Genomic DNA, 135,449 nt, shown 5'->3' with positions numbered 1-135,449 from the left:
TCACCCTCTTCTGTTTTTTTTTTTTTAAGATTTATTTTTTTAAAGGCAGAGTGATAGACAGATTGAATCCCGAAATTCCATAGCGAGGAAGACCAGGCCACGCCTAAGCCAGGATCCCAGAGCCCCATCTGTGTCTCCCATGCCCACGTACTTGGGGGCATTCTCCACCGCTCTCCCTGTGTCTCCCATGCCCATGTACTCGGGGCATCCTCCACTGCTCTCCCAGGATGCATCAGCAGGAAGTTGATGTGAAAACAGAACAGCCAGGACTTGAACCAGGACTCTGAGGTGGGACGCTGGAGTCACCGGTGATGGCTCAACCCACTGAGACACCACACTGGCCCCAGGGCACTGTTGTCACGACAGGAGGGGACAAATGTGCAGGTCCTAGAGTGCCACAAAATACAGCCCAGCTTTCTCAACTGTGTAACCCTGGGGAAGTCATTTAGCCCCTCTAACCTTCCATTTCTCAATCTGTAAAATGGAAAAAATAAACTACTTGGCAGTGTCATTTTGAAAATCAAATTAGCCGAAAAAGCATACAGGCTCAGCCTGCGACCCACCGTCAGTGGAGCGTCCCGATTTCACACAGGGATGCAGTGGTAAAGCCCCCAGCTGTGATGCCAGAATCCCACAGGGGCATTGCCTCAAGTTCTAAAATGCTCCACCTTTGATCCAACTCCATGTTAGTGTTCCTGAGGAAGCAGTAGAGGATGACCCGAGTGTTTGGGTCTCAATACCCACATGGGAGACAAAGATGAGGCTCCTGGCTCCTGACTTCTGCCCGGCCCAAGCCCAGTAGCTGCAGCCATTTGGGCAGTGAACCAGTGGATGGAAAATATCTCTCTTTCCCTGTAATCCTGCTTTTCAAATAAGTAAAATGCAGCAAATCTTTTGTTTGTTTTTGAGATTAGGGCTTTTGCTACTCAAAAGCTCTCTTCCCATTGTATCCCTGAAGTTTCCAGAAGGGAGCTGTGATAGAGAGTGTGTGTGTGTAATTTCCACCAGCTTTTCTTGCAGAGCCTCTGTGACAAAGCAGATTGGCAAGCACCCAGGCCTGCCTCTTCGGGATTCCAAAAGCCAAAGCTGCCAAGTGAGCCCACCAACATGTGCACCGTGGCATCTGGCCCTTCCCCTCCACAGGGCCTCGGCTCAGCAGTCACCCACCCAGGGACAGTCTGGTGCCTGCCCTGTGCCTGACTCTGCTGTTGAACTCAGAGATACCACACACTGCCGGAGGACAAGATCACTTAGCACTGGAGGCGGTCCCCTTCTGCTGCCACGGTGGGCAGTGTGCGCAGTCCATGAGCAAGGGCTGCCGCTCTGAGCAGCTGGCCCGTCCCTGGGGAGCCAACAGGCAGAAGGAGTGTGTTCCCAGTATGTGTTGGCTTGTGTTTGTTTTGTTTTGTTTTGTTTTTTAAAGATTTATTCATTTTATTACAGCCAGATATACACAGAGGAGAGACAGAGAGGAAGATCTTCCGTCCGATGATTCACTCCCCAAGTGAGCCGCAACGGGCCGGTGCGCGCCGATCCGAAGCTGGGAACCTGGAACCTCTTCCGGGTCTCCCACGCGGGTGCAGTGTCCCAATGCATTGGGCCGTCCTCGACTGCTTTCCCAGGCCACAAGCAGGGAGCTGGATGGGAAGTGGAGCTGCCGGGATTAGAACCGGCGCCCATATGGGATCCCGGGGCTTTCAAGGCGAGGACTTTAGCCGCTAGGCCACGCCGCCGGGCCCTGTTTTTGTTTTTCTACTCTCCCCTTGCCCCTCCTCAGCCCGGTGCCAGACACGTGCCCTATGACCCAGCTCAGACCCTCGTGCCTCTGGAAATGTGTCAGGAAAACAGCAGAAACCGATCCCAACTGCTAGCTCCATCCCTTCAGAACCCAGCTGGGAAACCCCTTCCTGCCTGGAAATCAGGGCGCCCGAAGCGCACCTGCCAAGACTCCCAGCCCTGAGATGCCAACCCTGACTGCCCCCTGCGCTGGCTTTAGGCCACAGGCCTGCCTTTGGGCTTCCAGAGCCTTCATGCACAGATGAACATTTAGGGAAGGGTCTTTAAAAAAAGAAAAACATCTGGTGCTGGTTCCTCATGAAAACTCTGAAGCGCTGGGCGCACAAGCCTGCACCCCACGTCTGGGATCGGCTGGGGTGGGGGCAGCCTCCTCTTCAGACAGGCATCCCAGGCCCGTGACCCCCACGTCTGGGATCGGCTGGGGTGGGGGCAGCCTCCTCTTCAGACAGGCACCCCAGGCCCGTGACCCCCATGTCTGGGATCGGCTGGGGTGGGGGCAGCCTCCTCTTCAGACAGGCTCCAGGCCCGTGACCCCCATGTCTGGGATCGGCTGGGGTGGGGGGGCCAGCCTCCTCGTCAGACAGGCACCCCAGGCCCGTGACCCCCATGTCTGGGATCGGCTGGGATGGGGGCAGCCTCCTCTTCAGACAGGCACCCCAGGCCCATGACCCCCATGTCTGGGATCGGCTGGGGTGGGGGCAGCCTCCTCCAGGCCTGTGACCCCGTGGCTGGGGTCGGCTGGGGTGGGGGGCCAGCCTCCTTGTCAGGCTGGGCTTCTCCTCCAGCCAAGCCTCTAAAGAGGGCACTTTGAAGGAAGGGACCTTCTCCTGGGGAGGGGAGGGGACAGAATCAGCTTAACCGGATCTGCTTGCTAAGTCTAGAAACCAACCTAAGGCATGGGCAACTGGCTGCAACCCCGCCCCCAGCAACTCGGCAGTCCGGTTAAGGTTATGATTTCAGAGTGTTTTGGAGTTACAAAAAAAATAAATAAAGCCCACAGAACGACTGCAGAAAACACTGATAAATTGGCAGTATAGCTATGAAAACACTAGAAAACATTGGTGATAGAATCATGTTTTGCTTCTTTATTGATGTATTCTATGGCAAGATCTAGCATCTTATCTAAAAATAAGTGTAAACACCATTCCAAGATACCTGCAGCAATCTCAAGGCGAGAGGAAAATACCGACGATGGGTCCTGGCCAAGTCACAGCTGCCACTGATATCACAGTTATTTGTAATTGAAGGAAATGATAAGGACTTTAATTGACTGGTAAGAAAAATGAAAACGGAGTTCACAGACCCTGGAGTAAAGAATTCCTGCCCCAGTGTCCACACTGGAACACACTGACCTTGTTACCACACCCGAGGCTCCGACCCGGGCAGTCCCCTGGCTGAGGAAGTAGGATGCTGGAAGGATGCAGAAACCCGACATGAAAGCCAATGGACACATCCAGAAATTGACACGCTGGGTTACACAAAATGTTAAGACATCTACAGTTAAAACATCACACAGGAAGCTAAAACACAAAGGACAGACTGAAAACAATTGCAACACAATAACAAATGTTAGTGTCCTTAACATACAAAGAGTGGTTACAAAGCAATAAAAAATTGAAAACCAATCCAATAGAACAGTTGTCGTATTAGGCGATTCACAGGATAAGAAAATACAAGTGTCATCAAAAGATTCATAAGAAATGGAACTGAATGACAAGCTGATTTGAAGACAACACTTGAAATCCACACACACACGTATTTTTTTCACAGCATGTGTTTTCCATGAACTCCTATACACGGCCACGTCAACATTCAACCTCACTATAACAAACAGGATCATGGCATTGTCCTCTTCTACCCACCACCATCGTTATATTCTGAAACATTGGTTTTTACTTAACAAACCGTATTCATTAAATAATATGCTAGCATGTATCAATCAAAAACATCAATACATTAATGCATATTGGTAATGTAATAATACATTAATACAGTATTAACATGTCTTAGTCAAAAAACAGTTTATTGTCAGATAAAGTTCTCTTTAAAAGCATCAAATTATCAGGCCCAGAGCGATGGCCTCATGGCTTAAGTCCTTGCCTTGCACGCACCAGGCTCCCATATGGGCGCCAGTTCATGTCCAGGCTGCCCTGCTCCCCATCCAGCTCCCTGCTTGTGGCCTGGGAAAGCAGTCGAGGGCGACCCAAAGCTGTGGGACCCTGCACTCACGAGGGAGACTTGGAAGAAGCTTCTGGCTCCTGGCTTTGAATTGGCTCAGATCCAGCCATTTGTGGCTACTTCGGGAGTGAACCAGCAGATGGAAAATCTTTCTCTGCATAAATCCTTCTCTGTAAATCTATCTTTCCAATAATAACCAATAAATCTTTTTTTAAAAATCAAATTATGAATATTGTGATTGATTATCATTACTACCCAACATGAAGCCATATGATAATCAGGTTGACCTTGACCCACATGGCTCCATCCCAGAACAACGGGAAACATTCTTCATCAGCCTCAAAGCCCTAGTGGCTAGGAGTGTTAGGTGAAAAACAAAGTGTCACACGTTCTCCAGATACACGTGTGACCCCACGTGTGGCCCTCCCTGAGACTGTGTGGACCCTGCAGCTGTGGGGACAGCCAGCTGAGCAGCCCGGGGCCTCCAGGACACACAGCAGAGGGAGGCTGTCTAACTGCTTCTTCCCCACAGAGCAAGGCCAAAGGGGGAGTGCTAAAACACCCTGTGTACATGCTGCTGAGCACTTAGCAGGATGAGAAGTTCTTGTCAACCTTGAGAAGTTTTCAAAAAATTTTAGTTGACAAAAATTGTATTATGGCATCCAATAGAATGTTCTGAAAGGGAGGAGGTGAGCTTTTGGGTGAATCTTGAAGGTGCAGTGGGGGCTGGCATTACAGCACAATGGGTTAAGTCGCTGCTTGCAGCACTGGCATCCCCAATATGGGTGGTGGTTCCAGGCCTGGCAGGCGCACTGCTGATCCAGCTCCCTGCTAATGTACCTGGAAGAGCAGTAGGCAATGATTAAAGCACTTGCCGCAGGCTCCTGTCTTCAGCCTGGCCCAGTCCTGGTCACCGTGGCCTCTTGCGGAGAGAAGCAACAGATAGATATCTCCTCTTGCTTTCTCTGTCTCTCTCTCTCGCCCTGTAACTCAAATTTAAAAAAATAATAAATCTTTTTTTTTTAAAGTGAAAGAGGCAATTGCTTCTCGACCTTTTGGTTAAGATTAAGTGTAGCAATAAAAAGTAGCGGCTTGAAATATCTGAGTTTGTGATTTGCTTTCATGAGCCAATCGTGATGATGTCAGTTTATACTTATACAGAAGGTGTGGGGAAAACAGACCCTTGGAGGAGGGCAGGAGACTAACCTGGGGCTGGTGAGCAATGATTAGGACCTACGTGTGTGGACCTTCACCCAGGCATACCTTCAGCAACTAAGTCAGTCCTTGGCACACAGAAATGGCTCAACTGACAATTATTAATTGAACGCATACATCAATATTAAAATCAGGCTTAGAAATTGAGTCTTTTTTTCTTCAGTCAGTGCTTTCACAGGCCTTAAAAATGATCTTCCAGCATCCAACAAACTATGTAGTAAAGCCGCTAGTACCTAACCCATTTTCTCTTCCTGCTTAGATTGCCAGCCTCTCTTGCAGCTACCCTCTTGCCAGGGAGGTGCAAGTGGAAGTGCATTGCAGCACCTGCAGAAAGCCTGCCTGAGCTGAAGCAGGTGCACCCTCCCACTCTGGCTGCCTACAGCGCACACAGGGGAGCTGGAGGGCAAGCAGGATATGGACCAATGCACAGACACCAGGAGAACAAGACGTCCAGTACCATCCCCAGCCTGGATCACTTGCTTTCAGACTTCTTTTGCATGAACCAGATCAACGTCCACGTTGTAGAGCCACAGCTCTTGGGGATTATTCTACTATAGACAAAGAAAGGCAGTCCTGACACCTCCAAAAGTTCAAGATCAATTCGAAGTGTAGCGCTCCAGGAAGTGCCAGGGCCACGGAGCAGCAGCAACCCTGTGCCAGCTCTATGAGCTGCCCGTGCCCATGGCCTTGGTCACTGACCCCTCTGGGCCTCGAACCACATCCTGGTACGTCCTGGGACAGTACTTGCGGAAGAGATGTTCCACCAGGGTGTTGCTCCCGCGCACCACAGTCTTCTGCTCCCGGTTCATGTAGTTCCACAAGTGCAGGGCGTAAGAGTGGTTGAAGCTCGGCTCCGTGTCCCACACTTGGTAGTACTGTCTCCACTGTGGATAGGAGATTGGGTAGAAGCGCTGGGGATGCAGGAAGGACAAGTTCAGACACTTGAGGTCGCTCAGCTCCTGGAAGTCTCCGAGCTTACACCACACCCTCAGCATCCTGGTCATCAGCGCAGGGCCCTGGTGGCCCCAAATGGCTGAATTGTAATGCTCCACAAAGTTTTCCATGCAGCCCCATAAAAAGGGGTGCTGGGGCAGAAACCCAAAAACCCCGTTACTGGAGTACCGAGAGGCCTGGGCGGCCAGGAAGTTCTCCTCGGGGATGGGCCTGATGGAGATGACATCAGTGTCCATGTAGATGCCACCGTACTTCCAGATGGCAGCCAGGCGGCACGCATCCGAGCTGACGTGGAGCCAGTTCCTCTGTATGCTGATATTGACCTGCGGGAGCAGCTGCAACTTAGCACCAAGCAGCAAGAAGGGGTGTGGTGGAGTGGGGTGGGCAGGGGTGGGGGTGCTCACAGCGTGAAGCCAGGCCCTCAGCCCTTAGCAAGGAGGCCAGCCAGACATGCAGCCTCCCAGTGCATCAAACAGCTCTGCTACCTCCGCACAGGCCCCCGTTGGACACTTCCGGGCTCTGGGGGATCTGGCAGTGACTGAGTACTGGAGTGAAAATGACTCTGGGTGAGAGGCTGCTCTCAGCCCTCCCCCCACCTCCCTGGACCACCAGACCCCACCTCCCCTCTCCCCCGCCTGTTCAGCCAACTGCAACCAGAGGCACACATGCCCACTGCCCAGGGTCCATTCATCTACTCCCTCTCCAGTCAGGCTGGAGTGGTCTCTCCCTCTACACTAATATTGTGGGAGGCTGAATGATGACCAACCAAGCATCCAAAGCTTCCAGGTCCCAGTCCCTGGGGACCTCCCATGGGGAAGGAGTCTCAGCAGGCTTGATCAACTCAACTACCTTGAAATGGGGTGAGGATCCTAGATTATCCCGGGGACCTTGAAAAGACTTAGAAATTACTTGAAGGAGAAAGAGAGAGGGAGATTTTACACACAAGGACAAAAAGGAATTTGCAGCGGGTGGTGGTGGGCTTCAAGCCAAGGAAAGTGTGCAGCCGCAGAAGCTGGGAAGAGGCAAGGAATAGGGCCTGCTGCACCAGCCTGGTGGCTAAAGCCCTTGCCTTGCACACGCCAGGATCCCATACGGGTGCCAGTTCATGTCCTAGCTCCTCTACTTCCCATCCAGCTCCCTGTTTTGTGGCCTGAGAAAGCATTAGTGGACGGCCCAAAGCCTTGGGACCCTTCGCCTGCGTGGGAGACCCAGATGAAGCTCCTGGCCCCTAGCTTCAGATCAGCTCAGCTCCGGCCATTGTGGCCACCTGGGGAGTGAATCAGCAGACAAATTTTTTCTCTCTGTGTCTCCTCTATGTAAATCTGAGTTTCAAATAAAAATAAATAAACCCCTTTTTAAAAAAAGAGAGAGAGGCAAGCATCATTCCCAAGCAGGGCCCCCAGCCCAGGTGTGTGGCCGCAGCACTTGGATGGCCTCCGTGACAGTAGTTTGGGACACCTGGCCTCTAGCACCCAGGGAGTAAACTTCTGTTGTTTGGAATCCCCAAGTGTGCGGGGATCTGCAGCAAAAGCCACCGGAAGTTCACACCAGGGCCTCCATCACATCCTGAATGCTGCCTCTTGACCCACAAAGCCCAAAATATTTACCATCTGGCTGATCCACGGAGTGGCCCTCTAGAACTTAGATAAGACTTTAAGTGGCAAGAAAACTATTGTTTTGGTGTCAGTTTCTGAATTGCTTTTTATTTTTAAAAAGAATTTTGTAATAAAAACATACTCTTATCACTAAATTCATCATTAGTCCAATCATATGAAAACAACCTATTTTTTCCCCATTTGATGAGTGTGGTTTTGACATCATTAGATTTATATTCTAACGTAAGAGAGTATGTTTTAATTCAAGTTTTGTTATAGTCTTCATAAGATGTTAGTTTAAAAAGCGGCATAGTGAGAGCCTCCCTGTTCAAATGTCCTTAATCGCTGTTTGATTATCAGTCCATGATATTCCATTATTGTATGCCGCCAAGAGGTAGAGAGCAAAATCGCTCGGAGTTCCAGGAGTTTCCAGGCCCAATCTGGATACAACCCAACCTATGCAGCAGCAATCCATCGATTCTTCAGACATGTTCCACCTCCATCATTTTCATGTTCATTATTGCCTGGGTTCCCCCTAACGTGCAAATGCAGTTTACCAGAGATGGGCTCAAAGCTATTGTGAAAAGTAAGTGCTCTGTACATACAGGCATCCAGAAAAGATAGTCAAACTCATTCAGCTAAGAATAGTCCCAAAAGCAAATCAGAAACTGTAGGGAACAGGGCTAGACAGAAAAGACTGCAGACCAAGGGAAGGCTAAATTCAGCTTGAACTACAAGGAGGGCCAGGCCAGCATCACCGGGCGTAGGCTTGGTCCCATCTCAGACCTGAGTCATTCCTGCAGAGTAGGTTGGACTCACTTCCTGACATCACTCCTACCAGGGACATTCTAAATTTCCCTGAACACTTACCCGGGTGTACCAGGGAAACAACGGGGTGTCTTTCAGCAGGCTTCTCATGTCCAACGGGAAGAGGAAGACGTTGTCTATTGCGGAGAGGAGGGACAGAGCCGGGTGAGTGGAGTCAGAGAGTGGCTGTGTGGCATTGTGCAGCCCCTTCAGGAAGAAGGCCACGGGACGCTCTGGGTAGATCTTGGCAGCCGACTCCACAGCGCAGGAGACCAGAGGCGTAGGCTCCATCCTGTCCGAGGTCTCCAGGAACACGATGCCCCGCCCGTGGCTCAAGAGGGCTTCAGGGTCCTGCTGGGTCTTGGGGGAAGACAGACAAAAGAGGCAGCCGGAGCGCGGGGACAGCTGGAAGACGAAGCCGCAGGCAAGCAGCAGGACGACCGTCAGGGCGAGCTGGAGTTCCTTCAGCATGTTGGCGCCTTGCTCTTACCTGCGCCCTTAAATCAGTACAAGGCACTCAAAATCAGTCACACAGGAAAATGATCTGGCAACCCCACTTAGAAACAAATGTTTACAAGATCTTCAATGAAGGGCGGGCGTCTTGCAGCACCAGAGCCTGGATATGAGTCCCAGCCCCACTGGGAGGTAGTAGGGGATGACTGGGTGGTAGTAGGGGATGACTGGGTGTCAGGACCCTGCCATGCACACGGGCTACCTGGATTGAGCTCCAACCTGCTGTCGTGTCCTGGCCCGGCCCTGGCTGTTGGAAGCTGTACAAGATGAGGAGTATTTAAGTAGTGCATGGAAGATCTCCAAATCTGGCTGTCTCCCCTTTCTATTTTTTGAAGTTTAAGAAATTCTAAATGAAATATAATCAAATTAGGTACAGTAATCTACATTATAGTCAATTAGAGTCTATCTTGAGTCAAAAGTACTTTGACAGGAGCTGGTGTTCTGGTGTGGCAGGGAAAGCTGCTGCCTGGCACTGGCACCAAGACCCAGCTGCTCCACTTCTGATCCAGCTGCCTGCTGATGTGCCTAGGAAAGTACCCAAGACGATCCAAGTACTTGGACCCTGCACCCACGTGGGAAACCCAGAAGATGCCCCTGGCTCCTGGCCTCAGCCTGGCCTAGCCCCAGGAGTTGCAGCCCTTTGGGGAATCAACCAACAGATGGAAGATCTCTCTCAGTATCTCTCTCTCTCTAACTCTACTTTTCAGATAAATAATTAAATCTCATTTTAAAATACAAGAAACAATTTGACATACAAATATAATTAGTCAGGAAAGCTATTCATGAAACTCTAAGAACAAAAGCCATATAATGGCCCAACATGGTGGCCTAGCAGCTTAAATCCTCGCCCTGAACATACCGGGATCCCATATGGGCACTGGTTCTAATCCTGGCAGCTCCACTTCTCATCCAGCTCCCTGCTTGTGGCCTGGGAAGGCAGTCAAGGATGGCCCAAAGCCTTGGGACCCTGCATCTGCGTGGGAGACCTAGAGGAAGCTCCTGGCTCCAAGCTTCAGATCAGCTCAGCTCTGGCCATTGCAGTCATTTTGGGAGTGAACCAACAGATGGAAGATCTTTCTTTCTGTCTCTCCTCACTGTAAATCTGACTTTGCAATAAAAATAAATATTCTAAAAACGTTCTGTACCAAAATGAGCTTATTATTTTTAAAAAATATTTGTTATTTAGTATTTATTTTCATTGGAAAGAGAAGGAGAGGCAGAATAACATCTTCTGTCTGCTGGTTCACTCCCAAAGTGGCCACAACAGCTGGAGCTGATCCAAAGCCAGGAGCCAGGAGCTTCATCTGGGTCTCCCACATGAGTGCAGGGTCCCAAGGCTTTTGGCCGTCCTCAACTGCTTTCTCAGGCCACAAGCAGGGAGCTGGAAGGGAAGTGGGGCAGCCAGAATATGAACAAGCTAAACTATTGAATTTCTATGTTCACCATTTTAAGATTTCTGTTTTCCATTTGTCAATATTTCCCTTGTTAAATGGTGATGCTCTCCAATACTCTCCAGTCCTGCTGCCTAAGAAACACAAAGGTCGGCGAAACTCCTGCTAAACTTCCTCGGATGCTCTAAACTCGGTGTTAGCGGAATCGGGGTCAGTCTAAATTTTTGTCATCCACAATGTGATTGTCCAAAGTATTTGTTTCTGTTCACAAAGCATTGTGGAATCTACACTTACACGCCTTATTTTCTGCGTTACATATTTTTCCTGAGATGCCTAGGCTCACAGAACTTTGGTAAAGTGACTTAATTTCTCCAATGTTACAAAAAAAATTGTATTTTCAAAACTTGAAATCTTTTAAAGTAATGATGGGTTAGCATTTTGAATGTTCTTTTGAAACATATTTTTCTCTTGGAGACCTCAAGGTTTGGAATGTGAATTGAATGAAAGAAAGTTACGGAGAAAGCGATAAGCATGAGACTGCAGAATCGCTGCTAAGGTCAAGTGAGAATGCGCACCTGGTGGTGGGAGGTTAAAAGAGTGCTTTTTTTTCACATTTGATTTATTGTTGAATTTCACTGAGAGATTTCTGCTTTCTGTTCACTGCTCGATCCCCAATATGCATATGGCTAGCACACACTACCTACTCTGTTTACTGTGCTGAACAAATGGAAAGATCCATACAAACACAATAAAAGCCACTATAAAAACATTCGATCAGTTACATTTCATTTTATGTACTTTCAGAAAAAAGAAGTCATCCCATAAGACAAAATCTTCAAAGACAACTCTCCAAACAAAAATCTCTGGAAATCTGACTTTCCGGTAAAAATAAATAAATCTTAAAAGAAAAAGTGAGTCTTACAGGAATTAACTTTATTGGATTCAATCTGGTTCATGGCTTTGGTTAAGAAGCCCAGAGCTTTTACTCTGACCAAATGACAATTACAATTACTCTGGCAATTCTTTGACATCTACAAACTCTAAAACTGAGTCTTTGACTTGAGGTTTCTAGCAGGAACTCTCAAAAGATAAGGCTCTCCTGGGAGAGACAATAGCTAAGCTAATTTAAATTACGTGAAGTACATTGTTGGGTTATAAAATGGTACTCATACGAAGTTGTGACGTCTTACACACTGGGGTTGATCAGTGCCAACAGGACACAGCCACGGAGTAGACTTGTTCCTCCCTGGCTTCATACCAGACAAATCTTGTCCTGTACGCTTTGTTGGGTGCTTGGCGGTGAAGAGTAATGGACTCACTCTCTCCCTCACCCCCAGCTTCTGACTGCCCCCGGGGCCAGCTTACCTCCCCAGGCACGCTTTCTCCTTGCTAGCAACCCTGACCCATCCTCTGTTTAAACAGTCAAAGGAGGAGGAGGAGGAGAAAAAGGAGGAAGAGGTGGAGAAGAAGAGAGCCAGAGGAGAGAAAGCTAAGCTACATGGACACTTTTTGGTCTACCTAAACCTGCCAGCCACTTTTTCTGATTGAAAGATTGATTAGTCCTCAGCCTGAACTTAAAGTCATTACACTAATAAACAGAAGATACAAAGTTACTGGTATGCTTGTTCCTATCTGAATGGGCTAATAGTTGTTTTATGTGGTGATTTGCCACTGAGGAAAACCAGGTAGGACAGTCTACCCCCAAAATAGCACCTGTTTTTGGTGCAAAAAAGCAGGGCATTCAGTAAATAGCTACACGGCATAGGCTGGCTTCCGAGGAAAACCTGTCAGACCCTCCCTGAAGAAGCTCTCCAATCAGTCTGGCATCAAAACTGAGGAGACTGCCCAGGGGCCTGTGCATCACAGCTAAACCAGAAACAACTTCTCCCTGTGACTAGCTCAGTAGTATTAACCCATGTGTGCAAGAGTGGCTGTCTCCCCAACACCGCACCCAAGGGGGCTACCTGGTCCATCATAAAGGCTTCCATCCAGCAGTGTGTCACACAGGGTGAGAGGTGAAGAGACCACACACTCCTTAACGTCTTAAGGAACTCTCTTCATTAAAACTTCCAGCCAAGAGTCAGCACCATAGTATAACAAATTAATCTTCCACCTGCAGTGCCAGCATCCCAAATGAATTATAAAGTTCAAGTCCTGGCTGTTCCACTTCCAATCCAGCTCCCTGCTAATACCCTTGGAAGGCAGTAGAGGATGGTCCAGGTGCTTAGGGACCCTGTACTCAGAGGGGAGACCCAGAGGAAGCTCTTGGCTCCTGACTTCAAACTGGCCTAGCTCCAGCCATTGTAGTAGTGAGCCAGTGGATGGAAGATACCTCTCTCTGTCTCTCCTCTCTGTAAATCTGTCTTTCAAACAAATAAGTATTTAAAAATTAAGAAAAAATAAAACCTCAATCCAAAGACACTCCAGCTGGGATAACTCCCTCATCTCCGTGACTGATCTTGGCCAGTTCCTTAATCTTATCCTGACTACTCTCAAAGCTGCCTTCCCCTTATCTAGTTCAAACAAAACTTCTCATTTTATTGTGGGTTGGCTTCCTCCGAGGTAATTTATCAGCCCTATCCCTGAGTGCCTTATCTCTGGCTCAGTTGCTCTTCTTAGAGTGACCTAACAGTTGGATGGGTTTCTCACCACCTCTCCTGGCCCCGCCCTGCCTTCCCAGGTAGCGTTTGCTATTTAGAATGTTCACTCAGGCTCCGCTTCTCACCCTTAAATCTCACAGAGGATTGCTGGCTGTGTATGTCACTGTTCTCCTCTGCTTACGCTGTAGTCCCTGCCCCACAGCCTGTCACTACAGCAGCTCATTTATGCTGAGAGAGAAAAGGGGACAGCGTTAGCTGATGTAGCAATGGGAGTTCTTGCTCGTGATGCCAGACATCTGACTCCTGAAACAACAGGCTCCAAAGCCCTTTTGGCTACCAGGACTTGTGTGCCTTCTCAGCCCTCATAATAATTTTTCCTTCTAATTTGCCCAGGGCCACGCATCCTTCAGCTATTGAGATGGTTCATTCATTCAGTGGTCCGGCACACCACTGAGACCCATGTTGACAAGGAACTGCTGAAAGACGCTCAATTCCAGCCACCGCTCCAGGGATGCTGGGACCAGTTGGCACTGGGAGAGGGCTCCTGCCCCGACCGTGTCCCCTCTCTGCAGGAAGTAGCCATGGAGACTGTCAACATTTCTATCCCCTATTTCTCCGCACTGCCCCCCAGGGCTCAGGTCTATGTAAAGTTCTCCTCCTTTATCTATGCCTATATAGGGAGATATATAGATATATTGTATAGATATAGATGTATTAAATTGCTGAATTTGTTATAATACCGGGCCTGATGAACCTGGGTGTGATAATTCATCTAGAAGCTCATGGAGTGTTTATGGCTCCAGAAAGCCCCACACCTGGGGCATTACAAACTGCGAGGACGGCGCACCTTGAACGTCACCAAGGAACCTTCCTGCATCTCCCCAGCTGCTGCATCACGGTAGCCGTGGTGCTCTGCGCTTACTCCAAAAACCCTCTTAGAAGGGCTCAGACCCAGTGGAACCTAGCTTCAAGCCACCTGCTCTCCTCCTGGGAGAGCTCCGTCTCTACCATCTTCATCCTCTCCACTCTGGCCCCCTAAAAGTCTTCTACACCTTAGCTAGTCACCTTCTCTCCTTTGAACCCTAAAATCAAACATCAAAACCTATCGATTCTGATATGACTGTTAAAAGAAATACACCACTATTTTCAGAGGATAAAATGGTCAGACTAGAAAATCAAGATAAGGTACTAAACCAAGGTAAGGTACTGAAACGCACCTTAGCATAGAACGAAGAAGAAAGTTGACCAAGGAAGCACTCCGAAGGGCAGCGTTAAATAGATGATCAAGATCACACAATAAGCAGTTCCAACAGGATCTACCAGTCACCTCAGCCCTGGCTCCAAACCATCCCTGCAGTGCCTCCTGCCCCATAAACACCAACTCCACCTCCGGCGAATTCCAGAGGAACAGAGAAGTCTGTTTTTACACTCCGCACAGCTCTTAATGAAAATACAGAATCAGTAAAAACGAGCTTACCTTCCAGCCAGAAGCTTACAGTTAGCCAGTATTTACGATCTTAGAAACGACACGTTTTCCCCCTACACTTTGTGGTAAATGACCACTCAGTCTCCAGTTCAACAATGCAGGGCTAAGTGAATCATTAGCAGATGAAGGCTGCACACTGGAGGGTCACAGGAAGCTCCTCCCTCCTCATGGTTTCCCCAAACGCAGACACCTGAACACTGTGAAAAGATTCACAAAGCTTTTCTGTTCCAAATAAGCCACATGCTATTCCTGCCGGTTCACAGATCCACCACAGAGGCTGAAAGAGGATGATTTCATCTGGGAGAAAAAAAGACATATCATTACACACCCTGGACTTACAGGGATATGCTGCGGCTGATCAGTTCAGCCTGACTCCAAGTCATGGACAAAGGGGAGTGTTTGGTGTAGTGGTTCGATGGTTGATGGGGACAGCTGCCTCAGACACTGAAGTGCCTGGTTCAAGTCCCACATCTTCCACTTTCAATCCAGCATTGTGCTGCTTCCCCCTGGGGAGGTCCTTGAGTCTCAGCCATACTCTTGGGAGATGTGGATTGACTTCCGGGCTCCTGGCTTCCACCTGGCCCAGCCCCAGGTCGCAGCTTTGCAGATCTCTCTCGGGTCTCTCTCTCTGCCTTCTAAATAAAGTGAACATAAGTGAAAAAGCATTCTGTTAAAAACAAACAAACCAACACAACACACACACATATACATGGAAACTAGAAGCTCGGGAATGTTTTGTCACCAGGCAATCCTGTGAGCTGTTGAAACACTTTCTTTGCAAACCCAAGGTTTTAAACAAAACAAAGCCCACTGCCACAAATTAGCAACAGACAAGCTCCTGTCGCCTCAAGGCCCAGGGATCTGGAGCAAGAATTGATTCCTAGTAGGCCCAGCATGATGGACCAGTGGCTAAATCCTCACCTTGCACACGCCAGGATCCCATATGGGCACCAGTTTGTGTCTCGGCTGCTTCACTTCCCATCCAGCTCCTTGCCAGAGGCCCTAGGAAAGCAGTCGAGGACGGCCCCAAACCCTGGAAACCTGTACCTGCATGAAAGACCTGGAAGAAACTCCTAGCTTCAGATCAGCTCAGCTCCAGCTGTTGCAGCCACTTGGGGAGTGAACCAGCAGATGGAAGATCTTGCTTTCTCTTTCTCATTCTCTCTGTGAATCTGATTGATCTGTCTTTCCAATAAAAATAAATAAATCTTACAAAAAAAAAAAAACAAAAAACAAACCTGACTCCTCTCAGTCAGTTAAGGTGGCTGCAGCAAGGCTCTTTTTGCCTCACAGCATCAGCTTCCTTGGCCTGCTTTGTGGTGGTAACCCCGGTGTGCTAGGCACTTGCACTCTCCTGGAGGCTGTTTCTTAGCACCCCTGAAGGAACACTTAGGAACTCTTCGGGGCTGTTCTGGATCAGAGCGCCACCTGAGCACAGTCAAGGGCCTCTCTCAGCCAAAACCAGTAATCCACACTTCTCCCTGGACACTTCCATGCCAACAGGTGTTACTGAGAAATCAATGCAAAAGATGGAGGTCACCCCAGTTCTTGTCTCACATCAAAGAACAGATTTCATGGGGACAATTTCAGTGAGCAAAGTGAAATGTATCAAAGACAAAAACCTCTGGCTGCAGCCTCGGGAGGGCTCCAAGAGAAGCAGCAAGAAAATAGCGTAAGTGGCCTCTTTCAAGAACAAATCAGATACTAGCAGAATAACAGCTTACAATTATAAGACAGCAAGGTCAAAACCCATCAGAAGGTCAAAACTGTAATGCTGTCTAGTTTGCTTATAATAAAACAAAAAAGTGATCAGCAACTTCTTTTTTTCTCTCCTCATAATAAAGGTAGAAGGGTGAGCTGTCACTTTGATGTTGCTGAAGGCACCTGTTGGACAGAAGCCAGTCCCTTGTACCCTCTTGAAGAGACTCCCCCTTTTCTCATTCTAACAGAGGCGGGACCCTAACTGCATATTGGCCACGGAACTCCTTACCAGGTAAGTCACTTCCTGAGCACACTTGGTCCTGACGTAGCAGTCATGTACATGCAGGAAGTTAAAGTTGTTCCAGTTGATGGCCCTAATTTCCTTTGTGCCTGAGGGTCCCTCAAAACAGCTCCCGGGTGTCTCCACACACGCCTTTCTTTCCTCCCCCTAACATTTATTTGGAAGGCAGGAGGAGACAATAACAGAGACCTCCTATCTGCTGGCTTGCTCTCCGAACAGCTACGATAGCTGGGCCAGGGCCAGGCTGAAGTTAGGAAGCAGGGCTAGATCCAGACCTGCTGTGTGGGTGGCAGGGGCCCAAGAACTCGGACCATTACCTACCGCCCTGCAGAATGTACTTAGCAAGAAGTTGCAGTGGAAGCTGGGACTCCAACCCAAGCATGCTAATATGAGAAGCTGACTGTGGCGTATGCCTGCCTGCACACACCTAGCCCTTTTGCAACTGAACTGCTCCAGATCATGTTGATTCTGTACTCAGAATGCCTAGTATCTTCTAAAGATTTCTGACATTGAATAGCTTCAGTGTTTATCCCTACAAAAGGCTGGGGAGTTTGGAGTGTCCCGCTTCCTCTTCTGGGACTTCTAGAGCGCTTCACTGTGGAAGTAAGGCACTTCTGGTGCCTGGGTCTCAAGGGGGATGCATAGCTTAGTACTTTCCAAATGCTTGCACAATGACAAACATGGTGGAACAAGGGGTTCCGGCAGCGAGCAGGGAAGGGATGTACGGTCTTACATAGGGAGGGATATGAGCAGAAGCCACACAGCGAAACCCTAAGCACTCAACACAGGCCCTCTCTGGAAGAGAAGCAAGTAGTGGGCACCGTGGACACAGCCTTGGGCGTGCAACTCTGCCTCCAGCCACCACAGGGCAAGGGCACCAGCACCAGTCCTGGGCCATCCCAGAAGCCCAGGGCCCTGCCGAGCATGGAAACTAACCACCTTCAGGCTCACTGTGAGCATGAAAAGGGCGTGTGGACCACAGCAGCAAGTGAAAGAGGAGAAACATGAAATGTTACTGATGTGTGTGGTATTCGGACTCCCCGACAAGAAACTCAGGCCATTGACGTCTTTTTTCAGATGAACGGGATCTGCCAGCCAATGACTATTTAAGAAGAAACCCCTAAACCCTGAGCGAGAGTCAACAAGATGCAGGCACAGCCGGGTTCCTAGCTTCCCAGTTGCTATAGCTCCCAAGTCTTCCCAAGACAGCCTCGCGTCATCTGAGCCACTCAGCCTAGAACATTGCAGTACTCCCGACTCATCCTTCAGTCTTCCTTTTAGTGTAACAGGCAGGCCTCCATCCCTCTTTCTGCCCTCCGTCCCGGCTCATCTGACCTAACCCATGCTAGTAAGTTCAGGCAGGTGCCACAGCAGCAGCATTAACTCAGACTCCACAGGTCCCTTGACCAAGGATGGAGCCCCACCTGGCATAACTGCTTTAACTTGGATGCCACTTAGCCGTACTTCAACACCACCCAGAAGGAATGCACTGGTCCTTGACCTTCTATGACATAAACTTGGCCCCAGATTCTTCAGCTTAGCAGTTAACATACCTGTGTCCCATATTGAACTACCCGGGTTTAAGTCTCTGCTCTAGTTCCTGACTTCAGCTTCGTACTCACACAGACCCTGGGACACGGCAGTGATGCCACATCCTTAGGACCCTGTCATCCACAGGGGAGCCACAGATGGAGATCCCAGCTCCCACGCTCAGTCATCAAAGGCATTTCTGGGGTGAAATTGCAGATGTGAGCTCTCTGTTTCTCAAAAACTTTTTCTTTGGATCTCTTCATAGTCTCAGACCTCCTCCAACCAGTCCCCAGGCCCTCGGGATGACTACCTGAGCAGCCATGTGCAAAGAGTTCCTTGTCTTTCGGCAGGAGGGGGTCTGAACGTCATTGACAATGTCACATATCCATCCAGGTATTATCTACTTTCCTTGGAACTTGGCCTTTAGATTACAGAGTACTTCCTTCATTATAATATATGCCAGACTTGGCCAACCCAACGAACTAGGGAGCCTGGCTAGTTAGCACTGATGAGACACCTGAGGAAAGGCAGGTTGCACAAATCCCAAATAAGGTATAGACAGGATAGGGGGGAGGAATCTCTGAATCCAGTGTTCTTTCATTTTCCAATGCTGTTTCTCAGATATCTAGGACTAGCATAAAGAAAAGGCAGAGCAAGGAGGCAAACCACAAAGCTGGGCAGAGATCTCCCCAAGTCTTGGGCCTGTGAGTAACCTCTGATAACCTCCAGGAGTTCAGTGTGTGGGACTAAACCCTCTCTCCTATAAAGGCCCCACTGTACTAAGAAGGCAAAGTTCAAGAAATTTTTAACAATAAATGTTTGTTGAACTGCATATGAAAAACACACCTCTTAATTCTGTACCTTCTTTGAACTACGATTTAATATAAGGAGGAAATGTTCAGGCAATACTTGTCCTGTTTACCTTGGAGCCCTTGGAGTCAGCAGTTCCGGTTTGGAATGTAATTGTCAAGCAAGTGGGATTGATAACTTGTGAAAGCACTGAGCTATTAACGGGACAAAACCAATACACCAAGAGATATCTTATCAGCATTGCCCATTGCTTTCCCACTGTTCTGAGCCCAGAACAAAGACCAGAGTGTTGGGGTTCCATGAAAGGAGGGGAGACGCGGGAAGAAGGACATTACTTGCACTGGATCCTCAAAAAGGCAAAGTCACTGAATTACTCTCAGAGGACATCCTCTGGCCCAGCAGGAGGATTTTAAATTGTCCTGCAGTTCCAAGAAAGCGGTCAGTCGTGGTCTGATGTTCCTGGTCACAATGCTTCCTGCCTGCTTCACTCAGCACTGCCAGTTCCACATGCCCCTGCTTTCGTCAGGATCAGGAACACGTCTCTGGGTTTGTTCACACATGTCATATCTGTCCCCTTTTAAACTTGTAGATAAAACAGAAGGTGGCAATTAAGGGCAGAGAGGCAATAGAACATACTTAGCAAGCCAGGAGCATCCCAGACACCACTTTTTTTTTTTTTTAATTGGAAAGGCAGATTTATAGAGAGAAGGAGAGACAGAGAGAAAGATATTCATCCACTGGTTCACTTCACATAGTTCACTTCATTTGGTTTACTCCAATCCGAAGTCAGGAGCCAGGAGCTTCTTTCAGATCTCCTAGGGTCCCAAGACTTTAGGCCATCTTCAACTGCTTTCCCAGGCCAGAAGCAGGGAGCTGGATGGGAAGTGGAGCAAGTGGAACACAAACCAGCACCCCTGTGGGATCCTGGTGCTTGCAAGGGAAGGATTAGACAATTGAATTTTTGTGCCAGACCTGTCCCCAGATGCCACTTTCTGAGGCTGAAGACGAAGGTCTGTGGGAGCTAACAGGAACAGTGGGACCCTCAGAGAGCAGAGGACTGACCGAGGGACTTTGCCACAAGGTTCTACGAATGAGAGTTTAGTTCTGGGGACAGCTTAGGGTCCCTTGGCACAGGTCCTTGGTGAGGGCCGAGTGTCTTTGCCCCTGAGTGCTTTCCAACATGAAAGAACCTGCATGGACCAAATGCTTGTGTCCTCGAATTTATGTATTGCAACTGCTCCCCGTCACGTGATGGCATCTGAAGATGTGGCTTCTGAGAGGTGACCACGAAGACAGAGAGGTCACTATATCCACACCAGGAAAGGCCACATGGACACCTGTTGAGAATGTGCCCATCTACAAGCCAGCAAGACAACTCTCACCGATCCTGAGGCTGCCAAGGCCTTGAGCTTGTACCCCCAGACCTCCAAAATGACAAGAAACAAATGTGTGCTACAGGAGCAACCCAATCAATGTCATTCTGTGAGAGTCTGAGCTGAAACAGAAAATGCATAGTTTCCCTCTGAGCCTGCCCCAGGCTCTTGTAAGAAACTTTTGGAGGGGCCAGCATGGTGGCTCAACAGGCTAGACCTCCACCTGGCATCCCGTAAGGACATCAACTCTAATCCCTGCGGTTCTGCTTCCTATCCTGCTCCCTGTTTATAGCCTAGGAAAGCAATGGAAAATGGCTCAGGTCCTTGGGCCCCTGCACCCATGTAGGACACTGGGAGGAAGCTGTTGGCTTCTTGCTTTGGACAAGCCCAGCTCCAACCACATCAGCAAATGGAAGATTCCTCCCTCTTTCCTTTATACACGAAGTATGTTAGTTCAGGTCGTCTGAGAAGCAGATGCCAACATGAAGCTAACTTCAAGGATTTCATCACGGGAAATGGCCATGTGTGAAAAGAGGAGCAAAGGCTAGTATGGGCGCCAGATGGCCGTGCAGAGTCGGAGGTGGAACTGCCCGGGCTGCCTGGCCTAAGCAGGCTCAGCAGGGTCAACAGAGTCCTCAAGCCCCAGCCAACTGCAGGAGTCCTGTGTCTCCCAGAAGCGGGGTCCCTCATTATTCCTGCTGGACAGTCCCTGGCTGGGAACACCCTGTGGAAAGAGCAGTACATCTCAGCCTGAACACAAAGTCAGACAAATACAAGGGACCACCAAAAGTTCACGGGAGGGAGGCGCTTGGAGCAGCAGTTGGGACATCTACATCTCTAATCAAAATGCCAGCTTTATGTCCTTGTCCTGCTCGTGGCTCCAACTTCCTGTTGATGTGAACTCCAGGAGAGGGCGGGCGATGGCGCAAGTCCTCGGGCTCCTGCTGCCCACGTGGAACACCTTCAATGAATTCCTGACTTCTCGACCTTTGTCTGACCCCACCAACTGACAAGATCTCTCTCTTTCTCTGATGTGTGTCTGCTTTTCAGAAAAATAATAAATGACAATTTTAAGGTCCATGGAAATGCACTTATGTGATGCTGTGTTCCATAAACTTTCTGAATTCCTCTGAACCTTTCAAATGCGGTAGCTGAGATCTTCAGCCAGCTATCATCTCGGTTTGATGGACATCTGTGAAGTATAGTCCCATGGCTGCCACTGTACGCCCCTTCAGCTGTACAGACATGGCTCCCTATGGGGCCCGGGAGCTTCTGGGAGTTGTACCAGGGAGGAAGAGGGAGATAGTCTCCTCCAGCTGCCATCAATGTAGCTGCATTCAGGGCTCCATGCAACGTTCCTTAGTTGGTTGTGCAAATCATCGCCACTCCCAAAAGGCCTGAGTGCTTGACACCACTCCCAGTTCAGGCTTGCTGCGTCCAGCTGTGCAGTTATACTGGCGCAAAAAGCCCGGGAGCATCACACAGATGCTTCTCACTTCTGGTATGTGAAAGCAGCCTCACCTGCCCTTGCAGACAGGATTGGTTTCTCCAGCCAGGATGACAGCTCTAGGCCTGTGGCCTCCTGAGCACAGACATTCCCATGTACCCTGCGAGTCTGGAACTGAGTGGGATCCCTGCAGTATCACCTGCAAGGGGTCAGCTCTAGCCAGAACATCAAATGCCCAGAAGCTGTGGGTACAGGAGGAACAAAATCTCCCCAGCAGGTTATGAGGCGGTAAGGGTCGGTGAGACCCTCCTAGTTACATTCCCTTGATTCCCGCTGGAAACAGAACATCAAAAGCAAGTCTCTGAATTGACCTAAATACACTGTGTCCAGAAGACGACACCCCATTCTGTCAGTGTTTCTTCCAGGCCAGTCCCTCAGCTTTACCTTTGACAGTCATTCTAGAAAGCTGTCTCTGGATACATGGCAGATGATGCAACAAGCAGATGATGGTCAAGGCCCCCTCCTGCACCTCCAGCACTGTAGAGTGAAGGTCAAGTGCTAGGTCGTAGGAGAGTGCGTGCCCACGGGTAAACACTCTATGACACCACTCCATGGTAGAGGAGGCGTACCACACAGGAAAGGCCAAGTCACACCTGGAATTGCTGTTCCTCTAGGAATAAGGCATTACCACTCTCCGTGCGTGATGGAAAGTTTTACGTTTCAACTTGACTGGGCTAAAGGATGGCCAGATATCTGATCACACATCATTTCTGGGTGTGTTTGTGTGTTTTCAGAAGACACTAGCATTTGATAAGTAAACCCAGCGGAGAGAATCTGTTTCTGCCACGTGGGTGGGCAGCATTCAATCTATTTAGTTAGAAGACAATGACTGAGAAAGAATTCATTTACTCTCTCTCTTCTAGAACTGCGACATTCATGTTAAAAAAAAAACATTTATTTTTATTGGAAAGGCAGATCTACAGAGAGAAAAGGAGACGCAGAGAAAGATCTTCTTTCCACTGGTTTACTGCCCAAGCAGCCTCAAAGACCAGAGCTGAGCCGATCCAAAGCTAGGAGCCAGGAGCTTCTTCTGGGTCTCCCAAGCAGGTGCAGTGTGTACACGCAGGGAAGACCCAGAAAAAGCTCCTGGCTCCTAGCTTTGGATCAATTCAGCTTTGATCATTACAACCATTTGGGACAGAACCAGAGGATAGAAGATCTTCCCTTCTCTGTCTCTCCTTCTTTCTGTAAAAATGCCTTTCAAAGAAAAATAAAGGTAAATCTTTTTCTTTAAACAAAGAGCAAATTAGTGAAAAAAAGGAAGTAAAAAAGTCACAGGGCCACGTCAAGGATCTGATGTTGATCACGGGTAAGTTGGCCTGCAGAGGCGCCGGTGGCTCGGTCTGAGTTGGCCTGCAGAGGCGCCGGTGGCTCGGTCTGAGTTGGGCCTTCAGAGGCTCCGGTGGCTTGGTCTTGGTTACTAGACATTAACAAGGTTGAATCAACACACAGCCTTTTTTTATTTCCAAGAGACCCTTTCCATTCCTGTCCTCTCCATGCAAGGTCTGGAATGGTGTCCAGTTGCAAGGTTGTCAGCAAACAGCTCTGTTTCTACGGCGTGCCTCTCCGTTGCTTTAATCTGCATTGCTTCACTTTGTGTTTTCCTGATAACACATGAGTTTAAACATTATAAACATGTAAACTGACCACTTGGTGTCCTCTTCCATAAATCACATCTTTACACACTCTACTCAATTTTATGTTGCATTCTCTGCCTCTTTGTTGCAAATTTACAACTTACTCATAGAATCTAAGTGTCAGTCTTGTGTATATTTATTCTTTTCAGATTTATTGATTTATTTTTATTAGAAAGTCAAATATACAGAGAGGAGGAGAGACAGAGAGGAAATCTTCTGTCCGCGGACTCATTAACCAAGTGGCCTCAACAGCCGGAGCTGAGCCAATCTGAAGCCAAGACCCAAGAGTCTCTTCCAGGCCTCACCTACGGCTACAGGGTCCCAAGGCTTTGTTTGTCCCCCACTGCTCTCCCAGGCCACAAGCAGGGAGCTGGATGGGAAGTGGAGCAGCAGGGACACAAATCAGTGGCTACATGGAATCATGACTCATGCAAGGAGAGGAATTTAGCCACTAAGCTACTGCACTGGGCCCAGTATCGTATTTATTATGATTTTTAAAAAAGATTTATTTGTCGCTGTCCTGCAGTGATGGACTTGGTGCACGGAGCCGATAATAACACGCTTGGACTACTGACTGATGATCAATAGCCAAAATTTATTAGGGGTAACAGACTTTATATGCTGAGAGTCATACAGGATTAGGGTAGAGAAACTTAGTTCATCAACAGAACCATCAACTGTTTCTATGCCTTAGTTTGGAAGTCCTTTTGCCTTGTATATTATTTCCCACCCAACTGTTCTTATACAAATGATATCTCATCAGGTATACAAAAGGTAGCCATACAGTTGTTCTCATGCAAAGGATATCCAATCAGTCACACACAAGAAAGACATCCATTCAGTTGTTTATCATACAAATATTGTCCCATCAACTGTAATCCTGTGCTCGCTGACTACGGTCACTGACCTACGGTCACAATGTCCTCCTACATTTATTTATTATTTTTATTGGAAAGTCAAATATAGAGAGAGGAGGAGAGACAGAGAGGAAAATCTTCTGTCCGCTGAATCACTCCCCAAGTGGACGCAACAGCTGACACACACATGCACAACAACCTTCCATCTACTTGTCCATTTCCCCAAATGGTCAGAAAAGCCAAGGCTATGCCAGAGTGAAGCCAAAAGCCAGGAACCTGATCTGGCTCTCCCCTGTGGGCAGCAGGAAGCCAGGCACCTGAGCCATCCTCCACTGCCTCTCCAGGCCTTTTCACAAGGAACCAGGTCACAGTGGGGCAGCCAGGCCCTGAACCGACAACTCCGACATGGAATCCAAATGTCCCAAGCAGTGGCTGAACTAACCAAACCACAGCATCTGCCCCAGATATTTGATATTGATGTGTTAAGTGCAGGAGTCTCTTCGGTTTCATGATTGGAATTTGGGGGATCTTTCTGTAGAAGGGCTTCTTCAATCCTAAATCAAAAGTTTTGTTCCTACAGGTTTTTTCCCTTTGTAGTTTCATAATTACATTAAGTTTATTCATCTGCCTGAAATTCACATTTGTGCATGGTAAGATGTGAGCAGTTGTTTCTCTTTTTCTTGCTATAGCACGCCAGCTTCCACAACATCATCTGCAAACCAAGTCAGGCTTTCTTGGGGCAGGCATTGTGGCACAGTGGGTTATCCCACTACTTGTAATGGTGGGATATCAAAATGGTTAAGTCCTGGCTACTCTACTTCCCCTCCAGGAAGGCTTGCTAACGCACCTGGCAGGCAGGAGATAATGGCTCAGTGCTGGAGTTCCTACCAACCATGTTGGAGACCCACCCAGATGGAGCTTCTGCTTCCTGGTTTCAGCTTGACTCCGTTCCAGCAGCTGTGGCTACACAGGGCTCTCTCTCAACCTGCCTTTCAAATAATTAAATATATTTTAAAATTGTAGAAATAATAAAAGCATTGTAAGAGACAAAATCCCATCAACAATCAAAACCCCTCCAAAATGTAAGAAAATGATAAATCTGTGGGCTGTAAGCAGCACTTTTCTCTGAGATGTTTGGAAACACAGGGTGAAGGTATAGGGTGGTTAATCACTGTGTATCCTTCCAAGTGAAGATCTCCAATATACAAGATCGGAATACTGGTACAGTTAGCAGCAAAACACCCTGTAGTTGTGAACTGATTTGGAAATATCAATATGAACTTGAGAATATGTTTGTGTGTGTGTGTGTGTGTGTGTGTGTGTATACGTGTATAAACATTTGCTAGCTGACTCCATTAAAGAAGATTAAAGCCATGACCAGTAAGGGAGCGGTCAGTCTCGCTCCCAGACAGAGTGTTGTCTCAGGATAACACAGCTAGGAGAAGCAGAGGGTCACGCGGGCCAGTGCCTGCACATGTACAAGATGAACCCAGAGGATATTTTCAGGCCACAGCAAGACAACCCTTAGAGTCGCAGCAAATGATTCAAAAACCAACTGGGTCGGGTTCTGCTGAACAAACACTTTCAGCTTTACAAGGCATAAAAATTGCAAGAGCTAAAAATTCTTCAGATGGGGCCCAGCGCAGTAGCATAATGGCTAAATTCCTCACCTTGCAGCTGCCAGAATCCCATATGGGTGCCAGTTCTAATCCCGGCTGCTCCACTTCCCATCCAGCTCTGTGGTTGTGGCCTGGGAAAGCAGTCGAAGACGGCTCAAGGCCTTGGGACCCTGCACCCATGTGAGGGACACAGAGGAGGCTCCTGGCTCCTGGCTTCAGATCAGCCACGTGGGGAGTGAATCAGTGGATGGAAGACTTTTCTGTTTCTCTCACATGTACTTAAAGTCATAGACTTACAATGATATATTTACAAAACAGCAACAACAATTGAGGGCCTGCACAGCAGCTTAACGAGTAAAGCTGATACCCAGAGCACCTGTCCCCGATGTGGGCAGCGGTTCAAGTCTCAGTAACTCCACTTCCAATCCAGCTCCCTGCTAACGGGCCTGGAAACGCAGTGAAAGAGGCCCCTGTGCTCAGACCCCTGCACACATGCTGGGGACCAGGATGAGCTGCCGGCTCCTGGCTGCAGTCTGACGCAGCCCTAGCTGTTGCTGTCATTTGGGGAGTGAACTGGAGGATGGAAGATTCCCTGTCTCCCTCCCACCCTTCCTTTCCTCTCCGTAATTCTGCCTTTAACGTATTTTTTTTTTAATTGGCCAGTATGAGACTGAGATAAAAACTTACGTCACTCTCCTAAAAAGTAATAGGGGAGTAGGCTTTTACACTGCAAGTTGAGCTGCCCTGCCTCGGAGCACCTGCTGCAATACCTGGCTCCCATCTGGAATTCCAGCTTCCTGCTAACGCAGATGCATGAGGCAGTAGTGCCGCTCAGGCTGCTCACTTCCTGCCACCCACACAAAGCCTGAGTGAGTGCCAGCTCCTCCATCTGGCCCAGCCCGGTTCCTGTGTGCACATTCAGGAAGTGAACTAACACATGGGAGCTCTTCTTGTTTGCTGGCTCTTTCTCTGTTACTGTGCTTGTAAAAAGAAAGGAAGGAGGGAAGGAAGGAAGGAAGGAAGGAAGGAAGGAAGGAAGGAAGGAAGGAAGGAAGGAAGGAAGGAAGGAAACTAAAACTTTGAAAGAAAGAGGGCCCAGCACAGAAGCCTAGTGGCTGAAGTCCTTGCCTTGCATGCGCCAGGATCCCACTTGGGTGCAGATTCTAATCTCAACAGCCCTGCTTCCCATCCAGCTCCCTGCTTGTGGCCTGGGAAAGCAGTTGAGGACGGCCCAAAGCCTTGGGACACTGCACCTGCGTGGGAGACCTGGAAGACTCCTGGCTCTGGATTGGCTCAGCTCCAGCCGTTGTGGTCACTTGTGAATCATCGGACGGAAGATCTTCCATCTCTCTCTGCTTCTCTCTGTATATGACTTTCCAATAAAAATAAATCTTTCACTAATATTTTATTTAGGACTTGTTCTTTTTATGGTATAAGTCTTTGAATCATTGATATGTATATATACATGAATGTTTCACAAACACAACGACCTTTTTTCTGTTTTTTGCAATAGTTCATTAGGGATTATTAGTTTCCTTTCTGAAACTTTCAGGATGAAAGGATTTAGTGGGGTTAATTCTCTGACAATCTCCTCTATTCGTATGGAAATTGGCCTCTCAATGAATTATCAATAACTACTGTTTTGTGACATTAACCACTGATTAACATGCAGAGTAATGTCACATTCCTTCAAGATCCTGTTTCACTATTTCTCCCTTATATTTTTCTGCATTTTGTGCCTTCTCAATTGGGTAATATAGAAGACTGTTCTATATTTTTTTGAGAACAATTTATTAACTCTAATATTTTTCAACTAATTTCTGCTTTAATATTCATTTAGAATTCCTGGAAAGGTACTAAATGCTAAAATGTATGAAATTGAATTAAATCATCAAGGAGAAATTCTTAGCTATATACTTCATGTAAATCATCAGAATTAAGTGAATTCAACAATCAAGCTAGAAAAGGAAAAAAATGAAGGAAATAAACATAGAAGCCCCAAATTCCTCCGCCTTTATCAACTCGAACACTGATAAACCATAAACCAAGTGCTCCCTGATTGTCCCCATCGCCTCGTGAACTTGGACGGCCGAGGGACGAGATCCAGAGCCCACTTCCACCTGTGGTCCAGGAACCTGACCTAGACACAGCAGGGGGTAGATTTCTCCAGGAATCTTCAAGAACACTTAAACGCTAGCATCCCATCACCCAGCACGAACAACTGGATCCTTGCGTAGTAATGAATCCTAGACCGAACTGGGCCAACTTCTCCTGTATGCAGTTATGATGGTTCCATTAAATCAAAACTAAAAATACAGGGCCTGACGTGACGGCTCAATTTGCATCCCATATGGGTACCAGTTCATGTTCCAGCTGCTCCCCTTCCCATCCAGCTCCCTGCTTGTGGCCTGGGAAGGCAGTGGATGGTCCAAAGCCTTGGGACCCTGCACCCACATGGGAGACCTGAAAGAAGCTCCTGGCTTCAGACTGGCTCCGCTCCAGCTTTTGCAGCCATTTGGAGTGAACCCTACATGAAAGAACTGTTTCTCTCTTCTCTGTAAATCTGCCTTTCCAATAGAAGTAAATAAATCTTAAAAAAAAAAGTTAAAAATATGTGAATAGGATATTAATCTCAGTGTAACTTTTTATGCTTATACTTCTTGAAATCTTACCTACTGTCTTTAATTTTAATTTATTAGGAGCTAACAAGGCAATATTTGTGATGAGTGAAAAGAAAGAATACAGTTATTTACACAATGTGATTTCCTAAAACAAAATATATTGTACTTCATACATCAAAAATATTTATATTATCACTTAACTCCTTGAAGACAAAAATTCCTTACTCATTTTGATAGATTCAACTCTCAGAGTAGCATAGGAAGAAATGAAATTAATAATACACACTTGTCTAACAAAACAAGGGTACCCAACCAAGCAAATATATGACATTTTATTGTACACGTCCGATATGTACAGAGGCCTAAAGACAAAGTCAATTTCTATTGCAAATTTTCTGGAATAACTTCATTATTACAAAGTTAAGTTCTCGAGTCAAAAATTCAACTTTAAAAATGGGCTCTAAAATCCCATATGGACATATTGGAACACTGAGTTAACTGTCGCACGTCACCGCATCATCGCCGTCCGCAGAATAGATGGCTTGATTTCTCCTCTTGATTTTCTTTCTCTGTTCAGGTTCATGTTCGTCACTCAGTCGCTTCAGTGGCCGTTCAGGTGAGTCCTTTCCATCCTCGGGCTCCTCAACCTTCTCAAGCTTCCCCTCCGCACCAGTGAGGGAATTCAGCGTGTCATCAGAAGACACAGCCATGGAGCCGGGCAAGCTCCTGACGTCAGAGAAGCTGGTAGAGAAGTCCGAGGCTTGGTCAGAAGAACGCTCCACAGGCGGCGTATCCACGTTACTGTGTGCACTCACAATACTGTCCCCATCCTCCTCCTCTTCGTCCAACATGATTTCATCTGGATTGACAGAGGACAAGGCTGACGTGTCCGTGGGATACTCACTCCGGTCCTCGCCGGAGGCGTCACTCTCCTCCTGCTCGTCACACTCCCCGCCCGAGTGGTGCTCTTCCCGGGCCTTCTGCAGCCTGACGTTAATGTCTGTGATGCCCAGCTGGGCACAGAACTCTGTGGTCTGCGGACTGATCCTGTGGACCAGCTGTGCCGGAGCGTGGGGCTTGCCAGGGTCGAAGCAAGCAGCAGTGACACTGAAGTTGCACGGAACTTTGAGGTCATGATTCAGTTTCTTCAAAACTTCCTTCATAGCTTCGTCTGTCGCACTATAATCCCACCTGTAAAAATCCAAAACAACACTTCTTATGTTCTGTCACCCTCAGGCAGGAAATAAAGAAATGGAACTATATTCTAAGGTGGACCATAGCAGCCAGTGGATTCTGGAGAGATTTCATTGCGATTGGAGTGGCGGGATCAACAGCAATTCAGGACTGTTGATCTACCAAACCTCTTGAGAACTTCATGGCGCTGTAAATTTCTATTTTTCTTTCTGTTGTTGATTTTGTATTGTGGCTTTGCATTTCAGGGAATGTATAGTAACTGTGAAATGGAGACTATCATATCCAGATGTGAGGATACAATGCAGTATGCACCTCTACTTCCAGATCAAAGATGGACTCCCAATGAAACTGTTTACTATGTCTTGACAATAGGATGCTGGACTTTCTGCCACTGTCCATGTCCGCAATGATGGACATATGACTGTGTATGAAGAACTATACTAGAGTAATAATATAGGGGAGCTCGGGGGGGAGGGGACATCGAGTGGGGGTAAGAGAAATCCAAAGGTCTATGGAACTGTATCATAAAATGACAATAATAATAAAAAAATCGTAAACAAAAAAACGTTAAACTTAAAAAAAGAGAAATTGAACTATGGATTCCAGATGCAAAGAAAAAACAAGCTATCCAAATTCCATTCAGAAAAAATTGTATTTAGCAAAGGAACACTTAAAAACAATTCTTAGAAAAAAGCCACAATTGGGTCCAATGCTGTGGCTCAGTGGCTAAATCCTCGCTTGGCACGCACTGGGATGCCATATGGGCACCAGTTAGTATCTCGGCTATTCACTTCCCTTCCAGCTCCCTGCCTGTGGCCTGGGAAAGCAGTGGAGGATGGCCCAAAGCCTTGGGACCCTGCACTCGTGTGGGAGACCTGGAAGAGGCTCCAGGCTCCTGGCTTCAGATAAGTTCAGCTCTAGCTGCTGCAACTAGTTTTGGAGTGAACCAACAGATGGAAGATCTGTCTGTCTCTCCTCACGTTAAATATGCCTTTCTAATAAAAATAAATAAATCTTAAAAAAAAAAATGCCACGATGAACTCACACCCTAAAACAAGTATAACAAGTCAACCAAAGTTTCACCAGTTCTATGAGATGCAGGCAATGCGAGCCATTAAGTGCTGGTGAAACAATTATACAGCTGCATGACCAAGATCCACTGCAGGCTCTTCATTTAACAGGATGTACAGTAACTGTGTGATGGAGACTGTCATATCCAGATGTGAGGATACAATGCAGTATGCGTCTCTGCTTCCAAATCAAAGATGGACTCCCAATGGAACTGCTGAATGTGTCTTGACCACAGGGTGCTGGACTCTGCCATTGTCCACACCAGTGTCAGGATACACTAAAACAGTGCAAGGATGGACTTATGACTGTTCATGAAGGACTACACATTGTAACAACAAAGGGGAAATCAGTGTTGGGCGGGGGATTTGGGAAGAGGGGAAATTCAAGTTCCTATGGAACTGTATCATAAAATAAAAATTTTAAAATGACTTTTAAAAAGTAAAAAGAAAGGAAAGAAGGTCGGTCGATCCCACTGCCCTCGCGGGGTCCGTGCCACCAGGAGAAGCTAACTTCAGCACCAGGAGGCAACGTCTACCTGCAGGGCCCTCCCACCCGGGTCTGCACAAGTCAACTCCCACATCTGCCAAGAAAAGGCTGGAGCCAGAAGCGCACAGGTGACTTCACAGCTCGAGGACAAGCCCGCACGCCACACACCTCGCATACAGGCCGTTATTCTGAGGCACGTTCCACTGCCTTCCAGTCACATCCAGGAGCTCATCGGTGGCCCTGAGCACAGCCAGCCACTCGACGTCATACTCCAGGACGGCAGCCGCGCTCGGGTCATGCTCTATTTCCAACACCTACAGCAAAAGAACAGCATTTTAAAGAAATACGTCTAACAGTTCAAAATTTTAATATAATAAAAGCAGAAATTCCAACTTAATTTTAAATGAATTTTGAATCATTGCTACAACTCAAACACCCGCAAAAGACTATTAAAATGCAAAAATTACAAAGGACATGCAAATTCGGAAAGAAACATTGAAAACACATTTTTAATCTATGAAAGACAGAACTACATTGCAAAGCTACTTCATTTCTGATTTACCTGGAGAAAGTCTCTGTGTGGTAAGCATTTGTCCAAGGCTAAAAATCTGGTCGATCTGGCTGGTTGTCCTTTATCCTTGGCCTACACAACATGAACAAGGATTTAAGAAAGAATGTGACAACAACACAGATAATCTCTCTCTACTGCACAGGGCAGTAGCAGTATCCCTCACACATGTCCGCAAGGGTACAGGCTCGAGCGTTCCATTTCCTCAGCGGGCTGCCTCCAAACCTACTGTGCAACAAGTAAAGCACTCAGCCTCTCCAGGCTTGAACTTCCTTACTGGGCAAGCACTTCCTGCCATGTCACCAGGAGTCAACACGACTCACCCTTGAAACAAAATCCTATCCAGCAACAAAAAGAATGAGACATGGACCCTGAACACAACATGAGTAAATGTCAACAATAAGGGGATGAAGTAAATCAGACGGAGAAGACTGTATCTTTTATTGTTTCTCTTCTATGCACATGCGTGAAGGGCGAATCCACAGACACATGGAGCCCATTCGTGGCGGCCTGGGGCTGGACAAGGTTAACTGCAAACACGCACAAACCACATGTCTGGGGTGGTGGACCCGTTCCAAAACTTCACTGCACAACTTCACTAAACTGACAAACATATGGAGAGACATCACAAATACAAGCCAATGAAAGGAGTGGCAAAGTGGCCCAGGAAAACAGGGAGGCTCCTGGAGGGCAAAGCTAGGCTGGCCGTGCTGAGGCCGCATTCCCAGCGGAGGCCCGGGGAGGGTCAGAGGGAAGTGGAGAGGCCGTGTGAGCGCAGGGGACTGAGACAGCACGCGGACAAAGCCAGAGGGAGGCGCGTGAGGACTGAACGCACGGCAGCGCTCGCTCAAGAGGGCTGCAAGCACCGCACATCTCGTCCCACACCTCGGGAAGGCATTCACGATTCCCAGGAATTCTACCAGTGTGTCTAAAGAGAAAGCTCTTCATTTTGTGAACCCAGCTGTTCCTAAACGGTTCCCCTACGGGAGACTTTATGGGAAAGTCAGAGATTAGCCAATGTTAGCGAGGAAAACTGCGTATTCCAACAAAAGACTTACGTACCCAAGAACATTCTCTACCTTCCATCATGCACCTGCCCCAAAGACGTTCCTGGGATTTGTCCTACACCCCACCCCTCCCTGACCTCGCGAAATCCTGACAAATCTGCTCCCAGGGCTTCCACAGGTCCTACTCCATTCTCTATATTCTTTCTACTTTGGTGTGAACCCTCTGGCCTCGACAGTCTCCTCTGCTATATCCCATTTCACCTGACTCCACCTCTCACAAATTAACACCAAACTATAGATGAAGGCCCAGCAGGCAGTTACAATCCTGTAGCTTCCTGTCCCCATGGCTCAGCCAGTTCCCCAGATGCACACTCTCTGGCCTCTAGTCTTTGGAAGGCTGATCTCACCTAAAACGCCTTTCTGACACTTCAAGACTCAGTTTAGCCATCTGTTCCTTTGGAAAGGCTGCCCTCAGGGCCCGGCGGCGTGGCCTAGCGGCTAAAGTCCTCGCCTTGAAAGCCCCGGGATCCCATATGGGCGCCAGTTCTAATCCCGGCAGCTCCACTTCCCATCCAGCTCCCTGCTTGTGGCCTGGGAAAGCTGTCGAGGACGGCCTAAGGCTTTGGGACCCTGCACCCGCGTGGGAGACCCGGGGGAGGCTCCTGGTTCCCGGCATCGGATTGGCGCGCACCGGCCTGTTGCGGCTCACTTGGGGAGTGAAACATCGGACGGAAGATCTTCCTCTCTGTCTCTCCTCCTCTCTGTATATCCGGCTTTCCAATAATAATAAAATCTTTAAAAAAAAAGAAAAGCTGCCCTCTCTCCACTTCTCTGCCTGCATCCCCATCCGAGCAGCCTGACTCTGGTGCCCCAGCACATCCCAGCACTGTTCAGTAGCTGTTTACCTATCCCCCAACCCGCACTGCCTACCGAGCCGCTCGGAAGGGTCATCTAACTCTACAACTGAGCCAGTCATGCCTAGTCCACTGATGTCCAGTAGGTGCTTGGTAAGCAAGAGCAGCCATCTTGCTTTCTACCTCATGCAGCATCACGGCGGCGAACTTCACGTGCAGGTGCGCGGAGAACCAGTAGGCGGGCTGCAGGTGCTCCAGGAGCTCGGACGCGGCCGGACTCCCCAGCGTGTTATTTTCTACTTCTTGCCGGAAAAACGATTTAGCCTTAAGAAGTTGCTTCTTATTTCCATAATGATATATACTTCTTGGCCAATCATGAGATAAGAAAATATCCACAGGCTGCTTTAGCTTAAAACAAAACAGGAAAACAAAACCACGTGGAGCAAAAGCAACTCCTTCCCCCTCATCTCCACTGCTAAACAACTAGCCACTCGCTCAGATTTCCAGAGTTCTGGGTCATTCATTCCAAGGGCACTCTATCACAAAAAATGCCAGGCTGCTCATTCACAGACAAAGCAGCGATCTCTCTGTCTCAGGAATCATTTGTACTGTCCGTGTCGAGGCAGGACCACGGAGGCACAGTGAATGAGAATGCCAACTGGCCAGGACCTTCAGCAGCACGCTTGGTAAAGAAACGACTATCCCAAAGATTGAGATTATCAGGTTTCATGAGGTTTCTAATATTTATAAACTCAAAGATTTAGAGAAAAAATTAATTTGAATGAGTTTACATAATGAACATTTCAACAACATCCTGTTTCCTACAGAGTTATTAACGGGGACGCCGTTTGGCACAGCACTTCAGCCCGTGCATCCTGGGACGTCCACGGCACACACGGAGGGCTGGGCTGCACCCGGAGTCCCTCCTGGTTCCTCTGCCATCGACCCTGTCCTAGGCAGGTGGTGAGCTTGTGTGACCATCAGCTTCTCAGCCTGCAAGTGTGACATTACCGAAGACCTAGCTCGCAGACTTGGTAGGAATTATATAAAACATGTGGGAGGACATCCTAGCTCTGTGCCAGCCGCGTGTGGGTCCTCAAGCCCAAAGCTAGCTCACCTGCTCCATAATCCTGCCGGTGCGTCAACACCACTGCCACAGCCCCCACGCCCTCTGTCAGCTTTCTACTTCAGATTCGTTTTTACTAGTATTTAAAACATCTTCCATATTTTCTTGAAAGTATCCTTTATTTCAATATACAACCTTTAGCTTTATCCTAAACAATAATATCGGAAATCACAAATTAAGCATTCATTACTCAATAAGATAAACTCATGGAGAAGGCATATGGCCTAATGTTCGAGTCAGCAGTAATATATCTGTTATTGCATACCTGTTTTAATTTATAGACTTCAATATTTCTCACGTGATATATACTTCTTATTGTAGATGAATTATAAGGAGGGCATTCAAAATGACCTGAAATAGAGAAAGAGAAAACAGGTTGTACTTGTTTCCTTAAATACTGTAGGTGCAAATACACACAACACACAGCGCAAAATACAAATTAATGTTTATCATAAGGTTTTGGCTCTTATAAAGTTTTATAAAACTATTACCCTGGAGATAATGATATTTTCTCCTGATAAGAGATCATAAACTTTAAATAATCAAGAGGTTATTTTGAAAATTAAATTTTATCAAATATTGAAATATGCTATATTTCATGATTTTTAAATTGTAGGAAGTAGGGGACTCAGTGCAGTAGCCCAGTGACTAAACTCCTTGCTTTGCACACGCTGGGATCCCATATGGGCACTGGCTCTAATCCTGGCAGCTCTGCTTCTGATCCAGCTCCCTGCTTGTGGCCTGGGAAAGCAGTGGAGGACGGCCCAAAGCCTTGGGATATTGTGCCCACATGGGAGACCTGGAAGAACCTCCTGGCTTCAGATTAGCCTAGCTCTGGCTGTTGCTAAACAGCTGTGGCAGCTGTGGCATTCCCCCGTATCCTTTTACTGGCTGTGTAAAACACTTCCTACAATGTTTTTTAAAAGATTTATTTTATTTTTATTGGAAAGTCACTCTCCACGCAGCCGCAATGGCCAGAGCTGCGCTGATGCGAAGCAAGGAAACCAGAGCCCAGATGGGGAATGGAGCAGCTGGGACACGAACCGGCACCTATGGGACCCCTGCATGTGCAAGGGTTCCAAGGCTTTGCATCCTGCACTCACAAGGGAGACAAGAAAGAAGCTCCTGACTTCAGATCAGCTCAGCTCTGGCACTGCAGCCATTTGGGGAGATGGAAGATCTCCCTCTCTATCTTTCCTTCTCTCTGAAAACCTGCCTTTCTAGTAAAAATCAATAAATACTTTTTTAAAAGTTCAAATTTTAAAAAGCAGAATGCTAACACCTGAATAAAACTAGATAGATATGAACATACACAATGTTCTCTGTGTTTCTCTGAACAGTGAAATAGCTCACAGAAGAAATCACTGCAAAGTCAGACTATGCATTACACACTTGTTCTTGAGGAGAAGGGACTTCCCGAGGAGCTGGGCGGTGGCCCGCGGGCGCAGCCCTCCTGGGGGCCGGCTCACACAGCAGCTGCTCGGCTTCCTCTCCAGCTCCCTGCCAACGTGCTGGGGAGACCCTGGGACCTGCCCCGCCAGAGGGAAGGGATGAGTCCCAGACCCCCGGCCGCAGCCTGACCTGCTGCAGGCTGTTACTGCACTCAGGGAACGAACCAGTTTGTGGGAGGGTCTGTCTCCCCCTCACTCTGTGTAACTCTGACTTGTAAAGAAATAAATAAAACAGAGAAAAAAAAGGTAAAGCTAGACAATACCTTTGCGATAGTCATGAGATTTGAAGATTCCTGAGAGTCCACCAATCCGCACCCCCCGGTACTTCACCACACCAGCCAGACCTGAACAATCACACCAGGAAATTAAATTACCACAGGCAGAAGCAATCTCCTTCCTAACTGAGTAAACCACTGGAGGCCAGATTCCCATGCACTGCTAGAACTATGTGAAAACTAGCTTTCATGATAGAGTTACATCCTTTTTTATGAAGCACAGTAATATGCTAATAATACAAAAAGCAGACAAAGACGCATGCAGATCAGCTAAGCGGTCAGCTGGATTCCGGAAGAACCGAGAACTAAAATATGGGCAGGTAAGCAGACACGCTGCGTGTAGTTAAACCGGGGGCCAGGCGGGGCAGAGGAGAGCTGGGGCAAATGTCCCAGAACGGAAGTGCGCATGAGCAACCTGTCAGTAGGCACGAAGCACGGGCAAGTTTTCCTTGATTTCTTCCCCATTATTGTGTGACAATTTTATCTTTTCAGTGTTGTAGCTGTCCCACAGCAACCCATCGGCAATGACACAAAGGAACTAAACTTTTAAAGTAGCTACTTCATTGTAGGAGGACATTGTGACCCCAAAAGGTCAGTGAGCACAGGATTACAGTTGGTTGGACAATATTTGGAGAATAACCAAATGGCTACCTTTTGTATACCTTATTGGATATCATTTGCATATGTATATGAGAACACCTGGTGGAATATACAAGACAAAAGGAGTTCCAAACAAAAGCATTAATGGTTTTGTTGATGAGCTCAGTACTTTCTCCCTCATCCTATATGGCCCTCAGAGTATAAAGTCTGATGCCACTAATAAACCTCGGCTTTGACCATCAGTCAGGGTCCACGCGTGTTATTATCGGCTCCGTGCACCAAGTTCATCGCTGTGGGACAGCGACACTTCACATTGAAAAAAATCTATAAATGGTTCCAAAAGGAGAAAAGGAGCGGGCAGTCTGGGAAGTCTAATCAGGCGCCTAACCCCAAACGCCGCTGGCAGGATCTGAAGGGATAAAGGGCACCTTCCCACACCGGAAGGAATCCAATCAGTTCAGCACAAAACGCAGGGCCACACCCAGAGTTCTCCTCTTTTCATCAAATCCATGGAGTTAAAAAGAGACCAATACAGTCTAAGACATCAGCGTGCCGGGTAGCAGGTGCAATATGGGGGCCTCATCTGGGTCCTGTCTGAGCCGACAGCTGTAAAGCAGACACTTTTGTAAAAGCAAAATTTGAACGTGAATACCATAATAAGGAAACATTGTTACTTTCATTAAGTATAATAGTTTCAATAATTAACTATTTACTAGTGACTTCCAGTCTTCATGTTTAGCTACTTCAGTTTAACACCATTCCGAAAGATACTGCCCAACACAAGTCCTCCAGGTGCTTTCATCTCCTGAAGGAAAGCAGCATGACCCAGAAGCACTTACCCAAGTAATAAATGTTGGGCGCCACCCAGCCGCCATAGGGTAACTCTTGCAAATGATTGGAGGCCTCGTGGTTGCCCCCGATGAAAATCGTGAGAACTGGGGCTTTCTTCTCTCCCGAGTAATACCTAGAGTGCAAGGGCGGAGTTGTGTGTCCCACGGTGACAACGCCGCGAGGCCGAGTCCGAGGGAACCGGCCCGGGACGCGTTAAAAGCACCTGCTGGCGCTCCTGCCCCAAACGCACTCGGGTCCTTAAGAGGGAGACGCTCTGAACACACACGCAAGCCAAATACGAGGGAGGGGCTCGGCGACCTCGGACTCGGAGTTTGTCGTTTCTAGGGGCAGCTCGCGCACACCAGGCGCCCGGGAAGACCCGTGCATGATTTAGGGGGCTCACCCAGCCGCCCAGAGCAAGCGGCTATCTCAGCCCAGGAAGGCGCCTCCCTGCAGGGTTTCCCTCGACGGCGCCCGCCGCACCGAAGCAGCAAAGTGACATCTCCCAGGCGCCCAGGCGGGGACGCGCCGCGGCTCGGCCGCTCTCACCTGTAGAAGGTCTGCATGTGGCGGTACTTGGGCGGCACGGCCATGCAGCGCAGGTCGGCCTCGTTGCGCACCGCCTGGAAGTCGCCACAGCACAGCAGCAGGTCGACGGGCCCCGGGCCGCGCCGCTCGGCCAGCGCCAGCGTCTCGTAGATCTTGTCCAGCTCGCCGTGGCAGCAGCCGGCCACGGCCACCCGCATGCTGACCGCCGAGACGCGCTCCGCCGCCCGCCCGCTCGGCTCCCGCCGCCCCGAGGCCCGCAGCGCCCGCCACACTTCCGCTCCCCGAGTCTCGCGAGAGCAGGCTGCGACGCACGGGACGCCGCCTTCCCGCCCGAGCGCCTCCCCGGCGCCTGTCAGTCGGAGCCTGTCAGCCGGTCCTGTCAGTCGGAGCCTGTCGGCCGGATCCTGTCAGTCGGAGCCTGTGACTCGGATCCTGTCAGTCGGAGCCTGTCAGTCGGATCCTGTCGGCCGGAGCCTGTCAGCCGGTCCTGTCAGTCGGAGCCTGTCAGCCGGATCCTGCCAGTCGGATCCTGTGACTCGGATCCTGTCAGCCGGTCCTGTCAGCCGGATCCTGTCAGCCGGATCCTGTCAGTCGGAGCCTGTCAGCCGGTCCTGTCAGTCGGATCCTGTCAGTCGGATCCTGTCAGTCGGAGCCTGTCGGCCGAAGCCTGTCTGCCGGAGCCTTCCTGTCAGTCGGACAACAGGGTGGGAAGCCCGGACAGTCAGTCGCCTGAGATAGGGATGTACTTTCAGCAATTTAAACTGAGGTGAACAGATGAGTGGAGCCGACTTCCCAGGGCGAGCCTCTCCTGGCAGAACTAGTGCCTGAATATGAGCAAAAAAAAGTAAAGATCTTGAGCCCGGCGCCATGTCCTCATGGCTAAAAGCTCGCCTTGCAGCTGCCGGGGTCCCATGTGGGTGCGGCTCGTGTCCTGGCCGCCCCGCTTCCCGTCCTGCCCGTGGCCCGGAGAGCATCGGGGACGGCCACGGCCCTGGTCCCCGCACCGTGCGGGAGACCTGGGAGATCCTGGCTCCTGGCTTCGGATCGGCGCAGCAGCGGCCACTGCGGTCACTTGGGGAGTGAATCAGTGGACAGATGCTTTGCTCCGTCTCCTCTCTGTGTATCTGACTTTACGATAAAAATGAGATGGATCTGATAGAAACAATATGGACATCATAGTATTACCCACTTCCCTATCCCCCTGAACCTTTTTTCCCCTTTAACTGTAATTAACTATGTAAAGAGTGTCAACAACAATACAATAAAATAGATTAAAAAAAGAGAGATGAATCTTTTTTAAAAATCTTGAAATCGAGAAAGATTTTATAAAAGTAGTCCACTTGTGTCTAAAACGTATTTATGCTGGTCAGGCGATAAAGGCCAGACTTGGGAGTGAAACGCAGCCTAGAGGTGCGTGAGACGGAGCGCGCCGAGCATCCCAGGCCGCCAGCCACTCCCAACAAGCCCGCGCCCTGCGTCCTGCGCCTCGGCGCCCGCCCGTTTCGCTTCACTCCCCACGCAGCCGCAATGGCCAGAGCTGAGCTATCCAAAGCCAGGAGCCAGGAGCTTCATCTGGGTCTCTCCTGTGGGTGCAGGGTCCCAAGGCTTTGGGCTATTGTCTACTGCTTTCCCAGGCCACAGGCAGGGAGCTGGGTGGGAAGCGGGGCCGCCGGGACACGAACCGGCTCCCATATGGGATCCCGGTGGATGCAAGGCAAGGCCTTTAGCCACTAGGCTACCGCGCTGGGTCCTGTCATAACCTATTCTTAACACTCTGCCAGAATAAATAGGTCGAACGCACAACGCTGAAGTGTGGAACATTCAGTGAAGCTATTGGTTCTAAGACGATGCTCTCTCTGCCTGTAGCGATCACGGCCACGCGGGGAGTCTTTTGCAAAGAGGGGGTCGCGAACGCGCACGCGAGGCTCCCCACGTTGAACTGCAAACGTTCCCGGCCCCGCCCACCGCGCCCGGGCCCCACCCACCGCGCCCGGGCCCCACCCACTCCCCCGAGCCCCACCCACTCCCCCGAGCCCCACCCACTCCCCCCGAGCCCCGCCCACCGCGCCAGGTCGTGGGGCCGGCGGCCGCTCTGCGCATGCGGAAGCGGCCGCCGGCTCCCAGCTCTCAGCCGGGCGGGGAGTAGCTGGTGTTTCTGAGAGGACGATTCGCGAGGCGGGCCCTGGCGCGGGTCCCCCTGGGCAGCGCTCGGTGCGGGTCCCTCTCGTGCTTGAGCGGCGTCCGGAGCGCGGCCCAGTCTTGTCTTGCTGCCTGCCTGTGTGCGGAGCGGCCCGCGGCGGCCTGCAGTTGGCTGTCGAAAGTGCCGGGCCCCGCGCGGGCGCCGGCAGCCGCCGGGTGGGAAGGCTCAAGATGGCGTGCCTGTTAGAGACCCCAATCCGCATGAGCGTCCTCTCGGTGAGTGCGTGAGAGGCGCTGCGGCCGCCCGCCCGCCCGGGAGGCCCGGCCGCCCCGCACGGTCCTTCCAGACGCGCCGTGTGGGCCTGGGCAGCACCCGCCGGGCTGGCCTCGCGCTCCGCCGCGGCCCCGGCCGAGCCCCTCGAGACGCCCAAGGTCGGCTCCCCTGCCGGGCGGCCCGGCCACTCCCGGGGGTGCAGGCCCGCGTCCACCCCCGCGAGGCTGGCTCCGCTCCAGGCCCGGGCTCGCCAGGAGCGACCCCGCCGTGGTGGAGCTCGGCGCTCCCCGCTCAGCCCCGGGCCCGGGCGCGTCGTCCGACACCTGTCCTCCTCTGCTTTCAGGGGAGTCGGATAGCGGAGGGGGCGAGACTTCCCCATTTCTGAAAGAAGGGCGTTCTGTTGTTGAATTAAAAAGAGACGACTTTGTGTGTTTCGTTGTGTTCCTGTGTCCTCGCAGGACCAGGAGTGGGAGTGACCGTTGCTGGAGAGAACCTCAGAGTGGTTTGCAACGTGTTTGAGCTGTCTGCCCGGGAACTGAGCGTGCCGGGAAACGCAGGCCAAGGCTGCCCGCCTCTCTGAGTCCACCTGATCCTGGAGAGGGGCAGGGAGTTAGAGTCGCAGGCCAAATTCCTCTTCTCTTCCCAGGCTTGGCCCCCACTCACCTTTCTCAGAACCGCTAAAACATTTCCTTGAGTTCGGGTCACAGCCACGTGGGCGCCTGCAGCTCTGAAAAGCTCACAGTTGTCTCTGTGACAGCGTTTGAAGGCTGGCAGCGCAGTGTGGAGGCTGATCCCCCTGGCAGTGTTTCCCCTGGCGCTACCACCAGGGCAGTACTGAATCCTGTAGGGCTGCTGGACCGTTAGACCTGGCGGGTCAGTGACCGGCCTCCTCGCCTGTGCACGGGTGCTAAGTTGGGCTTGCTTGTTAATTCCCCTTTAATGATCTCATTTACATCATTAACTCAGTTCACTTGAAGCTTCTGTATGTAAGTTATCAACTTGCATAGTGCGTACTATTGGGATCCTTCATTTGTTTCGCTTCCTCAGTACATGTTTCCTGCTTATTTTTCTCCCGAAAAAACGCTTGCGGAGTATTTGCGACGTCTAGTTAGGAGTTGCTTCTGTCCTACTCTCAGGGTTTTCGCAGTTGCAACCCTCAAGTCCAAGAGCCTTGCGGTCCGAGCTTTTGTGGATAAATTATTTAGGCTACCTTCCCATCAGTGCCGGCTGTTCCCTCCTGGTACTTCCGTGCGGGAGGAACAGGAGATGGTAATCAGAACTGGTCTTGAATGGTTGAGTCCTCTGGAGTTTCTTACCTTGTACCAGTTACACGCAGAGCCCCGTGTCCACAAGCACGAGACCGGAAGCGCCGTGATGCGCTCTTAGGCCGAAGGACGGTGGCTTGATGGACATAGCTGGACTGAGGGGAGGTCAGCTTGTTTTAAAGATTTCCATGGAAGGCTCTTGGTGTCTGCTTGAAGCGCCGCATGCTCCTCTGACCATCCCTGGAGGTAGCGTCGTCGCCTGCATGCTCCCTCCCGGCATGTAGGCCCAGGCTGTGGCTCCCTGTCACTGCAGCACACGCACCGCCTGCCCAGTGTCTGAGGGTGGCTTGCCAGTGTCTGAGGGTGCTTCGCTGGTAGACCCCAGCCGCCTTTGCCCTTCCCTCTCCTGTCCCTGTGTCTAGTTGGTCCTTAAGCCGTGTGACGTCACATCTCGCCGAGGGGACCGCTCATTCAGGATCTTTAGTTTTGTGCCTGTTCTGCCATAATATCCTCTGAATTGTTTTTACTGTCCCTGGTGTCTTGCCCTCTTAGTTCAAATCCACTTCCACATTAATTTTCTTGAAGGATAGTTGGGTTAACCACTCCTCTGGTTTATTTTTTTCTGGCCGAAGTTCAAGAGCAGCTTTGGATTTAAAATTGTTCACGCTCTGCATGAGCCTGCTAGCTCTTGCAGACCGACCTTCTCAGTTGGAAGTGATAACTCGCTTCTTCCAGATCCCAGTGATTGTTGTTCACTTTTCCTTGGTACATATGAATTTCTGCCTAGTGTGGGCTTAGTATAACCTATTCTGAACTTCTGTCACTTGGGCTTTGGAATGTAGTGGCGCACTATACGGTCCTGTCTCCTTTAGGAGATTCTAGCCTGCTTGGGAAAATGGATGTCGAATAATGACATGGTTGGTTATGAATGACAAGTGCAGAGCACTGTTCAAACATGGCATAGAGGAACAGTTGCCTAGTGTAGAAGGCAGTGAGAAGAGGTGGGGAGGGTTTCCCTGAGGAAATGGCCAAAGGGAGAGTTCAAGGCTAGACCAGCTAGAGAAAGTGACAGGAAAGGGCGTTCTGGGCAAAGGGAGTTGGTTTTGCAGAGGCTCTGAGGTCTGTAGTAATGATCCTTTGGCTTTCTTAGGGGTCTGTTCCCAGCAAGTGCTTGGCCGTCTTGTTCAGCTGACGCTGGTACTTGGGACACAATGTCTTGCAAATGCCAGGGACTCAGTCAGGGTTTGACTGAACTACCTATTTTGAGAAGCTGAACAAACTTTCTAGCTCTCTCATTGGATCACACCCTGGCCACCCCTATTCTTTTCAATAAATGTATATGTCTCTCCTGTGTTTTTCAAGCACTGTGTTTGTGACTGTGTTGCATTGTAGATTGGCAGGACACTTGCAAAGGTAGTCCACCTCGGTGCCTGTGTGTGCATGGCCCTTCCCTTTCCTTAGCATCCTGCACAATTATAGTGCTGTATCAGAACCAGGAAATTGATATTGGTATAAATATTTCTGTGTCATTTTATCGCTTGTATATTGTGTTATCACCTCTGCTGTCAAGATATGGAACTATTCTATTACCATAATGATCTCCCTCGTACTGTATTTTAATAATAACTTGTGTGTTCCCTCCCCATCACTATTCCTGATGCTTGGAAATCATTCTGTTCATCTCTACAGTTTTGTCATTTTCTTTCCCAGGTGACGGGGAGGGAGCTGGATCGGGAGCACAGCATCCAGCAGTCAGATCCTCGTGTGGCTAGCGGGGAGGAAGCCTACCCAGGCCTGACTGTTGGTCGAGTTTCAGCGATGAGTCCTTCATCAGATGGACTCAGTTTTCTCATAATGTCTTTCAGCTTGTCTCTGATCCTCTCAACCACAGGTTGAAAAATAAACCTTGATCTTGAGCTTCCCCTTCACCCAAAGTCTTACTTCAGGGGCTTGGTGAAACACCAAAAACTCAACCCATCAAAAAAACCCAGTAAGTTGAATTTAATAACAATGTAATTTTATGGTCTACAGGAGACCTTCTTATGAGGGTTGTTGCAGTTTAATTTGGTCACTTTGTAATGGATTAAGAAAGGCAAAGTTAGTCAAATGCCTTCATTCACACTATATGCTGGTCTAGGACGTGGTCTTCAGCAGGAATTCGTTGATGTAAGCCCCTCATCTTCAGCAGGAGTTGGTTCATGTGAAACATAGATGGTGCTCCCTGTGTGCTTTGAACATTCTGCTGTCTCTTTAAGAAATCAGACAGCAGGTAGTCAAGGAGTCTATTAAACCAGAAAGAATCAGAAACACCTTCATGTGTAGTTTTCTGATTTTGCCTGGAGAGCTAGCCTGTTTCCTTCCATTTTCATTAAACTTTAAAATGCCAGGGAACAGGAATTTCGGTTACTCTCACTTGTATCATTTTGATTTCTGATTTGGTAATTGTGTCAGTGCTGTCCATCATGTTGGTATCTGGGTAAAGGTGCGGTAGCTCCTTGATCTTGTTGCTGATTGGACAATAGCTGCCTCTGTGGAGTGCTGTGCTCCCTGACGCTGTTTATGGAGGCACTTGTCACTTTGATAGGACTCCATAAGAACAAAGAATTCATTTTATTCTTTGGCATATTCGTAATATAGGTATTTGGGGGGTAGGATGATGAGACTGTTAAGTTTTATATTAAAATTTTTTAAAATGTGATCCACAGAAAGAGTTTCCAGCCCAGAGGATCTGTTAATATTTGGAGGTCACCCAACTCCGGGTAGTGATTCTAGAACATGTGCTGCTTTAGTGTTGCGCTGGGGAGGGGACCAGAACATAGTGGCCACTGCTGGAGTAAGAGGGCTAGGAAAGAGCCCTGTGGCCACGTGGTCATCTTGGTCAACAGTGAGGCAGGATTTTTACCTTCCCAGCCAGGTGGTGTCATCTGTGAAGGCTAGGACTAAAAGAAGAGCATTAGGGAAACGGGCTTCATGTTCAGTGTACAGTGAGTTTGCAGCGTTTTCAGGAGCTCCGCCTTGAGCTCGGGGTCTGTCTGTGTAGAGGTTGAGTGCTCACGTCTGGGCTGTGATCATTCCTTGGGAGGTGGCAGTATATTGATCATTCATTTTCAGCCTGTTAAGGATAATTCTCTTCATACCTGCTTTTCCCAGAAAAACATAAATATGACCAAAAAGTAATTTCAAGAGGTTTGTGGGTTCTCTCTGAAAGCAGCACAGTAGTACTTAGTGCAATCATAAGTCTGTAGCAGAATTTAAAGGTCACTTTAAATCATTTTAGACTGCTGAAAGATTGTAACATTATAATTTAAAACTCATGTTAAGATGTCGTATGTGGGTCTTGCCAAGCGTTTACTAATGATTTTCCATGAGCAGTACTGTGTCCACAAAAAAGGCTGTGTATAGCAGGCGGGATGCCCTGCTAAGGCACTTCGAGATCTGCAGAAGAAGTAAGGCAGTTGGGGATTGGGGCACAGGCAGAGTGAAATAGACAGATGATAGTAATATCCACATGATTGGATAGAGGTGTGGAATGGTTCTTTTGATAGGACAGCTCCTGCCGAGAACTGGAGGTGACAGGCTGAGTCAGAGTCGAGCACCATGGATAGCTCCACGGCCACTTGGCCTGGGAGCTACTCAGCTCTGTGTTTCAAGAAACATCTGCGTGTCTGAACCCTGCTACCCTGATCTACACTATGAAAGATGGTACCAGGATATGCATGTCATTACATGATTGCAATCTTGCATAATGATTTAAACTGTTGTGGTCCAGCACAACACCGCAGCTACGAGTAGCCTCATGTTGTTATTGTGACACGATTGAAAAGTAAGCATTTGGATACATCGTAATGGATTTCCTAGGCTTTCTTTTCTTGGGAGACCTCTAAATGACTCTTGGTCAACCCACAGAATATCTTCGTGTTTGTAAAGCTCAAAGCCCTTGTTTAGTGAAACATACAGGGTGTTAGTAGCTGAGAAATTATTCAGTGGTATGTTTTATCATGCCATTATCTTGAATGTGTAGTTTAAAAATTGTAAGTATATATTTCGTAATTAAGCCTTTGTCCAAAAAACAAGGGAACATCATTTAGCACATTTATTAGGCATCAGTAAGAAATGGATTGAACATTAAAAAGATCAAGTCACTGAATTAAACAGTAGCATCCCTTGCTAATGTAGGAGTCCCTAGGGTTGAAGGTGGAGGCGTCTGCAGAGCTAGTCACCTATCAGAGCAGTCAGAAGAGGTGGGCAGGTGAGCAGCTGGCGGTGACAGCAGAACTGGTGTGACAGGAGGCCGGGCCGAGCAGGTGAGCATGTCTCGGAGGCAGCAGCAATGACTAGTGTTTAATAATGAGAAACAGCGTTAAAGTCCTTGTAGGCCTAGATAGCTCTGTGACTTGCAGCATACTTTAAAACAAGGATAAACAGAGCACTTGCTTAGAAACGTGAGTGCTAAATAGCTTTTGGTTCTTGTGATCACCAAAGGATGTTAATAGTGCTTTTAATAGTATACATAGGCTCTAACTGTATGATTACATTGGAAACCCACATAGCTCTCCCATCTGCTTATTCACCTCCCTAATGCCTGACATGCCTGTCACCGAACCTGGAAGCCAGGAACTTAATCCAGTTCTCTTGCCTGGGAGGCAAGAACTCCAACCACCCCAAGGTTCACCTATGGCCTCTCAGGGAGCGCGTGAGTAGCAGGTTGGCATCAAGAGCAGCTCCAGTGTCCAACAGAGGCGTCCAGGTATGGAGTGCAAGCGCCGTAGCTGCTGGGCTGAGGGCCCAGCCCTGTGTCACTGGATGAAGGATGTCACTGAAGCCCAGCCCTTTTACCACTCCCTCTTGAGTGTTCATTTGAAAAGCAGAGCAATTGGGGGTGAGTGGGGGTGGGGACAGTAAATGGGGAAACAATGAAAACAAACCGTCCATCTACATTGATGGGACCTGGCTGAACTGTGAAGTGACTTGTTAGAAGCTTTGCAAAGTTGCCAGCGTCTGCAGAAGACCAAGGCTTTGATTAATTTGATAAGGATGCTGTGAAACTGCACAACTACCAAAAATGAATCTAGTCGTGGGGACTGGCATTGTGACTCACCAGATTATGATCGTCTATAATGTTGATATCCCAAGTGGATTCAGTTTAATTACCAACTACTCCACTTTCCGTCTAGCTCACTGCTACTGTGTCCAGAAAGGCAGCAAGTGGTCCAAGTGCTGGAGTTGCTGCCGCCCAGGTGGGAGACCCAGATGGAGATCCAGCCTCCTGGATTCACCTGGCTGTTGGTGACCATTTGGGCAATGAACCAGCGGGTGAACCAACCTCTCACCCTTGCTCCCTGCCTCCCTGCCTCCCTGCCTCCCTGCCTCCCTGCCTCCCTTCTTTCTCTGACACCCTGCCTTTCAAATGAAGAAAATATACTATATGAGGGAGTTAAAAAGAACGAGACTTTAAATCAGTTTGAGTTGTAACGGGCCAGAACTTGATCAGAACACAAAGAGCAAAAACAGAGCTCAGACACACACCTGCACATACCCAGGAAGAAGAAACACACCAGAATTCAGGTTTTCCAAAGTTTGGGTTCTTTCTTCTATTTTTTTTCCTTAGGAATATTAGAATAGATAGAAAGGTCATGAAAGCTGTCTACAAGTAAATGTGTTTGTGGATATTATAGATTTTTTTTTTAAGATTTATTTTTATTGGAAAGGCAGATATACAGAGAGGAGGAGAGACAGAGAGGAAGATTTTCCGTCCGATGGTTCACTCCCCAAGTGAGCGCAACGGCCAGAGCTGAGCCAATCCAAAGCCAGAAGCCTCCCCCAGGTCTCCCACAGGGGTGAAGGTCCCAAAGCTTTGGGCCGTCCTCAAGGCTTTCCCAGGCCACAAGCAGGGAGCTGGATGGGAAGCGGGCACCAGGATTAGAACCAGCACCCATATGGGATCCCGGGGTGTTCAAGGCGAGGACTTTAACCACTATCGTGCCGGGCCCAATAGTGAAGATTTTTTTTTCCCCGCAAAAATGAGGAAAGAATGGTCTAGTAATTGCTTTGTTTTGTTTAATGGGGAAGTCAACTGCGTCAGCAGCAGTGAGCCACTGTTTAGGGTTCTGTGTCTCTCCTGACCTCAGGAGAACAGAGCCACATCAGTGGGAGAGCCATGTGACATGAAGTTAAAGCACAGTTTAGAAAGCTGCTTTCACAAGATTGTGGCAGTCCTGCTCACTCTAGGGACAGGTACAACCACATTAAATGTCCACAGGCTTTCAGATAATTGTGAGGGGTGGCATTATGGGTTTGCAAGTTAGCCTGTTGTCTATGGTGCCAGCATCCCATAAGAGTGCTGGGTTGAGGTCCTGCTGCTGCACTTCCAAAACCAGCTCCCTGCCAGTGCCCTGCAAAAGCAGTGCGAGATGGTACACGTGCTTGGGCCACCATCCTCGCGTGGGAGGCTTTGCACTGACCCAGCCCTGGCTGTTCTAGCCGTTTGTGCAGTTGAACCAGCCAGTGGAAGACAGATTCTGACACTCCCTCACTCTGCCTTTCAGATAAAGAGAGTCTGAGTAGTGGATTGCTCGGGCATTTCAGACAATTATCACAATGAGAAAAATAAGTGTTTTTTTGGAGACATTAGGAAATCACATTTAAGTTTCATACTGTTCTGGGCATAGGGAAATAAACTCTGGAACTCACAGTGGATTGGAACATAAAGAGCTGTTGCAGTTCATAGTTCCAGCCCTATCAGACTCACACATTTTTCCTAGAATAGATATTTTGTGGCACCTCCTTGGCTGTCCTGAAGTGATATTCGTAGATAAGTTAGCTATACTCACATGCAACTTTTACACAGTTGGCATGATACCTCAGCTGTAATAACTGAGAAAGACAGAAAAAGTAGTTTCCTTGAAATGAGTGAACACTCAGGTACTGAGATACCAGAAAGGGGCAGTGAAATGATCAAATATTCTCAAATGCTCTCCCATCCAGGTACTAACCGGCCTGACCCTGCTTAGCTTCCGAGATCAGACGAGATCGGGCGCGTTCAGGGTGGTATGGCTGGAGACATATTTACAAATGCTCACAATTTGGCTGTGACTGTGGAGCCACAATACAGACTGATAAATGTGTTTTGTGATTTTTACTCATATTCTATTTATGTAACTTTCTGAAAATACACAGCTTTTGACTAGCAAGACAAAGTACTGTTTTATTTTAGCTCATACAGGAGTTGCATCCTTGGGAAAGTATACATTAAAACAACACTTTTCTGGTCTTGATCTGTGTAATATAGTAGGTTCTACACTCAGATGATTATAAATGGGTTTTTTCTTTTCATGACTGGACGGGTAGTGGAAAGTGGTGGGGGATGTGGCATTTTTTAGTTCACAGCTCTCAGCAATAGCGATCTGCTGTCATTGTGACTACCAGAATCACCACGATGGTTTCACAGAACGTCTGCTGGCAGGTAGTGCTGCCCGTTGGGAACTGGGGTCTGGGGCCGCTTGAGTGCCCTGTGTGTATTTCTCTGTCATCTCCAGGTCCTCCTCCACCTCGCTCATGGCCAGTGTGGCTGTGCTATACAGACTTGGAAACAAATGTATTATTAAACACTTTCTTCAGCTTGTGTATAACCCTCCAATATACCTCTGCATTTATTGCTTTTTTTTTTTTTTTGTCTTCCTTTGCCAAAATATTAAGTTCCGCAAATGTGTGTGTGCGCATGCGTGGAGAGCGGGTGAATGTCTTTCATTGCTTGGGACAGTGCTTGTTTGTTTAAATATTTGTTGACTGACAGAATTAAAGAATGTAACTTGAACGTTGTTTTGCATTCCCGGCTGTATACCCTGTCAATTGTGATTGCATTTTCTTTCTCGAGAATATTCTCACAACTCCCTTCACATGTGCTGTGCTCTCAGTTTTGCTTTTTTCCTCCCTATGTTTCTCACCTGTGGAATTCACACCAGTCTGCTATCCATCCTCCTGCCTTGTTAGGTTCATTGTATCTTCAGTTTGCTTGTCACTTTGTATTCATTTTTATAGTGCACTAACCACTTGTTACAAGTTACATGTGTAAGTTACTTAATTATTTCCTTTTTGTATTATGCACTTCTGTAAGGGTCTGTCTCACCTGTTCCAGCACTTAGAATTAACCATTATCATTTAAAACCCTTCTGAAGTTGGTAGGGGAGATAGTTTTGGCTGTAACAGATAAGTGACCTGTTGGCTCAACCTTGGCCACTAAAGCATTTGGAAGATATGTCTTGTCTCTGTCTTTCAAATAAAATGAAAAATAACAATTTTTGAAGAGGACTCAATTCAGAGGTATTCATTTGAAAGACAGAATGACAAAAGGAGAGAAAGAGCTCTCTTACCCTTTGGTTTACTCCCCAGATAGCCGCAGTGCCAGGGCTGGGCCCGCCGACTCCGGGCACTCTCGCGGCTCCCCGGGCACATTAGCAGGGAGCTGGATTGCTGCAAGGGCTGGGCCCGGCCGACTCCGGGCACTCTCGCGGCTCCCCAGGCACATTAGCAGGGAGCTGGAGTGCAAGTGGGACAGCTGGACTCACTGGTGCTGTGTCACAGGAAGCCAGCACGTGTCATCTTATATGTAAGTCACTGTGCCGTAGCACTGGCCTCCAACTCAGATATTTTTTTATATGAAGCCCTCCTAAAAATGTTTTTTTCCCCAAAACGAAGCAAAACCATGGGTAGTTCTGTCACCGGGAGCAGTTAGAGCCTGTTTCCATTTGCCTTTCCAGGATGTCCGATCCGTGTGCTGGGTTGTGTGGCTTTTCTTATTTTCTTTTGTATTACAGATGAGTAACAGGTCATGATGATGCAGTCCGGCCTATTGGCAGCATTGCTGGTTTATAGATACGCTATTCTGTGACAATTCTTAATACTCTTTTTTTTTTCTTAAAATTATCCTAACTTGGATGATAAATTCCAAAGTCTGTTAGTTATCTACTGCAGAGTGAAACCTGTTTACTTAAAACAACAGTTGCTGTCTTTGAGTTTCAGGAATAAAGGTGTGAATGACCCGGCACTTATCTGGCCCAGGGTCCCTTGTGAGGCGACAGGAAAGGTTCCTGCAGGAACTGCAGTCTAGTCAGAAGGCTGCGTTTGGGGAAAACCTGGTTCCCAGCTCACGTGCGTGTTGTTGGCAGGATGCAGTGCTCTGCCAGCTGGCCTCTCTGTAGGGGAACTAGCCTAGCAACTGGCTTCTGCCAGAGAGAATGGGGAGTATGGGCAGGAGAACCCTGACGTGTCTGAAATGACTTCCTGTCGCCTCTCTGGTGGCCTGCGCCAGGTTACAGTCCTGGGGCGAGGAGCAGGGGAGCTTCCTAGTGGCTGCCTGTCGTACATGGGTACCCAAAGAAAAGGCCGTGTAATTTTCATATAATATTTTGGATGGAATATTGTTAAACCTAAAATGTTAGGGGTTATTTTCAAATTTTCACGTATTTGAAAGGCACATAAAGATCTTTCATTCACCAGTTCAGTATCCAAATGTCCCAACAGCGGAGACAGAGACAAATTGAGGCCAGTAAAAGTAACCTGGAGCTCCAGGCAGGTGTCCCATGTAGGTGGAGGAACCTAGGCATTTGAAGTAGAGCTGGGTCGCAAGCTCAGCTCCTGTGAGGTAGTCATACACCCCAGGCCTGAGCTGCTGTGCCAGACATCTGCATTTGTCACAGTTTTTTTTAACGTAAATGTTTGTGTTGGCTTTTGCAGTTTTGAATATGTAAAAAGGATTCAGAGATTTGGAGGGCCTGCAAACTCATGCTTCCAGCTCTCTGGCTGCCTGTGCTGTCCCTCACGGACACAGCTGCCCTGGAGTTCTAGTTGCCTGGCACGTTTGGACGATGGTGGAATTACCTTGTGGACAAACCTCTTTCATCTACTGGAAGCCCTGGGAGGAACCTCAAAGCAATGTAGTTTAAAGTGAAAGGACAGAGTATGAGAACCCACGCGCGTTTTTGCTTCTGTGGGCAGAGAGGAAAAAGGAACTGCAGTGTCCCCAGGAGTTCTGGAGTGAACAAGAAATGGCCCTGTCAAGCAGTCTGTCCGCAGTGCTGTGGACAGCAGAGGACAGGCTCCCAGCATTCCCGCAGCCTCCCCATCTCCCGCGCTCTCCTTGGGACGCAGGCAACGTGGGGTCCTGTCTTCTGTCTGACTCTAGTTGTTCTCTGCAGACCCCTTTCTTGTGTGTCCTTCAGTGAACTTTCTCCTCGACCTCTTGACAGTTCTTTCTCTTCGTTGGCTCTGGAACTAGCTTTCTTCTGGCCTGTGCTGACACACTTGCAGACCGTAGCCTGGAGTCTTCTCGGCTAATTGGTCTTTTCTTCCTGTGTCTTTCCCGTCGCTTGGCTGGGCAGACCACCTCTGCTCCTCTTTGCTGCCTGCAGCCCCTTCTCTTCACCTCTGCCCTGAAAACTCCAGTTCTGTGTGTGTTGAAAGGCAAAGTTACAGGAAGAGACAAAGAGAGGGTGAGATCTATTATCTGCTGGTTCCCTTGCCAGATGCTCACAACTGGGGACGGGCCAGGCTGATGTCAGGAGCCTGGGAACACTGTATTGCTGTATGGGAAACCAAGTTCTGTCTCCCAGGCATATTAACAGGAAGCTAGGTGGGAGGTGTGGAATAGCCAGGGTTTGACCCAAGCTTAACTTTGTGTGGCCTAGCACCTACGCCTGACATTTCTAGCCTTGAATCTCAACAGATTGTTTTTTGGCGTAGTTCCCTGTGGCCCCCTTGATCTGCCTCACTGAGATTTTATCTGCTAGTCCATACTCACTCAAGCACTCCTGTGATAATTTATGGAATTTTCATTGAATAAATATTTTTTCAAACTCTAGACTTCATCAGTGGTTAACTCCACCATCCTGTCATGGGGATATTACCGAGGACCAACATCCCTCTATAATCTCCACTTGAAGCATCTGGGCTGGAGTGCTGTCTGCCCAAACCCCTGCTACTGTCCCAGTGCCAGTCTGTCACTCACGGCCTCTTGGTTCTGGCTCTTTGGTCTTTATCAGCATGAGTATAGTCCACCTTTACTGCACTCTCGCCTCTAGCTTCCTCATCTTTGCTGGTTAAATTCCAAGTGTAAGATCAGCTGTGCTATCCATGTTTGCTTCAGTGCCTGTAAATGTAACTAGAGAGAAACGGCCACCCTGACTGCCTCACTTTAAGTTTTTAATGGCGAAGCTCTAGAGGGTCCTTTGAACTACCTGCAGTTGTATGTTTTTGTTACTGGTTCAGTGTCTTTTTTTTTTTTTTTTGGAAAGACGGATATGCAGAGAGGAGGAGAGACAGAGAGGAAGATCTTCCGTCTGATGATTCACTCCCCTAGTGAGCGCAACGGCTGGTGCTGCGCCGATGCAAAGCCAGGAACCAGGAACCTCCTCCAGGTCTCCCATGTGGGTGCAGGGTCCCAAGGCTTTGGGCCATCCTCGGCTGCTTTCCCAGGCCACAAGCAGGGAGCTGGATGGGAAGTGGAGCTGCCGGGATTAGAACCGGCGCCCATATGGGATCCCAGCGTTCAGTGTCTTATTTGTTCTTTTTCTTCAGCCCATCTGCCTTTCTCCTCCACTTACTCCTAGAATGTAGAGGTAGTCAAATGAGAACTTGTGCAGGATCCGGTCTGCAGGAGCAGTGGCTTCTGGGTTAATCCCTTGTGACCCCTTTTCTGCCTCTGGCTGCTCTCCTGTTTTCCCCCTGCTTTCTGGTGAGGTTCTTTGATAGGATTTTCTGCCCTGCTTTCTCTTGTCTCTCCTTTCCCATTGTTTCACAAACCCTTTCCCAGCAGGCTTTGCCACTGTTGTGGAGGTCAGTCTGGGTGGCCCTCCATTCTGTAGTCAGGTCATGCTGCAGAGCTCCTCAACTTGAGGTGCTGGACCACTGCCTCCTTGAAGGGCTGCTGGGTGTGGCTTCCTGGGCTCCGCCCTGGCCTGGCTGCTGGGTGTGGCTTCCTGGGCTCCGCCCTGGCCTGGCTGCTGGGTGTGGCTTCCTGGGCTCCGCCCTGGCCTGGCTGCCGGGCACCGTCTTTAGGCCCTGCTCTGTTAGTGTCACTCCCGTGGGGGACTAGTCCCAGGGATGCGCCGACAGTTGAGTGGTTTCTATCTCTAGCCACAGCGTTTCCTGTACTGGAAATGTGCTGTGTCTGCTCTGGTCTCACGTCCTTGCTGGTGTGTCTGATAGGATTCTCAGTGCTGAACTCAGGGCTTCTCATGGAGACCTGAACCGCCTCCAGCTGCCGCCTCAGGAGTTGGCGACTGCGACTTTGAGGGTGCTAGGGAAAAGCCTTCCATGTTGCCTTCTGTTCATATACTCACATCGGGACTGACAGCACATCCAATTTAATGATCAGACATCAACGATGGCTTGGAATCTGAGTGCAATTTTTTTAAGGTTTACTTATTTTTATTGGCGAGGCAGACAAGATTTCGACAGTGAGAGACAGAAAGATCTTCCATCTACTGGTTTGTTCCCCACATGGCCATAATTGCCAGAGCTGAGACAATCTGAAGCCGGAAGAAAGGTGCCTCCTCTGGGTCTCCCACGCAAGGGCCGGAGCTTTGGGCCGTCCTCTGCTGCTCTTCTAGGCCATTAGCAGGGAGCTGGGTGGGAGGTGGAGCAGCCAGGACATGAGCTGGCACTCAGATGAATCCCAGCGCTTGCAAGGGGAGGATTAGCCGATTGAGCCATCATGTTGGGCCCAAGCTGAGTGAACCTTACAGTGTCTTCCCTATCCAGGCTGCCATCTTCTCAGAAATGCCAGCCTTTCTTACGACTCAAGTGGCTTCCTGCCTCACTCCTTCCTTTGCCCTGTGTCCCCTCTCCATTCTACATGCACTTGTCTGTGTATACAATTGCCACCAGAAATGATCCCTTAAAGACCTATATCAGGCCTGTTTTCCCAACTTCCAAATTCATGCCATAAAGATCAAGATCTTTAAAATGGCTTTTTAACAGTGTTGTTGAGTGGGGAAGTAATGCAAGCCACGTGTGTGATTTAAGTATTTCTGGCATGTATACTGTCAGGAAGAAAGCAGGCAGGTGTTCGCCACTCGAGTCAGCAGCCTCTCCTACTGGAGGTGCCTGGGTCCGTGTCCTGCCTCGACTCTGACCCGGCTGTGTGGGGCACACCCTGACAGGCAACAGGTGATGGCTAGCGTGCTCCCTGCCAAGCAGGCTGGCAGGGTCTCTGCCTCTGTTTCTGCCTTCAGGTAGATGAAAATTGAAGAATATATGCTAACCTGAATGTATATTCTTTAAACCAGCATATCAGAATAATGTGAACATCTAATCTGTGTAAGAAATTATCAATGAGTTATTCCTTTTTATATTAAATCTTCAAACACTTTTGTGTTATTAAATTTTTTATTGGAAATACTTAGTTTGAACTTAGATTCTGTAAGTAGGCTCACATACCCAGATAGCTCCAAGTATTAAAAGTTTTCTAATACTTATATGTACTGTTGATTTAAATTTTAATTAAAATTTCAAGGAATTAATAGAATTCCGTTTCAAGCCACTTTTCCCTGGCTCAGAAGCCACGTGGAGCCCAAGGCTCTTGTGTGGCCAGTGCAGCTCTCCGCGGTTGGCCTGTGGCTCCGCCTGCTGCTCTGCCCCTCTGCCCCGGTGGCAGTGGCCTCCTGCTCCTGGTTACAGCAGGCACATCGCATGTCACTCTCCTTGCTCAGGTGTCACCTTTTCCGAGAAGGCTTTCCCGACTAGCCTGTTTAATATCCACGCCAATTCCTTTGTGTCTTTGTCTTACATTTTCCAGGTTTCCCTCTGAAAGACAAGAGAGCTGAGAGTTGAGAAGTGAGCCGATCTGTCAAGGGAAGCAGTGGAATGGAGAGGTCCCTTAGAGCCACGCGTGTGGCTGGTCGTGTTAGGCAGAGGCCCAGAGTGAATAAGACGGACTGAGTGACTGTATACCTCCAGCTGGTTTCCCAGCTGCCTTAAGGAGTTGTGTGACACCATATAGACTGTAAGCTCCTCAAGAATGGGGCTCTGCCTTAATATCCTGTTGCACCTTCTCCTCCAGCTAGCATGAAACTTGGCCAAAAAGGCCGGCTGAAATTCCCAGTTATGGGCCACCTGTTGGCCAGCTTGCTGTGTTGCACATTCAGTGGTCACTTCCTTAACTTCCTTGGTGTTTCAGCGCCCATAGCTGGGGTTCCTGCTGTTGATACGGGGACTTCACGTTCTCTCTGGCTCTGGTGGGGTGCACGTGCTCATTTTCTAAAAGCCTCTCGAGGAAGCCTGCCGTGACTCTGTCAGCTCATTCGCCCCTGCTCAGTCCCCAGTGCTGCTTTTACGGCGTGCACTTGTATTCTAGTGCGGAAGACAAAACATGAACACAATTGCAATAGGATTTAGAATCATCTGTGTTTCCTTAGCACCTTGCTCTGGGTACTTAGTGCTTGTTGTAGTGACTGAACCAGCCGCAGAGCAGCAAAGAGTTGTTACTAATGGGGAGGTTCATGTTGCTTAAGATATACACCTTAAACCAAAAAGCAGTGGAGTAAGCTACATTCAGGGGCTATGGGACCCTAGGGACCCACAGAACAGAGCCACAGAGGAGGCTGAGGGTCTCATGTCAGCGGACAGCACACGTGTTCATGTGTGTTTGTATCATGACACCACTTTCTTCACTGTTGATGTATTATTTCATGATGCATTTGTAGAATGCGTAATATTAATATTTGGTGATCTAGTACCTGGGTGAAGATCACAAGCCTCACTTGTTAAAGTAAGAGGTTAGGACACATAATTATGTTAGATTGTGAGAAGCAGACCCTGTTAGCAAGAATTGTAACTAACCTGTCATAGGCAGAAAAAGTCCCATTTCTAGGCTGCTGTGCTGGACCCCAAGCTTCCTTCTTAACACATATACTCAGTTAATCTGTGGCGATAATTCTTACAGCTTGCCATGAAGGTCCCACTGGCCAGTTACTGGTGGAGAACTGGTGAGGTCCTCCTTAACTGCAGCGTATCACAGCCTTCCTCAGAATGACCGTACAAAGTGGTTCTAACGGAGGCTAATGTGCTCCCTGTTTCTCACTGCTAGCTAGCAGAATTATCCTGTGCTTTGGCAATGGCTTGAATTTTGTAAATCCTGTCAGTTTCAACACACTGCAATTTGAAGAGTGTCCCATGGACATTTTTACTTTCAAAATCAGGTATTAGAAAAATACTGACTTGGGGAGTCTTACACTGGACATTGAGTTTGCGGTTGTTCTGGTGTGTGTGAGAAAAATCACCTGCTTAAGGGTCCCATGTTCTGAGGAGGCAAGTAGTAAGTATTTCTAGAAATCTGAATGCGCCTGCCTTAAGTTAGATCCTATTGCTGCTTGGGACTGCGGGCTGTGCTTGCTGTGAGCCTGTGACTTGCATGGCTTCACATGTCATCATTTCTCTGCCCTCTAGGAAGTGACAGCGAGCAGTCGCCACTATGTGGACAGGCTCTTCGACCCTGACCCCCAGAAAGTGCTACAGGGTGTCGTGTAAGTAGTGTGTGTGTGCAGAGGCCTACTAGAAAATCTCGTTGTTTTCATGCTTTAATTTTCCAAATGCTGCAGTTCAGGAAATGTAGGATTATGACTTTTTCTCTTATTGGTGTTTTTTGAAAAAACTATTTGACATTCATGACTTGTAATGTTTTCCTGTAAGGAGTTGCCTGTTGGAGGGCCGTTCTTCGTCCCCCGGTGTTGGTTCTGTCTCCAGATCGGCTCAGTGCCGCAGCCATTTGGGGAGTCAACTGGAGGAAGAAAGATCTTTGTCTTTCTTTCTGTAAATCTGTCGTTCAAATAAAATAAATAAATCTAAAAAAGTAATAGTCCTGAGGAAATGAGAAAAAGGGAAAAATAAACAGTGTGACCCGTTAGCTGTGTTCTCAGGCTGGGTTTGTTATACTGCCCGTGCCCAGGCTGGGGTGCCAGGGGGGCTGTATTCCTTTGGACCTGCAGCACTCAGACCCATTGTAGAGGACTTGTCTCCCCTTGAGCATATTGGTCGTCTGGCCAGTCCCTTACACTGTCCTGTTCTATAGTCCACGTGTTACTTAGCACCTCAGAAGAAAGAAGTGTGTTTTGACTCTGTCACTAACATGCCAGGCTAAGGTGTTGCATTAGAAGGTGCAATTGGTTGATCTTTTGGTTTTTTCCCAGTGTTGTCTCCATGTGTGTTTACCTTTTCCTCTTTCTCGTTCAGAGACATGAAGAATGCTGTCATTGGGAACAACAAACAGAAAGCCAACCTCATCGTGCTGGGAGCCGTTCCCAGGTGTGCAGTGACCCTCTTTGCCGTGCCAGCCAGGCTGCTCCGTGCGCCTTGTCCCACGCAGAAGTTGTGGTTTTTCCGTGTTGTTTCTCCTGTCTTTGAAATGTTGTCTAAATGAGGATGTGGGTATGTTAGTGCTGTTTAGTTCAGCTCGCCTGCCCTGCAAGGACTCTGGCACTTCTTCCACATTTCCTTAGCACCCTTCCGGTTTTGTTTTAAGGTTTTAAGTTTTGTGTTTGAAGAGTTTAAAGAGAAAAATTATGTTTGGCTTTTAGTTCTTACTAAAAATAACTGATTTTTAGGGTTTGATGTTTTTAAACTTAACATAGTAACTTAATTTCTTCTTCTAATGATTAGGCTTCCTTTTATAAAACTTCCTCTTCATAGTGATAGTGCATTTTTTAGTGTTTTTTTTTTTCTTTTCTGTCTTGACATTGGATTGAAGGTTTTCATGTTTTTGACATCATGACTTCGAATATATACTCAGTAACCATACTTCTCTCACAACCCTTTCTTTTTTTGTCTTAAAAGATGATTTTAGTTGATAGGCAGGGAGAGAAGAAAGATGGTCTTGCATCTGCCAGTCCCCCTGCAGTGGGCGCAGCAGCTGGGGCTGGGCAGGCCAAGGCACCAGGCCCTCCATCCAGATCTGCCCGCGTAGCGGGCCAAGCCTCCTCCGACCATGGACTGCTGCTCTCCACGCACCCTACAGGGAGCCCCAACAGGGGGTGTGTTACGCAGCAGCTGCTTGACCCTTCGTGCCACAGTGCTAGTTCTGCTCAACAGCATTTCGTAGGGAATTGGCATTCAGTGTTTGATAGTGCTCCACGGAACCTAAAGGGAATGGCCGTACGTTGTGAAGGGTTAGGTGTTAGCCGAGCGGAGTGGAAATGGAGTGACCTGATCGCTCAAGTGACCTGTAGGAGAGCAGCTGCCCTTGGTTGGGGAACTGCACAAGGAATCTAAGGAAGGCCTCCAGGCTGGGCTCTGCACTGGGGCATTCCTGCTGAGGGTGCAGTGTCCCTTGCTAGTTGGGCAGCCTCTGAGAGCGGAACACGCATTTGGCCTCCTGGTCTGAACACTGCTGAGGTGTCCGTGTCCAGGCCCGGTTGAATGCTGCTTCTGCTCACATGGAGGCAGCAGGCCTGGCTCACGCCCTTGGGTCCCTGCCATCCTCCCACACATGAGGCCTGCAGTGAGTTCTCAGCTGCTAGCTCTGGTCTTGCTCAGTTACAGCTGTGGCACGTGTGAGGTGGCTGGTGGAGAACTCTCTTGCCCTCACTCTGCCTTTCAAGTCAGTAAGGTGAATACAGATTGAGAAACACGAGCCGTGAGCACTTGGCTGCTGAGGAGACCACGCGGGCGATGGCGTAGACTGTGCTGCTTCTGTTTCTGGCCTCTGTGGGTTGCCTGCAGCCTGAGAGTTTTCATAAGCTCTGAGATTCGGCTCTTTTTGTTCAATATGAAAAAAATCTTTGCTAGATTTCCCCTTCATTGTTTCTTTTTTGAATTTGTATGTGACATGAACAATCATTTCCCAAAGTCATTCACATGCGTCCTTTTTTACATTTTTAAAAAATATTTGTTTATTTTTATTGCAAAGTCAGATTTACAGAGAGGAGGAGAGACAGAAAGATCTTCCATCTGCTGATTCACTCCCCAAGTGGCCACAATGGCCAGAGCTGATCTGAAGCCAGGAGCCAGGAACTTCCTCCAGGTCTCCCATGTGGGTGCAGGGTCCCAAGGCTTTGGGCCGTCCTTGACTGCTTTCCCAAGCCTCAAGCAAGGAGCTGGATGGGAAGTGAGACTGCCAGGATTAGAACTGGTGCCCATCACATGCATCCTTAATTTTTAAAAAAAAAAAGTTTTGTTAATTTTTATTTGAAATAATTTTACAGAAAGAGACGGAAAAAGAAATGTCTTCTCTCAGCTGGTTAGCTCCCCAAATGACTGCAGCGTTGACACTGAGCTGATCTGAAGCCAGGAGCTTTTCAGGTCTCCCAAGTAGGTGCAGAGTCCCAAGGACTTGGGCTGTTCTCTGGTGCTTTCCCAGGTCATAAGCAGGGAGCTAGATTAGAAGTGGAGTAGCTGGGACATGAACGTCCATATGGGATGCTGGTGCTGCAGACAGAGGATTAGCTTGCTATACCACAGCATTGACCCCAACCTGAATTTTAAAAAAATATTTTTATTTAAAAGGCAGATTGGGCCCGGCGGCGTGGCCTAGCGGCTAAAGTCCTCGCCTTGAAAGCCCCGGGATCCCATATGGGCGCCGGTTCTAATCCCGGCAGCTCCACTTCCCATCCAGCTCCCTGCTTGTGGCCTGGGAAAGCAGTCGAGGACGGCCCAATGCATTGGGACCCTGCACCCGCGTGGGAGACCCGGAAGAGGTTCCGGGTTCCCGGCTTCGGATCGGCGCGCATCGGCCCGTTGCGGCTCACTTGGGGAGTGAATCATCGGACGGAAGATCTTCCTCTCTGTCTCTCCTCTGTGTATATCTGGCTGTAATAAAATGAATAAATCTTTAAAAAAAAAAAAAAAAAAAAAAAGGCAGATTGACAGAGCGAGAGGAGAGGTGGATTTACAAAGGAGGAGAAAGAGAGGAAGACTGAGGTTGTGAACCATGCGCTGGTTCACTCCCAGAGGGCCGCAGCCGAGCTAGGCTGGAGCCGTGAGCCTGGAGCTTCTTCCTGGTCTCCAATGTGAGCGCAGAGGCACAAGCATTTGGGCCACATTCTGCTGCTTTCCCAGGCATACTAGCATGAGCTGGATCAGACATGAAGCACTGCCCATGTGGATTGCCAGCACCACGGGCGGAGACTTAACCCACTGCGCCATGGGGCCGGCTCTGCAGCCTTACTTGTTGCACATGGAGTGTGTTGGTGACCATCTTGCATCCGGTGGCTTTGTCACACTAGCTCACGGCTGTGTTGCAGTCTGTTCATGGAGCTCCTCTTTTTAGATTGTTGTACTTGCTTCAGCAAGAAGCCTCCGGCACAGAACTGAGGACGGAATGTGCAGTGGTGTTGGGGAGCCTTGCTATGGGCACTGAAAACAATGTCAAGTCTCTCCTCGACTGCCGCATCATCCCTGCCCTACTGCAAGGTACGTGGGGAAGCCGTTGCTGCTCAGGCAGAGTTAGGAAGAGCGCGTGGAGCGCTGAATCTCACATCTAGTCTCTGTTGCTAGGCCTGCTGTCGCCTGACCTGAAGTTCATCGAAGCTTGCCTGCGATGCCTGCGCACCATCTTCACCAGCGCCGTCACTCCAGAGGAGCTCCTGTACACTGTGAGTTGGCGGGGTCAGAGTCACGAGCTTCCCTAACTCGCTTAGCCTCTCCGACTCATTGTACTGTTGTACAGACAAGTCTCAAGAAGTGGACATTTCAAAAAGTCATGGGAAATGTAGTAAAAAATAAGTTTACCTTTCGTGTAAAAATGTTCGCCATCAGTGCATGGAGGAGGTTTCCAAAAGATCCTGGAAAATGCTTCTTAGGAGGAAATTGCAGGGCCCGGCACAGTAGCCTAGTGGCTCAAGTCCTCGCCCTGCACACCCGGGATCTCATGTGGCTGCCATTTCTAATCCCTGCAGCCCCGCTTCCCATCCAGCTCCCTGCTTGTGGCCTGGGAAAGCAGTCGAGGACGGCCCAAAGCCTTGGGACCCCCTGTACCCACATGGGAGACGTGGAGGAAGTTCCTGGCTCCTGGCTTTGGATTGGTTCAGCTCTGGCCATTGCGGTCACTTGGGGAGTGAATCAGCAGACGGAAGATCTTCCTCTCTGTCCTCCTCTCTATGTATCTGACCTTTCCAATAAAAATTAAAAAAAAAGAGAGAGAGAAGACGGCATGGATTTCACAAACTTTTTCCTCCAAAATAAATTTTCAGTTCCATTTTCCATTGAGTTTTTAAAATGTCCTCCTATTTTCTTGCTTATTTACAAATATCAGATTTTCTAAGTATTATGTCAGATCTTGAGGAATTAATGATCTCTTTCTTTGTATGTGCCAGTCAGGAAAGAAGATCTTGGCTGAACAGGTGAGACAGTCTGCTCACTTTAGGTCAAAGGTGAGCAGAGTAAACTGTAGAGAAGCTAGAATTTGGTTTGGGTCTTGGAAAATGGATGCTGTTTTGTGAAGTAGGAATGGAGACAGCTGTTCTAGGAAGGATGCTTGTGAAGAGATGCCCAGGGAGGAGCCAGTGTGCTGTGAGGACCACAGCCCTCTGAAGTGCAGCTGGGATCTGCTCCTGGAGCTGAAGGGGCTGCCGGGGCGCAGCCTAGCACTGCAGGATACCGTGCAAAACCAAAGATGCTTGTAACCAGTCGGTAATTTTCTCTCTTTTGTTTTTCTTTGCTTTTTAGATAATGTTACCAATAGCAGGGTTGTGTTTTTAAGATTTATATGTGTCTTTATTTAAAAGGCACATCGACAGAAAGAAAGGGAGAGACAGAGAGAGAGTGGAAGATTTTTTTAATCTGCTGGTTCGCTCTCCAGAGACCCGCAGCAGCCAGGGCTGGTTACATGGGGCTCTTTTGGATTAGGGCGGGGCGGGGCTCAGTCCCTGGACTGTCATCTCTCTTCTGCTTCCTGGAGTGTGCGGTAGAAGGAGGGATGGCAGAGGGATGGCAGTGTCCCAAGCAGGGACTGAATTACAACACCAAGCAGGTGAGAGAGAGAGAGAGAGAGAGAGAGAGAGAGAGAGGGAGAGAGAGGGGTGGGGGGATCTTCATCCACTCGTTCATTCCCCAGATGGCCACAATGGCCAAATGCTGGCCAGTCCAAAGCCAGGAGCCAGGTGCTTCCTTTGGGTCTCCCGATTGGGTGCAGGGGCCCATGGCATTGGCCCATCTATTGCTGCTTTCCCAGGCGCATTATCAGGGAGTTGGCTTGGAAGTGAAGCAGCTGACACTCCTGATACCCACATGGTACACTGGCACCGCAGGTGGAAGATTAGCTTGCTGTGTCAGCACCAACCAGTGGTTTTCAAAGCCTCAGCAGTGTGAGCACTTTGCACCTCTCAGTTAGGTTGCCTGTGTGGAAATGCCTGGATTGGATTCCCAGTTTAAGCTTGTGATTCCAGCTTCCCACCAGTGTGAACCCTGGGAGACTGCAGTGATGGCTCAGGTAATGAAGGTGGTGTCCCTGCTTTGGGGCACGTGGATGGCCCTGGCTGCCCTGGCTGCCCTGCTCCATCCTCAGCCAGTCCTGACGGGCACTGGAGAGTAGCCTAGCAGGTGGAGCCCTGGCTGCCTCTTGCTGTCTCCTTTCTCTCTGTCTCAGATTTCTTTTAGGCCTCAGGGATTGTGAAGGAGTTTTTTTTTTTTTTTTTTCTGTTGATTACATAAAATTTTCTTAATGAAAATTATCTAAGCTAATATTTTTGAAACTGTTATCTGCTTCTACTGTAAGAACTGTACATTGCTTCAGTATCTACATGTGTGATTGGATGTAAGTCCTGCGGGAGACCCAGAGCACAATTGTGCAGGCGTGATCCCCTCTGATTTTATTCTCTTGTTTCATTCTAATGCTGGCTGTGCTTCTCTGAGGTCACACACACACACCCAAAAAGCAGGCTGTTAGATCGGATCCATGTGAGTCAGAGCTCTTATCCCATTCAAACTGTAGCTAAGTAGTTGGAAGCGCAGGCAAGAAAGCATAGAGGATGGCCTCTGTGTGCTCCTACGGCAGATGCAGAAGCCCACGGCCAGTGAGGACATGAGGCCTCTACCTCACACGACAAGTAGTGTCCAGACTAGAAACGTAGATTTTATACTTCAGAATTGCATGAGCCGTTTTTCAGGGAGTAATGCCTCATGAATCCACAGACTGCATACTCAAACCTCAGCGCGTATCAGTTATCTGGACGTTTGGGAGTTGCTGATGCACTGATTATGGGGTTGGGCCAAAAATATGCATTTCTAGCAAGTTTCTGCGTAACTAAGATCCTTCTGGTTTGAGAACTACTTATTTAAAACTAGTTATCTTGGTCTAAGAGTTCTGTAGCACCTTTAGAAAATAGTAGTCTAGGGCCCAGTGCATAGCCTAGTGGTTAAAGTCCTCACCTTGCACACAGTGGGATCCCATTTGGGCACCGGTTCTAATCCCTGCAGCCACGCTTCCCTCCAGCTCCTTGCTTGAGGCCTAGGAAAGCAGTCAAGGATGGCTCAGAGCCTTAGGACCCTGCACCTGTGTGGGAGACCTGAAAGAGCTCCTGGCTCCTGGCTTTGGATCAGCTCAGCTCCAGCCGTTGTGACCTCTTGGGGAGTGAATCAGCAGACGAAAGATCTTCCTGTCTGTCTCTCCTCCTCTCTGCACATCTGATTTGCCAATAAAAATAATTTTTTTAAAAGAAAGAAAATAATAGTCTGTTTTTCTGTCAGACATGTTTTCATGTTAATAGGGATTAAACCAGTCAGTCCCCTGTCTTTCCCCTGGAAGTTTCCCCCCAGCTTCTGTTGGACTGGGGGAAATTGACGCTGGGCAGCTGTTTTAATTCCTGCCTCCTTAATTCCCAGCCTGGCCCATGTCCCTCTAATGGATCATGGTGCACAGTTTGGAAAGCTCTGTTTTGGCCAACTTAAAAATGTTTGTTTGAAGACTAGCCAAACAGATAAAGAGATCTTCTCTGCACTGGTTTATAGCCCACTTGCCTGCAGCTGGAACTCAGTCTAGGCCTGCCCTGTGGGAATCCTCTACCCACGTGCCTGGGCCATCACATGCTGCCTGCCTGGGTGACTCCACCCTCAATATGGGATGCAGATGTCCCAAGCACCTGTCCTATGCTCACCCTAATCCTGCTACATTAGAAAAAGGAGGTTACATTTAGACAGTGAAATCATCTAGATTATGAAATATGCCATTTTTGTGCGTTAAAACATTTGTACTTTAGAGGCACCGGAGGTAAAATGTTGGATGGAGGGATCTGAGAGAAAAAATAATGTTTCAGTGTAATTAACTGACTGCAGTTGAGCTATGTAGAGGTCGTATGTTAACAGTAACTCTAGTACTAGAACAGGGACAGAGTGGTCCAGGCAGAGGAGGGCGGGGTTTGCAGTTGGTAAGTTTGGGCAGCTATGTAACTGTGCTTTGCCTAGTGTAGTCATCTGTGAGTGCAGACATAGAAACAGCTGAGAAGGGGACATTGTGAAAATGGCACAGAGGCCATTAGAATTGATAAAGATTGAGATACAAGGGAACAGTGGAAAACAGCAGAATGGAAGCCTTTTTAAACTTGCCTTTTTACTTGGCTATTCTCTTAGCTTCTCCAGGATTCTCTGTTGTCTGCCAGTGAAACCACTCTGCCCTCCTTACTTGACATTCTCATCCTTTATCTTGTTTTACCTTATGTGTTTAGTACATGACTTTCTTTGAGGTTTTCTAAGTTGTTCTAATTTCCTTCCTTGCCCCCTATTACCTTCTGTGAGGGAAGTAGCACAGTGAGCTAGCATCAACCCCTTTGGGGAGCTGGTTAGAAGGCAGACTCTTAGGTCCTGTCCTAAGAGGAAAGACAGAAAGATCTTCTGTCTGCTGGTTCACTCCCCAAGTGGCCACAATGGCTGGAACTGAGCCAGTCCAAAGCCACACACTAAGAGCATCTTCTGGGTCTCCCACATGGGTGCAGGGTCCCAAGGCCTTGGACATCCTCTACTGCTTTCACAGGCCACAAACGGGGAGCTGGATATGATGGTGAGCAGCTAGGATACCACATGGGATCCCAGTGCGTGCAAAGCAAGGACTTAGCCTCTAGGCTACCACAATGGGCCCTTAGGTTCTACCCTGAAGTTGCGAGAATGTGCACACACACTCCTGTTTGAGAAGGCAAGTTTAGGATTTGTGGTAGGATTTATGATAGGATTTGGGATAGACTAAGAAACTTGCAGTGTCTCCTTTTCCATTTGTGGTGCATGCCAAATTTCCTTTCAACTTTAATTTCTTTTGCTTTCTAAATAAACTTCTTGACGAGCTCTGTAGTAGGGTGGGTTGATTCTTTTTTCCTGAACTGTCATGTATGTTTCTGAGTGTTAGTGATAGGCTCTGTTAGAGTCACCCAATAGAAAGCCCAGCTGAGTGGGCTGTGGCGCAGAAGTGGCTAACTATGTTGTATTAGTACAGACTGAAACCGCTGACTTCAGTCATCAATGATTGTAATAGTTATTGATGGCTACAGTGATATCTCATAGACGAACATTATCAAGGTGTATCTTTAAGAATTCTTCCTTTTCAGCTACTTCATGTGCATTGTACTAGTCATCATATTTTGATTTTAGAACTAGTTTCTGTCAATTCTTATTGAAATTTTTGTATTGTGGAAATATGCTACTTTGAGAATTTTTGCCCTCACATTTTGTTATGAAGGATGAAAACTGCAAGCTCTTCCCTGTCCTTGTCTGGATGATTTAGTCGGCCAGCTTGCTGTTGTTTTTTCCTGTTCCTCAGAGAGACCCGGCATGCTGTCATTGTGATGAGCGACTGTGTACCTGCTTATGGTGACGCTTTGTCAGCTGTACAAGTGGCAGCTAAGTCTCCGATGCTTTCGCCCTCTCCCCGCAGGATGCCACAGTGATACCTCACCTCATGGCTCTGCTCAGCAGGTCTCGCTACACCCAGGAGTACATCTGTCAGATCTTCTCACACTGCTGCAAAGTAAGAACCAGAGCGAATCTACTCTGTATTCTCAAATCCATCTTCTTAAAACAAACCTTGATTTATTGGAGAGAGAATTTCTACCCGCTGGGTCTGAGTGCAGGAGACCATGCTTCTCTTGGCTCCCGCATTCCTGGCCTCATCACTGCCTTAATGATGACTAAGCCAGGGATCCTGCAGCCTTTAGGGCAGTGCCTGCTGCGTGCCCATCAGCAAGCATGTATAACCGAAGGTTCCTGGACGAGCTGAGAGGAAAAAGTGCCTAAAATCAGTGCCTGGTGTGGGTGGTCAGCCACATTGGAAAGCCTGGGTTTGGTACCCGACTCTGGCTCCCGAATTCCACTGCCTCCTGACGTGGATGTTGGAAGGCAGCTCTGATTACTCATGTCATTGGGGAATCTGGATTGAATTCCTGGGAATCTCGCTCGCTCTCTCTCGCTCTCGCTTGCTCTCTCTCCCCCCTCCCACCTACCCTTAAAAAAAAAAAAACACACCTTTGCCCCGAGAACTTCAGTATTTTTAGTTAATACCAAGATGCAGAGATTGATTTCTACCATTTTTTTTACATTTTATTATTATTGTTATTATCATTTTATGATACAAATCCATAGGCTCCTGGCATTTCCCTTATCCCCTCCCCAATTCCCTCCTCCCCACCTAGTTCCTCTATATCATTACTAAAATACAGTTCTTCATACACAGTCATATGTCCATCATTGCGGGCATGGACAATGGCAGAGAGTCCAGCATCCTATTGTCAAGATATAGTAAACAGTTTCATTGTAAGTCCATCTTTGTCTGGAAGTAGAAATGCATACTACATTGCATCCTCACATCTGGATGCTAGTCTCCATTTCACAGCTACTGTACACCCCCTCAAATGAAAAGTCATAATACAGGGCCCGGTGGCATGGCGTAGCGGCTAAAGTCCTCGCCTTGAACGCCCCGGGATCCCATATGGGCGCTGGTTCTAATCCCGGCAGCTCCACTTCCCATCCAGCTCTCTGCTTGTGGCCTGGGAAAGCAGGAGAGGACGGCCCAAAGCTTTGGGACCCTGCACCCGCGTGGGAGACCCGGAAGAGGTTCCTGGTTCCCGGCTTTGGATTGGCGCGTTCTGGCCTGTTGCGGCTCACTTGGGGAGTGAAACATCGGATGGAAGATCTTCCTCTCTGTCTCTCCTCCTCTCTGTATATCCGGCTTTCCAATAAAAAAAAAAAAAGTCATAATACAAAATCAACAATAGAAAGAAAAATAGAAATTTACAATGCCATGAAGTTAAATGACATGTTACTAGATATGACAGTCTCCATTACACAGCTACTATACATCCCCTTAAATGAAAAACCACAAAACAAAATCAACATCAGGGAGAAAAAAGAAATTAACAACACTGTGAAGTTAAATAACATGCTACTAAATGACTAACGTGTAGCTGAAGAAATGAAAATCAAGAACCTTCTTGCAGAAAATGATGCTACTGTATGATCTAGGAGTCATTGAATGATTTGTTTCTTTTAAAGTTTATATTTGTTATTATTATTATCATTTTATGATGCAGTTCCATAGGCTCCTGGCATTTCCCTTACCCCCTCCCCAATTCCCCCCCACCTAATTCCTTTATATCATTACTAAAGTATAGTTCTTCATATGATTTCTACCATTTTGAATAGACATGCGATAGTACGTTGAGCCGTTGTATACTGGGCATATGGACTCATAGTGGGATCCACACTGAGCTGCAGCTTCAGATATGTCTAGTTAGACATTGTTCATAACAGACATTAAAAACTATCTAAAATAGATAGGTTTGAATCATCCAACTGTAAAGTACTCTATAGTGATTAAAAATAAGAAATTAAGGGCTACAATTGTGGCATGGCGTGTAAAGCCACTTCCTGCAGCTCCGGCATTCCTTCCGGGTGCAGTTGTAACCCCGCTGCTTCGCTAGAAGTCCAGCTCACTGCCCATGGCCTAGGGAAGACGGCAGAGGACAGCCCAATTGCTTGGCCCTGCTCCCGTGTCAGAGACCAGGGTGGCGTTCTTGGCTTCAGCTAGTCCAGCACTGGCCACTGTAGCTGTCTGAGAAGTGAACCAGTGGATGGAGGATCCCTGTATCTCCTTGTAACTCTTTCAAATAATAAAAAATTAAGGACCCATTCCATGGCATAGTGTATAAAGCCTCCACCTGTGGTGCCAGCATCTCATGAGGGTGCCAGTTTGAGTTCCGGCTGCTCCACTTCTGATCTAGTTCCCTGCTAATGATGTGAGAAAGCAGTGGAGAATGGTCCAGTGCTTGGGCCACCACACCCGCGACGAGACCCGTGCAGAGGTGCTGGGTTTGGGCTGGCCCAGCTCCATTCATGAGTAAACAGCAGGTAGATTTCTTTCTCTCCTTCTGTCTCTATAACTTTAAAAATAACTGGAAGAGGGAAGGAGGAAAATAAGGGAATTGGCTCTTCTATAAAAATGTAAAATTGAAAATAATAAAGAAAAACAAATCAAAATAAGCAAATCTTTAAAAAACATGAGAAACATGGAAATTAAGAGGAACATTGCTTACTTAGTGTTAAGGAACAGTTCGTGGTACATAGGAAGGTTAGACTGCTCATTTTGTGATTAGTCTGGCCAGTAATCGTCCTGCTGAAGTGAGGGCAGCCTGGGCCCCAGAACCGGAGCATCTGCACAGATGCTACCTGGCAAAGCACCGCGCCAGAGAGGCCTGCGGAGACCACATCTTTCCTGATGGTTTTCTCTTCTGAAAAATGAACATAAAATATCTTTGACTGAATAGACCTTTTTCATTAATTTATGGGATGAAATGAAACAAAATGAGTGAGTAAGCGTGTGGCTTTCTGTTAATTGTTAACTTCTACCACTTTGCACATCTTTAGTATATTACTTGTTCTTTTTCTTCTCTTTCTACATCGCTACTCTGGGAAGTGATCATTTTATTTATTTATTTTTATTTGAAAGGCAGATATACAGAGAGGAGGAGAGACAGAAAGATTTTCCGTCTGATGATTCACTCCCCAGGTGACCGCAACAGCCGATACTGCGCCAAGTCCACGCCAGGAGCCAGGAGCTCTTCTGGGTCTCCCACACAGGCGCAGGGTCCCAAGGCCTTGGGCCATCCTCAACTGCTTTCCCAGGCCACAAGCAGGGAGCTGGATGGGAAGCAGGGCCATCGGAATTAGAACTGGTGCCCATATGGGATCCCGGAGCATGCAAGGTGAAGACTTTAATGACTACGCTGTCATGCCGGGCCCTGAAGTGATCATTTTAAAAACTAGAAATGAGAAAAATATTGTTAACTTCAGAGTTAGGTCATGTTGTGGTGCCCACAGTAGTATTACTCAGATGTCCCCAGTGTTGAAGTGGGTTAGGCTCTGCTTCAGTTCCTCTTGCATTTAGCTTCCGGGTTCTCCCTCACTCTTTCCTCAGTCTGAATCTGTTAGAACACCTGCCACGGTACCCTGCAGGTCCAGGGCAAGTGTGAACTCATGGAGTGCAGACTTGAGGCCCTGGTGCCGTGCTGCTGCGGGTCCAGGGCAAGTGTGAACTCATGGAGTGCAGACTTGAGGCCCTGGTGCCGTGCTGCTGCAGGTCCAGGGCAAGTGTGAATTCATGGAGTGCAGACTTGAGGCCCTGGTGCCGTGCTGCTGCAGGTCCAGGGCAAGTGTGAACTCATGGAGTGCAGACTTGAGGCCCTGGTGCCGTGCTGCTGCAGGTCCAGGGCAAGTGTGAACTCATGGAGTGCAGACTTGAGGCCCTGGTGCCATGCTGCTGCGGGTCCGGGGCAAGTGTGAACTCACAGAGTGCAGACTTGAGGCCCTGGTGCCGTACTGCTGCGGGTCCGGGGCAAGTGTGAACGCATGGAGTGCAGACTTGAGGCCCTGGTGCCGTGCTGCTGCGGGTCCAGGGCAAGTATGAACTCACAGAGTGCAGACTTGAGGCCCTGGTGCCGTGCTGCTGCAGGTCCAGGGCAAGTGTGAACGCATGGAGTGCAGACTTGAGGCCCTGGTACCATGCTGCTGCAGGTCCAGGGCAAGTGTGAACTCATGGAGTGCAGACTTGAGGCCCTGGTGCCGTGCTGCTGCGGGTCCGGGGCAAGTGTGAACGCATGGAGTGCAGACTTGAGGCCCTGGTGCCGTGCTGCTGCGGGTCCAGGGCAAGTGTGAACTCACGGAGTGCAGACTTGAGGCCCTGGTGCCGTGCTGCTGCGGCTTCGCGAGCGCAGAGGCCCCGGGCCAGCTGGGTGGCTGTGCCTCGTTGGGAGCTAAGGGTGGAGCACCTTTAGAACTGGGGTGTAACCTTAGGTAGAATTGAAGCCAGTATCTGCCTTGCCTTTGCTGAATGAGTAATGCAAACAAGAAATAATTCATAACTCTACTGCAGTGAATGTAGTTTTCTATTTTCAAGTAAATACAGCTTTTTAATTAAAAAAAAACATTGATTTATTTGAGGAACTGGTGCAGTGGCTCAGTTGGCTAATCCTCTGCCTTGCAGCACATGCATCCTGTAGGGGTGCCAGTTTGTGTCGTCCCAGCTGAATCACTTCCAATGAAGCTCCCTATTTAAGGCCTGGGAACGCAGCAGAGGTTGATCCAAAGCCTTGGGACGCTGAGTGCACACGTGAGACCTGGAGGAAGCTGCTGGCTTCAGATCAGCTTAGCTCCAACCATTACAGCCATTTGGGAAGTGAACCCGTGGATAGAAGTTCTTTCTCTCTGTCTTTCCTCTCTAAATCTGCCTTTCTAACAAAAATAAATAGGTTTATTTATTTCAAAGATAGACTTACAAAGAGAGGAGAGCTGAAGAGATCTTCCATCTGTTGTTTCACTTCTCAAATGGCTGCAGCGGCTGGGACTGTATCAGGACTAAGCCAGAAACTAGGAATTTTGTCCTGGGCTCCTCCATGGGTGCAGGTGCCCCAGCACTTGGGCCCTCCTGCGCTGCTTTCCCAGGCACGTTAGCAGTGAGCTGGATCAGAAGTGGAGCAGCTGGTCATCACAGTGGCACCCTTATAGTTTGCTGATGTCATAGGCAGTGGCTTAACCCTTTAAGCCACATTTCCAGCCCCAGTACAGTTTTATTGAGATTAATCTTTATTGTTGTTAATGTATTCTTGTGTTCTCTTTTGCTACAGGGGCCAGATCATCAAACAATTTTATTTAACCACGGTGCAGTCCAGAATATCGCTCACCTGCTAACGTCACTCTCCTATAAGGTAAGATGTTGCAGATATGGCTTCACTTTTCGGTGTGCTAGGCATCATAGTGTGGTTCATAGGTGAGTATACGTATATACATTTTTACATACCTCTCTGTTGATCTTGTAGTTTACGTGAAATTTGCCTAATTTCAGAGAGAATGTGTATTTGTTTTTTGGGGTTTGACTTATTTCCCTGAGCATAATGGTCTCTAGTTGGAACCATTTTGTTACAAATAGAATTTCATTCTTTCTGATGGCTGAGTAGCACAGTTTCTTTAGCCGTCCTTTTGACAGGTTGTCCCTAGGTCTTCACCATTGTGGAATTGCAGGTCACTTTCTCAGATGCGCATTTCCCTGCCTTTGGATGTAGTCCCAGAAGGGGATAGCTGGGTCATATGCTAGGTCACTGACCCCGCTGGGCTGACCCCCACAGTGACTGAGTACCCCACACCCCCAGCAACAGTGAAGCACTATACTTTTTTTTTTTTTTTTTTGCTACTTTTTTCTTTTCTTTTTTTTTTTTAGATTTTTTTTTTTTAAATTGGAAATTCAGATTTACAGAGTGGAGGAGAGACAGAAAGAAAGATCTGTGTGCTGATTCACTCCCCAAGTAGCTGCAACAGCTGGAGCTGAGCCGATGCAAAGCCAGGAGCCAGGAACCTCTTCCGGGTCTCACACGGTGCAGGGTCCCAAGGCTTTGGGCCGTCCTCTCCTGCTTTCCCAGGCCACAAGCAGGGAGCTGGATGGGAAGCATGGCGGCTGGACTAGAACTGGGATCCATATGGGATCCTGGAGTGTGCAAGGGGAAGACTTTAGCCATTAGGCTATCATGCTGGGCCCCTTTTTTTCTTTTCTATTACTTCAAAATTGATTTTAATGTTTGTATAATTCTTTTTTTTTTTTTTTTAAAGATTTATTCATTTTTTTTATTACAGCCAGATATACAGAGAGGAGGAGAGACAGAGAGGAAGATCTTCCGTCCGATGATTCACTCCCCAAGTGAGCTGCAACGGGCCGATGCGCGCCGATCCAAAGCCGGGAACCAGGAACCTCTTCCGGGTCTCCCACGCGGGTGCAGTGTCCCAATGCATTGGGCCGTCCTCTCCTGCTTTCCCAGGCCACAAGCAGGGAGCTGGATGGGAAGTGGAGCTGCCGGGATTAGAACCGGCGCCCATATGGGATCCCGGGGCTTTCAAGGCGAGGACTTTAGCCGCTAGGCCATGCCACCGGGCCCATGTATAATTCTTTACACTGTACTCTTCAGATAACACAAATATTATTGCCATTTTGTTGATCCTTCTTTTTAGCATTTTAAGCAGATTTACATGGTTATTTTTTCAGAGGAAGAGTTTAGATTCTGAGACATTAAAATTACATTTGAAAATTAAATAAGTGCATTTTCCTTTTATTGTTACAGGTTCGAATGCAGGCTTTGAAGTGCTTCTCTGTTTTAGCTTTTGAAAACCCCCAGGTGTCGATGACCCTGGTTAACGGTAGGCAGACACGTTCCATGCAGCTACAAGATTCAGTTTAGGAACTTCCTCGATGCAGAGCATCCACGTGACCCCGCTGTCTGTGTGCTTCTCGTAGTGCTGGTTGGTGGAGAGCTGCTGCCGCAGATCTTTGTCAAGATGCTGCAGAGGGACCAGCCGGTGGAGATGCAGCTCACTGCAGCCAAATGGTACAGCTCGCGTCCGTCCGGAAGGAGGGCAGGGCTTCATCCAGTTTAGACAATTCCTGGATGGCCCATTTGCTTACCGTCAGTCCCTCTTGTTCTGCGGCTTTGAAATTTGAAAGTTATGTGGTTGTCTCATTTCTTGCTAAATGGAAGTCTGTTTTTAAGTTTCTCGTTTGAAAGGTAGAGAAACAGACAAAAATCTTACATCTACTGGTTCACTCCCCAAATGTGACAAGAGCCAAGACAGAGGAGGGCTAATGCCAAGAACCTGGCGCTCCATCCAGGTCTCCCATGTCACTGGAAGGAACTTAAGTGCTTGGGCCGCCACCTGCTGCTGCAGGGCGTGCAGTAGCAGGAAAGTACAGTCAGAAGTGGAGCCCAGCCTGGAGCCCAGGCTCGGGAACAGTGGAAGGCAGGTGGCTCAGGGGGCATGCACTCCTGTGCCGAGGATTGCTGCAGAATTGATTACTGTTACTCATGGTATGCCCAACAGGAGTTCTCATCTTTTCAGAGACCCATCTACAGAAAATTGTTGCATCCTTTATTTAGAATTAATGGAAGTTAATAGGCAGGGGATGATTTCTGAGAATGTCTTTTTTATGTTTAGAAAAACAAGTAGAAATCAGTCTTAGATGTGTGATATGCTGTAAGATAATGTAAAGTTTACATTGCTGGCTCTTGTATGTCCGGTAATTACCAATATGTCAACATACATGTTCGTGAGTACCTGTTATATATGGTTCTGTGCTAAGTACAACTGTGGTTCTCCAAGAGAATTGGAGGTTCTCAGTGAATCACCCGTGAATAGTAACAGCCACAAAAATCTCAACCTTCTACAATATAAGTAAGAGATTTTCCTGTTTTTGTATAATTTTTTCAAAAACCAAAACAAAGTGTTCTAGTTTTTTCCTGGTGACTTTCCACCACTAGCTTACTCTCCAAATACCCACAGTGCACCAGGTTGCGGCCTGGGTGTCAGGGAGTTGGGCTGCTGAACTGGTAGCACTGCCTCTCAGCATCTGTGCAGGGCTGAGGCAGGTGTCAGATGTGCGATAGGGGATGTGCATGTCTTCACTGGCCTTTGAGCCGACAGGCCAGTGCCCATGCCAGCATAGCTTTTGATGGATGGATGGATGGATGGATTATACTGTCAGTGTATTCTGTACTACTATTCAATTTCATTTATAAACTGAGCTACTTTGTTGGTCTTTTATTTGCAATGATCCTCTCTTTTTATTATAGAAAATTTGAAATGTATAATATGGAGAAAAGCATAAAGAATTCACAGGTATTTAGTGTCCAAGCTTCAAAATGTCTTCATTTGTTAGGTTACTTATTTTTTAAATAGTTTGCTGCATTTTTCGTTGTTAATATTTGCCTTAGTATCTATTTATGTATGTGAGTTTTCCTCCATTATTAGATTGAACTTCAGATAAGGAAATGTCAAAATCTTGCTCAAGCTATGTGATAATAGGGGGATGGCATTGTGGCATCGTGAGTAAAGCTGCTGCCTGCCTGTGATGCCAGCATCTCACGCATGGGTGCCAGTTGTGGCTGGCATGCTGCACTCCTGATCCAGCTCCCAGCAGGCGGCTTTGGAAAAGCGGCAGCAAAAAAAAGTATTTGGGTACCTGCCACCCATGGGGGAGGCCCGGAGACGCTCCTGGCTGCAGCCTGGTCTAGCACTGGCTTTTGGAATTACCTGGGGAGTGAACCAGAGAATGAAAGATTGTGTTTCTCTCCTCTCTTCCCTGCCCTGTAACAGAAACTTTAAAAATAAATAAATTGGGGGTGGGACATAAAAGTAAATGATAGTTTTTTTTAATGTAAATTTCAAAGGCAGATAATTTTTAAATCTTTAAAATTTGAGTTAAAACTTATTTTTGTCATCTCATTGCAGTTTAACTTACATGTGCAGAGCAGGAGCGATTCGGACAGATGACAGCTGTATTGTGTTAAAGGTAAACTGATGAATTCCCTCTGAAAACCTGGAAATTACAGTTATATAAATATTAAGTATGTCTAACAGCATTCCTACTTTTTATGTATTTTTTAGATGTAGATGTGGCATAAAATATGTCTGCCTTATAGTTTTTAAAAATTAGTTCTAGATGTGTTTTCAATAGCAAAGCAAAATACTTTGTTTCTTGTCACAACTTTTTCATCTTATGATAATTAAGAAAATGTAGAAATCCTGAGAGTATATGAAATTCAAGTGAAATAAAAAATGCATTTTAATCTCTGTTTGTTATTGGGTTTGTAGTATGGCTTTGTAGGTAGTTTACCAGCTGTGCATCTAAACACTGTATCCTCTTAAAACCGAGACTGAGGGACTAACCAGGTGCACATGAAATAGTTGTCATGGTGGGATGTCAGAGGGAACCTGAACCGCCCGAAGTGTCCTGAGACCCGCCTCTGGCGTAGCACTGTCCCTGCTGTTCTGCGCGATGTCCCTGACTCTTCTGGTGCCTCCTTAGGAAAACGGAGGCAGTAATTCTTGCTCGTCTATCCCAAAGGATATTATGAAGATAATATATATTGAGTATATTAAAATGTTTTATTATCTATAAAGAGCAAAAAAAGTATACAGGATTAATTATGTGTTATTTTACAAATGTTAGATAAAGGGAAAAGATAAAAGAGCCTTAGGAAAACCAACGATTATTTTAGTTGTTGGTAAGTAGTTCGTTTAAGCAGATCTCAGGACCTCTCTAAGTGAGCAGCTCAGCCTGGAGTGCTAAGGGCTTTCCTGCAGGTGAACCTGGCTTACTGACTTCTCTTGCTCTCCTTTTATTCCTCAATGGTAATAAGTTAGTTTTCTTTTGGTTTGTTTTGTTTTAATGCTTCTTTGAGAGGCAGATTTACGGAGGGAAGAAGGAAAGCTACGGAGAGAGGTCTTCTATTGCTCGCTGTTACGGCGGAAGCTAGGAGCTTCTCCCAGTCTCCCCTGTGGGAGCAGCAGCCCAAGGACTCGGCTGTCCTCCATTGTCTTCACAGACCACTAACACGCAGCTGGATCAGACATGAAGCAGCCAGGACTCGAACCCACATCCATATGGGAGGACAGTGCTGCAGGCAGAGTACTAGCCGCCTAAGCCACTACCCCCAGCCCAATAGTATTCTTTATGATGTACTTGGGGGCATTAAATTCAGGAAGCATCAATTTATGATTTTGATAAATAGTACTATTAAGACAAAAAGAGAAGGCCCTCCCCATTCAAAGCCTAGAGTTGAAGTATAAAACCTAAACTAGCCTAATGGGAAATCATTAGTCAGCAATAAAGTATTAAATGTTGTGGTAAACATATAGTAGGAACTAAACAGTAGAAGAAAACACAGTTTACTATGATCATTGAGCAAAGCTTCGTATAATTCTGCTTTAATATGTATTTTCATATTACTCATTAAAGCCTTAAAAATAGTAAATACATGTTTTTGTTCAGACCAAATGTAGATAAGTTACCAGGACCGCTGCCAAGAGCTTTGAAGGGCCTCAGAAGGAAACTTGGATTATTAGATATCATAATCATTCCAGCACATTCTTGGAGAAAGCGAGCAGCTGTCACTCAAACACATGACTCCCGTTTTGGGACAAGTGGTGGACTCTGAGAAGTGGTGAAGACACTGAATTGTTAAGGCTGTGTTTTGTTTTTGCAACTATAGATACAAATTCCCAAGCCAAAAAAGGCACCCAACCGTATTAACTAAGGAAAAGATTGCATGCTTTTATGGCAAAATCATTCCTGATTCAATTGCTGGATCTCTTTTAGGTAAATAAATATGTAGGTGAATAAAGCCATCGCACATGATTTGCTAGGGATTCTTGAAGGTTGTTTTTAAGATTTAAGTTTCAGTCTTACATCACAGATGTTAAGAGTCTGTCGACATACCTCAGTGTACGGTTAAGAATGTTAGCACAGGTGATTAATCGGTACTGAATTTTGGTTTTCCTTCTTGAAGAATCTTTTGCTGAAAAGCAGTAGAGGGGATACTGGTCGCAGACATAACTCCCAATGAAAAGCCTCTGAGCTGGTTGGGTCATGATCTACGCGTCAAGATTTTACCTTCACCAAAAACCCAGTGATGATCTCACTGCCTTCCAGACGCTGCCGTGCTTGGTCCGGATGTGCAGTAAGGAGAGACTGCTGGAGGAGAGAGTTGAAGGAGCCGAGACGCTCGCCTATCTCATCGAGCCTGATGTCGAGCTGCAGAGGATCGCCAGCGTGACGGACCACCTCATTGCCATGCTTGCCGACTATTTCAAGTACCCCAGCTCAGTGAGTGCCATCACGGACATTAAGAGGGTACGTCATCTGCTCTTCAGCCACACACTGCTCGCAACTGTGAACCAATTAATAATTACAGTACAAAACCATTCCAAATAGGAGAGTCATTTATCTTTGATTATATGACTAGTATTGTTTGTAGGGTATTTGCTAAGCAGGTAAGCAGGAAAGAAGAAAATTACATACTTAAACACCCACTTAAACCCCCAGATAGCACAGTCTTTGAGTATTGACATTTTATCACATTGTCTAATCCTAGTCAAGGCCACAGAATCATCTCTGTTGCTGTATTCTCATTCTTTATATCAAGGAAGATCTCTGTGTGTTGGTTGCAAGGCAAAGAGACAGCAACCAGCCACTGTTCACTCCCCCTACACCTGCACCGGTCAGTGGAGCCAGGCCCTGGCCTGGAGGCTGACACTCAGTCCAGTCTGCCGTGTCAGAGGCAGAGGCTCAGCTGAGCCATCACCTGCTGCCATCACCTGCTGCCATCACCTGCTGCCCTCTGGGATGTGAGAAAGGGAGCTGGGCTGGTGGCCAAGCGTGGCGCAGGTGCTGCCCTGCGCTCTGTGGCAGCCCAGGCAGTGGCTTAGCGTCTCTGATCTTTTCGTTACAGAGACTGAATGATCAAACTTTATTCTCCATCAAAATAATTTTTTCCTGCTACCTATTCCTGTCTTTTCCTTCATTTTGGGGTTTCATAGTATTGTAATTTAGTATCTGGGGACTGTTGATGACTAAATTATGCCTTCCTTAGAGTAAGTCAGTATTCTTTTAACCTGTTACTTCTTGGCCTGTTTGTCATCCATTTTTCTTAAGCGTAAGGTATTGCGTAAGGTCATGATGGAGAACATTGCCTCTTAACCAGGAGCTGGTACTGTTTCCTGAACGTGACTGCTTGGAACACCGTTGTTCCATGGGAATAGTTCTCATGGCTTCCCCTATGTTTCTGAATTCTGAGTTGCAAGATTCTCATTCAGAAGACAGTTGTTTACTTGGCATTTAATGTTGAAGAGAAAACAAACTGCTAAGGATATGTCTCTTCTGTCAGGAAGTACCTGCAAAGAACCTGTATTGAGAGTTACATTAATGAGGTGCACTGGCTATTTGCCAGCTCTGACAGAAGTCCCAGAACCTGTGACTAAGCCCTGCCATGGCCTCCCGCACACCTTGGAGTGATCATGCCACAAAGGCAGCAGATGCTGTGATGAGCCAGAGAGTGAGGAAACATGGTTTTAAAGACACTAACTTAAGTATGTGAAAATTATTTAATCTGTAGGTTATGTCTTAGAATGTTTATATTTCATTTTCATCACAGAAAAACTGGGATATTATTTTTATAATGCTCTCCCAATGCAACACTTAAGTTGATTTTGTCACCTTTAATTATGGTGATGGATTGTCTAAAGGTTTCTGACTATGAACGTATACGTACTAGATTCATAGACATTCTCACATGGCTATATGTAAATTATAACTGGAGTATAGTTTGGAGCTTACAGAACTGATGTTGTATGTTGGAATGTTCCCCCGGTGATCCATCTCTATAATTGGCCTTGATAGATTAAAAAAAACAAAAAACCTCTGTGAAATCCACTCATTTTGGAACGGTTTAAGAATTGCCTTCAGAGCTACTCTATAAATGGCTTTTCTTTCTATTATGGTGTGTGTGTGGTTTCTTGTTAGTGAAAATTATGTTTCCTACTTAAATTTTTCTCATCTTCAAAAACCACAGTGACATTTAACTTAAAACTGTTCATTGATAAAACAATACCAAGTCTCAACACTTTCTAGCTGGTATGTCAGTTGGTGCTTTCAAGACATTTACAGGGCCCGGCGGCGTGGCCTAGCGGCTAAAGTCCTCGCCTTGAACGCCCCGGGATCCCATATGGGCGCCGGTTCTAATCCCGGCAGCTCCACTTCCCATCCAGCTCCCTGCTTGTGGCCTGGGAAAGCAGGAGAGGACGGCCCAATGCATTGGGACCCTGCACCCGCGTGGGAGACCTGGAAGAGGTTCCTGGTTCCCGGCTTCGGATCGGCGCGCACCGGCCCGTTGCGGCTCACTTGGGGAGTGAATCATCGGACGGAAGATCTTCCTCTCTGTCTCTCCTCCTCTCTGTATATCCGGCTTTCCAATAATAATAAAATCTTAAAAAAAAAAAAAAAGACATTTACAAAAGAAAGTCTTGGAATGTTAGGGACAGTATCTGCATCATTGGGTAAGAGGGTGCCTTTCCCAAGTAACTCCTTTGGAAAAAAAGAAGGTACTCATTTGGGTAACTAAGCTCTATGGCACTGGAGTTACCATCGAGGAGTATGGAACTTGTAGGTTTCAGACATTCATAAAGCAGTTTTTTATTTAGTGTGAATTGTTGTGGGGTTCACTTCCAAATAGAAGTAGACTGCATTTCAGATCTGGACAGAACCAGCCGGCAAGGTCACAGTCATGCATGAACAGAACCCAGAAGTAATTGAAGAATTCAGTGACAGCAACAGTTGTCAGCAGCACCACTCAGGTATTTTGTTTAAGATTTAATCTGTAGACTGATTTGCAACGTATCTGTACTTCCTTTCTGTAGCTTGATCATGACTTAAAGCATGCTCATGAACTCCGCCAGGCTGCGTTCAAGCTCTATGCCTCCCTGGGAGCAAATGATGAAGACATCCGGAAGAAGGTGAGTCTGGGAGAGGGGCGTCCCCCAGTGCTGACAGCCGGCAGGCAGGGAGTGACGTCCACCTGAAAGGCGTGGTGAAGAGCACTGACGGTGACTGGATTTACTAAAGCAGAGTGACTAAAGGCAGAATTGAAGAATGAATGGGACCCGCATCTGGGGCTTGTTTGCTTTTAGAAGTGGAGTGGCATGGCCGTGCTGGAATGACAAATAACTGGCGTGCTTTTCTGTGTGTGTGTCATTAATATGAATTATTGTGTTGCACACTTTGCATGTGTTCTGATAAAAATCAATTTTAGCACTGTGAAGCTTCAGGCACCTTGAAAGATCTAACACTAGAATTGTAAATGTTATTTATATAAATATCTTCCAATGCCATTGAGAACTTCAAATCTCTATTGTACATTGTTCTTGGATATGTGGCTTAGTTTTATGTTTTGATTTTTTTTTTTTTTTTGCTACTGTGCAAGTTTAATGTGAATAAAATCTTTGTGGAATGATGATTTTATGTTTAGTGAATGGTCATCTGAATTTTCCAGTTCCCAAAAAATGTATTACTGGTCTAGCACCCTTAGGTTACTGCTGCCTAGTCTAACACTGTACTCATGTCTTTATCAGAATAATTTTAAGTAAGAGGTAGAGTGTAGTCCTAGGCTCTGATCGGGGTCCTTCTACAAAACCTTTTGTAGAAAATTCAAAACAAAACTTTTAGTATCATTACTAGGCAAAACTACTTGTGCTGTCTTGAGTAGCCATAGTAGAAATTACAAATTGGGCATTATTTATTGAGCAAAATGGTTTATGAAATTTCTCCATCTATGTTGGCATTTTAAGGAGCTCTGTAAGAACAATCACAAAGTGTTAAGAGTTTACCATGATTTCAGAGAATATTTCAGGCCTGTAGAAAGAGAAAGATGGAAGAACTTTTAAGTTTGTTGAAATGAATTGAAAAAGAACCATCCTTGAAGAAATTCAAATAATAGATATGTAAGTAGCTTTAGTTCACAAGCTGAGTGTTTTCCAAGTTGTCTCAGTTTAGTTCATTTGGCAAGATATTTAAAACCTTAAGTGTTTTTAGTACATAGCTATAAAAATAATTTTGACACCTCGAAGTTTTCACTTGTAAACTTCTTTCAAGACTTAACATGGTGTGTACTCATTAGCTCTGTTGTGTTTGATTGACTTTTCGGCCCGTGGTTATATTGCAAGGGGAGAGGCTTTTATGGAGACTCATGTAGGTTAAAGAGTTCTTTTTTAAATAAACATGGCCTGCGTAGCTTCAATATATAACAGTTTGGACATGGTTATGAAAGCCCTTTGAAAACAGATGTCCTATTTTCATAGCTCCAAAGGCCATGTCTTAGACTGAAAGGGAGCTAGATAGATGGGCCATAATGGGGGAAATAGGATGCCCATTTGTATTACTTTGTATTTTTTTGTTAATAAATCATTGTTTTGGAATTATTTGTGATATGTGCTAGAAATAACTTGCAATCGTCTAATCAGTAGTCTATTGAAACTTGTAATTTAATATGTATACTTTTCCGATAAGGTTAATTTCTGATCTTTTCTGTAGAAAGATGACTAATAAAGAATAAGTTATAATTATTAATTACAGTTTTTCTGTGTGGTGAAGAAAAGATGCTGTGACATTTTTATACGATGGGGTTTATATAGTTCCTTTAGAAAGAGATTTTACTTCTGGAGAATTGGTTATACTACATAGAAACTACTGAAGAGATTGTAAAATGGAAAACACAAAATTTTGTGGTAAGAATGAGTTTGAAGACTGGCTTTAGGGATGGAAAATTCTTGTTTGCAGTGTATAAAAATGGCAAACTCTTTGAATGCATTTATTTCTGTTTTTTTGTTGAAATAATTGTTTACATAGATTTTTATTTGCTTTCTACACCAAAAACTTTGAATTTTATACTTCAACACTTTCGGTTTTATACTTACACCTGTGAACTTTGTATTCTTTTTGTGTGTGTCAAGATTTAAGCTCCAATATGTAATTTTTTTGGAGTACAATGTTTGTACTTGTCAAGATGGAATTTCATTTCCCTGAGTTGAAGAGTGGAGAATCTCTGAAAGAAGTTTCAGGAACTTTCACTTCTTCCCTACCTCTTCCAGCTCCCCTCTAAAATTACAAAAATGTTTTCTTGTCTCAGGAGACCCTATTTTAAGTTAAAAATGGGTAACGTAATTCAGTAAATACAGTAAATACTTTCTATCCCAGTAAGGAAAGCAGGCAGAGGAAGAAGAGAAAGCAAGAGTGGGGAGCAGAGGCAATTACAAGTACACTGTGAAGCCAGGGACTGGTACCTGCCTGCTTTCTTCCAGAAAATGTCTCTCTGCTTCCAGAGACTTGTAAGGGCCTGTTCTGTTGTTGTTTTTTGATCCCTTCTCTCTAACCAGACAAAATTCAGTTGAAGACTGACTATGACCTGTAGGTGACATGTTGACCATCCTGCCTGGGAGCAGCGTATTGTCCTCCCCTGAGGTGAAAGCAGCCCTAGGACAGTTCCTGGAGCCCATCTGTTAAGCACAGAGATGGCAGCATGTAGAGTGACATTCCCTGCTAACATGCCTGTATCTGCGTGTATCCTGGTCCTACCTTTACATCCTCTATCATTCTGTTGCCATATTTTTTTCTTTGGTGTCTTGTCAGCTGGAATAAAAGAGGAAGGTGTTAGTGCAAGGAACTCTGGAGGTGAGAAAGAGAAACACTACCGTTGTGTGTGAAGTAAAAAGGGAGAAGAAGCCTAAGAAGAATGGAGGTTCATTGAATTGGGTAACAGTTGTAGTCTGGCCACATTAAATTTAGAAGAATTCAAAGCACCTGCAGTAACTGACCGTGATTGGGTTATGGTTGGAGCAGTGATGGCGGAGGCGGGAACTGAGGCCAGGGGAGAAAGTATTATGCTAGCAATAACTGAACTACAGCAGTGCAAGCAGGGGAAGTCTAGTTTATGGTGATAACATTCCACATTTGTGTTTTTTTGGTGCTGGTGAGCAAGCCGAGTTTCAGGGGACAGTGAAAAGAAGATATCAGGTAAATCGATCAAACTATGTATAGAGTACCTACACCACCATCAGTGGTTGAGTAATGCAGTCACGGCCGTGGTAACTAATTCTATAATTTTGAATGTGCTGCTTTATAACCAAGATTTTCTGTTATCAAGACCCTGGTTGTTACCTACTCATCATAAGTTAAAATTGAAGAAAATGAATAAATTGGGATGTGTTTATTTTTTATAAAAACACAGTCCAAATGTTAATTACTTACAGTATTTACTAACTATTAGACCCTTTCCGCCTAAATGATCAATGCCGACATTGTAGCAGGAGATCCCTTTTGGGGAGCTAGAATTTGATTTTTTTTTTTTTCATTACTGTAGTTTCCAGCATCTACAATTGGTAGTAATCTGGAAAGTGAGTGAAGTAAATGGATGAGCCTTATTGCCAGATTATAGTATTAACTACTCAAATCAAACTATATATAGTCTTGTCTAATAGGTACTGTCTTTTTTTTTTTTTTTAAGAATTATTTTTATTACAAAGTCAGATATACAGAGAGGAGGAGAGACAGAGAGGAAGATCTTCCGTCCGATGATTCACTCCCCAAGTGAGCCGCAACGGGCCGGTGCGCGCCAATCCGATGCTGGAAACCAGGAACCTCTTCCGGGTCTCCCACGCGGGTGCAGGGTCCCAATGCATTGGGCCGTCCTCTCCTGCTTTCCCAGGCCACAAGCAGGGAGCTGGATGGGAAGTGGAGCTGCCGGGATTAGAACCGGCGCCCATATGGGATCCCGGGGCTTTCAAGGCGAGGACTTTAGCCGTTAGGCCACGCCGCCGGGCCCAATAGGTACTGTCTTAACCTCGCTGACAAGTGTGTGTGTGTGTGTGAGAGAGAGAGAGAGAGAGATGGAGATGAGAAGAAATGTGAAATGGAGAGTTCCACAGCTGGTCATACAGCAAGGGGCTTTGCTCTGACTCAGCGTGGAGGGCAGGCCGTTCCTGTGTGGAGAGAGGCAGGTGTCTCAGGCTGGGCTGCTCACTTCAGTGTAGATCAGAGAGAACGTGCTCATCACTCTGACCATAACCCTCTCCATGTTCTCTAGGCGCGAAAAAATGGTTTGGTTTATAGAAATTGACTTGATTCTTAGTCATCAACCTATTCTGTATAGTGGTTTTTGTAACTATGTAAAATGTTATCTTCCCACTTGCTGATGTCTGGTTTTTAAGACCACTGTTACACTGAATTCTACATATACTGATTGAACTGTTGATATTATATAAGCTGCCCATTGAATAGGTAGGGGAGAAGATGTAACCTCAGAAACTCTTCATTTAAAATAAAACCTCAGTAAATCAGAGGAAAGTCTGAAATTATTGGAGAGAATTTACTGAGACTCCAAGAATTATTGGTAATAAATTAAAATCAACATATTGCTACCTAGGATGCTTATCCTTCAGTTAACTTGAAATTTAATAGCTTAATTTTTGCCATTTTAATGCTTTTTAAATGCCTTTTATTTTACATTTTAAGCAATTGAAAACATGAAGTCTTTAAAGGTTTTGTTTGTCTTGCGTGTGGGGTTGGGGTGAGGTGACTTTCAGTGACAGGAGGGCAGAAGGAACCAAAGATGGGCTGATTTTCTTTTCAGATTCAAGCTTTTTCCCCCTTGGGAGACATATAAGCAGAGAAAAATAACAAAGGCAGAGTGAATATTAACAATTTGTTTTATTTCTTCTTTGTCCCAGCAAAAGTAACAACTGAAATTGTAAATATAAGATGTAATGTGTTTAATATAGTTTGACAGTGTTTGCCACATTAAACTTGCTTAATAAATGGAAGCATTTTTTAGAATGCCTTAAGTGAATTTGTTCAACGGATATAAATTGCTACCTTATATTTTTACATATTAGAAGAAAAAGTGAACAACTTTGGGGATGTACGTAGGATTTGCGAAGAAGGGGTTTTACATAAACATACAGTGCATATCAATAATTGACTAGGACAATCGCTAACATGTCTTAAGGAGGCCAAATTCTGTCTAGTTTTATCCTGCTTTAGTTATCCAGTATAACTGTCCATCGTTGTCATTTCTCTGAAGGATCGTCATTTTTATGAAACTGCATTCCAAATATGTTTTTGTTTTTGTTTTTTAATTTGTTCATTTTTATTAGAAAGTCAGATATACAGAGAGGAAGAGAGACAGAGAGGAAGATCTTCCGTCTGCTGATTACTCCCCAAGTGGCCACAATGGTTCGAGCTGCGCCACCCAAAGCTAGGAGCCAGGAGCCTGGAGCCTCCTCTGGGTCTCCCACGTGGGTGCAGGATCCCAAGGCTTTGGGCCGTCCTCGACTGCTTTCCCAGGCCACAGCAGGGAGCTGGGTGGGAAACGGAGCTGCTGGGATTAGAACCAGCACCCGTATGGGATCCCGGCTCATTCAAGGCGAGGGCTCTAGCTGCTAGGCTACTGCGCCAGGCCCTATGCTCATGTTTTAAACAAATGAAACTTTTTTCTATATTTGGGTGCTATGGGACTTTAAGGTATATTTTGAAACTTTTAGTTTTTCTTGCTGCTGTCTGCAAAGCTTAATATCATTGCTTTGTTTTTTATCGTGTGATTGTACTTTTAGTTGTTCTGAGTAATGATATAAGTGTTTCATTAGCACAATTTAAAAAATATGTTTGCAGCTCAGTCATTGTGAATGGTCACCATGTCAGAGATCTGTAGTTATCTCTGCCATAAAATCGGATGACCCGAAGAGCTATTCCTAATCTGTAGGCTGCATGTCAAATACGACCCTGGGCATGGGGCGCTCTCCGTGCCTCCCCGCAAGCAGCTCTCTGCTCCATAGCAGCGTGCTCGCCCACAGCACGGTCCTTGGCTTCATGTGTGGTTGAACCGTCAGGCATCTGCTTAAGGCTAACCCTCCAAGCGCTGTAAAGGAGCGCCGCGGCGTGGCTCACGGCGCGGCTCACGGCGCGGCCCACGGCGGTAAGTATCCTGAGCGACGACGTGGACAGGCCAGGGGTCGCGCTGGTCTCCAGTGTCAGCAGCTGAGAGAAGCAGCCTGGGGGTGATAATGCTATGTAAACCATAGAAACATTTGGTAAACAATTTTTATTCTGAACTTTCATTAAATGTAGATATAAAGTAGAATGCTATAGTGTTTGTAGTATGGTTACTGCTTAAGTTTTAGTTTTTTTCAAGTATAAAATACAGATTATTTTGTAAGTTGTTTGTAACCTATTTTAAAAATAGATGTCTTATAAACCAAAAAATGGGCTAAAATATGGTCGTTCTTAGATCCATAAAGCTAAAATGAATTTGTTGAATTTTCAAGAATGTTCTGTCTGGAACTAAATGAAATGTTTGGTAGAATGAAGTGTTTTCAGAGTCATTGACCTTGGAAGAATCAAGTGTGTGACGAAGAATCCGAACAGCAGCTACCTTCTTTCCTGTAATTAAAGCTGGTAGCACAGGGCAGGCAGCTTGTACACCTGGAAGTACGGATCACCTGCAGAAGTGTTTGGCTCATGAAATAATCATGATTTTGCATTTTGAATGATTAGGAGAAATTTTAAGAAGAGTAATATTTTTAATGCACAGATAGTTCATTCCAAGTTCCATCTGTAAAGCCACATTGCAACTCAGTTATTTTGTTTGTTTCTGTGTTGCCTGTGTCTGTTCTGCACTAGAACAGCAGGTTAAGTAGTTTTTACAGAATTTGGTGGCTCACAAAGCCTAAAATACTTTCTGTCTGTCCTTTTCACAAGACATTGTCTATCCTGTGTGGTTATGTCGACTGTCCATTTGCCTCAGTGTGCTGCCAGTGCTGGGAGGGTGAGAGACAGAGGCTTGGGGGAGCGGGCTTTAGTGAGTTCAGAAAGGCAGAACCAGTGCCTGCTCTGTGGCACGTTCTGGATGCTTCCCTCATGCCGATCCTTCTGAATGGTTATAGCATGTGATAGGCCCTAAACAAATTAGATGAAAGCTGCCGTTTTAATAGGATAAGGTTTAGTATTATATTCTACATGTTGATGACCAAACAGTTCATTTATTCATTTCTTTACTTGTTTTTTAAAGGAAGCAAGGCAAACCCAAAAGTACAGTCATGAACCTTCATCTTGAAAGATTTACTTATTTGAAAAACAGATTTACAGAGAAAGAAGGAGAAGCAGAGTTGGAGCTCTTCCATCTGCTGGTTCACTCCTCAGACAATGACAGTGGCTGAAGCGAGTGAATCCAAGAACTGGGGGCTCAGTCCAGGTCTCCTGTGTGGGTAGCAGAAGCCAAAACTCTTGGCCCATCCCCTCAGGTGTCTGAGACTCCCAGAGTGCTCGTTAGTGAGTAGGAAGCTGGGTTCCAGAGGCACAAACAAGGCTTGAGCCCATATACTGTTTGGAGATGTGGGTGCTCAGGAAATGTCCCAACTGCCTTACCAAACACCTGCCCAACGCTGTGATGTAGTTCTGTAGTTAACCTCACAGCCCATGCCTGCCACAAAGCAGTAAAAGAGATGGCCTTTCCATTCAGGATTGAGCTCATCATCAGGACCCCTTCTGGCTGGACGCTGTTTTAAAGCATATCCCACCAGCTTTGCCACAAGGTGCGTTTGCTGAGCTTTGGCTGGGAAACCTCCAACGAGGAACCAAGTAACCAATGAGTCTAATTGCAGTTTGCTTTGCTGCTGCTGCTGGGAGGGTCTGAGATGCTTCTGCATGACTGGGACTTGGCGCTCTCCATCTCAAGGCTTTAGGGCTCGGCACTGGCAGTCACTAAAGGCATCTTGGACACACGTCTTAATGCTCTTGACTTTGCAGCCCCAGGCCTGAAGAGCTGTCTGCTGCTGTGTTAGTTGTATGTGTCAAAGGACTGTGACAGTAGCCACGACCACATTGCTCCCTGCTGAGCTGAAAACTTCTGTGAAGTCAATTTGGAACCTTTTCCTGTCTTATCATCATACTTCTTCCCTCATGTTAGTCAGTGCATTCAGTGTAATAGCTTTTTTTATCCGCATAGCCGACAGAATCACGATCCTCAAGGCTGGCAAAGCCTGCTTAGATCATACCGCTCGTGCACTTGGTCTCAGCATGCCCTTTTGGACTGCAGTATGGGGTTCCTGTTATAAAGACTGAGGTTCTTGATGGAGTAGATGAATCGGGCAGTTTAACATGCTTTCTAGAACCGTAACTTCTTTCCTTGAAAGCTCATTTAGAAACCGCAGCTTGCTATTGCAGACATCCTCAGAGACTGTGGTCTAAGACGGGCAGCTTGTGCCCAAAGCCCTGCTGTTTTATCTTTTCACTTGGGGAGAATTTGCCAGGCATCTTACAGCTGTCCTCCCATTCGCAAGGTTTCAGGAGACTGAAGGGAAAGCTCGGAGCTGCTCACTGTGTGGGTGTAGCACTGACTGGGCAGTAACGGTTCTGTATGTGCGCTGGCCGGAGCACGTCCACAGTGGTCCTTCCTGATCAGTGGTGAGCTCTGGTTTTGGCAGTGGGTGTCCCCTGCCTTCCCGTGGCTGCAGCCATTCCTCAAGGCCTCCTGCTGCCATCAGATCAAGCAGCAAAGCACCCTGAATAGACCTGTGCCGCCTGTGGTCGCTGCTTCTGCCTTCCTTCCCACTTGCTTCTGAACAGTGTGATAGTTTTATCCAGAAAGAGTTTTGTTCACTGCTGATTGCAAACAATTGGAGGTAAAGTCAACATTGCTGTATCCTTTCATTTTACTGGGTGCTGGAGAGGGGTCAAGTGATCGCTCAAAATTACATACCAGATCTTCTCAGTGACATTTGATTTTACTGCTTTAGCTGCTCATTTTGTTTCTAATCACCAGACTCCTCCCTCTCCCTATGTCTTTGTAGCATCAGCCTAACTTTGGAAAGGAGCCTGTACTTAGCTTGCAGAATCTTCTGGCCTATCTGTTGTGTAAAAATCAGAAGTTTTCATACTGCTATGCAATTTCAAGGACTTGCAGTCTATAGCTATACTCCGAGACACTTTATTAAAATGCCTACATTATTGTTTTAATAGTCCTGTCTTTTGGTAAATGTATATTTTTGGATGATTGTGACCAGCGAACATACTGGGAGCCTCTTTGAAATTTTGCTTGGGTCCATGTTACCCATGCTGAGAGTATTTCTCAGTAAGCAGGTTTCCCATCCATGTTTCCTACCATTACCACCTTATTCTCTGATTATCTCAATATATCCAGCATAGGTAACTGTTCCCGGGTTATTGCTTCTTATTCCTAAGCAAAAATGATTTCACGCGCTTCCTGGAACTTTGAGGCATCTAGCCCTACAGTGCCAAGGACTTTTGCTCCAGCATCTAGTTTCCTTTCTGTGCTGAAACTCTTGACTCATCCTTGTCTATTTTCAAAACAGTGACTAACGCTTGCTTGAGGGAACCTATCAGCTATCCAATCATTTTATGCATTGATGTAGCACAGAAGATTGGGTGGTTAAGAAAATACGTTGCTGTTGCACCAAGAAAATATAGCAAAGTCCTAATGACTTTAATGGAATGGATAGTGATGGGATGAATATAGATTACAGTGACAAACAATCATTAAGGAATTAATTCAGTGGTGGTTGCTGTGGCACAATGGGTTGAGCTGCTGGTTGGGCTGCTCGCGTCCCATATTGGACTGCTGGTTTGAGTTCTGGCTCGTCCACTTACCATCCAGCTGATGCATCGTGTAAGGCACTAGAAGACAGTTAAGTGGGGAGAGGGGAACAGGTAGAGTTCCAGGCTTCATGCTTCAGCCTGGCCCAGCCCTGGGTATTGGGTAGCCAACAGATAGAAGGTCAGTCAATTGTTTTCTGCTTTTCAACTGTATGAAGAATTTTAAAAATTTAATACAAATTTAGTGGCTGGGAAAATGGGCATACCATTAGCAGTGAGATAGGAAAAATAGTGATAAGCAGGTTTAGCCTGGACTAAGACTGGAGTAAGGGGAATGATAAATATAGCATGGGACATACACAGTTCCATTGAACGTCCACTTTGTGTCAAGAAACAGGGAGTGTGGAAATTGAGACCAGGAAAAAGAACTCTGGGATGGAATTTTAGATTAAGAAATTACCTCTACTGAGCTTGATTTAAAGCTGCAACATTGTCATATGTTTAGAGATGGACAGAACTTTTGGGACAAATAATCCAAGAATGGGAAGGGAAGAGAGGGCTGTAGCTTCAAGATGTTAAAATTTGGACACTGTCTGTTGGGGAAGGTAAGGCAGGCTGAGGGGAAAGATCTAATAGGATAGGGCAGAGAAACGTGCAAGACAAGTTTAGAAAAGTAGTTTAGGGTCAAGGTAAAAGAAGTGACTTTGAGCTTCCATCATAAAGAGTAAAGAAACACAAAAAAGGTGTTGGAAGCACTTGAATAGGAAATGAGAACATTAAGTCACCTGTGTCCAGAAAGGAAGAGTCCCACAAAAAAAAATGAGGTAGGCACAGGGGCTGAGGCGTCAGGGAGAAGGGGCCACAGCTAGGACTTGGAGCAGGGATAGTGTGGGAGGACTGCGGGAGAAGGGGCCACAGCTAGGACTTGGAGCAGGGATAGTGTGGGAGGACTGCGGGAGAAGAGGACACAGCTAGGACTTGGAGCAGGGATAGTGTGGGAGGACTGCGGGAGAAGGGGCCACAGCTAGGACTTGGAGCAGGGATAGTGTGGGAGGACTGCGGGAGAAGGGGCCACAGCTAGGACTTGGAGCAGGGATAGTGTGGGAGGACTGCGGGAGAAGGGGCCACAGCTAGGACTTGGAGCAGGGATAGTGTGGGAGGACTGCGGGAGAAGGGGCCACAGCTAGGACTTGGAGCAGGGATAGTGTGGGAGGACTGCGGGAGAAGGGGCCACAGCTAGGACTTGGAGCAGGGATAGTGTGGGAGGACTGCGGGAGAAGAGGACACAGCTAGGACTTGGAGCAGGGATAGTGTGGGAGGACTGCGGGAGAAGGGGCCACAGCTAGGACTTGGAGCAGGGATAGTGTGGGAGGACTGCGGGAGAAGGGGCCACAGCTAGGACTTGGAGCAGGGATAGTGTGGGAGGACTGTGGGAGAAGGGGCCACAGCTAGGACTTGGAGCAGGGATAGTGTGGGAGGACTGCGGGAGAAGGGGCCACAGCTAGGACTTGGAGCAGGGATAGTGTGGGAGGACTGCGGGAGAAGGGGCCACAGCTAGGACTTGGAGCAGGGATAGTGTGGGAGGACTGCGGGAGAAGGGGCCACAGCTAGGACTTGGAGCAGGGATAGTGTGGGAGGACTGTGGGAGAAGGGGCCACAGCTAGGACTTGGAGCAGGGATAGTGTGGGAGGACTGGGAGAAGGGGCCACAGCTAGGACTTGGAGCAGGGATAGTGTGGGAGGACTGCGGGAGAAGGGGCCACAGCTAGGACTTGGAGCAGGGATAGTGTGGGAGGACTGGGAGAAGGGTCTCTGTATGCCGAGTGCCGTGTCTCAGCAGAGTGTATCGGTCAAGGAAAAAGAGAAGGGAGTGTTGAAATGGTAGGGCAAGCACGAAAGGCATTTAGGGGTTAGAAGTGTCAGGACATGACTGTGTAAAGGACATGTATGGACATGTGTGGACATGTATGTGTAAAGGCTTAGACCAGGCCTGCTTTGGGGTGAGGAGTAGGTCAGTACACAGATGGTTTTTGACCATTGTATAGTTTATAGGAATGACTGTAGCCTACAGTTCAGTGTGCTTGCCTCTGAGTGGTTGACACTGTTCCCTGGTCACTGTGAATTTCAAAACCCTATTTTCTTTTTTTCCTATTTGGTCTGAATATCAAGATCTTTCTGTCTAGCTGTTCTTTAACGTGAGAGTAGTGACTGCTGGATGAACAGCCTGTACTTGGAACACTTTAACTAGAGTTGTGTTATCAGTGTGACTATGAATATGGACTATGCAGTCAGATAATTTGGGTTCAGCTTTGTGAAACCAAGAAGGTCCTAAATATCCTAATAATGTCAGTGAGAATAATCATAATAATGTTAGAGAATGAGAGTTAAAGCAGATACCATTTTTTGACAATTACACATAGAACTCGACAAGGTATTCAATTTTTGTTAATAATCATATTGTGATTGTATTAGCACTTTATTAAATTATATTATAGGCCCAGGCCCATACAAGTTACACTGAATTTCTTCCAAACACTATGTACTTTGTACATTGTTTACTTAAAGAAAACCATAGGCTGTCCTAAGTTACAAGCTTCATGACTGGTGATTACATACATGTAGCAGGAGTACTATAATAAGATGCAGCAGCAAGGGTTTTGTTTAAATATTCGGGTTATTTTCAACTTTCATAGTAAGAAAATAACTACAGTGCGACTGAGAAACCCGCAGGTTTTATATCGCAAAGGATGAGTGTCGATTGTTTCAGAATGTCGCTCCAGCAGGAAGTTACCCAGTGGGAATCCACCTTGTATCTTTAACTTTTTCTCCAAGTTGTTTATGCAGTGTCTCTGTAACACTTAATGCTTTCTTTGCTTAAAATGTCTTAGAAATAAACAGACATACCCTTTCCCTTCTACCTGTTGTTCAGTCTGGCTGGTCCCGTTCAGTGGAGAGCCGCCCATTCCTCCCACAAGAGGTAAAACCTCTTAGCACAAGCAGCATCAAACTCTTAGTGGCCGTTAACATTCTTGCATTTGCAATCAGTGAACTTTGTCACCTTCCTGTTGTTATTTATGCAGCATTAACCTTTTTCTCCAGATCATTGAGACTGAAAATATGATGGACCGAATTGTGACTGGCTTGTCTGAGTCTAGTGTCAAGGTGCGGTTAGCTGCTGTCAGGTATGAGCTTCAAATGGTCGGAGTAAACGCTTTGCCCTGCGTTCGCCCTGCTTCCTGGTGAGCACGCTCAAGTGGATCCACACAGTGTGTGCCTTTACTTAAGAGAACAGGCCTCCAGGGCCCTCACGTAGATGACTTGACCATGCCTGTAGATGCACTTGACGTGTTTATTAGTAATTGTGAAATGCCACACAGTTTGTTTGGACCTTCTTGTGAAGCTAATTTTGATTATTCTTTGTAGATGTTTGCACAGTCTGTCCAGATCTGTGCAGCAGCTTCGAACCAGTTTCCAGGATCATGCCGTGTGGAAACCTTTAATGAAGGTAAGACGGTCACCCGGGCAGAGGCAGCCCCAGAGAGCCTGCAGTGGGTGGAGCCAGCGGGCATCCTCCTGGTCCCAGGTGTATGTCTGCTTTTGTGCCTAGTGAGTTTAGAACATGCGTCTCCTGCAGAATGTGGTTCTGAATTCAGTGTCTCACCTGGGAGGGGGAAGTACCTGCGCGGTTTTGTTTTCTTGAGTAAAGCTTCAGTTACTTGCCTTCCTGTGTGTTTCATATGCCATGTTCAACTTGTATCCAGAGTAGTCCTAGTAATGTTCAGTAATGGAAAGGCAGAAAAATACAACTACATATAGATAACATGTGTGATGTAGAGATAACATGTAATCTTGGTAATGCCTGATTTTGTTTTTATTTATGTTTTAGATTTCATTTATTTAATTGAAAGTATTAAAGAGAGATGGAGAGAGATTTTCACCACTGGGTCAGTCCCCAAATGGTTGCAGGTTGAGCTGGTCCAGAGTCGGGAGCCAGGAGCTTCTACCGGATCTCCTGCATGAGTTCAGGGGCTCAAGATGTTGAGTCATCTTCCACTGTATTCCCAGGCATCAGGAAGTGGAGCAGCTGGGACTTGAACCAGCAGTCACATGGGATACTAGGACCGTAGATGGGGAATTAGCTTGCTACACTATTGCATCAGCCCAGATATTTTTTTCAAGATTTATTTATTGTTATTGGAAAGGCAGATTTATAGAGAGAAGGAAAGAAAGATCTTCTGTCCACTGGTTTACTTCCCAAATGGCCAGAATGGCTGGAACTGAGCTGATCTCAAGCCAGGAACCAGGAGCTTCCTCCGGGTCTCCCAAGTGGTGCAGGGTCCTGAGGCTTTGGGCCGTCCTCAACTGCTTTCCCAGGCCACAAGCAGGGAGCTGGATGGGAAGTGGAGCAGCTGGGACATGAACCGGCACCCGTATGGGATCCTGGCATGTGCAAAGCAAGGACTTTAGCAACTAGGCTATTGTGCCAGGCCCATCCCAGATATTTTCTAATGTAACTTTCTGAATTAGGTGTTCTCTTGAGGCGTTTCCCCCACATACACATCAAGAGATAAATTCAGGGTGAATGAGTCTGAATGAAGACGTAAGGTTTTGCAGGCAGTGACTGCAGGAGTAGATCCTCTATTACTTTACAGACCCACTGGCCAACTGGCTCTTACCTTTTTTCTAAAGTGGCCTTATATCTTACAGTCCACAAAAAAAAAAAAAAATCCAAGATTTATTTATTTTTATTGGAAAGGCAGATTTACAGAGCAAAAGAGAGGTGGAGAAAGATCTTCCATCTACTGGTTCACTTCCCAGTGGCTGTAACAGCTGTAGCTGAGCCAATCCAAAGCCAGGAGTCAGGAGTTTTTTCCAGGTTTCCCATTCAGGTGCAGGGTCCCAAGGACTTGAGCCATCCTCTGCTACTTTTCCGGGCCATAAGCAGGAAGATGATTGGGAAGTGGAGCAGCCAGGACATGAACTGGTGCCCCTGGGATGGCTTGTGGGTCGGGGATTAGTCGGTTGAGTCACTGTGCTGGCTTCAGTCCACACAGTTTTTGAGTTTTTGTTTTATTTTGAGTGCATACTGTATTCTAAGGAAAGCTTTCGGGTGTAGCTGGCTGGCGTGGTTTTTTGCTAGAGAGCTGTGCTCTTGGCTTAAGGCTTTAGGTGAGAGTACAGCTGTTGGTGTGTTAGAAAGAGAAAAGCTTCCAGCAACAGGAATGCCATGGTGCTGAAGGCAAAAGGAAGGCAGGAGGATTGCCCAGGGAGAGGAAGAACATGAATGAAAATATGTTACATATAGTATGTGTGGCAGACAGCACGGCATCTTTACTACTATCTTTCATGAGGCTTACCAGGAGGCTGGCATTGTTGAGCAGTGGTTTAAGCTACTGCCTGCAATGCTGACATCCCATATCTAGTGCCACTTTCAGTCCCAGCTTCTTTATTTCTGATCCAGCTCCCTGCTGATGTACCTGAGAGAATGACCCGAATGCTTGAGCCTGTCCACCCACGTGGGACATGCAGAGCGAATTCCAGGCTCCTGGTTTAGGCCTCACCTAGCCCTGGCCATTGCAGCCATCTAGAGAGTGAACCCATGGCTGGAAGGTCTCTGTCTCTCCCTCTCTCTGCCTTTCAAGTAAAGAAATTTTTAAAAATGATTTGTTCGAAAGGCAGAGTGACATGGAGAAAGATCATCTTTCCTCTGGTGTGCGCTCCAGATGCTGCAGTGACCAGGCTGGACTAGACGAAAGCAAGAAGCCAGGCGCTCCATCCGGGTCTCCCACACAGGTGTGGCAGCCCAAGCACTTTGACCATTTGCTGCTGCTTTCACGAGGCCTGAGCAGGGAGCAAGATGGGAAGCCGAGAAGCCCATATGGAATGCCAGCACAGCAGGCAGTGGCTTTATGTGCTGTGCCACAATGCTGACCATGTAAATAGAGTTGTGTTTTTATTCCTGCTTTCTGTGTTTTCAAAGTGACACACACCAGTGACTTTTTTTCTAAGTGACACACCAGCCATATGGAAGTTTGTTCAATGCCATTGAACATGGCTTGAAAGGAGAGTGACAAAGAGATCTTGTGTCAGCTAGCTCACTCCCCACAGGGCTGCAACATCCATATTTGGAGCAGTCCAAAGCCAGGAGCTGGGAACCCCATTGATCTCCCACATGAGTGGTTGGGGCCCACGTACTTGTTCCCTCTTCCTGTTGTTTTCCCAAGTGCATTAGCTGAGAGCTGGATCTGAACCTGAGCAGGCAGGACTCAAACTGGCAGCCTGATACGAGATCCTGGCATTGTAAGTGACCCTGACCCACTGCAGCACGGCACTGGCCCTGAAGCTACGCACGTGGAAGGGTCCTTCATGAGGCTTGACTGTGTTGGTAGAAGAGCAGGTTGTCAGACTACACAATAGGTATAGGACTTGAGTTGGCAAAGGCATCCTGGGAGACTGGAAGAACTGAGTGACTAACGCCTGGGGAGAGGCATTGCGAGAGAAAGGTCAGCAAATGGGAGGATGGGGCCCGGCGGCATGGCCTAGTGGCTAAAGTCCTCGCCTTGAATGCCCCGGGATCCCATATGGGCGCCGGTTCTAGTCCCGGCAGCTCCACTTCCCATCCAGCTCCTTGCCTGTGGCTTGGGAAAGCAGTCGAGGACGGCCCAATGCATTGGGAACCTGCACCTGCGTGGGAGACCTGGAAGAGGTTCCTGGTTCCCGGCTTCGGATCGGCGCAATACCAGCCGTTGTGGTCACTTGGGGAGTGAACCATCGGACGGAAGATCTTCCTCTCTGTCTCTCCTCCTCTCTGTATATCTGGCTTTGTAATAAAATAAATCTTTCAAAAAAAAAAATGGAAGGAGGTGTGAAGACCCTGATTGCCATGTGAAAGACATGAAAGTTTTGGTCTTACCAACTAACAGTAAACAAGAGGATTAAAACAGTATTTTTGGGTAATTATTTCTACTTTCTTACTTATTTTTAAGTTTGGAAATTCAGACTTGGCTTGACTGAAGAAAGCGGGAAATATACATAACTCCAAGTGTTTGGGATTATCCTTTTCTAGTTTGTAGAGCTGGAGCTCCTAAGAACAACTTAAAAAAAAGATTTATTTATTTTTATTGGAAAGAAGTTTACAGAGGGGAGAGACAGAGAAAAAAAGCTCTTCCATCCGCTGGTTTTTATCCAAATGGCCACAGTGGCTGGAACTGAGTTGATCTGAAGCCAAGAACCAGGAGCGTCTTCCAGGTGGTCTCCCACACAGGTGCAGGGGCCCAAGGCTTTGAGCCGTCCTCTGCTGCTTTTCCAGACCCTAAGCAGGGAGCTGGATGGGAAGCGGAGCAGCCAGGACACGGACTAGCATCCACATGGGATGTTGGTACTCGCAGGCATAAGAGTAGGCATTTGAACCTGTGCACCGGTTCCCAGGACTTCTTTTACCATGATAAGCCTGAACCTGATTTGATCCCCACTGCAGACAGTGACTGAAGAGGTTATTGCTAAGTGACAGTGTTTGTGAACCTTTCTGTGTTAGAATTTATGAAGAATAGATTCTGATAGTGGCAGCTAACATTTATCACCAGGCTGTGTTCATTATTGTACACCTGCTGTGCCTGACAACAGCTGCAATTCTGGCAGTAACTTACCTTGTTAAAAAAATTAACAAAGTTATTAGTCTGTGCTAATTAATGTTCTAAAATCTTTTTTCTTATTAACATCCACATTGCAAAGCAGATTTTGGTATCTGAGGAATTCATGTACCTATTTAGGTTGAGCTTAACTTTGTATACATAGTCTGTTTTTAATTCCCATGCTATGATACTTCTGTTACTGTTATTCATATTGCATTTAATCCTTGGTAGTCTGATCAAGGAGATATTACTTTCCTTAATTTTTAGATGTGAAACAAAGACTTGGAGAGATTAAGATGTGTCTGGTACCCACATCTAGCTAGTGAGTCTCTGTGTGATCCTAGCACTGGCACCTTGCCCCTACATTGCTCTGCCCTAGCTCTTCAGCAAACAACTTCTTCTAGACATGGTTCCGAAAAATCAAACTCGGGCAATTCTGCAGATTGAGAAGTGGCCAGTTGTGATGAAGTAGAGTCAGTTAACTTGCGACCAAGCACACCGTGACCTTCAAGCTTTTAACCTACCATACCCCTCCATGACGGGTCTGTCTCCTTGCGTAGCACCTGCAGTGAGGCTGTAGCTTCTCCAACCAGGAGCAGCAGGAGGCTTCAGTCACCGTCACAGGTCAACTTTGACCCAGTTCCAAGTGATTTTTGTCATAACCATCTCCAAAATGAGAAGTCAGTTGAAAGGTGATAGTTTTTGTTTTTATTTAGTCTTCTGTGATCTTAACTCCCATGATTTCAAACTAATGATGATATCCCTGTTTTAATTCTGTAGGTTTTACAAAATGCACCTGATGAAATCCTTGTGGTAGCATCTTCCATGCTATGCAATCTTCTTCTTGAATTTTCTCCAAGCAAGGAGGTTAGTACAAAATGAATAATTTATTCTGAGGAAAGAGAAGCAGCAAGTAAGTAATTAGTTTTTAAGTATGGTTTATTCCACCTCACAGAGTCACCTATTTTAGAGAGAGAGCTTGGAGTCCATCTAAACTCTAAAACCACAGATGCAGAGCGTAACGACCTGAGTAATAGACTGTTGGAAAGCTGTCTTCAGGAGGGCGTCAGTTCAGCCTCGGCCTGGGTCGTTTCAGGGAGGTAGCGGCTGACAGCAGGCAGCAGGTCTTTGATGTTTAGTGTTAATGGGTGTTTGTGGAGAAAGGTGAGGCCTTGCACGCGTTGCCCTGTGCCCTGAACTGCTCGCTTACCCAGTGCCTTGTGCAGCCGGCGCACTGCCATCAGCACTCCTCCAACTCTCGTTGCCTCACTTCTGCTTCAGAATATGTAGAGCCTGGTTAGGAAATAGATGTGCTCAGACACAGAACCGTAAGTATGTCTGATTTGTTTTCTTTTATTCAAAATAAAGTGGAAAAGATGGAAATACGATTAAGGAACATTTGGGGTCAGTTGAAAAAAAATTGAAATATGAACTCCAGAGAAAAATGTTGTTTTAGCTTGATGTTGAACTTGATAGCTAGACTATGATAATCTCAAAAGAGTGTCCTTGTTCTGGGGCTGGTATCGTGAAACAGTTGGTTAAGCCACTCCTGCAGTGTTTATGCCACTTCACTCCAGCTCCCTGCTAACATGTCGGGACAAACAGACGAGAGCCCAAGTGTGTGGGCTCCTGCTGCCTATGTGGAAGACCTCTGAGTGGAATTCCAGGCTCCTGGACTGGCCCAGGCCCAGCCGTTGTGGCCACTGGGGAATGAGCCAGTGGGCATAAACCATCTTGCCTACCCCTTCCATCTCCGTGTGCGTCTCGCTCTGCTCTCTCCCCGGCCCTCCATTCTGTTAATCCTACTGTTGAAATAATATTTTTAAAGAAATATACATTGAAGTATTAAGGACAACAGGACATGATGTGTGCACACTAATTTTTAATGATTCAACAACAGTAAATAATGTAGGTGCAAGTGTGTAGAATGAACCATGAAGTCATGAGTCAGAGCTGTAGCGAAGTCTTGAAAGTTAGTTCCTCTGGGAACAGAAGATGTGGGAGTTCCTTCTGTTATTCTTCCTACTTTCAAGTTTGAACTTATTCAAATAAAATAAAATAAAATTTTAGAAAACATCACAATTTCAAGATAAAGTCTAGAAAATATTACAGTTATTCCTATTCAAGATGTCATGTTCAAAACGGGGTGTGACACTGAGGTGCTGTGCTGGTCGTGGGGCTCAGTGCAGGTCCAAAGTCCTTGGCCAGGGCTGCGCGTCCCCACGGAACGTGAGTCTGCCTCGCTGTGTCCATTCCGGTTTGCTAGCCAACTTGCTCTGGAAACAGTCTCACAAAATAAGGCTTTTCCAGGTTCCTGGGTAGTCTGCAGTCGGCTGATGACACCTGATATTAACCATCATACTTATTATGTAGGACGTTTTTTAGCACCTGCTTGTCAGATAGCTTTTAAACACTTGTTGTGAAGCATAAATTTTACCCTGAGAGACTCATTTTTCTTCTAAGAAATTAACAAAAATCTTGTTAGCCAAGTGTTATAAATAAAATAATTGGACAAGCTTCAGAGCAATACATGAAATGTTCGAAAGTTGATGAATGTTTTGCTGTAGTGATTGATAAATAGTTCTGAAAATCTGTAATGTGACTAAAATAAGATCTACAGTTTGAAAAAAAAGATCTGGTTGTGAAATTTGGTTTTTTTTTTTTTAAATAAACCAGATTGTTTCATGGATGCAGAAAATACAACAGCATGTTAACAAAGCAGAACTTCAAGGGGTGGTGAGAATTGAGAAGACCACATGAGTGTGGGGGTACATCGACAAAGTTGTGGAAATACAATGAAAAATTTATTTTGGTGTACAAAAATTTTTGAAAACTATGGATAATTTTTTTTTAGAATGTTTATTTTTCTCATGGGCTTTTTGAAGATCCCTTTATGTGAATGTACTTTTTAAAATTTTTATCAAAATTTATCTTTTAATTCCATTTTTTCCACAAATTTTTTTAAGCAGCTGCATGTGTGTGAAATATACAGTTGGGATACTATCCAGGCCTACAAATAAAAAGAACGTGACAGAAATGATTTTGTTCTTTGATTTGTGAGAAAACATTTCTATCTCAAGGTGGTTTTTCTGGCCTGATCACTTCCTGCTTTGTGAAAATAGTTTATAATTTTGTGTAAGCATAAAGAAGGTATCATAGGCAGGCTATCTGACAGTAAGTGCATGCATATGAGGTTGCAAATTTGACTTGAAAACAGCTTTTTTTTTTCCTTTCCAATCACAGCCTATTTTGGAATCAGGAGCAGTGGAGCTACTTTGCGGATTAACCCAAAGTGAAAATCCTGCTTTACGAGTGAATGGGATTTGGGCCTTAATGGTATGTTTCACCCTTTTATATATTGTTGTAATTCACATAAAGCAGAGCTGTTAGCAACATGAGAACTAAAGACTGTTATTTGAAATGTCTGGCATTTTCTTTTTGAAAAATCTTGTTCTTCTAAACCCTGTTTTCTTGTGATCTAATTTTTAGAACCTAGAAGACTCAGTATTCAGATTTCAGAGTCAGTATACAGAAAATTATTTAGCTACTATATGCCATGATTGTCATATTTATTATTTGGAAAGTGAACAGATTTTTAAACTTATTTTGCCTGATTTGGGCAGAACATATTCTTGTAATGAGCTTATTGATATGTGTAGACCACCCACTCTAAGAAGCACTTTCATCTCTCCTTTGCTCTTAGAACCAATTTATGAAAGAAGCTGAAATGTGTTCTTATCTACTTTTACAGATAAGTAAATTAAGACAGATTTTATTTTTTAATTGACAAGTCAAAGTCACATAGCTAGGGTATGGAGCATGATGTTTCGGTACACGCACACGTTATTCAATGGCTGATTGAGATATCTACCAACTATTATCTCACATTGTTAACATTTTTGCAAAATAATTGCCTGAGATGACCAGATTCAAGTATAAATGCTTAGTAATTCTTAGTAGATTATAGTAAATAATTATGATCTAGATTCTAAAACTTCAATGGGAAAATCATTTTCTTTCATATTATGAAAATGAATTTTATTGAAATTAGAAAGCAAAATCCTATGTAGAGTTTTTCAGTGTAGAGTTAGAGCTTAATCGCTGTACGCTGGACACCAAGCTAGATGGTATTACATTTATTATCGCTAATTCTTATGTTATGCAGGTATATGCTGATGTTCTAAATAGGAAGCTGGGATTCGGGGCCAGGGATTCCCAAGGACTTTATGGCCCGCAGTGACACCCGGGCTCTCCACCTGGCTCCGGTGTGCACACTTCGTGTGCTGATCCTGTCTGCTGGGTTTTCACATGAACTTTTGGATAGAAGTAGTCAGAAAGCATTAGATCTGATAGTTTCACATCCTTTATCTGTAATTTTTCATAGCTTTTAATAGAACTTTTCCTTGAAACTCTTTCCTAGGACCTTTTTTTTTTTAGGATTTATTTATTTTTATTACAAAGTCAGATATACAGAGAGGAGGAGAGACAGAGAGGAAGATCTTCCGTCCGATGATTCACTCCCCAAGTGAGTGCAACGGCCAGTGTTGTGTCAGTCCGGAGCCAGGAGCCAGGAACTTCCTCCACGTCTCCCACAGGGGTGCAGGGCCCCAAGGCTTTGGACCGTCCTCAACTGCTTTCCCAGGCCACAAGCAGGGAGCTGGATGGGAAGTGGAGCTGCCGGGATTAGAACCAGTGCCCATATGGGATCCCGGCACATTCAATGCGGGGACTTTAGCTACTAGGCCACTGTGCCGGGCCCAGGACCTTTTTTTTCAAACCACTTTGTACCTACAATCCTTTTTGACCTTCTCAAGAGATGAGCCCTCAGTTCTTTGCTTCCATTCCCTTTTATAAAAAGAGTTTTATTTGAGAAGAGTTTATTTGCAAGTCAGAGAGACACAGAGAAAGAGAAATCTTCCATCTGCTGGTTCACTCCTCAGGTGGCTGCTATGGCCAGAGCTGAGCCAGCTTGAAGCTGGGAGCCAGGAGCCTCAGCCGTTCTCCTGGATGGCTGCATGGACCTAATACTTGGGCCATCTCTGCAGCTGGAGCACAAATCCGTTCCCAACTGGGGCGCCAGGCCCGCAGATCGTGGCTTTATCCACTGCAGTGCTGGGCTGTCACAGTGTCATCCCCACCTGATGAAGGAGGTTACTTTCGTATCTACAGACACAGCCCTAACTGTTGCCTCGCCCCAAGATCTTCCGCCTCCGTGGCCTGTGGCCTTGGATCTGAAAGCTGCCTAACATCCGGCTGTGACAGCAGAAACCATCCCAGGCCTCACATCCTCACGGACCTCCTACTCTCATCAGCCTCCCTCTTAGCAGCTGCTCTGTTCTCTGTCTTGCGGCCATCTTTGTTTTGAAGCGCTTCAACATTTTTTTTTTAATTATTAATTTGTGTGGAAGATAGAGTGACGGAGAGGAAAAGACCTTCCATCTTGTGAGCCACTCTACAAATGGCTGCAGTGGCCAGAGCTGGGGCAGGTTGAAGGCAGGAATCTTGGACACCCTCTGGGTCTCACATGGGGGGCAGGGGCCCAACTACTTGGACTGTCCTCCACTGCCCTCCCAAGAGTATTAGCAAGGAGCTGGACTGGAAGTGGAGTAGCCAGGACTTGAACCGTTACTCCACTATGGGATACCAGCATAGCCGTACCACGCCAGCAGACACCACTGTTCTGTCTCGCATTATTCAGTACCTTGATCCCTCATGTGTCTTATAACAATTGAAATCAGTTCCTGGAAGGTAGTAACAAATATTATAATCTATAATTTACAGATCTTTATGCCAGAAGTTGATTTATTTTTTATTTGGAATCTGCCGCATTTTCCACTTTTGTCTTCTTCCATGTTATCACAGCTCTTGGGATTAAGTTGAGCTTATCCACAAGTGCACTAGAGAAGAAGCAGCAAAACAGCTGCTGACCTGTGCGGTACTGTAGCTCATGTGTTACTTCCTCTCCAGGGACTCAGCCAACAGCTGGCATAGTGTTGCAAACAGTAGATGTTTCCAGTCAAGTAGAGTTCACAAACATACTGCTTATTTTCATTCATAGTAAGTGAGCACTTTGAAATCATTCTCAAAGTGTGTGACATAGGGCCTGGTGTGATGACTCAGTGGCTAAATCCTTCGCTCTGCATGCGCTAGGACCCCATATGGGATCTGGTTCATGTCCCAGCTGCTTCATTTCCCACCCAGCTCCCTGCTTGTGGCCCGGGAAAGCAGTTGTGGACGGCCCAAAGCCTCAGGACCCTGCACCTGCGTGGGAGACCTGGGAGCTCCTGGCTCCTGCTTTGGGTTGTCTCAACTGTGCCCATTGAGGCCGCTTGAGGAGTTAATAAGTGGAAAGATCTTTCTGTCCTTCTTTCTATAAATCTGCTTTTCCATTGAAAAATAGATGACTTTTTTTAAATGCATAGTATATACTAGTTATTAATAGCCACTTCATATTAAAGTATATAAAACAGAACTTGATAACCATTAAAATATTCTCAAGTCATACATCAATTTTGTATTCATTTGAGAAATCTTTCCAGACTTCCATGTTAGAAAGTGATCATGTGCCAGTTACGGTTGTATGTTTAGAAGTGAGAGTTCCCTTTGTTTTGACAAACAAAAATAGCGTGGCTTTTATGTAAGAATTTTCTCCAGTTACTATCTGTTCTTCAATAGTATCAGTTACTATTCAAATATAATAAAACAAATGTAGATATGATTCTTCCAACTTCTTTAATCCTTTCAGAATATGGCATTTCAGGCTGAACAAAAAATTAAAGCGGATATTTTGCGAAGCTTGAGTACTGAACAGCTATTCCGGTTGTTATCAGATTCAGATTTGAACGTGCTGATGAAGACTTTGGGCCTTCTGAGGAATCTCCTCTCTACTCGGCCTGTAAGTTGAATCACTCAGTCTTCCAGAAGCGGTGGCCCTGCGGCTGAGTTGCAGAGTCGCTGTGTGCTGCCCCTGAGAGTCGGGGCTGCCCTGCAGAAGCAGGAGTGGATGCCTGGGCCTCCTCCCCGCCCTCCCTGCGCCACTGCTTCCCTGAGCCGCTCTGTGCCGCACGTGTGCCTTCTGTCCTTGCCGGGCTTGCTGGCCACAGTGGCTTTTCTCATTGGCCTTAATAGTTTCTTTCAGGATCTTTACCGCGTTACTTTTAGAGAATTCTTAGTGCCATTCCTTAGCTTGTTGATCTCCCCTGCCCCTGCACGCACATCTGTAGGCCTGGCCTCTGAAGAGGTCGGCGTGGAGAGCAGGCAACATGGCGGAGTAAGAGGCTGAGTCTTGCTGCCGGGCTTGCTCAGTGGTGTCCTCTGACTCCCTGAGCGACAGTGGCAGTGGCCTTCAGGATGCCGAGGAGCCGTGGGCGGGCCTCTCTGTGACTCACCTGTCTCTTGAGTTGTCTGCATTTGGGCTCCCAGGTGGTGTAGTCAATCTGCATCGTCGTTTCCGTGTCTAGCTTTTCTTCACTCATTCTCTTGGAGGAGGAGGACAGGTGCATGCGGGCTCTGCTAGTCTTCAGTATCTTTGGGCTTGAAGACTCCCGGCAAGTACAACGCCGTGTTCCTCAAACCAGCTCTGTGTTCTGAAGGTGAAATGCAGCTTCCAAACACAGTAGACGCTGTTCTTTCACCTCCTGTCCTATTTAAAGCAGTTAGGTTCCTTCAGTATTTAACTTTTAGAAGCTTTCTGTTCTGTGGTCCTTTGCTTTGTTTCCCGGGGGATAATTGTGGGTTTCCTGTTGTCTTACAGCACATAGATAAGATAATGAGTACTCACGGGAAACAGATCATGCAGGCTGTGACCCTCATCCTGGAAGGGGAGCACACCCTCGAGGTCAAGGAGCAGGTACGTGCTATGGCTCTTTGGGGAGGAGCCTGAGGAGCCTGCTGAAGTACCCAGAGCTGCAGAGGTGCCCCGAGCTCCTTCAGCACTGCTCGAGCTCAGCTTCGCAGGCTTCTGGGATAAAGGCAGAGAGCAGTGCAGACTGGAGCCGTCGTCACGCACTGCGTAAGCCACCTCACATCATTGCTCTGCTGCCTTCTGCTCAGGACAGCAAGAGGCAGGTGTTGCGAGGGGAACTGGGACTTGAACCCTGCACACTCTGAGATGGGGCATCACGAGCACCATCTTGCTCCATCAGGTGCCTGTCTCAATGACTGGGCTTTCATTTTTATTTTCTTTAGAAGTTTATTTATTTTTATTGGGAAGTCAGATTTACAGGGAGAAGGAGAGACAGAAAGATCTTCAATCACTGATTCACTCCCCAAGTGGCTGCAACGGCTGGAGCTGAGCTGATCTGAAGCCAGGAGCCTCCTCGGTCTCCCATGAGGGTGCAGTGTCCCGAGGCTTTGGGCTGTCTTTGACTGCTTCCCCAGGCCACAGGCAGGGAGCTGGAAGGGAAGTAGACAGCTGAGACATGAACCGGCACCCGCATGGAATCCTGGTGCATGGCAAGGCGAGGACTTCAGCCACTAGGCTACTGCATCAGGCCCAATTATTGAGTTTTTAATCATGAGTATATATTACACTTTTGGCAGTTACATTTTCTGTCCATAGAAATCTTTCTTTAGTCTGATTAGTATGGTCAGTTTCATTGATTGAATTTCAGATGTTGAGTTAACTGATTTAATATACAAATTGATTAATCTCTCACTCCCCGGAGGGCTGCAACAGCCTGGGCTTCTTCCAGGTCTGCACACGTGGATGGCAGGGGCTTAAGGATGTGGGCCGTCTCCCTTCCTTTCCAGGCCATTGCAGGGAGCTGGATTGGAAGTGGGGCAGCCGGAACGCAAACTGGTGCCCGCATGGGATGCCAGCCCTGCAGACAGCAGCTTTATCACTTCCCCACTGCAGAGGCCCTGCTTTGGCAACTCCTCCACTTTCGGGCACTCTTCTCATTGTGGCCTAACTGGCCTGGGGTCGAGTCTTCCAGTCACTGTAGGCCTTGTCCGCTGTCCCCGGAGGCAGTGTTTTCTGTTCACACCGCAGGACTCACACGCAGCAGTCTCACACACTTGTTAGGGTATTTAGGAAGTTGGGCCATGCAAAGCAAAGGGCTTCCTTATGTAACTGATTAGTGCTACGAAGAAGTGGGTTGACTCTCACCAACTGGAGAAGATTGAGTCTGCTCTGCCCCTGCTCACGTCCTTGCAGTGTCCAGCAATGCTTCTAGTGCTTTCCCATTCTCTGTTTTCACGGTCGCTCCACAGTGAGGTAGTTAACCTCAGAATCAGGACGCGTGTCCTGCTTGCCTACAGAGAGCATGCCCATGAGAGGTCCCCAGGAAGTGCGAAATTGCTGGGTCTGGCTTGGCTGGCCGTCCCTGCCGCGCACTGCTTTCTGCTTTCCCCGGTCCTTGCCTCCTGCCCCTCGGCCTGAGCATGGAACAGCTGACAAGAACAAGCTGCGTTCATCGGCACGGAGGGCTGGCTCCTTCCAGGTCCCGGGCTTCTTCACACACGTGCTGCCCTTTCTGTGCCCGCCTGCCAAATGAGTCAGCTCTACCCATACATGCGGCGAGGCTGGTGAGCAGGATCTGGGCTTTCCCAGGACATCATGGCTTGGGACGAGTTGGCAAGTGGAGGCCAGGGAAGGGGGTGGACTTTCTCTAGCTGTGAAGCTTCCAGTACTGAGTCTACATCTGATAAGCCTGTGCTTTAGTTACAGGAGTTTTCCATAGAGGTGGATTTCTCCAGAACTTCACAAATAAAGCACATTTCCTTTGGATTTGTCATAGTGTCACCTGTAAATCATGGCTGCCTTTGCCTAGCTATGGCTTCATGCCCTGCAAAACCCCCGGAGTGGTTTCTCCAAGGCAGATCTTGCTCGGGTGCAATTAATGGTATCAGATGTCAGGAACTGAACGTGGCGCTTGGGAGGCTGTGCACGCCTGCAGGTGGGAGATGACTCAGCGTGAGGAAGCGTGACTCAGGACTTTGGGGTGCCTGGTGCCTCTGACTGCTGGCTCTGTTCTTTTGCAGACACTCTGCATCCTAGCCAACATAGCAGACGGAACAACAGCAAAGGAGCTTATCATGACCAATGATGACATCCTGCAGAAAATCAAGTATTACATGGTAAGCCTTTGTCCCCCCACTGTGCAACGTTATAAGTCAGAGACTGGGCCGGCGGCGTGGCCTAGCGGCTAAAGTCCTCACCTTGAACGCCCTGGGATCCCATATGGGTGCCGGTTCTAATCCCGGCAGCTCCACTTCCCATCCAGCTCCCTGCTTGTGGCCTGGGAAAGCAGTTGAGGATGTCCCAATGCATTGGGACACTGCACCCGCGTGGGAGACCCGGAAGAGGTTCCTGGTTCCCGGCTTTGAATCGGCGCGCACCGGGCTGTTGCGGCTCACTTGGGGAGTGAATCATCGGACAGAAGATCTTCCTCTCTGTCTCTCCTCCTCTCTGTATATCTGACTTTGTAATAAACTGAATAAATCTTTAAAAAAAAAAAAGTCAGAGACTAGAGCATTTTAGCTCAACACAAATTATAAGGAGTTTATAAAAAAGAGAATGAACTCATTTGTGACAGATTCAAGGGACACTTTTCCAATCTTTTTAACACTTATTTTATTTTTATTGGAAAGGCAGATTTACAGAGAGAAGGAGAGACAGAAAGATCTTTCATCTGCTGGTTTATTCCCCACAATGGCCACAGTGGCCAGAGCTGAGCCGATCCAAAGCCAGGAGCCAGAAGCCTCTTCCAGGTCTCCTATGTGGGCGCAGGGTCCCAAGGCCCTGGGTCGTCCTGCACCGCCTTCCACTCCACAAGCAGGGAGCTGGATGGGAAGTGGAGCAGTCACGACGTGAACCGGTGCCTACATGGGATCCCAACGCATGCAAGGTGAAGATGCAGCCACTCGCTACTGCACAGGGACCACAGTCCACTTCTGATCCAGCTCTCTGCTAATTTCTGATGGCCTGTAAAAGCAGTGGAAGATGGCCTGGCCCGGCGCTGGCCGTGGTGGCAAGCTAAAGAATGAACTAACAGATCGAAAATTTCCCTCTCCCTCTCTGTAACTTTCAAAAAAAAGTTCCTCAGCTGTAGTAGAGGCATTTTATAAAATCAAATGGAGATTTGATCCAGGGTCTATAAACACACACACGCACACACACACTCCTGTAGAAATAAAAGGAATTTATTTCCGAGGCTGAATGTATCAGAGTAGTAAATCATTTTAAAAGTTGGTTGTGGGCCTGGCGTGGTGGCCTAGCAGCTAAAGTCCTCGCCTTGAACGCCCCGGGATCCCATATGGGCGCCGGTTCGTGTCCCAAGTGCCCTGCTTCCCACCCAGCTCCCTGCCTGTGGCCTGGGAAAGCAGTCGAGGATGGCCCAGGGCCTTCGGACCCTGCACCTATATGGGAGACCCGGAAGAGGCTCCAGGCTCCTGGCTTCAGATTAGCTCAGCTCCGCAGCTACTTGGGGAGTGAATCAGCAGATGGAAGATCTCCCTTTCTGTTTGTCTCTAGATATCTGACTTTCTGATTAAAAAATAATAATCTGTTTTAAAAAGTTGCTTGTATGTGAATATCCAGTTGTAAAATTCCTTGATCCTCTCTTCTCTGAAGGAATCATTGCACCATTTGAATAGGAAAATTAGTAGCTGAAGTGAAAAATACGAAATGCACATCCACCCAATTTATTGGCCTCTAGAAACTAAAAGCTTAAGTCAAAAACGTAGAATTGCCATATGCCAGCAGCTCTGTGAGCCTGGGCTCAGTCATAAATTGGAGACTGTGCTGTATTCATGGCCCTGGAGGAGTTTTGTTTGGCTTGTCAGGTGGGTTTTAAATGTCTTTTGGCAAGACTTGCACTCTGCAATTTGCCAGATTCTCCAACACTACGTGTTGTCTTAGCCTAAGCTTTGCGTTCATTAATGTTAACTTTCAGACTTTCATGCTGTTGAATCTAAAAACAGGATCACCTCCATTTTGATTTTTCTTTCTTTTTGCATCATTAGGGTCACTCACATGTCAAACTACAGCTTGCCGCCATGTTTTGTATATCAAACCTCATTTGGAATGAAGAGGAAGGTGAGATTGGTGAGATTTGTTCTGAAGAAAATTCTGAGTCAAGAGTCCCACACAGGGAAGGCAGTGAGTGCCCCTTGAGGTCCTAGGCAGAGGCACCCGCTCATTGGACTGCGGGCCCCAAGTAGCCCACACAGCTGCCTTGCCAGGAGCCTTCGTGGGACTGGCCTGAGCTGCCTGGCAGTCAGCACTCATCGCTCTCTGGGGAACCACACATGGCAGATTACTTGGCACTCAGTGCAAGAAGGAAGGGACAGTGCCAGCCCTGGAGAGAACTGGGGAGGATGGTGAGATACGCTTGAGAAAGATGAGAGGATGGAGTAGGTTGGGCGGGTGGGCGGAAGGGCACAGGAAAGACTCCAGCCGAGAGGCACTGTGAACAGGAGCACACCCCTGGCAGCCTGCAGGAGGGCCCCTCAGAGGCTCTCCACCTTGGGGATCTGACAGTCAGCAAAGTCCCTCTCAGGATGGGTTCAAGGTCTGTTCCTAAAGCCCCTCGGGTGAGTGCAAAGTGCAGCCAAGGTGGCCGGCAGCTTCAGGCGAGGACTGGGTGTCAGTGCTGGATTGGCTGCGTTCGAATGCCAGGAGGAGCTTTTCTAACTGCAGATCGAGGCTTTTCCCTGAACTTCGAGGGTCAGTGCGTGAGCTAAGCCCTTTGGTGGAGGGAGATTCCAGGAAGATTGCTGTGCTTCGAGGCTGGGTGCTGAGCAAAGTGGAGACCTGCTTCAGCTCCACAGCCTGGCTGCCTGCTTCCGTCTGCTGGGCAGGGGGTCAGCACTACCCTGAACGAGTCTTGATTCAGTAGAAAGACGGAGCCCTGTAAAATCGCGACTGGCAGTTGTGCTGGCCAGGAGGCAGTAACAAGCATGGGAGGACAGGGAAGGGACTGGACTGGCCAGGGCCATGGGCGTGTTCTGAAGATGGGACGAATCTGCATCCAGGGGCAAGGTCCTTGTGTCAGGTAACGAATCCGACCTTGACCCTGTCGTCTGTGGAGGATTAGTCCATCGCAGAGCCCTGATGCAGTCAGGAGGCAGTGAGGGCAGCGAGGGCAGGCAGTGAGGGCAGGGCAGGCAGTGAGGGCAGGCAGTGAGGGCAGGCAGTGAGGGCAGTGAGGGCAGCCAGGGCAGCAAGGGCAGGCAGCGAACCTAGCCGCACCAGGGGAGGCGCCGGGAGGGACTGGCGGGCCGGGCCGTGGCGGACGGTGGCAGGCTGTGGCTGGGAGACTGCGCTTCAGCTCACATCCCCAGTAAGCTGCTGGGCTTTTATCTTTTAGGTTCACAGGAACGCCAAGATAAATTACGAGACATGGGCATTGTAGATATTCTACACAAACTGAGTCAGTCACCAGACTCAAACCTCTGTGACAAGTAAGTATCAGCACAAACAGGCCTTGCTTTGGCTGCTGTCGGATTCTTTTTTTTTTTTTTTTTAAAGATTTATTTACTTTATTACAGCCAGATATACAGAGAGGAGGAGAGACAGAGAGGAAGATCTTCCATCCGATGATTCACTCCCCAAGTGAGCCGCAATGGCCGGTGCGCGCCGATCCAAAGCTGGGAACCTGGAACCTCTTCCGGGTCTCCCACGCGGGTGCAGGGTCCCAATGCATTGGGCCGTCCTCGACTGCTTTCCCAGGCCACAAGCAGAGAGCTGGGTGGGAAGCGGGGCCACCAGGATTAGAACCAGCGCCATATGGGATGCCAGGTGCACACAAGACAAGGACCTTAGCCACTAGGCTATCACGCCGGGCCCTAGATTCAGATTTAGAGTCTCGGATTTTTCTTTTTAATTTTTTGCAAGCCAACTGATAACATTGGAGTGAAATATGATAATTATGAAATTATTAGAGCCTCGTCTCACTGTGAAGTAACCTAAGTCTGGGCTGCCCTAGTGGACATCTGGATAGAACCAGAAAACTCCTCCCTTACGTCCCTAGGTCATTGGCCTTTTGGAAAGCTGAAGGAACAATTGGGAAAACCTTCTTTAGCTCAGAACCTCACTGTCACTCGCACCTGCCACATGCCAGCCGTGATAAGGCAGAGAGCACTCTGGGAGCTCCCCTTTCAGAGATGCCCCTTTCAGGAGCCCCAGCGCTCTTCCCCGCCCTGTGCCGCAGGGACGTGGGCTTTGTCCTGCTCCCCTGGGCTCTTCACACCTGACCTCGGAGGAGCCCCAGCGCTCTTCCCCGCCCTGTGCCGCAGGGACGTGGGCTTTGTCCTGCTCCCCTGGGCTCTTCACGCCTGACCTGCTCGTCTTGATACACACAGAGCTCTCCTCACTGTACTGCAGCCATACCCGCTCACTTACAGCTTTACGGTCTTGTGTATTTACATACTCTGTGCCATCTGAATTGCCATCCCTGTCCTCTGTCCTTTTCGTAGCCATTAATTCAGTGATGGTTTTTAACATACCTACCTTCTACCAGGCACTGTGTTAGTCATTAATAAGATTAATGAAGTCCTTGAACTTCACGTTCTAACTCAAGAGATAGCCAATAGCCAAATGAGCATGTAACATAACAAGAGGCACAATAAAGAAAAAGAAAGTGAGGATGGAGAACTGAGCAAGTTTCTCTCCATGTAGTCAGTAACACCTCGGTGAGGAGGTGATGTCTGGTCAGGACCAGAGGAGTGAGACGGCTGGTGTTGGGAGGACGAGTGTTCCAGGCCCAGCAACAGGGAGTCCCGAGGCTGCCAGGCAGGTTAAAGCAACAGCCAGAGGAGCCTCGGGACTGGAGAACAACGAAGGGTGTACAGATGTGGCTGGTGTTCAGAGCCGTGGGACTAGGTGAAGCCCCCGGGCCTTCAGCGTTCAAGGACAGCTAATACAGAGGCAGCAAAGGGCCAGGGGCGAGCAGCGTTGGGGGGAAGGCCCGGGCGTGTAAGGGTTCCTGAGCAGGGGAGCAAGGTGCCTGCACAGTGGCTGCTTCGCCTTCAGAATTCCTGTCAGCCGTTGCTTCCTGTGAAAGGCCGCCTTACCCACTCTCCTACCCGTGCCTTCTGTGCTCAGCATCCATGAAACACTGGCACTGTGGGCTGGCAGCAGTGCCTATCCACTGCCCCGGGCTGCTGGTCGGATGAGAGGAGCGCAGAAGGCAGGTCAAGGGCAGCCGCGTGCCGAAGGCGGGATTTGAGTTTGCACCTTGAGGACTCGAACTTCTGTTTCCAGCCCCATAGCTGCTGGCCTAACTGATTTGTCAGCCATATCTTTCTGGCACAGAGCCGCAGACAAATCAGCAGCCCAGGGCAGTGTTTCGGGGACTCGTCTTCCACCCTCAGGGTGGCAGAGGCCCGTGCGGTCTCTGGACTCCACAGACCTGGGATTGTCATTCGCGAGGTGCCATTTCTCAATGTCTCTTCAGTGGAGAAGAGATTGCTGGGCCCAGGGGGCTTCAGGTGTTCAGGGACGGGACACCCCTCCCCGCCCACCCCGTCAGAACTGCTCGGCTCAGCTGCGTTGTAGATTGACGGAGTGAGACGGATGATACCGTCCAAAGCTTGTGTGTGAAAATATCCTCAGGAACCCAATTTGGAACAGCCAGACTAGAACTTTCTGTTTTGATGGATTAGACTTTATGGAGTTTCTGTAACTGCAAGAACGCCCCTTGATACATCTTCTCAACACTGTAATTATAGATTGTGTAAATTCTATTACTTTATTGCGCTTGAACCCAGCTTGTCACATGCCCAGTTTCCTTGCTATAGCTTTCATCCGCTAGTAACAACTAAAAGGTTTAGCCTTTCTGTAGCTTGGAAGGAGCGACCATCACTAAGCCCTGACTTTCTGACTCCCACAGCGGAGCTTTTCAGGGAGTTGTGATGGGAATAGTGCAGACCTTCTCTCGGGCCGGTATTGTGGCAAAGAGGAATAGCATCACCATGATCCAACATGGGTGCCAGTTCAGGTCCCAGATACTCCACTTCCCTCCTCAGTTCCCTGCTAATGTGTCTGAGAAAACAACAGAAGATGTGCCAAGCATTTGGGCCCCCACCACCACCTGGGAGACCTGCTGAAGCCCCTTCCTGGCTCTGGCCTGGCCCAGCCATCTGAGGGACGCACCAGCAGATAGCAGATCTCTTCCGCTGTAACTCTTCCTTTCAAGTAAGAAGTAAATCTTTACAGAAGGCGGCGTCAGGCCTTGCCCAGAGGAAGTCGCTTTCGGGCAGGCACTTGGCCTGGCCGTGGAAACGCCTGCGCTTCCTGTGGGACACATTGGTTCACTGCTCAGCTGCAGTTCCTGGCTGCAGCCTCCTGCCAGTCTAGACCCTTAGGCAGTGGCGCTGGTTCAGATGGTGGGTCCTGCCACGCAGGTGAGAGGCTGGCTTCCAGCTCGTCACTACAGGCATTTGGAGAGTGAAGCAGTGGACAAGAGCCATCTCTCTGCTTCCCAAATTAAGTTTATTTTTAGAAAAGGAAGCCACATTCCAAAGATCAGGCGCAATTAAGTTGCTGTCCTCATTACATCATCCTCCTTCCCCAGTCACCTTAACATACATCCCAGTTGATCACTGCTGTTACTGTCAGGTGCAGTGAGAATTGACATGAAATAAAAGCTTTCTTCAAGGTGTGTGGTCCATGAGGCAGCCTTCCCCGCAGGCTCTTACACCTTCTCATCAGTACCTCATTGCCTTTCCGCAGTCACTTCTTGCTTTCCCAGAGCCTGAATCCTGCTTCATGTTGTGCTCCATGGCAGTAAGAGAAAGTCCAGATTGCTCACAAGTGCGTGCCAGTGACAGAGGAAAACTAGACATAACCACCTACAAAGGAAAGTGCAACGCCAGTGAGCTACCACAGACTGAGGCGCAAAAAAGCCCCTCTGGGAACTGACGCATGGCTCAGGGAGCTAAGCTGCTGCCTGCTGTACCAGTATCCCATGTCCAGCTTCTCTTCCTGCTCAGCTCCTCATGTGCCTGGGAAGGCAGGGGAGGGTGGCTGAGGTGCTCGGGCCCCGGCACCCACTTAGGCGACGCTGGGCCCCCATCTCACCCTGGACTAACCCTAGCTAGTGCGGCCAGTGAGGAGAAAACCAACAGAAGGCCGGTCTCTCTGCATTTCAAATAAAATAAGGAGGGAAAAAAGCATCGCTCTCTAAGAGAACCCCAAGTGCAGAGGTAGGGTGGGCTGAAGTGCGTGCCAACCCAGACCTCTGCCTGGAGCTCGGTCCCATTGGGGATCCCCCAGTTCTTCCAAGAATCTGCCTCGTAGACCTCAGTGACCACACTGGTCCCCCAGTCCTGGTGGCTGTTAACAATTCTGAAATGCCGACTGACGGGAACTTTGTAATTTCAGGGCAAAGATGGCACTGCAGCAGTACCTGGCATGACGGGCACACCCTGGGCACCTGCGAGCACCCCACGCCCTTGTTTAAGGGAAGTACAGGAACTAGCCTCAGTTGATTCCTTCTGTTTGCACAAGTCACCTTGGACTGCAGGGAGCTGTTTTTCAAAAGCAATTTCATAGGCTTAGATCTCAAATTCATCTTGAGAACATTTTTTTGAGGTAGTCATTTCCGCAGAGGACTGTTGTGTTCTGTTGTGTTCTGTTGTGTTCTGTTTTTCCTGAGCTACCTGGACTCTTTATTAGAACAATCAATCATTTTTCTTTGGACCTACAATTTTTTCCTATGCTGCAGCCACTTTGTGAGTGAGAATGAGTGTGTGGGGGGGACATGCAGGGCTGAGTGAGTATGTGTGAGTGTGTGTGTGAGTGAGTGTGTGAGGGATACCTCAGATTTTTCTTTTCTTATTTTGTGTGAAAATCTTTTCTACAGATTTCCCAGGGTTTAAGCATTGCTTGCTGTATAAAAAACTTTACTGAATTATATACAGTTTGAATGAAATGTTATTTTAAAGACAAAACAATTGTTTAGTGTTCCATAAAAGTTATGTTGAATTTTGGTCAGATGAATATTTGTAAGTAAAAAAATATATATATATGCATTTCTGAACCTCAGCTTACATAGATTTTCTTTATAAAAACAAAAACAAAAAAAACGTTGGTTATCGTTGGCCTGGATAACAGGCGTTATACATGGTGCTGTGCAGCGTTGTAAGCTAGCATCTTACTGCCGTCAATGTTAGCAGGTCCAGAGCCTTTTTTCAGCCTAACTCCGTAAGTTCTCAGGCTTCCAAGTGAGAAGGACATAGTGGAGTAAAGTGAGAGCTTCTCACCGAGACAAGATAGGGAAGTACAACTACTGACTGCAAACACTCGGCAGGACCTGGGCACCCGGAGCCTCCCGCTGCCTCAAGCCAGGCCTGGAGCCCTGTGCTCAGACTAGAAATAGGGCGTCCCTGCTAGAAACCTGGTCAGATCGCTCTGTGCTTCCTGAAATGGCACATACCACTGTGAAACCAAATAACGTCTACAGACACTCCTGTGGAGAGAAGTGAAGGACCGCCCGGTGTAGAACTCCTGGCTCCATTCAGCTGGCTCTAGTCACTCAGGGTTGCAGGTTGGTGTGCTCCTAAAGTGTGGCTGAGGTCCTTGCCTGCGTGGAGCAGAACACTCGTGCCGAGAGAAGGAACGGATCAAGCCCAGGCTGACTGCGGAGGACTCCTTACAGTGAGTACTGCCCCGCCCTCCCTCAGCCCTTAGCGTGGCACCTGCTCCAGCTTCAGGACGAACTCGCCCAAGGTTCCTGACTGCGTGACGGTAGAAGCAGCCCGCCTCTTCCCTTTGCTGCCGAAGGCCAGAGGCCCCTCGGCCAGGATGTGAGCTCTGGGGTGAGTGTGCCGCGGACAGGGCCCCTCCTGACGGGGCTGCCGGCAGCGTGGCTGGCCTGCCACCAGCCACACCTTCCTCACAAGATTTCAGTGTTTGATTGTGAATGAACGTTTTTTAATGTATTTAACTGCTGTTGTTCCTGTTTTTCAATATGATAACTCAAGATTCAAACCCAGAGTTTTCCAAGTTATTTTTTCAGAACATTACTGAATTTAAAAATCTGTCACAGGAGGGACTTTGTGCAGATGTGAGGATGCTAATATGGGAAGACCAGTTTAAAGAAAAAGTTTATTTGGAATAAAGTGTTGTTTAGTTAGGTCCACTCATTATTGTTTCTATTCCTGAGAAAATACCCTCCGTCGGCACTTGTAACCCAAAACACCATAGATGGTGTTGGCACTGAAATATACTGGTCAGTAAAAACCAGGAACGGATCGCTGAGACAATCCTGAACACAAACAGCACTAGAAAGCTGAGCCCCGTGAGATCACACTTCACACTTCAGCTCGGTGGGTGTGAACAGTGGTCACACCAAAAGTGCTTCACTAGAATGAACTTCTGATTTGATTGAAGAGAAATGTATTTATGAAAACAAAGCTGTTTGCTGCTTTCTGCAGGGGCAGTGGCCAGTCGGCAGGTGGGCGGACTGGGCCGCGGCCTGTGTCTGCACCCCGGTTCAACTGACTGCATGCTTTCTGCTCCTGCATTGTTTCTCCTTTGTGCCCTGATTGTAACCCAGAATCTTACGAACTAGAAAAGAATGTCCAGTTTAACAAGTTGCATTTTTTTTTCTTAAGCACTTTATTCAGAACAATACGTGTTCTTCTGGTAGTGTTTGGATAATATGATTTTGACACGTTAATAAAAGCCGAGAAAAATCCTGGCAACTTCTAAAAAGGAGTCTGTTTTCCAAATGTCTAGAACATTAGGAAGCATTGGACGATAATGTGTCCCGGCTTTTGGAACCTGCAGGGCAGGGAGGTGGGTGCGCATTTCCCAGTGTGTACAGCTTGGTGACCATGACTCTGAGCCATCCACAGCAATGTGGGGACAGTCCTCCTGGTTGCTGGGAGCCCAGAGGCCCATTACACGTGGCCACTCCCAGTCACCACGTCATGCCCACTTGCATCCTCTCTCCCCTGAGCTGTGCCACACCTCTGCTGCCAACCACCTGCTGGCTTCAGACCCGTGTGGTACACAAGCAACTACTGTCCCCTGTTAAGACACCCAGGGACTCTCGGCTCCCTGAGGGCTGCCTCTCGTTCCAAGGCCTCACTGCAAGCAGAAACCAGGCCTAGGTGGGGAGGCAGGGGAGTGGGGGCACGGTGAGTTGACCCAAGGTGAAGCGAAGACAATGGAGAGGAAAGAAGCTGTGCTGATGGAGACCAGCAGGGTGCTGTGTAGAGGCGCACCCACTAGCAGGAAGAGGCACATTGGGCCCAGGGCCTGGCTTCAGGTGGGGGACTCCCAGTGACCGTGGAGGGCTGCCCAGCCACTTCTGCACAATGTCGCTGCAGTTCCCAGCACCTGGGTTTGGCTTTGCCGGGTGGTCAGCCATCTCCCAGTAGACAGCCAAAGCCAGCGTTACGGTGGAGCCACCTGCGTCAGCTTCCTGGGGCTGATCCTGTCCTGTTCCTGCCAGGCAGTCCATCCAGGACCTGAGAAGTCTTCCAGCCGGGCAGGCCCTGCAGCCTTGGCTGGCATCTCTGCAGAAAGCCAGGTGCAGGAGCTCTGCCAAGCTATCCTAGCCTTTGGGAGGGACCGACCTTTGAACCTCTCCCAGGAGCCCTCCCCCTTTCCTCAGTGCTTCTGCCCTGGGCCTTCTGGATACCCCACCATGCTAAAGGAAGGCTGGTGTTGCCACCCCCTCCCACTCTGTCACCGAGTGCTCCTCCAGCTTCCCCCTGCCCAGCATGCCTCGCCCAGCTAGCCAGGGAGCACAGATCCAGCCACAGGCTCCTTTCTCCCCCAACCTCCTCTGTGCTTTCTGGAGCCCTGACTACAGCTCTTACCTTGCGGGGACTGGGACAGGAGGAGGGTCCTTGGCTTCCTGGCCTCTGGAGAGATGAGCTAGCTGCAAGCTAGGCGCACCCATTTCTCCAAGTAGCTCACTGAGAGCCATGCTCCATGCCTGCAGGGCAACTCCAGAGGGCTCTAGGGTTCCTGCCCATCACTCGGAAAGGGAATGACGCTGCCTGCAGGTGAGCTGGGCACCCGGGGCCAAGGAGCAGCGAGGGTGCTCTGCTGACACGCTCTGCCAGCCGGGCTCAGGGCAGCGGTAAGGAGCAAGGCCTCTTCCTGCTGCGGCAGAGGCCTCGGGGGCACTGGAGCCTCACTTTCTCCCTGGATCCCTCCAGGAAAGAAGCGTGGGGCTGCCGAGCCCGGCCATTCAGTAAAGCTGCAGGCCTGCTGGCCCCCGTTCTCCACTTGCAAAACTGGACACTGCCCAAAGGCAGGAGAGAAGGCTCAGTGAAACCAGGTGAATTCTGGTTCCAAATGTCACCCAAGCGTTGCTTGTGAGCCTGCCCTGCCTTGATACCCTGTGTCGACGGGCGAAGATGGCAGCAGGAAGTGAGTGAGCAGGGCAGGCAGTGCAGGGAGGCGCTGCATGCCCACCCCCTTTGCCTCCTCACCAAAGCGCCTGGAGGTGTTGGTCACAACCAAGCTGTACGGTGCAGATCCCCGGTTACCAGCGTCAGCTGCAACATGATGACTGTCCCCTCGGCTGCCACCAGGCCGCAGCAGGAGGCCCTAGCATGCCGCTGTGTAAAATTCCAGAGAAGAAGGCCCTAGCATGCTACTGTGTAAAATCCCAGAGAAGGCCCTAGCATACTACTGTGTAAAATCCCAAAGAAGGCCCTAGCATGCTACTGTGTAAAATCCCAAAGAAGGCCCTAGCATGCTACTGTGTAAAATCCCAAAGAAGGCCCTAGCATGCTACCTTGTAAAATCCCAAAGAAGGCCCTATCATGCTACTGTGTAAAATCCCAGAGAACATGAATCAGTGTGTGTCCCATGTGTGCTCTTTAATACTGCAGGCAGTTGCACACGCCTGGCTTTCACTGTCCACCAAGGGAGCGGAGCAGCAGGGGGTGCCCAACAGAGTGTGTGCTGGGTCTGAAGGTGCCTTGGGCACAGCAGGCGCCGGCACAGTGACCTCAGCCCTGCTCTGGCGCCCACCCGACCTGTCCCCCCGCCCCTCCAAGGAGCAGCAGAGCCGGCTCAGGCCTCGTCCTCAGGGAAGTGAAGCGTCTTGGGGGTGCCCGCCGCTCCTTCGGCCTCACCACCTGTGGGACAGCAGGTTCTGCAGGACTTCCGGCCCTGTCCCGGCTGCCACAGTGAGACAGGAGGGAAGGGAGCTCAGTAGGGGTTGGTGGAGGGACAGCAGAGGAGGCCTGATTCGTGTGGGGACTAGAAAGTCAAGGATGAGGAAGAGGAATGTTGTTCTGGGTGCTTGAAGTGTGGCAGACAGCAGGTGGCCAGCGCTGAGGAAGCAGCGTGAGGTTATCTCGTATCTGATTTCACAGATGAACCGAGGCCCAGAAAAGGGAAGCCATGGGGTTATTCAGCAGGTGGAGAGGCCAGAGTCAGGAATCACACCCAGGACTGTGAGGTGCTGGAGCCATGGACAGCACCAAGCAGGTGTCAGGAACAGAGCATCAGCACCCTGAGGGGCTGTCGGCACAGTCGGGGCGCAGTGCAGCTTTCCCTACGCGCTCCTGGAGGCTCGTGAGTAGCTCCCTCCCCAGCCCTCGAATCCCGCTCCAGGCCGAAGTTACACCTGTTTGTTTCTGAGCACCCCTGAAAAGGATGAAGACATCCTGTGGTCCTGAAAACATTAGGACTGGAACCCGCACTGCCAGGGCAGGTGGCAAGGAGGAAAACCACCCCTGGCAGGGATGCTGGGCCACAACGGGAGGCCTGGCGGCAGCGTAACACAGGCACCTGGGGGTGCCGATACTGACTGCTTTGCCAGCCCTACTTCTCAGGAGTTTCTAACTCTCCCAGCTCAGCTCAGCTCAGCTGGTTCCTCAGCTGGCTGCAGGAACAGACCACACAGCAGCAGCAGGGCTGCGAGCAGGCCAGCACAGGTCAGCTCCTGTCAACCTTTGCCTTTCCCCGGCCACACCTGGAGACCACAGCACACCCAGCACTGAGGCAGGCGCGTAAGACCCCACACAGGGCTGTGCTTGGGCTGCTCCTGCACGTCCAGCTCTGGGGTTAGCCCCAACATGCTACTGGTTAGGGAATGGGCTGGGTCCTTTGTACCCGGGATCCTCTGAGCTTCTTACCCAGATCCAGGGGCCGTGGGCGCTGCCCCAGGAAGGTCAGAGGTGGGCACAGAGACACAAGGGGCCTGGTGGGGGACTTGCTGAGCGGGATGCTGGCAGCCGCATCTGGCCTCTCCCTGAGGCTTCCCCAGGGAAATGGCAGAGGGACCTTTGAGGTGAAAGTGGGGCTGGAGAGACAGCAGCAGCCCAGGGAGGAATTCAAACAGGACCTGAGGAAAGGGGCCTTTGTTTTCCAAGCAGGACTTCCTGCCTTGGAGGATTTAATTGCCAGGTAATTATCACCATGGCTCCTCCCCTTTCCCCACTTCTGAGCACACAAATGCCTTTTTAATGAGAACCCAGTCGCTGACGCCAGAGACTTACCCTGAGGAGCATCGTTGTCTGGAAGGTGAAGGCGGGGGAACAGCAGGGCCAGCTCCCGCTTGGCGTCCTCCCTGTCCCGGCTTCCGTGCACGGCGTTAGAGGGCACTTCTGTGCCGTACTGGGCCCGTAGACTAGAGGGATTGGGGACATGAAAAGCAGCAATTGTTTCATTTGTAAAGAAATGTTTTGCTTTCTGGCAACATGACCACCGACCACCAATCAGCACTCCGCAGTCCCGAGCAGTTGCTTTCTCTTTTGTGGGCAACACCAGGGAAGGACTGGCAGTGCCACTGCCGGCGCGGACGGGCAGGCGGGAGGGCTGGCGTGTCCCCAGCCTCCGCAGCAGCCTGTGCAAGCAGCCCAGTGCTTTTCCAGCATGCTCCCATTGCCTGTGGGTCGCTGCCCTGTGAGGGAGACTGCTGCCCCATTTTAAAGCTGTATCAGCGATGGGGCAAACAGGAAATGCAGTTTTGTCATCTTTGCTGTCAAGGGTACAACACTAACATTGCTAATACATCCTCATGAGTTGGCTGTGTGTCGAGTGCTGCTCTAAGCACTACAAATGTGCGCTCTGTGTGTGTGTGACTTCATGCATTTTTTTGGGAAGTGGAATTTGTGAATAAGTTTATTTGGGTGAAAAAAAATTGAATTCCATGCATGGATTTTTTGGATGCTACATGTTTTCCATGAGCCTTTTCATGTATGTTTGTGCTAGTGTGTGCATACACACGCATGTGTATATGAACAGACACATCCCCATTTTACTGAGAACTGAGGCTGAGAGGGACTTGCAGAGAATGTGGCTGAAGTCCCAGGCGGGCTGCCCCCGCACGAAGGCCCCTGGCCCCAAACAACCACCAGGGTACAATTGCAGTGCCATGGCCTTTTGTGCCAGTTTGCTTCCTGTGGGTCAAGCCTCTCTTCAGTGGGGTTGGCATTTGTGGTGTGTGCCAAATGCTAACAGCCAAGGAGCCAGTCACCCAGCACAGCACAGAACAGGCCGAGCAGACTTGCCCACATGCGTTTCTGTCTACTAGCAGCACCTTGGGGATTCTCTGACTAAGCTAGGGAAAACACAGCAGCCACCCTCAGCACATGGCAGCAGAGGCAGCTCCCTGGCAGTGCCTGGGAGTGCCAGTGTCCCTTGGGGAGTGAGGGGGCCACTTGGCCATCCCTCTTCTGGGTTACCCGCGATTTTGGGCTGAGCACCCTGGGGCACTCCAAGCTTTCTGGATTCAGGAGATAGGTGTCAGGTCTCCAACTGCTGATGTCACCTTTCAGGCTGCTCCCTCCTGGCCACCTGGGGGTCACTGGGCCCCATGAAGTTTCTCCAGGCGGTGACCACGTCCTCCATGCCCTCAGGCCTGGCGAGGATCAGCAGATGGCTCGGTCCGCTACACATGTGGTAAACCAGCTTCTCAAAGGCCTCCTGGGCAAAGAGAGGGGAGACCATGACCCAGGGAGGGAGCCACAGGCGTCCCTGGGCAGCATGCCTGACCACCTCTGCCAGCTGGGCCGTGGGTCAGGAAGGTGTGCTGATAATGACCAACCGCACCCACAGAATCCAAATAGGCAAGACTACAATTTGAGTCAATTTGGGACTAGAGATGAGAAAATTCTAAGAGGTAGATGCATTTCAAAGACCATAATTATATATGGGGAGTGAGCTTTTAGCATCATAATGCAGACATGTGTGTTCCATACTGGTTCAGTTCCCAGCTCCAGTTCCTAACTCTGACTTCCTGCTGATGTGAACCCCGAGAGAGAGCAGTGATGCCTCAGGTGTGTGGGTCTATGTCTCTCACATGGAAGACCTGGAGTTCCCTCCTGGTTCCTGTCCCCAGAGCAAGCTGTTACAGACATTTGGTGAGTGAATCCATGGGCAAATCTCTTTCTTTCTCCCGCTTCCTCACTCTCCTCTCTCCTGACCCACCTTAAGTAAATTAAATGAGTCCTTAAAGAGCGTGTGTGCAGACATTGAGATGTGGTTGCTGAATGGTTTAAGGGCTGGAATACAGTGGAAATGTTTGTTGGTTTGCTTTCTCTTCGGTGACACCTTGCAACCTTTCTCCTCCTTCACAAAACAGCGTGCGGGTCCTCCTTTGGGTAACAGCCCTTCCCCCATGTCATTGGTCCTGGTGTGGAAACACACCAACGCGTATTTCCTCCAACACACAGGTCCCTAACCTGAGATCCCAGGCCGTGACGCAGCCCGGCAGCGGCCGCCCCCGCAGGTAAGAGCTAGCAGAAGCAAACGGAGCGTGCTTGCGCTAGCCAGCGGCACGGCCCCTGCACATACATTTGCTGCTGGCTCGTGACATTCCAGGCCAGCCTGGGTTCCCTGTCCTCTTGGGACGCTCTTCCTGCAGGGCTGTTCCTTCAGCTCGGCAGGGCCCAGAGCCCACTCACAAACTCCCTCTTTCACTGCTTAGGCCCGCAGCCACCCTCCCCAGGGTGGGGGACTCCTGACCCACTGCTCACACTCTTACTCCCTACAGTTCAGGCTTACCTGCTGCGCCCCTCCCCAGCCTCCCACACTGGGCGAGCCTGCGCCGGAGGCAGGGGAAGAGAAGGGAGTGTGCAGGACGCATGGGGGCGAGGGGCTCACCTCTCCAGCTCGGTGCTGATAGAAGAGCCTCATCTCTGCCTCTGTCAAGGTCCTCTCCTCACTCGTCAGGATGTCAAAGCCGGCTTCCTGGATCTATAGGACATAGTTGTGTAGATAAATACTCAAAGAGAACATGAAGCCCAGATCCCATCGGTGGCTAACATAAAAAAGCTGAACACAGTGCTCAGAGCCACAGGGTGCTACTCCCCACAGCCCCCGTCTGCAGCGGATCCAAGTGTATCACTCAGTGGAATGGAACTTGAGTGCTGGCTCCTCAGTAGCCTTCTTTCATCAGGAGGATGTCTGATCCCCGTCTGTCCCCCAGACAGGATGTGAGGACAGTGGTGTCGCGTGGATGCCCTCTTACCTTCATCACGATCTCATCTGCCTTGCCATGGACCACCGCGTCTGGCTTAATGATGGCCAAGGTGCAGTTCTTCTCTGACGACACTGAAATAAGCCGAAGGATGGCGCTGCGAGGTGCTGGTGTTGGGGGACTGCACGGGGACATCTGCAGGGACCGTGCGCTGCTACACAAGGCGTCAGCACACTGGGCGCCGGGCTGCTCTCCCCGGCCACTTCACTGTGCCCCTGCAGACCTGGAACGTGCCCCAGTCTGGCTGCACACCCCAACCTCAAGCTGGCTGCAAGGAACAGAGACCAGCCCTGCAAACGGGGGCCGAAGGGAGACACCTGAGGGGGCTTGCTGAAGGCTGCTCAAGAACTGGAAGTGAGGAGCACAGCCACACACCGGCTGCTGGTGGGCGAGGCTGAGCTGCTGGCTGCACTGAGCCGCCCTCCGCCTTCACTCCCACGCTGCGCAGCCTAACCCACCGCCTGGGCCGGCTTCCCTGTCTCTGCTGCCATCCACTTATTTCCTGCCAGGTGGCCAACGCTGGCTGCCTCAGGCCCTGAGTCCACATGACTTCTCAGCTCCAGCCCTCGCTGTCTCAGCTTAGTCCTAGGACAAGGTGTGGCTGACCAGCTCATTTCTAGCCAAGGTAGTGGTCATGCCTCCCTGGCCAGTCCACCCCCCGCAGCCAGCACCTGCCTGCTGCTTCTCACCTTCTATGTTGGTTGTGTGGCAATGAAACGAGACATTATGTGCATGGAAGGAGTATTTTTCTCATCCATACACACTCAACCCCCAGGGCATGCAGAATCATAAAACATTTTAAGCAGCAAACCGTGAATTTTCCTGTGATGATGATTTTGAACATGCTGCTACCACTTAGACTTTAAGATATGGTTGCAGTAAATCCCATTATTAATGTACTGCTTAGTGGGTTCATGGAGAAAAAGAGGCCAAAGCAGGGACCTGCAGAGCTCCAACTTGAAAAGGAGAAGCAGGGAGAGAGAAAGGAACGGCAGAGCATTTTGAGAAGCGACACATGACATCATCCTCTTCCATCAGACTGTGCCACAGGCTAGGAACCAGAACCACTGGCCTGGGCACCAGGAAGGTCGCATGGCACCAGGGAGCATGCGTCAGTGGGCAGCAGCAGGCTGCAGCAGAGCGGGGCATGGACTGCAGGTGAGGAGCAGCCCAGCAGGGCCAACTTCCCAGAGCCAAGGCCAAGGGAGAGAGTTCCTATTGCTTGCCAGGCAGGAGGCTTGACTTGGCAGGAAGTGGCGAAAGAGGGAAGAGAGTCCATGATGGCAAGGGACGCCATGGCTCCAGCGGCAGGCAGACTGCTGGCTCTCCTTCCTGTAGGAAGTCTTTCTGATGTCCTAAACCATGCCTCCTGCTGTGTTTGAATCCACACAGCAGGAAACAGCCTTCCCACCGTGCGCAGTCCTGTGTGAGAACCCCCTTGTCTAGCCTCTTCCCCCATACCCCGGCTGCCACCAGGACACCTTCCCTCAACTGCTAACTGCTGCTTCTCTATAGCGTCACAGCAAGGGGGACCCAGAGCGGTGCAAAAAGATTAAGCTTTTTTTTTCAGTTGTATTTTGAAATATTTCTTTGAAAAGCATAAAGAGGGCCCGGACGGCCCAAAGCTTTGGGCCCCTGCACCCCTGTGGGAGACCCAGAAGAGGCTCGAGGCTCCTGGCTTCGGATCGGCACAGCACCAGCCATTACACTCACTTGGGGAGTGAATCATCGGACAGAAGATCTTCCTCTCTGTCTCTCCTCCTCTCTGACTTTGTAATAAAATAAAAATAAATCTTTAAAAAGAAAAAAGAAAAGCACAAAGAAAGGGAAATAGTGACTGGCAGATCTGTGGTCTGTGGGTTCACTTCCCAGGTGCCTACACCTGCTGCAGCGGGGCCGGGTGTCACACAGGGAGCCCAGCACCCTCTGCCTCCCAGAGTGAACACTGGCAGGAAGCTGGATCAGAGCACTCCAGTGCAGGTGCAGGCATCCCAAGAGGCACCTGAATGGCTACACCAAATGCTGAGTTCTCGAACAACTTGCTGCTAAGGACAAAGCAAGCTCCACTAAAGACAAGGCAAGGCCAGTATTACTGCTTTAAGTCATTACCATGACCACCTTCCGTTGTGCCAAGGGGAGCTTTCCCTGCTGCGTGGTAACTGCCATGAGAGTGCCTCCCGGTTCTGAGCCTGATCAGTGGAACATGCCCAAGCTGGGGCTGCAGACAGAACAGCTGCCAGCCTTGCAGATTGTCAACACGCTGCTGACGGACACAGCCACCACACCGTAGAGCTCAGGTGGCCTGGCCTTCACAGCCTGCTGGCTGCCCCTGCACTCACCCATATCCTTGTCTCCATCGTCCTTGTCACGGCGAGAACCCCCGGTTTCATCAGAAACAGTCTCATCTTGAATCTAGGACAAATGGTCATGAACAAGAATGCGGTTAGTGGCTTAAAGTGACCACCACGACCTTGCAAACCCTGCAGAAACTAAGCGGGAAAGACCAGAATCCAGAGCCAGAAAAAGCGGGAGGGAGAGCGAGGAGGAAGAGAGTCTGGGCAACTTGACACGGGCTGTTTCGGATCCCACCTCCTCTCATGAGCGTTAGATGGAGGGTAAGGAGTAAGAAGACATGAGAAGGGGCAGGCAGACGGAGGTGACATCAAGGCACCGCTCAACCGTACAGCGCAGGTGTCAGGGAGAGTTAGAAAGTGTTAGCATTTCTAATAGGTGTTTCCCCCGTGGGAGGGAACTTCAGGTTTTTTTGAAAAACAAAAATTGGTAATACTCCATTGTAAAAAGAGAGGCTTGGCTACTGACTGTGAATCTGAGTGTCTGTGCAGTGAGCAGGGCTAAGATACACAAGGCCCTGGAGATGCTGCCGTCCAGCTAAGGGTGTGGACTTGCAAGCAACCACCGCTTGCCTGGAAGAGCCTGGAGCCTGGCTCTTTCTCAGGATGACAATGATGACGGGAATGGACCCTCCCCCCGAGCCCACAGGGAGCCCAGTGCTGACCCCCCCCCCCTCCAGATACTGTGGCTTTGTCTTCATTTTGGCATCAACTGTGTGGAAAAAAGCTGACACAGGGTCTGGAACAGAAGTGGACCAAGGAGCTACAGGACGCTGGGGGAGGGGATGCCTCCCCACAGCAGGGACCGCTTCTGGAGCGACGGCCTGGTCCGGGCAGGGCACCGGTGAGAGGGACTGAGGGCCTCGGGCAGGGCGCAGGTGAGCCGGCTGCCATGTGCAAGTGCCCTCCCTGGTTACCAGTTTCCGGGCTGTGCCTCCAGCCAGCACCTTCTTCTCTGCCTCCAGCTGCTCCAGGATGGTTTTCTGCAGCAGTGGGGCATCAGCCCCCCGAACCACGGCCACCAGCTCTCCTCCCTGGGACGTGGCACAAAGCACACACATTAACCCCTTGCAGGGAACAGCCAGGGTTGGGAGGAGAGCCCACAGTCAAGGTCCTTTTCCCCAGGCCCACAGCCTCCACCAGCCTGTTCTGCTGTGGGGCGCACCTCTGCTGCCGCCTGCCAGGGTCTCGTCCATGGCAGTGTGCCCTCAGGTCTACTCTTCATGCTAACCAGCTCCTGCTTGCAAACCTTCCCTCGGGGCAGCCACCACTTAGTGGCGAAGCAATGCATGAGTGGTCAAGTGTGGCTCGTGTGTAGCTTATTCACCCAACACACTTAGAGCATGAACTAAGCCCAGCACTAAGGCAAGGACAAAGAACAGAATCCCTGGTGTCTGCTAAGAGGGGACCCAGTCCCCTTCCCGAAGGGAGGAGCCCATCCAAGGCAGGGGGCTGCGGCACCTCCTCCTAGGGAGGGCCTGTGTGCAGCTCATGGAACAAACAGTTCAGGAGGGGGTCCCAGCAGCAGCGTCCCCTGCGGGCATCAGAGGAAGGCCCGTGGAGATCTCCTGGCGAGGTGCGTCTGGACGGGAGTGATGTGTGTCTGACACTGGCTTCAGAAAGGGCACTTACTGCGTAAAACAGAAAGGTGGGCTCACACTTCCCTCGGTATTTTTCCAGGACATCGAGACAGTCGGCCTCGGCCTACAGAAAATAAGGCGTCAACAGGTGCTCGGGACGGCTTTCCCAGAGCAAGCTCTGTGAACACACCCACGAGCCTGGGGAGAGAAAAGCAAGGAGCCTCTAGTCCCCCATGCTTAGGACTGGGCGGTCAAGTCCGCACCTCCTGTGCCTGTGGCCTTGTGAGCCTCACGCCCGTGGTGCCTCTCACACCCTCACCTGGAGCCACTGCCCAAACCTGGCAGTGTCCTGATGGATCTGGACAGAACACCACAACCGATGCTTTTGCAACGATCTGCAAAAAACGGCTCGCCCTGCCTGGTCCTCACTGGTTTTCAATCTTCCAGTGTGTTCAGCAGCACCATGGGACGCTTACCAACGCGAAGCGCAGGAGGTCTGGGCCGAGCTGGAGCCTCAACTTCTGGAAAAGGCTCACCACAGGCCTGCAGGGGCCGCACCAGCCTTGATAGACTTCCACCACTGCAGGGAAGCAAACGAGGCGTGGGCAGCAGAGCCCAGAGCCGCCCACGCAGGGCCACACCTGCTCCTGCCCTGCTGCCCCGCCAGCGGTCTGTGAGAGTTTCAGGGTCTCAGAGCCCAGCAGGTGAAGGGCGGCACAGAGACAGTCGCCCTTTAATGGTATGAATTCTCTGTTCCAAGTTCTAAATACAACGACGCAAATACAGCAAAAAACCGCTTTGTTATTGTTCTAAGATTTGTTTTCATTTGAAAGGCAGACACACAGAGAGGAGAGACAGAGAAAGATCTTTTTTCCACTGGTTCCCTCCCAAAATGGCCACAATGGCCGGAGCTAAGCTGATCTGCAGCCAGGAGCCAGAAGACTCTCCCGGGTTTCCCACACGGGTGCAGGGTTCCAGGGCCCTGGGCTGTCTTCTGCCACCTTCCCAGGCCACAAGAAGGGAGCTGGATGGAAAGTGAAGCAGCCAGGACATAAACTAAAGCCATATAGAATGCTGGTAATTGCAGGCAGAGGAATAGCCTGTTAAACACCACACAGGGCCCCCAAACTCACTTTCTTCACATACTTTCTTTTCTTGAAAGGTTTTCCAAGCCACACTCAAGGTCTGGCCTGGGGCCGAGTTTGTCCTGCGTGGGTTTTTGAAGAGGACTGAGCCCGCACGAGGCCACTGAAGGCGCACACATCATAAGCTCTGCTCAGACTCGTCACAGCCTCTGCCTTTTCCCCTGGGGAATTACACAGCCACCAGCTTTGCAGACAGTGCTCTGACTTACCTTAGAAATCACCATTTCCTGAGCTCAAGCCAGACTTCACTGGAGTCGCCTCCCTCATCTGCGGAGGTCACCTCCGGGGGCCCCCAGCCAGTGAGGACGGCAGTGCGCCCGGTGCACAGTGCGAGCCCAAGGGCCGATGCGGCAGTGAGTGAGCACACACGGCGTGGGACGCTGGACAGGCAGTGCGAGGTCTCCTCATGGGCCTCGGGTGCCACCATGTATGACTTAGAGTTGTCCATTTCTGGTCTGGACAGTTTCACATGGTATGTTTGGAACATGACCAGCTGCAGATCATGGAGACTGGACGGTAGGAGCATGGATAAGCAAGGTGACTGCTCGCACACAGGACCACCTGCTCAAGCCCTCTCCGTGTGTCAACACAACACCGACAGCTTTAAAAGAACGGCTCTGCAAAGCGTGCCCCTCTAACTTACCCGTCAGTCCTCGGGCGGCAAGCAACTCCTCCCAGAGCTCCTGGCTGCTGACGCTCACCTGGAGCCACAGAGGACCGAACGCTGTGTCAGTGGACGCACGCGTGCACAGGGATACGGCCGCCCACCTGCTCGCTCGAAGACAAACCGCTCACATTCCTTCGCCTGCTCTTCATTCCTGCTGCCCCCCACCGGCCCCCAGGAACACCTACCCTCCTAAGAGCCATATCAACTATCTTCAGGCATTCAAAAGCTCATTTTACCTGTTATTTAGCCAGAAAAAGTATATAATTGCTTTGTGTCCTCAAAGTACATAAGTTTTCATTTTTCCTCTAATCTGTGAAGAGTTCTAGTTTGTACTGGATATGACATACAAGAAGAAATGCGTATTACCTCTCTCTGTGTTAGGCTAAGGCCCTGCCTGCAACGCTGGCATGCCACAAGGATGCCGCTTTGAGTCCAGGCTGGCTCCCGAATGTGCCTGGGGAAGCAGCAGAGGATGGCTGAAGTGACGGGCCCTCCTCTCGCCCTGCGGGAGAGCAGAGAAGCCTCCAGGCTCCTGGCTTCAGCGTGGTCCAGTCCCAGCCATTCTGGCCATTTAAGGAGTGAACCAACAATGCAAAGTTCTATCTATATCTCTCCTCCTCTTTCTCTGAAACTCTAGCTCTCAATAAAGACAAAAAAGTCTTAAAATGCTCTATTGTCTGTAATTTCTTTTACTTTGAAACAACTTAAAATATGTGGAAAACTTATAAGAATGTTTTTTGTTAGTCCAAATTAATTTACCAACCTGCTGTCCCATGAAACCTGCGTACATTATCCCACATAGCTACAGTCACCAACATTCTGATGTTCAATTCTTAGATAGTGGCCAACCTTGCCAGTCATCCCAGGCCAGCCTGGGTCACAGAGCAGCCTGCCGTGACCACAGGCTGGATTTCTGGGTCAAAGCCCTGCGGTCTGCCCAGCGTGGACCCCGGAGCCCTGCGGTCTGCCCAGTGTGGACCACGGAGCCCTGCGATCTGCCCAGGGTGGACCACGGAGCCCTGCGATCTGCCCAGGGTGGACTACGGAGCCCTGCGGTCTGCCCTGCGTGGGTCTCGGAGCCCTGCGGTCTGCCCAGTGTGGACCACGGAGCCCTCGGTCTGCCCTGCGTGGGTCTCGGAGCCCTGCGGTCTGCCCAGCGTGGATCAGGTTATTTTCCTGCTACTTTCGTGTCCTTGACACTTGCCCAACTAGGCACCGGTCACTCTGGGGAACGCCCCAGTGGGCTGCGTGTGGCATTTCCTCCCAGGAGATCCAGATGGCGCCTCCAGACCTGCTCCCATCACATCCCTCAGCTGACACCCAAATCCCACCTGCTCACGGCTGTCGAGGGGCACTCCGAGCCCTGCATCTGGGCGCCTGGTAGGGCGGCCCCACTGCAAACCCTCTGTACCTGTCTAATTAATATGCTCCTTTGTTTATTTTTATTTATTTATTTTACAGGAGAAACTGGTTTGAAACTATGTCCCTTAAAATACTGGGAAGGGCCCCGCACGGTAAGCTAGCAGCTAAAGTCCTCGCCTTGCAGCCACCAGGATCCCACATGGGCTCTAGTTCTAATCCTGGTGGCTCCATTTCCCATCCAGCTCCCTGCCTGTGACCTGGGAAAGCAGTCGAAGACCACCCAAAGCCTTGGGACCTGCCCCCATGTGGGAGACCTGGAGGAAGTTCCTGACTCCAGCCATTGCAGTTGCTTGGGGAGTGAATCAGCAGATGGAATATCTTCCTCTCTGCCTCTCCTCCTCTCTGTATATTTGACTTTCCAATAAAAACTTTAAAAGTCTTTCAAAAAAAAAGACTAGGAAAATGGCTTGCTCCTAATTCAGGTCTTCTAAGGTTCTAAGGTTTGTACCCCTTTAAGACAATAGTGCATCTGTAACCTATGACAGTTGCAACCCCTCTTTGTAAGGAGGCAAGCACCTTGCTTTGGGTTTCCTCCGCTTTCTCTCTCTCTCTCTTTCTTTCAGAAGTGGGAAAGACTTCACACCGCCTTCTAGGATGTACGAAGTGTGTTTCCATCCGGGCTCATAGACTCGTTGTGAGGAAGGTAACAGCTCAGCAGAGCGCCTCCCTAGAGGCTCAGCTGTCACCAGGCAAGCTGGGGCTGGCGGGGTGCGGGTCCTGGGCCCTGCACCGGGCAGAGGGTGTGCGCAAGACCAGCGGCACCTTTGGGTCAGCCTTGCTCTCAGCAAGAATCCCAGCGGAACACTTGCAGATCCGCCCCCAAGCTCCGTGCTTCAACCCAAACAGGCAGCCGCTCGGCTGAGTTGGGGCTTTCTTGCCTTCGTGGCGCCGTCCCCACACCCCGCTTTACTTTATTCCCATGCACGGCTGGGTGCCGTGGTTCTATGATCCAAAAAACAGGCACTTCTTTTCCGAGCTCCCTAGAGGTCCTGGATGCATCCCCCCTTTGAAACAGAAGGGCACGCGCTCGCTTCGGCAGCACATACACGAAGAGAAGGGGGACTCGCACACACTGCGGCCTCCTCCGGAGAGGCAGGGGGAGGGCGCGCCTCGGGAGGCTTACCTGCAGGCCAGCGTCCTTCTTCTTGCTGCCCATGGCTCTGCAAGGGAACCAAAGCCCTGATCACGCAGCCCTACGCCCTGGCTGCCCGCGGCCTAGCGCCCACCAACTCCCTCCCCCACCCCCATTGTTCTGCCTGCAAAGCCCAAGAGCTAGTGGCTTCCTAGAGTGCGTGCAGGCCAGAGCAGCCCTGCTTGCCCAAGAGCTCCAGTGAACCCTGCGTTCCCACATCTCACCCGTAAACTGCGCCTTTGCAGCTCCACGTTCCCAGAGTCGAGTCTGGTGCCCCGCGACCCAGCTACGGTCGTCAGGGCAACGCTACACTCCGCCCCGTGGGCGGGCAAGGGAAGCCACGCCCGCCCTGCGCCCCACGTCTCCCCAAGGCACTCGGAGCTGGTGGCCTGGGCTGGAGGCCGCAGCAGGGGTCTGCCCGGACCCTGTGTGCGCCACGGGAGTGCCCACAAGTCGCCGCCTGCCAGGGAGGTGTGCCATCAGACACCCAAATAATGCCTGCCAGCCAGGACCGCCTTCTGAGTTTAGGAGTCCGTGCAGGTTCTCAAGGCAAAGAATGCAAAATTAGGAAATTGAATGAGGTGTGAAAGCCAAACGGAGCACGCAGAGTAAATGTGAACACGATAGCTGTTTAGCTGTTGCAATAATCAATTCAAACGTGTCAATGAAAACGGATGAGAGAGAATTTTAAAGACCCAACACCAAGGCCCAATTCTGTGTTGTCTACAATAGGCCTACTTTAAAAACACAGACACGGGGGCTTGGCAGTGTGGCCTAGTGGCTAAGGTCCTCGCCTTGATCCCATCCCATATGGCCGCTGGTTCTAATCCCGGCAGCTCCACTTCCTCTCTATCTCTCCTCCTCTCAGTATATCTGACTTTGTAATGAAAATAAAATAAATCTTTAAAAAAAAAAAAAAAAAAAACACAGACACGGGCATGGTAGCCAGGTGACTAATGCCCTCGCCTGGCATGGCCCGGCATCCCATATGAGCACTGGTTCTAATCCCAGCAGCTCCACTTCCCATCCAGCTCCCTGCTTGTGGTCTAGGAAAGCAGCCGGGGACAACCCAAAGCCTTGGGACCCTGTACCCATGTGGGAGACTTAGAAGAAGCTCCCGGCTCCTGGGTCCTGGCTTCGTTCGGTTCAGCACCAGCCACTTGGGGAGTGAACCAGGGGATGGAAAATCTTTCTCTCTGTCTCTCCTTCTCTCTATAAATCTGACTTTCCAATAAATATAAGTAAACTTTTAAAAATGACACAAACACACCAAAAATAAGGGATTAGGGTGGGAGCCCAACCTAGCAGCATTTCCCACCTGTCTGTGAGCGAGGCATATAAACCAACGTTCGCATGCCTGCTCTGTGTCTGAGTGCGCTAACACACAGGAATGTTTATAGCAGCTCCTTCGCAATCACCCCAAACTGGAACCAGCCCAATACCCTTCAGTAGGCAATGAACAGCCAAGCTGTGGCAATCCACAATCAAATATTGTTCAACAACTTAAAAAAATTAATTATCAAGCCATGAAAATATATGAAGGGATTTTTAAAGATTTATTTGTTGTTGCTTGAAATGTAGATTTTTACAGAGAAAGGAGATAAGAGAGGTCTTCCATCCTCTGGTTCTTTCTCTGAATGGCCGCAATGGCCAGAGCTGAGCCAATCTGAAGCCAGGAGCCAGGAGTTTCTTCCAGGTCTCCCTCATGGGTCCAGGGTCCCAAGGCTTTGGGCCCTCCTCTACTGCATTCCCAGGCCACAAGCAGGGAGCTGGGTGGGAAGCAGGGCTGCCGGGATTAGAACCGGTGCCCATGTAGGATCCTGGTGGATGTAAGGTGAGGATTTAGCCACTAGGCCACAAGTCTTTTAAAGGAGAAAAAGAAATAAAATCAAGATCTAGTTTTCTGCTTTCTGAGCGAGTATCTGGGACATGTAGATTCATGTAGTTTTGTTTCCATATTTATTCTTTTGTTCTGACTTCCCCGTTCAGAGAAACATCATTAGAAACCAAGCGTATCTGGAGCTGCCCGTCACGGCTTGCCGAGTCCAGCTAGTGCCCAGTGCCTTCACGCCGCTGGACCACGGTGCTGCATCCTGGAGCCTTCCCGCACTCTCCACAGTGTGGCACTGCTTGCACGGGTGAGTCTCCTCCCCAGCAGCGCTGCACGCTCCTGGGAGACAGACCATCACAACGCGGCCCAGTGCTGCGACACAGGGCAGATGTCGGAGGCAAGTTAAGTCTCAGCAGACGGAAAGAACATCAACCTACTCCATTAACCAGGAAGTTCCAGTTGGAAAAGGGCCGGAAAAGAGACAGAAACTGCTAAGATAGCCCCAGGGAGAGGGGTTGCACTGGGCCTCGGACAAAGGCCAAGAGGGTTAGGCTGAAACGCACAGGAGGGCACTTAGCTTTGGCAACTGTCAGTGACCCAGCTCAGGGCACTTCAGGGACACAGTGGGGGCAAGCAGCAGAGAAGACGTCCCCCACCAAGGCCCCTAGGCGCTCCGT

General features: G+C 48.4%; 4 protein-coding genes across 5 annotated transcripts; 1 reads left to right on the top strand and 3 right to left on the bottom strand.

The window, feature by feature from the left end:
• Nucleotides 1-5,852: 5,852 nt before the first annotated feature.
• Nucleotides 5,853-9,017, bottom strand: A4GNT (alpha-1,4-N-acetylglucosaminyltransferase). Its single transcript, XM_004588403.3, has 2 exons — nucleotides 8,610-9,017; nucleotides 5,853-6,467 (listed from the first exon to the last, which is right to left on the bottom strand). Exons 1-2 carry the CDS (start codon nucleotides 9,015-9,017, stop codon nucleotides 5,853-5,855), a joined length of 1,023 nt encoding a protein of 340 aa, XP_004588460.3.
• Nucleotides 9,018-28,596: 19,579 nt separating this feature from the next.
• On the bottom strand, nucleotides 28,597-38,828 carry DBR1 (debranching RNA lariats 1). The gene is made up of 8 exons (XM_004588404.3): nucleotides 38,505-38,828; nucleotides 37,964-38,088; nucleotides 36,513-36,593; nucleotides 35,064-35,149; nucleotides 33,856-34,080; nucleotides 31,806-31,886; nucleotides 31,412-31,557; nucleotides 28,597-29,683 (listed from the first exon to the last, which is right to left on the bottom strand). Exons 1-8 carry the CDS (start codon nucleotides 38,699-38,701, stop codon nucleotides 28,987-28,989), a joined length of 1,638 nt encoding a protein of 545 aa, XP_004588461.2. The 5' UTR covers nucleotides 38,702-38,828; the 3' UTR covers nucleotides 28,597-28,986.
• Nucleotides 38,829-40,569: 1,741 nt separating this feature from the next.
• On the top strand, nucleotides 40,570-116,226 carry ARMC8 (armadillo repeat containing 8). Of its 2 annotated transcripts, XM_058657117.1 has the most exons (22): nucleotides 40,570-40,919; nucleotides 57,624-57,700; nucleotides 58,407-58,478; nucleotides 61,438-61,580; nucleotides 61,665-61,762; nucleotides 67,024-67,116; nucleotides 72,263-72,343; nucleotides 73,745-73,820; nucleotides 73,918-74,008; nucleotides 75,906-75,966; nucleotides 78,109-78,309; nucleotides 80,871-80,966; nucleotides 93,708-93,790; nucleotides 94,032-94,113; nucleotides 99,020-99,106; nucleotides 101,483-101,575; nucleotides 104,985-105,134; nucleotides 105,993-106,088; nucleotides 108,224-108,319; nucleotides 110,207-110,279; nucleotides 111,553-111,646; nucleotides 115,569-116,226. In XM_058657117.1, the coding sequence occupies exons 1-22, from the start codon at nucleotides 40,875-40,877 to the stop codon at nucleotides 115,600-115,602; spliced, it is 2,022 nt and encodes a 673-aa protein (XP_058513100.1). In that variant the 5' UTR covers nucleotides 40,570-40,874; the 3' UTR covers nucleotides 115,603-116,226. The 2 variants fall into 2 exon arrangements, with proteins under 2 accessions (XP_058513100.1, XP_058513101.1); XM_058657118.1 differs by lacking the exons at nucleotides 110,207-110,279; nucleotides 111,553-111,646 and having other exon boundaries at nucleotides 115,569-115,938.
• Nucleotides 116,227-116,872: 646 nt separating this feature from the next.
• NME9 (NME/NM23 family member 9) lies at nucleotides 116,873-133,002 on the bottom strand. Its single transcript, XM_058657027.1, has 11 exons — nucleotides 132,933-133,002; nucleotides 130,364-130,421; nucleotides 129,052-129,155; nucleotides 128,628-128,699; nucleotides 127,913-128,029; nucleotides 126,984-127,056; nucleotides 124,636-124,718; nucleotides 124,269-124,361; nucleotides 122,935-123,089; nucleotides 121,648-121,791; nucleotides 116,873-116,999 (listed from the first exon to the last, which is right to left on the bottom strand). The coding sequence occupies exons 1-11, from the start codon at nucleotides 132,963-132,965 to the stop codon at nucleotides 116,873-116,875; spliced, it is 1,059 nt and encodes a 352-aa protein (XP_058513010.1). The 5' UTR covers nucleotides 132,966-133,002.
• Between the last annotated feature and the right edge of the window lie 2,447 nt (nucleotides 133,003-135,449).

The sequence above is a fragment of the Ochotona princeps genome, chromosome 30, assembly GCF_030435755.1.
Source record: "Ochotona princeps isolate mOchPri1 chromosome 30, mOchPri1.hap1, whole genome shotgun sequence".
NCBI classification, from domain to species: Eukaryota; Metazoa; Chordata; class Mammalia; order Lagomorpha; family Ochotonidae; genus Ochotona; species Ochotona princeps.
Note: the sequence above shows the minus strand (reverse complement) of the source record. Positions and strands in the feature narration are given on the sequence as shown.

Coding starts and splice junctions, on each gene's coding strand:
- A4GNT (XM_004588403.3), bottom strand. CDS start 9,017: ATGCTGAAGGAACTCCAGCTCGCCCTGACGGTCGTCCTGCTGCTTGCC. Junction 6,468..8,609: donor TGTTTCCCTGGTACACCCGG/GTAAGTGTTCAG, acceptor CTGCTCCCGCAG/GTCAATATCAGCATACAGAG.
- DBR1 (XM_004588404.3), bottom strand. CDS start 38,701: ATGCGGGTGGCCGTGGCCGGCTGCTGCCACGGCGAGCTGGACAAGATC. Junction 34,081..35,063: donor AAGTCTATAAATTAAAACAG/GTATGCAATAAC, acceptor TTTTGTTTTAAG/CTAAAGCAGCCTGTGGATAT. Junction 31,887..33,855: donor CCGCCGTGATGCTGCATGAG/GTAGAAAGCAAG, acceptor CATGTTGTGTAG/GCCAAGGATAAAGGACAACC.
- ARMC8 (XM_058657117.1), top strand. CDS start 40,875: ATGGCGTGCCTGTTAGAGACCCCAATCCGCATGAGCGTCCTCTCG. Junction 58,479..61,437: donor GTGCTGGGAGCCGTTCCCAG/GTGTGCAGTGAC, acceptor TCCTCTTTTTAG/ATTGTTGTACTTGCTTCAGC. Junction 99,107..101,482: donor AATTTTCTCCAAGCAAGGAG/GTTAGTACAAAA, acceptor TTCCAATCACAG/CCTATTTTGGAATCAGGAGC.
- NME9 (XM_058657027.1), bottom strand. CDS start 132,965: ATGGGCAGCAAGAAGAAGGACGCTGGCCTGCAG. Junction 124,719..126,983: donor CGATGGAGACAAGGATATGG/GTGAGTGCAGGG, acceptor GGCTTATTTCAG/TGTCGTCAGAGAAGAACTGC. Junction 123,090..124,268: donor ATCAGCACCGAGCTGGAGAG/GTGAGCCCCTCG, acceptor CTCTTTGCCCAG/GAGGCCTTTGAGAAGCTGGT.